The sequence below is a fragment of the Salmo salar genome, chromosome ssa05 (assembly GCF_905237065.1).
Source record: "Salmo salar chromosome ssa05, Ssal_v3.1, whole genome shotgun sequence".
In the NCBI taxonomy this organism is placed as follows: Eukaryota; Metazoa; Chordata; class Actinopteri; order Salmoniformes; family Salmonidae; genus Salmo; species Salmo salar.
The window spans coordinates 68,639,288-68,781,624 of NC_059446.1; the positions used below are offsets into that span (position 1 = coordinate 68,639,288).

Sequence of the window (142,337 nt, forward strand, 5' to 3'; positions counted from 1 at the left end):
GGGTTGTGCCGTGGCGGAGATCTTTGTGGGCTATCCTCGGCCTTGTCTCAGGATGGTAAGTTAGTAGTTGAAGTGCTCCTCTAGTGGTGTGGGGGCTGTGCTTTGGCAAAGTGGGTGGGGTTATATCCTGCCTGTTTGTCCCTGTCCGGGGGTATCGTCGGACGGGGCCACAGTGTCTCCAGACCCCTTCTGTCTCAGCCTCCAGTATTTATGCTGCAATAGTATTTGTCGGGGGGCTAGGGTCAGTCTGTTATATCTGGAGTATTTCTCCTGTCTTATCCGGTGTCCTGTGTGAATTTAAGTATGCTCTCTCTAATTCTCTTTCGGAGGACCTGAGCCCTAGGACCATGCCTCAGGACTACCTGGCCTGATGAGTCCTTGCTGTCCCCAGTCGACCTGGCTGTGCTGCTGCTCCAGTTTCAACTGTTCTGCCTGCGGCTATGGAACCCTGACCTGTTCACCGGACGTGCTACCTGTCCCAGACCTGCTGTTTTGAACTTTCTAGAGACAGCAGGAGCAGTAAAGATACTCTGAATGATCGGCTATGAAAAGCCAACTGACATTTACTCCTGAGGTGCTGAACTGTTGCACCCTCGACACCCTTGATTACCATTATTTGACCCTGCTGGTCATCTATGAACATTTGAACATCTTGACCATGTTCTGTTATAATCTCCACCCGGCACAGCCAGAAGAGGACTGGCCACTCCTCAGCCTGGTTCTTCTCTAGGTTTCTTCCTAGGTTCTGGCCTTTCTAGGGAGATTTTCCTAGCCACCGTGCTTCTGTACCTGCATTGCTTGCCGTTTGGGGATTTAGGCTGGGTTTCTGTACAGCACTTTGTGACATCAGCTGACGTAAGAAGGGCTTAATAAATACATTTTATTGAATTTGATTGATAATACGAATTTAAAACAATGCCAAATGTTTTGATGAAGAATGCAAAAACCTAAGAATTCACAAAAAGACCAAATTGACACTGCATACAGAATTCTGCAAAAACATTCTGTGTACAATGTAAAACACCAAATAATGCATGCAGAGCAGAATTAGGCCGATACCTGCTAATTATCAAAATCCAAAAAGGTGTTCGATTCTACAACCACCTAAAAGGAAGCGATTCCCAAACCTTCCATAACAAAGCCATCACCTACAGAGAGATTAACCTAGAGAAAAGTCCCCTAAGGAAGCTGGTCCTGGGGCTCTGTTCACAAACAGACCCCACAGAGCCCAAGAATAGCAACATAATTAGACCCAACCAAATCATGACAAACAAAAAGATAATTACTTGACACATTGATAAGAATTAACAAAGGAACTGAGCAAACTAAAATGCTATTTGGCCCTAAACAGAGAGTACACAGTGGCAGAATACCTGACCACTGTGACTGACCCAAAATAAAGGAAAGCTTTGACTATGTACAGACTCAGTGAGCATGGTCTTGCTATTGAGAGACTTGGCTCCCAAGAGAAAACAGGCTATGTGCACACTGCCCACAAAATGAGGTGGAAACTGAGCTGTACTTCCTAACCTCCTGCCTAATGTATGACAACAGAGAGATATGTCCCTCAGAGTACACAGACCAACAAAGAATTCAAAAACAAATCCAATTTTGATAAACTCCCATATCTATTGGGTGAAATAACACAGTGTGTCATCACAGCAGCAAGATGTGTGACCTGTTGCCACAAGAAAGGGGAGAACAAGAACAAACACCATTGTAAATACAACCCATATTTAAGTTGATTTATTTTCCCTTTTCTACTTTAACTATTTTGCACATTGTTCTAACACTGTACATAGCCATAATAAGACATTTGAAATGTGTCTATTCCTTTGAAACTTGTGAGTGTAATGTCAACTGTTCATTTTGATTGATTATTTAACTTTTGTTTATTATCTATTTCACTTGCTTTGGCAATGTAAACATTCATTTCCCATGTCAATAAAGCCCTTTGAGTTGAGACACACAGAGAGAGAGAGAGCAAAGTTTGTCCTGAGAGAAACTCTAGCTTCTGGGAAAAGCACTAAGAACCACTGATTTACATTCATAAACCACTTTCCCTAGATCCTGGCCAATTCTTTTTTTTGTTTTCTTGCTCACATTAAGTTTCCCTTTTTGTGCCTCATGCTGCTCTGCTGAACTTACATTTTAAAACTTTCCACGCCTTCGTCTCAGGAGATGCCTTTTTCATCTGGAAAACTGCAATATAGGCAATATAGAAAATGTAAAAAAATAACATCCCTGTTATCTCTTCTGTTTTCCTTTTTGAGCAAACAAATCTAACCATTGGCATTATTTCAGTGCTGCCCAATAAGAAAAAACATAAGAAACGATTTAAAAAAATCTAGTTATAAGAACATTATTCAATAGTTAATAAATATCCACGTAAACATTTGATTCCTTCACGTTGATGAGGTGAGTCTGATAGTGAACGGTCTCCCCTGGAGCTCTGGTCTGGACCATCATGGTAGCTTTGGGTTGGTTGGTGATGGATGTCTGCCGGCCCTGTGGACTCTCCTGTATGGTCCCTGTGGATCCTGTGGAACCCCTGGCCTCAGCACTAAGGGCCCCTGTGGCCCTTGTCAACATACTATAGCTGGTGAGGCTTCAGCTATGGGAACAATGTTCATGGCAGGGGAGTGTCTCCCAGTCATTCAAGACCTAAAGAAACATAACAGTATGTCAACAAACAGAACACAGAAACAGATGAGTACTTGGTCTTGAAATAACTAGCAGGTGATGAGATCCCAGGAATCCTTTTCATCTCCAGAGCAGCTGGTTAATTAAAGCTCACTGGGCACTGCCATTAATTCAACGTCTATTCCATGTTGGTTCAACGTAATTTCATTAAAACAACATTGATTCAACCAGTATGCCCAGTGGGTGGTCATTTACCCAGGCAGTCTGAGCTCATTAAAAGCTGTTTACAGATGACTGGTTCACCCATGATGACCAGAGAGAGGAGATACAGTACACTTCCATAACTGTTTTGTGACTCAAGCAAACAAAACCTTGTTGGCAGAGTCAGGGGCATGGTCATAGGTATGGTTGACCAGCTCCCATTTCAGAACCACAGACAGCTCAGGTGCCTCGTTTATAGCCGTTGCGTACATGACACACTAAATTTATTTATGAAGCATTTTTTTAAAGACTGGACCCGTACAAACTATTGTGATGTAACTTAGCGCACGCCATACATATGCATGTTTCCCGTTATAAATCAGACCTGTCCTGAAACTATGCGCGCGTGAACTAGCATTAAAACTCCACCTGAAAAACACCCATCATTCACCTTTTATGGTGACAATAATGCCCTTATTTGCTATATACTTTGGAAGTATTGGAATTAAGCCAAGAGTATCTAAAGGAAATAGCAATGGTGAACTTGATCAATGTCTTTGTAGGTGTTGGCAGAACGTTTCCTTTTGCAGTATCTGACCGTTTCTGAAATATAAAAACAATTGCAAATAGTTGTGGACCTGTAAACAGATCGTTTGAATTCAATAATGTTGTGCATTTAATTTTCCCGAACCTAAATATGCAGCACTGCCCGCGAATTGTGAAAGATTGTCTAGCCTGATTATTTTTTAAACTACATTAGGCTTACTTGCAGTGGTAGCCAATACACTTCAATGCAAAATATCTACTGTTCACCTGTATGTTATAAACCGCGGTCCCCTTCTGATGCATAGAGCAAAAACTGGAAATTATAATAGCCCATCTAATAGGCCAAATTAAATGAGATGCGCATGGTAATTTGCTGTATGGCTACTTCTGGAATAATAACTCATCATGGCCATTCCTCTCTGGGCTAGGTGTCCCGCTAGCGTCCCACCATGACAACATCAGGTGAAATTGCAGAGCTCCAAATTCAAAATACAAAGAAATCATAATATTAAACATTCATGAAAATACAAGTGCCATACATCATTTAAAAGCTTAACTTCTTGTTAATCCAGCCGCTTTGTCAGATTTCAAAAAGGCTTTATGGCGAAAGCATAGCATGCGATTATCTGAGGACAGTGCCCTGCATACACCAGCATTAAAAACATTTTCCAAACCAGCAGAGGCGTCACAAAAGTCAGAAATAGCGATAAAATAAATCACTTAACTTTGAAGATCTTCCTCTGTTTGCAATCCCAAGGGTCCCAGCTACACAACATATTGTTGTTTTGTTCAATAAAGTCCGAACATTTGATTCAGTAATCCACCCGTTCAATGTGCATACAAAGGAATCCCAAAAGTTACCAATAAACTTCGTCAAACAATGTTTCTAATCAATCCTCAGGTACCCTAATATGTAAATAAATGATCAAATTTAAGACGGAATGTAGTATGTTCAATACCGGAGATAAATAACGAAGTGCGCGCCCTCCTCCACCCGCGCCACAAGACTACAGTCCAAAATGAGAGCCACCTTGAAAAACTACGATTACTAACTCATTTTTCAAAAAACAAGCCTGAAACCCTTTCTAAAGATTGTTGACATCTAGTGGAAGCCATGGGAACTGCAATCTGGGAGGTATTCCTTTGAATATCCCATAAACAAGCATTTGAATGGGCTGTGACCTGCCATATTAGTTCTGTTATACTCACAGACATTATTTTAAACGTTTTAGAAACTTCAGAGTGTTTTCTATCCAATGCTACCAATTATATGCATATCTTAGCTTCTGGGCCTGAGTAACAGGAAGTTTACTTTGGGCACGTCAGTCATCCGAACTTCCGAATACTGCCCCCTAGCCTTAAGAAATTTTAAAGGTGAGGAATTTATTATGCAATGGTTATCATAACAATTGCACAATAAATAATACACAATACATATAATATGATAAATGTATTGTTTAGAAATTAAATATTGTCTACTCGAGAAAAGGTGAACCTCTGCTCTACGGTTAAACTGTGCTTCGGGAATGGATCGCATAGAGCAAAATACTTCAACTAGCTTATCTATTACTGTGATGAAATGAGAGATGGGACGAAAAGTGTCACATCCTGACCCTTGTAAGAGGTCATTTTCCATAGTAGAGTGTGGGTGTGGGTAGTTGTTTTCCGTTTTGTGAAAGTGTACCTTACGGAACTGTTGTCGGTCGTTTTGTTGTTTTGTTCAAGTGTCTTCATTAAAAGTCAAATATGAGCACTATACACGCTGCGCCTTGGTCTCCTTTAGACGACCCATGTTACAAGAAGCCTATCCTTACTTGTTGTAGGCTTATAGGCTATTTCAGGTGTATTAAATAATAGGAAATAGATCCTAATTTCTAATTTTAGAATGCAAATATAGAATAAATAGATTTTCGCTGTTCTCACGAATGGCAGATGATTTCATATTGTTATTATAGCGTATTTAGCTACCTCTTTCTTTAGGAATAAGAGTGTCATCATATTTTCCCCATTTCACAAGGCTAGGCTACTTTTGCCTTATTGCAATGCAATACTTCAAACACTAGAAACTGTGCTTACGCTGCGTCTAAAGTTTGCAGGAAGATAAGCAAATTCTCAATCAAGTTCAGGTTTCATAAATGTCAACTTTTGTGTGAAAACTGGCGCGGGCATATTTTGTGCATATGCAATGTTTATAAATGAGGCCCCTGGTCACTACAACACTGTGTTAAGGACAACACTGCTTACTCCACACATCAGCCACAGTTTAATTATGGCATGTTTTGTCATATCTTAAAAGGGCAAGACACGCCATATCTCTGTTGCCTGCAGTTATGCCAAATGTCTCCATTTTATTTTGAGGTTGCATTGGGCATTTTCTGATCCAGAGACTATCTTCGGAAGGCTTCAGCCTAAAATAAAACCTGCCTGAATAATTTACAAATCTTGTTAGCTTGTTTAGCCACTTCTACATGTCAGGGACATCACATAAAGTACTTTCCTACAACCATGTTCCTAGCCACTCCCTAGTCTAACTGGCAGCAACCCACCAATCAAGAACCCTATGAAACCATGTGCAACAGAACCACTCCATTAGCGTTTCCTCTACACACTGCTGAGATCAGATATACAGTCTGGAGTTGTCCTGGGAACAGTGTTTACAGCAATAGGGGGATTTAGTAGACAGATAAAGACAGAGTAGGGTGGGGGAGCGATTTAGGGTCTAAAGCTGTTGGCTCAAACAGGGCCTGTTGCTCTAAGCCCCTTCATTCTCTGTCACAGCATAATTTTGATGGTATCCCAGCCTAGCACCACACTGGCCGGGACAATAATATTCTAAAAAAAATTATCCAGAGAGCAACTTACAGTTTACACACACATGAGGTGAATGCAGGATTTGAACCCACAGCCATGCTGTCGTTGCTGCACCTTTGTGTATATGCTCCAGCTTATCTTCTCTAACCATTGCACAGAAAAACACATGGGAAAATAATTGAGGCCACCTGGAAAGCATCTTGTTTTTATGGGCTGGGAGGGGGGGGGTAATAAGGTTGATCTTTCAAGAAGAATTTAACTCCTTCAGCACAAGGAAACACAAACAACATTTGGGAGCTCTGAGACAGGATTGTGTCAAGGCACAGACCTGGGAAAGACAGTGGCCTCCATCCTTAAATGGATGAAGTTTGGAACGACAAAAACTCTTCCTAGACATGGCTGCCAGGCCAAATTGAGCAATCTGGGGAGAAGGGCCTTGGTCAGGGAGGTGACCAAGAACCCAATGGTCACCCTGACAGAGCTCCAGAGTTCCTCTTTGGAGATAGGAGAACCTTCCAGAAGGACAACCGTTTCTGCAACACTCCACCAATCAGGCCTTTATGGTAGAGTGGCCAGATGGAAGCCATTCCTCAGTAAAAGGCACATGACAGCCCGCTTGGAGTTTGCCAAAAGGCACCTAAAGGACTCTCAGATCATGAGAAACAAGATTCTCTTGTCTGATGAAGCAATGATTGAACTCTTTGGCCTGAATGCCAAGCGTCACGCCTGGAGGAAACCTGGTGCCATCCCTACGGTGAAGCATGGTGGTGGCTGCATCATGCTGTGGGGATGTTTTTCAGCGGCAGGCAGTGGGAGACTAGTCAGGATTGAAGGAAAGATGAACGGAGCAAAGTACAGAGAGATCCTTGATGAAAACCTGCTCCAGAGCGCTCGGGACCTCAGACTGGGGTGAAGGTTCACCTTCCAACAGGAAGGTGAACACACAGCCAAGACAATGCAGCCAGGACAATGCAGGAGTGGCTTCGGGACTAGTCTCTGAATGTCCTTGAGTGGCCCAGCCAGAGCCCAGACTTGAACTCAATTGAACATCTCTGGAGAGACCTGAAAATAGCTGTGCCATCCAACTTGAGAGGATCTGCAGAGAAGAATGGGAGAAACTCTCCAAATACAGGTGTGCCCAAGAAGACTCAAGGCTGTAATTGCTGCCAAAGGTGCTACAACAAAGTACTGAGTACAGGGTCTGAATACTTATGTAAATGTTCTATTTCATTTTTAATGCATTTGCTAAAATTTCTAAATCTGTTTTTGCTTTTTCATTATGGGCTATTGTGTGTAGGTTATTGAGGGGGGGGAACTATTCAATCGATTTTAGAATAAGGCTGTAACGTAACAAATGTGGAAAAAGTCAAGGGGTCTGAATTCTTTCCAAATCCACTGTATTAGTGGTGTACCTTTTGAGTTAAGACAATCAGAAATAACACATTGCCAAATGGGCACTTTCCTACATATGCGTGCATCCTGGAGAGACCACCAGGACCATATCTTCGCCACGTACCCCTCCCTTTCTTCTTGATGCGACATTTTAAATTATACTCATTACACATTATGTTCACACGTTTTAGACGCTTTTCACTGACAGCTGTAACTCAATCAGCTAGACCTACTGCCACATGCACTACCCAAATCGGGGCTTCATAAACACATTTCTGTTTTGAAACAATCCACAGCAACAAAAAAGAAGCTAATGATCCTCTGTGGCTATGTCATGCTCTCTGGTGAAGTATTTTAAATTATTTTATTTAGATAGGAGTAATTATATCATTTTGACGTAACATCAATTTACTTTAGGGCAATCCAGCATCATGTCAGTGCACTGTGCACCCACCAACTTTCCTTTCCAATTTGCAAGAGGCTGAAACCAGAGTTCAGTATATAACGACGAGATGCTCATGTTTCCACCCTAACGTTGGGTGTCTTTGTTCCAAAGGCGGGAAGGCAGGCAACAAGCTTATGTCTGTATATTATTTGAATTGGGTTTATTCAAGACAGATTTTGGCGTGAGTGAGCCCTCTCGCGTCTCCGCGCTGAAACTATACCACCAGAGAAAACAGCCGATCGAGCGAAGCACCTCCTATATAGGTAGCCCTATCTGATCCTGTCTGGCCAGAAATAGTATGACATTTCGTCCAGACAGTCTACAAATACTGAAACAAACAAACCAATTGTGCGCCGCCTTATGGGACTCCAATCACCGCCGATTGTGAACGAGGGTGTCTGTAGGGACGCCTCCAGCACTGAGACGCAGTGCCTTAGACCGCTGCGACACTCGGGAGCCACAGGTTATTCTATACGTCTTCTCTTAACAAAATGGTCCACTATTCTGATAATTGCTCTGGTGACTTGGATACATTTTGGGATGTGTTGAGAAATAAATGTGTGCCATGTCATCAACATCCACAGCATCCGATCCGACCAGGTGAGCTCGAAATGCTGCAAAGATCATCTTTATTTGATGTTGCTACGTTTTGATGTTTGTCTGTGCACAGCGCACACTTGTAGTCTACAAACAAATATACATTTTTTGACCAGGGTACGAATTTAGTCCAAACTGTGGCAGGCATGATGATGGGGGGAAGTCGGAAGGACCGTATCGGCTATGTGCCGCCCAGACCTTCAATAATGGGAGATTCGTGAACTGCCAACCCTGTTCGAGCTGCCCCCCAAATCATCAAAAGCTGTCCGAATGCAACGCAACGACCGACACGCAATGCTGCGGATCGAGGTGAGCGCATATTCTGTCTGGGATAGCTTCAAATCTTGACAGGAAAAAAAAGGATGCCCATTTGTTTTTCATCTGGTTCTGGATGGTTGAGTAACATGTTTAACTGTAAACCCTATATCTAGGGACCAGACAGGCTGTTGGAAAGAAGCCCTGGGTACTACGGTGAGTTTCACCTATGATGATGAAGCTGATGATTCTATTTAGTTAAGAGCATTTGTGTGGTAGACTTTGAAGTCCACTCTCAAACTTATCATGGCAGCTATTCTTCTGTAGACTCAAACTACATCAACAGACAGTGACCCAGGGAGGCCATTTATTCACAAATGTTTTCAATTTCGGTCAAGGACTTCCCAATAGGGCAAAGAGAAAACAAAACAAACGTATTAAATTAGGAATTACATAGTTAATATGTTGACTTCAAATCAATTTTAGACTCAACAGGTGCAACGGTCAACAACGTTAAGGGTCCAAATGTCAACATCAAATCCCACCAAAGCCAAACACATTGATACGACATTCCATGGGGATTCTGCAACTTCACATGTCAACCATCAGACTGCATGTAAGTTACAACCCAACCTCCAAATATGAGCCATTTTAGAAGTAATATTAGAAGTTACTGAGTTGAATAATACCAGTCCTTCACCATTCAAAAAGATGACTAAACTGCTTTGTTAGGATACTGCTGAACATGTCTAACTACTCATTGCCACGGTCCTCTGTGTTCTTTCAGGGATAGTGCTTACTGTCATCTTGGTTCTCTCTGTACTTGCATTTCTCTTATTCATCTATATTAAGAAGAGAAGATCAAGAGCCTTTTGCTTCAGAGGTGAGCAGAATGATGAGCATTAGGCAGAATTAAAAAATGTAAAACTATCAATGTGTGACACAGACCAACTGGTTTCTAATGTTTGCTTAAAACCGCTTTAAGTCTTCCACTTACCTTACTCTGTGTAAAAAACACTTTTTTCCTGTCCTGGTTTTGAATGGGGGTGGTTTGACACAGATAAGGAGAATAAGCCATGCGTTTAACTGCCTCCCATCAGATAATATCCTGTATACCAACCAAAAGTCACGGAGCAGTAGGAGAACAGCAGCTGTCAATGAAGAGGTTGCTCTGCTACAGTCAGAGACCAGGAGCCTAGAGGACATTTTGAGTGAGTTATCAAGTGCTATTACTGATGGTTCTATTACTAATAGAGCTACTACCACACATTTGGCTCTGGATTGACACAAGTCAGCATTACAGACGCGTCACTCACCCTTAGTGATATTTCCCCTTGTCTCGCCAGGTCCTGACCTCCAGTCGGCGCCGCTGCAGACGGTTCTGGACAACCTGGATGTTCTAGAGGAGCTTGTGATCCTGCTGGACCCGGAGAGCCCTGGGGTGAAAAACACCAGCCACCTAGCATCTCGCTGCTCATTCCCCGCCACCTGGATTACCTACACCTACTCCCTGAGGGACAGCAAGAGCCCCCTGAGGGCCGTGCTGGAGGGGGTCACCACCAAGCACCCAGACTGGACTGTAGGACAATTGGCCAGGCTGCTGAGAGAGATGGACCGGAACGACGCAGTGGTGGTGCTCACCAAGCTCACCTTGCCTAAGGTTGTCTAGTCTGGGTGTGTTCTGTGTTGGGAGCGGAGAAGATGGCTCCATCCAGATACAACCACGAGTCTCTACCACCTGCCAAGGCACTGAGATATAACAGGAGGGCCAGTAGGAGGCATGCTTTCCTTGGGGACCCCAAAGTCCCAAGGCAGTGAATGGAAACACTGCTCTTTTGCATTAGGGTTCAAATAAGATAATTAACTGTGATAACATGGCACTTATTACTTAAAGCAGGGATGTTAACCCCGGTGTCCTGAAAAAGGAGAGCCACACACTCCAGGAGCTCAGATGCAACAATCTAATAACCAACGTTTCAACAGACAAGCTGTCTTCATCAGGGTATAACGACAAACACTGCAGGTCACTAGTTTATATAGTGTCAAAGGACACACACAGGTGTCTGTAATCATGACCGGGTGTGGCTTGACATCATTGGTTAATTTTCAGATATAAATAGAACATACAAAAAACATGAATGGATAGCATACAATCATAGATACCATTTTTGCTACATAGGCCTACAAACATTTATAATGAATAGCAAAATCACAATAATCACAATAATGGCTTCAGATCAAAGTGTATGTTGAGCCCGAGGGGAGCAAGGGTCTTTAAATGAAAGATCCAGGCAGCCTCTCGTTTTAATAATAAGGGTGGGTGATGTGTTCGATGCCGATATAACGTAGGGATGAAATCGAGTGGTTCACTTTACCACAAGGACAAGTTAAGATACATAACACCTTTGATTGGGATCTGTTTCCCTGTTTGGGGGCGTTTAAAAGATCTACATTTGTAAGTGACATTGCATTGAGCACAGCCGTTACATTTGTAGTTTCCATCCGGTAGAGGTGCAAATAGACATTGTGCAGGGGTAAATCAGTTTACCAATTGAGATTTCTGTCCCGCAAGAATACGACCAAGGGAGGGTTCGAAAACACATTACTGATACCGTCATCGGATCTTAGAATGTGCCAATGTTTGTGAACGATTCCCTTAATTTGTTCAGAGCACTTTGAATAGCGGGTAGTGAGGACGCAAGAATGCTTCTTTTTGCGAGACTGTCCTTAAAAGAGATTAAGGGACATTTTAATGTTTGTGCTTTTCTTAACTAATTTCTGTGTCCTATACATGTGCTGTTCTTTAAACCAATGTCTGTGTTCATGCAAGTCGCTGACTGTGTAAGTCACACCTATCAGCAACTGCAATTTGGCAGTAAGCCCAGACCGTGTTTTGAGAACAAACAAAAGATCTCAGTTTCAAGGTCTCAGCTTAGAGAAAGAAGCCTTGGGAGGTGTTGGTCTGTCACGTTATGAAACAGTATTGGTCAGTCACATGGATGAAACAAAACGGTAATGATGAATGAATTATGCTAAATCATGCAAATGTAACTAGTCTGTGTATAGCCGTATATAAGACAACTGTTTGGACTGCCCTGGCAGAGTTTTTCCTGACAGACGTGTGTACTATAGTGCAATGAGTTGGTTGGAACCTTTCCAGCGCGCTGACAATAACAAACTACTATTCATTTAAGATTGACTTTGTGTCCCTGTGTAAATATTTGTTTGGGATTTTCTCAACGGCGGACAATTTTTGTACCCTCTCCCCTTGAATTTTCTTTGCATCTCAGCCATGTTTTGATGCGACAGAATTGGCTGTAGGGCAAACTGTATTTAATGGGAAGTGGGTGACAGCCCTCAAACTGTTACGATCAATAGGTTTCCTATAAAGATCAGTGTATAGTTCATCATCCTCACACGAAATCAGATCAAGGAAACTGATTTGACGTGTGTCACATGGCATAGTAAATCCCAGGTGCTCAGAACAAGTGTTAAGTTCCCAACCTGGCCCTCACACAATCATTATCATCTATTGTCAAATGTATTATCACCAACCAATGATATTGCTGTACTTATACATGGCATGTTATATAAATGTCATATCAGCATTTGTTTAATTACATTTTCAAATGACCAAGTCTGATTTGTTCAAACATCTTAACATCTTTATTAAGCAAATAACATTATAAATAAAAAAAGTGCATAGAAAAATTAAACGGGTTTAGAAATATGTATACAATTATTTACAAACTCAGGGTTTATTTGTACAAGGTAACAAAGACAAGTTCACACATTTTCTTATGTCTTTTACACTTTGTTATACTTTAAAATAACCCTACCATATAGAACATACAGCTTTCTGAACCAGTTCTGGGAGAGATCGTCATGGTAACTTCAGGTTTCCAACTAGTGCTTTGTATGCTTCATCAAACACACAGGCCAGCTCTGCAGGACATTAAAACCAAGTTACTCTAATTATATTATCATCCTCCTCTTTTTTGCATTAGTATTCTTTAACATCTGTCAGAACAACTGAGGTAGAATCCTGGCAAGAGGTTGGGGAGTGGAGTGGGTATAGAGAATCTTTCTGCTCTGAGGGGTGTTCCCACATCCGGTTTAAAGCAGAAAAGGAAGCTAGGTTAAGGATAGCCGTATCCCTGAAAACCAGATGCATCCTGTTAATGGCAAACTCTGCTAAGGGTGTTAGATGATTGACACATGGGAATACAGGCTCCATCTCACTGATTGGTCGCGCAGGCAGTCGGGCTTAAGCTCTTCCTTACTGTGTATTAAATTCCAAAAGGACAGTACTCATTTCCTTTAGATTATTATCTCTAGCTTGAAGGGTTCTCTGTAACATGCAGATGGGAAGAACAGCGTGGACTCGAATGCTTGCTATTCTCCTGTTATAAAGCCTGCCGATACTAAGGCCTGCCGTACTTTCTCCATGAAAATGATACCAGAACAAAGAAATAAAATCGAAAACAATTCAAAAAAATACCTGCTTTAGAACAATGTCTTGTGTAAAGGCTGAAATGTAATACACAACTGTCCTCAAACATCAAGGTTCAAATAAAAGAAAGAGGAAACAAAGTAAACAAAGAGAGGAAACGAGGGGAGGAAGATTTCCCACAAGACCACCACCATTTACACTAAGCAAAGCTAGTTTCACCAGTCCAAAATCTGAACAGAAACATGAATAAATACAACTATTCTAGAGCTCAAGCCATCTCTCATTGTAAAGATGTGAACAACAGTGTGTACATTTGATTTCCTAAAATGTCTGACTGAACTGACAGCGTAGACTAAAGTTGTACGACAGCAAACGTTAAGGTGCTGAGTGCATTCTCTCCCCTTCTAGGTTTTACACCAAGACATGATTCTCTCTTAAAGCTATCCTACGGAGCAACACAGTACAGTACTGGCCTAATGCCATGCTTGAGATCTCCAGTGCACACGGGTGCTGTCAGTCCACACAGTCGGGAATATATAGAGTTTATAACGCATCTCTTAGTGGTGTAACTTGGACAGTGTTCCACCCTTTGTGGATTGCGGAGAATGTCAGAGAGAGAAGTCAGTTCTTTGTTAACTCCACTGAATGTTGAGAAATATGAAGTCTGGATTTTGTTAGTTCACTAATGACGCGCAACGGTAACGCAGCAAAGTCGTAGGCCTAATATTATTGCAAAAGGTAATTAGCATTTGCCATGATAGTAATAAAATATATTTTAAAATAAAAAAAGATGCACTGAGGTTTCCAGCTAAACTCGTCACTCTTGGATTGGGTAGTGTTTGCTACATACAAAAATGGTGAAGGGAAAGTTCTTAAAGATATGATTTAGCTGCAGCAAACTCTATAAGGGTGACACTAACCATTATCTAACCGTTTTACTGAACATAATGGAGGTCCCTTCCCCGGTCTGTGTGAGAGGGGAGTGGAGAATGGATAGAAAAATAGGTATTATTTGCAGGGTCTCTGACCTAGGAGCCTCCAAGCCTATTGCCCATCATATCTAGCACCATGGTTCTCTGAACAGTCAACGGAAAGCAAATATGTACAACCTGACGCATGATGAGCACTGTGAAATATAATTTCAAATAAATAAAACTATGATTAAAGGATCAAGTAAAGATGGAGATATGGCTAAGGGATCAACCAGATAGGATGGAGCCAACATGATTATGGGTGTCAAAATTAAAAATGTACCCCCGCCCCCGACAAAAAAAGATAAGGAATATCTCCAAGTCTAGCTTTTCTGGTCCACCCTTATTTCAACAGAAAGGGCTTGACTTTATGGCGTCAAGGAAAATACCTTCATGCAACATAGAACCGGCATAACTACAACAGATGTCTGCAGGGTTCAGTATCCTGTTCTCAAGAAAAAACCCACACTATAACGGTAGCTAATTCCACCCTCTCCTGTGGTGAACTTGTCCAACCTCTGCCAGGTGCATATTGGTTATTAGTCAATGTGAGCTCATGGATGCATGTCCCTGTGTGGCGCTCCTCTTCCCTCTTGCTCCCCATCTCCTGGCCCTGGTTCCTCTCCCAGTCTCTTCGTAGTGGCTCATCCTTTCCTGTATTTTCTCCTCCCCCCACCTCCCAACCCAGTAAAACCTTCATTTAAGGCTTTTAACCTCTGTCTCCCCTGTTGCCTCTGCTCTCACCCCCTCCCCTAGTGCCTTGTTCCCCCTGCAGAGACTGGCAGTACCACGTCCTCCTCCTGCCCTAGTTGAGGAAGCGTCTGCATTTCCGGGCCCCGCAGTTGCAGTTGAGCTTGCTCGCTGGGTCTTCGATGGGGAACTTGTAGTCGTAGGTGAGCTCCTCGCCTCGGTAGATCTTGCGCAGGGCGAAGATGACGATGTGCTTCTGGCCCTCCACGTTGATGACGCGCGAGTAGCAGTTGGGCTCGCACGAGTGGTTGATGAAGCGCGCCGCATTGCCGTGCATGGTGGCGTCCACCACGTCAAAGTCATCGATACGGAACATGTAGCAGCCGATACCCTGTGGAGGAAGGAGGAAAAGAGACAGAAGACTTAGTTTTAGTTTAACATGTATTATGTTGGTATCAATAACATTTATTCATTCAAGCCCACAATTAGTCGATTTTAAAGAAGTCCAACTAAGGTCTCGTTCGGACAAACCATCGGGCTTATGTCGTCTCAACCACACTCTGAACTGATTGATCTCACCTTGCCATCGTAGTACTTCTCCCGCTTGTCTGTGAGCACTGAGCGAATGACGATGCCGGCATACTCGATGACCATCTCCTGAGCATCGATGTTCCTCTTGCAGAACAGACCTCGGCCGTGGATAGCAGACCTACACCAGAGAGAGACGTCAAAAAAGGCACAAGTATGAACAACAGTTTTCATAGCTAATCTCCTTGGCTTTTAAAAAGATGCTATGATCACATCATTTTTGTATTTTTTATTATCTGATCCTGAGTCAATGGGAATTCATTTTACTCATTTTGCAGCAGAATAACATAATAGCAGAAAAGGGAGAGGCAGAAAATATACTGCTCCAAAAAATAAAGGGAACACTTAAACAACACATCCTAGATCTGAATGAAAGAAATAATCTTATTAAATACTTTTTTCTTTACATAGTTGAATGTGCTGACAACAAAAATCACACAAAAATAATCAATGGAAATCCAATTTATCAACCCATGGAGGTCTGCATTTGGAGTCACACCCAAAATTAAAGTGGAAAACCACACTACAGGCTGATCCAACTTTGATGTAATGTCCTTAAAACAAGTCAAAATGAGGCTCAGTAGTGTGTGTGGCCTCCACGTGCCTGTATGACCTCCCTACAACGCCTGGGCATGCTCCTGATGAGGTGGCGGATGGTCTCCTGAGGGATCTCCTCCCAGACCTGGACTAAAGCATCCGCCAACTCCTGGACAGTCTGTGGAGCAACGTGGCGTTGGTGGATGGAGCGAGACATGATGTCCTAGATATGCTCAATTGGATTCAGGTCTGGGGAACGGCGGGCCAATCCATAGCATCAATGCCTTCCTCTTGCAGGAACTGCTGACACACGCCAGCCACATGAGGTCTAGCATTGTCTTGCATTAGGAGGAACCCAGGGCCAACCGCACCAGCATATGGTCTCACAAGGGGTCTGAGGATCTCATCTCGATACCTAATGGCAGTCAGGCTACCTCTGGCGAGCACATGGAGGGCTGTGCAGCCCCCCAAAGAAATGCCACCCCACACCATGACTGACCCACCGCCAAACCGGTCATGCTGGAGGATGTTGCAGGCAGCAGAACGTTCTCCACGGCGTCTCCAGACTCTGTCACGTCTGTCACATGTGCTCAGTGTGAACCTGCTTTCATCTGTGAAGAGCACAGGGCGCCAGTGGCGAATTTGCCAATCTTGGTGTTCTCTGGCAAATGCCAAACGTCCTGCACGGTGTTGGGCTGTAAGCACAACCCCCACCTGTGGACGTCGGGCCCTCATACCACCCTCATGGAGTCTGTTTCTGACCGTTTGAGCAGACACATGCACATTTGTGGCCTGCTGGAGGTCATTTTGCAGGGCTCTGGCAGTGCTCCTCCTTCCACAAAGGCGGAGGTAGCGGTCCTGCTGCTGGGTTGTTGCCCTCCTACGGCCTCCTCCACGTCTCCTGATGTACTGGCCTGTCTCCTGGTAGCGCCTCCAAGCTCTGGACACTACGCTGACAGACACAGCAAACCTTCTTGCCACAGCTCGCATTGATGTGCCATCCTGGATGAGCTGCACTACCTGAGCCACTTGTGTGGGTTGTAGACTCCGTCTCATGCTACCACTAGAGTGAAAGCACCGCCAGCATTCAAAAGTGACCAAAACATCAGCCAGGAAGCATAGGAACTGAGAAGTGGTCTGTGGTCCCCACCTGCAGAACCACTCCTTTATTGGGGGTGTCTTGCTAATTACCTATAATTTCCACCTGTTGTCTATTCCATTTGCACAACAGCATGTGAAATGTATTGTCAATCAATGTTGCTTCCCAAGTGGACAGTTTGATTTCACAGAAGTGTGATTGACTTGGAGTTACATTGTGTTGTTTAAGTGTTCCCTTTATTTTTTTGAGCAGTGTATAAACCATGCCTCAGTTCCTAGTTTGCTGTGATAGCTGTAGAGAACCTCAGTGACGGCTTCCTGTCCAGAGTGCAAATTATCTATTGTGGGGTCAGTTGGCACCCCACTGAGAAAAACATGAGCTCTTTAGCCCAGAATCACGATCATAGTCACAGGCTCTGTTCTGTCCATGGTATTGGCTTTGACCTCAGTGCCTGAGGGGGGACGAGGACTAGTTGTGTGCTGACCTGTACACGCCTACAGCCTCCTTAGATGTCCTCTCCAGATGTCTGAAGCGCATGGCCATGGGGAGCTCCAAGCTCGTGGCACGTCTAGGAGAAAAGGCATAAGCAGAGAAGATGACGATGTGCTTCTGACCTTTCATGTTGAACTCTGAGAAAAGAGTTACTAGAGACTCAAAGACACAAGAGGGTAGAATACATTTTTAACGTTGCTTGTTAGGGGGAGGTAGTTGCAGAAATGACGGAATGGTTTAGTCCAACCACAAAGGTCACTTTAGGGGAGTTACAAATACAGAAATGGACAACATTTCAATTGTGAATTAGTTACAGCTATAAAAACGATTATGTAAACCTGTAGTTGTACAGCTCCTTTGTTACTCATAAGTCTGAATGAGAACATTGATATGTTATGGCTACCAACTTATAAATGGATCATTTGTTGATGTGAAAGTTGTTTTATAAAGGAACAACACTTGCGACCATGTACAACAAGTTCTAAGAATGTTCCGCTAGACAAGATCTTTCATGGACTAGCTCCTGCCGTATTTAAGCCAAAGTTTCCTTTTTTAAAGATGTCAGCATTTAGCTGGCTTCCTTTGCGATGGCCAGCATACAATAACTCTGTAATCTGACCTTGTGGATTTGAGTGGGACTTCATCCTCTTCCTCATCGTAGGGGTTGATATCAGGCAGCTGGCGGTGAAGGGAAGCCAGGAAGTTGAACATGTCGAAGGTGGACTTCCTGTAAGGGAAGACAGGAACAAAGGTGTTACGTTCAATTTTACAGTATGCAGGCTTGACTTTATTTATCATTGTTTTTTTCCCTCAGCATTGGTGTAGAATTTGGGATGTGGACATCACCTACACATTCTTCATATGTTAATGAATGGAGCAGCATAGACATCATACAGGTCTTATTTACGCAGACTATTGAGGTGGAGATGACGCTCACATAGAAACACAACAGCCACAGCCTTTGTCCCTCTAAACCTGACAGATGTCTACATTCAAAACATACATTTCACCAATACTCTACACAGAGAGACTAGCTTCCACTTTGAAGTTGAAAACCATCTACAGAGGGGAAACCCCAGATTCTCCAGACATTTTCTAGACAGTGGTATGGGGTTGACCAACTGCAAGGTGAGGACACAGTAATACCGGTTCCCACCATTACACTTGTGGTGATGTACCAATTCTCTGAAACTTCCAAATTAACATATTTTTATTTATTAAAACTTCTTCCAACCTATGACGCATGATTAGTGTTGCACATTTTGGGGAATATTCAGGTGGAAACTTTCCGTGGGAATAAACCGGAAATAACGGAAATATATGCAAATTAATATTAATACAATTTAAATGTAGATGTTTTTTGCATGGGATATATTTACCATATCATATGGAGACAGAAACATAAACCTTTTACCCTATCATAAGTAGACATAATTGCTAATTATTAAATCCTTCCAATAGAAAAAAAAAAAAACCTTAGTTACGAATTGAACTTTAATTAAATGAATTGATTCTTCACATGGGATGATTTCAATTAACAAAAGAAAGCGAATATTGAATATTGAATCCATCGCATCTCCCAAACATTTTCAACATACATCTGTAAAATGATAGTCTAGAAACTAAAGCTTTGGTTGTCTTCCTCTCAGGCTTCCATGTCTACTCCCTGGACCTCCTCAATGTCCACCTCTTGAACATCAGATTCTGAGGCCTCATCTTCCCTGTCACTTTCCAACCAATTTTTCAACCCTTGTATTGGTCAGCCTATTGCCTGCTTTGGTGTGTGTGTTCCCAAACAAGGACCAGTTGCGCTCTGAGGCGGCTGATGTTGGTGGGATTTGGAGGATGATGGAGGCAACAGGGGAAAGAGCCGCAGATCCACAAAGTGCCTTCCACCAGGTGGCTGATGAGATATGTTGGTACGACTGCCATATTGCATTTCCATCCCAAAGCCCTTGCTTGGAAGTGTACTTTGCCAGACTGCCAAGAACCTTGCCCTCATCCAGGCTAAGGTGGCGAGGACACGGTAGTGATGACACCATAGGCCTTGTTGATCTCTGCACCAGACAGGATACGCTTGCCAGCATACTTGGGAGTCCAACATGTACGCTGCGGCATGTATGGCCTTCAGGAAGAAGTCTTCGCGCTTTTTGCTACATTTCAGAACTGCAGTTTCCTCTGCTCGGAGCAACAGTGAAGTGGGCAGGGTAGTACGTATTTATTCTCTTACATCTGCAAGCAGAGGCTGAACATCAGACAAGACGGCATTGTCTCCCTCAATCCGTGCAATGGCTACTGCTATAGGTTTCAGGAGATTCAGGCTGCTTACCACTCTCTCCCAAAATACATCATCCAGGAGGATCCTCTTGATGGGGCTATCCATATCGGCAGACTGTGATATGGCCATTTCTTGTAAAGACTCCTTTCCCTCCAGGAGACTGTCAAACATGATGACAACACCACCCCAACGGGTATTGCTGGGCAGCTTCAATGTGGTGCTCTTATACTTCTCACTTTTCTTGTTGACGTAGATTGCTGCTTTAACTTGATGACCCTTCACATACCTTACCATTTCCTTGGCTCTCTTGTAGAATGTATCCATTGTTTTCAGTACCATGATGTCCTTGAGGAGCAGATTCAAAGCATGAGCAGCACAGCCAATGGCTATGATGTGAGGGTAGGACTCCTCCACTTTAGACCAAGCAGCCTTCATGTTCGCAGCATTGTCGGTCACCAGTGCAAATACCTTCTGTGGACCAAGGTCATTGATGACTGCCTCCAGCTCATCTGCAATGTAGAGACCGGTGTGTCTGTTGTCCCTTGTGTCTGTGCTCTTGTAGAATACTGGTTGAGGGGTGGAGATGATGTAGTTAATTATTCCTTGCCAACGAACATTCGACCACGCATCAGAGATGATTGCAATACAGTCTGCTTTCTCTATGATTTGTTTGACCTTCACTTGAACTCTGCATCCAGCAAATGAGTAGATAAAGCATGTCTGGTTGGAGGGGTGTATGCTGGGCGAAGAACAGAAAACTCTTCCAATACACATTGCCTGTGAGCATCCGAGGTGAACCAGTTGAATGCACAGCTCGAGCAAGACATTCATCAGCATTTCTCTGACTACGTTCCTCCATTGAGTCAAAAAAACATCTGATTCCAGGAGGACCATGAGCTGTTGCTATTGATAAGGTGTCTCATCATTTTCACATCAAATAGAAGTAGAGGGACTTTTGTCAGAGGTTGCTTGTTGTGAGCGCTGAGGGAACTTTATGCACTTGGCCAGATGATTCTGCATCTTTGTTGCATTCTTCACATGATTTGGAACAGTATTTGCAAATGTGCACAGATTTTCCTTCTACATTAGCTGCAGTGAAATGTCTCCACACATCAGATAGTGCCCGTGGTATTTTCCTGTAAAGATTAGAAAACAATTGTAAGAAAAACCAAAATGCAATTCCATGTACAGATAAATAGTTAAGCAGTTAGATTAAACAACTCCTTTGTAAGATAAATGTTTTAAAATGAAACGTATGGAAACAGGTAAATTAACACTCCTCAATTAGCAGGCTAAAGCAAGCTAAAACCCACATGGTAGCAAACACTAACTAGCAGATATTGTTAACCAGTTAGAAATTATTTAAACACACTTTGCTGTAGGCTACTATTTACTACCGTAAATTCCGGACTATAAGCCGCAACTTTTTTCTCACACTTTGAACCTCGCGGCTTAACCCTGTTAGGGCGAGGGGGCAGTATTGACACGGCTGGATAAAAAACGTACCCGATTAAATCTGGTTACTACTCCTGCCCAGTAACTAGAATATGCATATAATTATTGGCTTTGGATAGAAAACACCCTAAAGTTTCTAAAACTGTTTGAATGGTGTCTGTGAGTATAACAGAACTCATATGGCAGGCCAAAACCTGAGAAGATTACATGCAGGAAGTGGCCTGTCTGACAAGTTGTGTTTCATCTGGGCTCTTTTTATTGAAGACTTAGGATCTTTGCAATAACGTGACACTTCCTACGGCTCCCATAGGCTCTCAGAGCCCGGGAAAAAGCTGAAGGATATCGAGGCAGGCTCTGGCTGAAACACATTATCGCGTTTGGCAAGTGGCCGCTCAGAGTACTGTGGGCTTAGGCGCGTGCCCGAGTCGACCGAATGCTTTATTTTCTTTCCTCTGTTTACCTAAATGCAGATTCCCGGTCGGAATATTATCGCTTTTTTACGAGAAAAATGGCATAAAAATGGATTTTAAACAGCGGTTGACATGCTTCGAAGTACGGTAATGGAATATTTAGAATTTTCTTGTCACAAATTGCGCCATGCTCGTCACCCTTATGTACCCTTTCGGATAGTGTCTTGAACGCACGAACAAAACGCAGCTGTTTGGATATAACTATGGATTATTTTGAACCAAACCAACATTTGTTATTGAAGTAGAAGTCCTGGGAGTGCATTCTGACGAAGACAGCAAAGGTAATAACATTTTTGTTATAGTAAATGTGACTTTTCTGAGTGCTAAACTTGCTGGGTGTCTAAATAGCTAGCCCTGTGATGCCGAGCAATCTACTGAGAATATTGCAAAATGTGCTTTCACCGAAAAGCTATTTTAAAATCGGACATATCGAGTGCATAGAGGAGTTCTGTATCTATAATTCTTAAAATAATTGTTATGCTTTTTGTGAACGTTTATCGTGAGTAATTTAGTAAATTCACCGGCAGTGTTCGGTGGGAATGCTAGTCACATGCTAGTCACATGCTAATGTAAAAAGCTGGTTTTTGATATAAATATGAACTTGATTGAACAAAACATGCATGTATTGTATAACATAATGTCATAGGGTTGTCATCTGATGAAGATCATCAAAGGTTAGTGCTGCATTTAACTGTGGTTTGGGTTTATGTGACATTATATGCTAGCTTGAAAAATGGGTGTCTGATTATTTCTAGCTGGGTACTCTGCTGACATAATCTAATGTTTTGCTTTCGTTGTAAAGCCTTTTTGAAATCGGTCAGTGTGGTTAGATTAACGAGAGTCTTGTCTTTAAAATGGTGTAAAATAGTCATATTTTGTATGTTTGAAAAATTGAAGTTTTTGCATTTCTAAGGTTTTTGAATAACGCGCCACGGGATTACACTGGCTGTTACGTAGGTGGGACGATTTGGTGCCACCTATCCTAGAGAGGTTAAACAATGACGCGGCTAATATATGGATTTTTCCAGCTTTCACATTTCCCCCCCCCAAAAAAACACATTCTGTGACGTGCTCAGTTTTTTGGTGGCATGAAGCTTTCATTAGACCAATGAAATTGCCGAACGGGTTAAGGTCAAACAACTTTTTTGTTTACTGTTTAGATTAAATCGAGCGCTCTCAAACTTATTACGGTAGTCATTTTGTCACCCTCATCATGGCAAAGACACGGAGAAATGCATATGATGCAGCTTTCAAGTTGAAGGCGATTGATCTGACCGTTGGAAAAGGAAATAGAGCTGCTGCACGGGAGCTTGGTCTTAATGAGTCGATAAGATGTTGGAAACAGCAGCGTGAGGAATTGACTCAGTGCAAAAAGACAACTAAAGCTTACTGCTAATTTTTTATTTTTTGTTACAAGCCGTGTTTCGTTAAAGCCTATTTATTTTTGTTACAAGCCGTGTTTCGTTAAAGCCTGTGTAAACTTAATTTGTTTCAATGTACCGGTAGGCACCTGTGGCTTATAGACATGTGCGGCTTATTTATGTTCAAAAAAAATAAATAATAATAATTCAGTGGGTGCGGCTTATATTCAGGTGCTCTTAATAGTCCGGAAATTACGGTAGTTAACAAAAAAATCATGAATGTCATAAAATATATTCACCCCACCCAGTATTGTAATCAAAACTTACCCGAAAGCATGTAGTCCTTGGCTCAGACAGTGTAGTAGTGTGGGCTCAATTGCATCTCATTAGTGTGCAAGATCTTGAGAATCTTGATGGAAGAGTACACTGCACATGTGATGGAAGAATGCACTGTGCATGCAGAGGGTTGCCATTCCATTGAATTGGGGATAGTTGAACCAAAATATGCCACAAGACCTAGAATTGCCTTATGTGTATCCCACAAAAAACGTTCACTGTTATAAGCTAACTTTTTGGATGAATTTAAGCAAAATTCCCAGGCTTAACTTCCCATGGAAAAATTCCTAGAAAGTTTGACACTTTGCAACCCTATTCATGATACCTAGGAAGTATTGGTGAAATGTTTACAAGATATGTAAGATGAATCTGTAAGACAACTCGGACTCAATTTACACTACAAAATAATGACTTCCCTTATAATTTCTGTATTTAACTTCCAGGGCCCCTGTAGTAGACAGAACACCGGGACACTGACCTGAGGTAGACCTCAGAGCGGGCACATCCAGAGGGGTTGACAGGCAGGTCCTCCTCTTGGCTGATCTGTTTAAAGAAGCGGAAGGCGTGGCTATGGCAGCGGCGGGCCCCCTGGAGCTGCTCCACCAGGAAGACCACTGTGTCGTGGAGCAGGCCCAGCATACGGGCACCTGTCATCCCAGAGAACGACAGCTGCCTAAGCCTGGCCCCCGCCCGCGCCTCCTGGACACAGTCGATCACTGCCCTCCAGGCCTCTGAGGAGGGAAAGGAAGGGGCAGAGGAATGGAGAGAGAGAAGAGTAAAACGTGTGTAACACAGAATAACACACAAATGTAATACATATGGAAAATAGCCAACATTTTGTGATAGATGGTTTATTACACAAGTTAATTCTAGCCAATTATGAGAACAAGTATTTGTCATAATCTTATGTTTAGTCATACAGTTGAAGTCGGAAATTTACATACACCTTAGCCAAATACATTTCAACTCAGTTTTTCACAATTCCTGACATTTAATCCTAGTAACAATTCCCTGTTTTAGGGCAGTTAGGATCACCACTTTATTTTAATGTGAAATGTCAGAATAATAGTAGAGAGAACGATTTCAGCTTTTATTTATTTCATCACATTCCCAGTGGGTCAAAATACATACACTCAATTAGTATTTGGTAGCATTGCCTTTAAATTGTTTAACTTGGGTGAAACGTTCCAGGTAGCCTTCCACAAGCTTCCCACAATAAGTTGGGTGAATCTTGTCCCATTCCTCCTGACAGAGCTGGTGTAACTGAGTCAGGTTCGTAGGTCTCCTTGCTCACAAACACTTTTTCAGTTCTGCCCACAAATGTTTCTATAGGATTGAAGTCAGGGCTTTGTGATGGCCACTCTAATACCTTGACATTGTTGTCCTTAAGCCATAACTTTGGAAGTATGCTTGGGGTCATTGTCCATTTGGAAGACCCATTTGCGACCTAGCTTTAACTTCCTGACTGATGTCTTGAGATGTTGCTTCAATATATCCACATAATTTTCCTCCCTCATGATGCCATCTATTTTGTCAAGTGCACCAGTCCCTCCTGCAGCAAAGCACCCCCACAACATGATGCTGCCACCCCCGTGCTTCATGGTTGGGATGGTGTTATTCGGCTTGCAAGCTTCCCCCTTTTTCCTCCAAACAAAACAATGGTCATTATGGTCAAACAGTTCTATTTTTGTTTCATCAGACCAGAGAACATTTCTCCAAAAAGTACAATCTTTGTTCCCATGTGCAGTTGCAAACCGTAGTCTGGCTTTTTTATGGTGGTTTTGGAGCAGTGGCTTCTTCCTTGCTGAGCGGCCTTTCAGGTGATGTCGATATAGGACTCGTTTTACTGTGGATATAGATACTTTTGTACCCGTTTCCTCCAGCATCTTCACAAGGTCCTTTGCTGTTGTTCTGGGATTGATTTGCACCAAAGTACATTCATCTGTAGGAGACAGAACGCATCTCCTTCCTGAGCGGTATGACGGCTGCGTGGTCCCATGGTGTTTATACTTGCGTACTATTGTTTGTACAGATGAACGTGGTACCTTCGGGCGTTTGGAAATTGCTCCCAAGGATGAACCAAACTTTTGGAGGTCTATAATTTTTTTTTCTGAGGTCTTGGCTGATTTCTTTTGATTTTCCCATGATCTCAAGCAAAGAGGCACTGAGTGTGAAGGTAGGCCCATCCACAGGTACACCTCCAATTGATTCATATTATGTGAATTCGCCTATCAGAAGCTTCTAAGGCCATGACATAATTTTCTGTAACGTTCCAAGCTGTTTAAAGGCACAGTCAACTTAGTGTATGTAAACTTCTGACCCACTGGAATTGTGATACAGTGAATTATAAGTGAAATAATCTGCAGTAAACAATTGTTGGAAAAATTACTTTTGTCATGCACAAAGTAGATGTCCTAACCGACTTGCCAAAACTGTGGAGTGATTGAAAAATGAGTTTTAATGACTCCAACCTAAGTGTATGTAAACTTCCGACTTCAACTGTATGTAGAAATAGTGGATATTTGTGCAGAAATCATTGCCTTGAGTATTGGGTAAATGATCACTACAGGTAAGTCACATGAAGTCTATTCATTTGCCCTTTCCTCCCTGAAACCTCACCCTCTACGCTGTCTGCCTCCACACTGAAACCGTCATCGCTTTTGATCTCGAAACGGAGGTGGGGCTGGTCTCGGCTGGGAGGGCACTCATCGTCCTCGTCTGAGGGCAGCAGCTCATCATCTGAGCACGATACAGCACCTGACAGGATGGAAATACCACAGGGTATTTTCAAATCAGGCAGACTTGTTTACATTGTACAGGTATAAGAAGTATCATCAGTCATCATCATACAGAGATACTGTTCATATGGCACTATTACACATAAGTACCTGAGTATTTGTTCCAGTCAGTCAGGGCACTGCGGCCCACTGCATCCCAGTTCTGTTGTTTACCTGTGTCCATCCCTAATCGAGGTATCGACAGGCGGTCCCAAAGCCCTGGCCTGTGAGGAATACAACAAGAGAAAACACTGAAATCGACTGGATACAGGCTTCGGTTAGGGCATAAATGCAGTGATGACAATTGGAGAGCATCGTGCAAACTAGGAGCTGTATTGTAGATTGGTAAATGACTGGTGACGGTTATTACAATCTCAGTTATGACTTCAAAAAAGGTTTCTATGCATGACCTGCTCTTTATAGTTACTGACCTCTACAAAGCCTATTGATAGTTCTATTTCAGGAGTAAAATGCCTTGTTCCATTTGTCATATCATACTATAGGTTACTAATAGGGAGAGGAAGAGTTAAGCATAAGGTTAAAAATAGCCAGACATGATCTTATCGACACTGACGAGAAGAGGCCCACACTGGAAACATGAGTGACGTGCCAATAGTGAAAAAAAGCATATTTCAATATGATTCTGACCTTTAGCATAGTTGCAGATGTAGCAAGTTACCCACTTTTAATAAAAAAGGAACACTACAAGAGACTCACTTGCCATTCAAAATAAAGGCATGACTATTCTTGTATTATTAATTGAAAATAATATGTGTACATTTTGTCTCATTACTCATTTCATTAGATCACTGCCCTGATAAGTTCTAAAAGACTAACCTGGTGCTTTCAGAGTCACTCAAGTGCTCCTCCTTTAGCTTGTCCAGGTCCAACACACCTTTCACCGTTGGGGTTTTAATGCGAACACCCCCGGCCCTGCTGGAGACAGCAGCAAAGCTGTCTTTGGGTAGCGGCAGGTCCTCCTTAGCACTAGGGGGCTCTGGCTCTAGGAAGTCTGTCTTGGACTTCTTTGTGGCACCAATGCGATCAGAAAGGGAGGACACCCTCTTCATACGGACATGGGCGCGAGGAGGGCGGGGTGTTGAAACAGACAGTGTGGTGGCTGCAGGCTCGGGTTTGATGAGTAGTCCTGGGGGCAGGACCACAGATTTCAGGGAAGGGTTGTTAAGGAATGTGGAGGGACTCAATATGAGCGGACCGGTCCGGTTTGGAGTGTAGTTACTGGCCATGGCTTGGTTGATGATGGCTTGGGCGCTCTCAGTCTTGGTCATGGAGGAACTCCCGTCCTGACCAGCAAACTCAAACAGGTCTGCAGCTTTGTCAGACTTTTTTCTCCTAGAAGTCGTGGACGGTTCTTTCTTCTTTCTGGGTTTCTTCATCCCTGGTATAGCTCCATCTGCAGATGTGCTTGCGTTCTTCCTGGGTTTCTTGACTGCTGCCACTGTCCCATTGCTGTTGTGTGTGAGCAGTTGAGTGATGGTACCTGGGTTCTGAACCACAGGCGTGGCCATCCTAGGGACATGGGTTGGCATGGCAGTCCCTGGAGCCGGGGTGGACATTGTACCAGCTGCTGCCAAGGTGGCAGACAGGGCATTGCTCTGAAGGAGGCTGGCTATCTGAGTGACACAATTATAGGAGGGAGAGCTCTGACTGGGCAGCTGGAAGGTGTTGCTCTCTGGGTTCTTCACAAAGATCTGGCCCAGGCGGTTGACCAGCAGAATGTGAGGTGTAGGGTCCACGTTAGGACCACCCACTTCCTTCACAGTAAGGATAGCGTGGCCAGGTAGTCCCTGATGTAACAGCGGCTGTTGGGGCTCCAGTGGCGGCCTGGGGGTGGAGAAGTTGATGGAGATGGTGTGTCCCATGGTAGCTTCCTTCTGCAGAGACGTGGAGCTGTATCCGTTAATCATCACAGGGGCAGAGGAGGGCTGAAGCGAAGAGATCATTGGGTGACACTGGGTGGATAGAGCTTCGGAGAGAGAGCATATGGAGGGAGAGGAGGATACAATGGTAATTGCTGTGGAGACCATGGCCTGGGATTGTGTGGAGAATATAGGCAGAGAGACTGATCCATAAGATGGGAGACTGACGCTTGATGTTGCAGACAAAATGGGATCAATTTGAGAGGACAAATGTGGAAGGGCACTGCCTGGAATAGGTGCTGATAATTTGGTACAAAAGGTCTCCATGGGCGGCAAGACTGTTGACCCTTGGGAGGATGTCTGGGGTTGTAGCGAGATGCTAGTGAGAGGTGGCCTTGAAGGGTTAAAGCCAGGCAAAGAGGACTGCACAGAGGGACTCATTTGTAAAGGGTTCATCTGGGCTACGCTGGGGTTAGGGAAGTCCGAGGAGATAAGAGAAGAGGGTTGAAGAAGCTCCAACAGGGTGCCCTGACTACTGCTCAACGAGGGATCTCCAGAACTCTCGGTCAAGTGGTTCATGTAAATTGCAGATCCATCTGTGGGCAATACAAAGTGGCCGCTGTTAGAATCCAAGAATAGGTCTTTTGGATGTTGAGGCTGATGGGTTTCCATGGGTGCATCAACCTGGACAGGGACCAGTTCAGTGAAACAGGTGCTGGGGGAGGGAGGATCACACCTTTCAAGAACAAGTGGAGCCTCAGGGGCAAAGTCTAGACCGGAACCTTGGAATAAATCCTCTGGGTAGACCATATCAGGCACCTTAGTATGGACAAAGTCCGGCAGAGTTCCTAAAAGGGGTGCAATCAGCACTGGTTCCTGGGCTTCTAAGGTGGGGATTGAGTTCTGTTGTTCAAGAGGAGTTGGGAAGGTGTATAACTGCAGGGGAGTAGTATTCACATCAGCAGGGCTGTATGTTGTGGATGGGTCCACTGCATCTGGTCTTCGAGCTTCTGGTGAGATCTCAATTGGCGCAAGGGTCACACTGTCCAATTCAGTCCCAGCTAGTTGTGCGGCATTAAAGGCTTTGGATGGATCCTGGGGAATATACGCTGGGGGAGGTTTTGTTGAGGGGAGGACAACTCTGGTTGTAGACTTGAGAGGGTTGCTAAGGGGTGACCGATCTGGGACAGGGCTTCCAGAGTCTGCACTTAAACCATTTGTCGTCATTTCTACTCCAGGAGGAACATGCAATTGAGCTGGGTTCTGAACTTGACTGGCGGTCTTCAGTTTCTGAGCCCCGTCTGTGGTTGTCACGCTGGCATCACTCTCCGTCCCATCGTCCACGCCATCCAGTTGAGGGATAGATCTTGAAGAGGGAGAGGCAGGACCCTGGGTTGGGTCCCTGGAGCCTGTGCGACTGACCACAGTCCGCGAGAAGTCAAAATAGTGCTCCATGTCCTCATCGGAGGAAGTGTTCCCCCAGTCTTGCCTGGCAGACGCAGCTGAACGGGTCAGGGCTGTACGTGTCTTCCTCTTGCGAACCTCTGGCTCCCAGAACTCCTCTTGGTTGTCGTCGCCCTCCACGTCTATCTGGGCGCCACAGTTCATGGCCACTCCCTCATTCACTAGCATCTCCTCAATCTCAAGCTCCGTCTTCAACTCGGAGCCCATGGCCACGTCAGAGTCCTCGCGGAATTGTGTGAAAGAGCCCCTAAGTGGTGAGGTGCTGTTAGGTGCAGGGTTATCCTCCGGTTCTGGGGAGGCCAGGAAGTTGTGTGGTACCTCCACCGAGTCTGACTGGTTCAGGTCAAAAGACAGCCTGGGTCTAGGAGAGTGCTGGATGGTGGGGGAGAGGGACAGGCCAGGGGAAGGAAAGCTGCCCACACTGTCTTCCCATGGTGGCTGGGGAAAGAGTCCTGAGGTAGAGTGAGTCATGTTCCCGGGGCATCGGGCAGAGGAAGCACTTCGACCTCCGACAGGGCGGGTAGAGGGAGAGGTCAGCAGGATATCAGTAGCCCCGAGGGGAAACAGCGGAGAGGTGGGCACGGAGGCCTTGGGATGCATGGAGCCCCCAGTGCGGAGGGTGATTAGTCCAGATCCAGTTGGAGAACCCAGGGGTGGGGAGGACATGTCCCTACGGGTTTGGGAGTGGGGGCTGTGGCGACGAGGCCTGCGTGTCTCCTCCAGGTCACTGATGGTCAGGATGTGGTGGGGTTTGGACTTGGTAGCTCCTGCAGAGGAAAAACAGATAGCAGTAAGACAACTGAACGGACACAAGCAATCAATGCTTTCTGGGTAATATCTATAAATCAATCCAAACCTGACAATTGTTGGATTTTTTTACCCAGAGGTGTTCTAGAAAACAACATCAGCCAACTACGGAACAGTTACCTGGGGAGGGCAAAGGCCGGAACAGTCCTCCAGCTGGTCTCCTGATTTTGGGCCTTGCCCCTTGGTCAGGTTTAGGGAGTGGAGCTGAGAAGCTGGGAGTAGTGGGTCGAGAATGTGCCACGTCAACCTCTTGGGCATCAGATTCTAGAGGTGAAGCAACAACAACAACTGTGTTTCCTATGCCACGGCCAAGTCTTTCCAATATCCACTTTGCAGTGTAAGAAAGCCAACAGTTACACATTCACACTAATATTTTATTCTGAACAAAAAGAGAAACTCAACATTCAACAATTTCAAAGATTCCATTGACAGTTCATAAGGAAATCAGGCAATTTAAATAAATTCATTAGGCCCTAATCTATGGATTTCACATGACTGGGAATACAGATATGCATATTCTGGTCACAGATATCTTTAAAAAAAGGTAGGGGCGTGGATCAGAAAACTGGTGTGACCATTATTTTTGCCTCATGCAGCACAACACATCTCCTTTGCAAAGAGTTGATGAAGCTGTTGATTGTGGCTTGTGGAATATTGTCCCACTCCAATTCAACGGCTGCGCGAAGTTGCTGGATAGTGGCAGGAACTGGAACACACTGTTGTACATGTCGATCCAGAGCATCACAAACATGCTGAAGGAGTGACATGTCTGGTGAGTATGCAGGCCATGGAAGAACTGGGACATTTTCAGCTCCCAGGAATTGTGTACAGATCCTTGCGACATGGGGCAGTGCATTATCATTCTGAAACATGAGGTGATGGCCGCAGATGAATGGCACGACAATTGGCCTCAGGATCGCGTCACGGTATCTGTGCATTCAAATTGCCATCAATAAAATGCAATTGTGTTCTATGTCCGTAGCTTATGCCTGCCCATACCCTCACGTCACGATGAGGCACTCGGTTCACAACATTGACATTAGCAAACCGCTCACCCACACGGGGCCATAGACGTGATCTGCAGTTGTGAGGTCGGTTGGGCATACTGCCAAATTCTCTAAAACAACTTTGGTGGCAGCTTATGGTAGAGAACTGAACATTCAATTCACTGTCAACACATCTGGTGGACATTCCTGCAGTCAGCATGCAAATTACGCGCGCCCTCAAAACTTGAGACACCTGTGGTATTGTGTTGTGTGATAAAACTGCAAATTTAAGAGTGGCCTTTTATTATCCCCAGCACAAGGTGCACCTGTGTAATGATTATACTGTTTAATCAGCTTCTTCATATGCCACACCCGTCAGGTGAATTGATTATCTTGGTAAAGGAGAAATGCTCACTAATAGGGATGTAAACAAATTTGTGCAGAGAACTTGAGCGAAATAGGCTTGTACATATAGAAATTGCTATGATATTTTATTTCAGCTCATGAAACATGGGACCAACACCTTACACATTGCACTTATATTTTTGTTCAGTGTAGTAGTGAGGGTTTGATGCAGTGTTGTGTTACCAGGACTCTCACCTGACTGGGGGCAGGGGCTGTGTGCTATAGTGCTATTCTCTCCCTTATCAGGCATCTCTTCAGCAGGTTTCTCAGGGACCGGAGGGCGGACCTCACGGATCGTACATGTGTATTTGCATCGCCGCAGTGGGTTCACCGTGCTCCAGTACCAGCGAGAACACCTGCGGAGAGGAGGAATTGAAAGGAAGTCATAAAAACCACATCTGAACATGCCAATTTCTGATTCATTATTAATTATGAATTGCTGCTACTTACCGGTAACCCACTGGGAAAAGTTTTCCTTGCTTTGCAGACAGCTCAGTCAGAATACCTAGCTTTTCAATCTGCAAAGAGCCTGAATTCAGAAAATAACAATGATTAGATGAGTAAAACCCATGACCAGTCCTGTGTCCACTGTACTGTGATACCTGTACTCAAGTGAGCTAAAAATAACAATGTAATGTGTTGAGAAAACATACCAATCATCAAATTGATGTTTTCTGGCTCCAGTCCGGTCAAGAACTTCCTGCGAAGACTGACCCCATCAAAGTCCACGTACATCCTCCGATTCACCTCAAACCCTTGGCCGGTGATGATCTGCAATGGAGCAAGAACAATGTACACATGCGTGAGGAAACTCATGAAAAAAAACACAGTCTCACTACTGAGTAGTCCCAGGACTTTACCTTGCCACTGATGAGGTCTCTGTGTTTGTAGCAGTAGACCTTCTTGTCGTCCTGGAATACACAGTTGCGGGAGCGGGCACACATGAAGTGGTAGTTGCTCTGGCAGGAGGTCAGACAGCAGCCCACTGTGGCACCTGTATGGTTACAGCGTTCACAGCGCTGAGGGAACAAGAGACAGACAGGTTAGATCAGTCCAGGAGGAAGAGAAAAGGGGTGGATAAGGCATTTGAGAGAGACGGACGTTGGACAAAGAAACACAAACTACAGCTGCTGGAAAAACAAGAACAGCACTGCACAAATAAAGTGAAGCCTCACCATGAAGCGCCCCCTAGCGACGGCACTGTGCACGTGCATCAGAGAGCCATTGTCCTCCTCGAACACCTCGGCGGACCACATGGAGCAGTTGATGTGAGCCCATTCGTTCTGGCCCAGGTACAGCAGCCTGCCCGCCTCCTGAGGAACACACGGAGGAGGTTAGAAATACAGAACTGCTGGGTTACCTACTGTGTGGATTTGGTTGACTTAATTTCCTGTGAGTCAAGGGATGTTATGTTGAACAAGGATGTGAAGGCTTAGTGCTCTGAAGTCAGATTGTGTTTGGTGTTTCTTTCCACCATGCTGTGATTCCTTAAGTCATTTTTGACAAGGGCTTCTCAGAAGTGTTCTGAAACCTAGTTTCAGTCTTACTCACATTGGACTTAGCATCTCCATACTTTTGGCACAGTGAGCATTGCCTCCCGTCGTCCTTGGACCACCCTGTGTCTAGGTCAGCCTTGGACAGCCGTCCCTCAGACTTGGATGGCCGTCCCTCAGACATGGATTGCCGTCCGGCTCTTCCCCTTTTCCCTGAGGGACAAATGCCAGACATCAAACAAAAACCACAACAATCCCCTTAGGAAATTGGTCTATTCAATATTTGCTTTCTCATAGTTTTTCCACCCCTCAGTTGTGTAAAGTACCTTTGAGTTTATTAAGCCTGAAAGCCCTGTTTTTCCTGAAGTGGAGGCCCCTGGTTGGCTCTGTGGTCAGTGGGGTGGTGGGGTGAGGCACCTCTTCTTGTTTCACCTCCAGGAGTGGTACATTCTCCATCTGCAGGGTCCCCAGAGGGGCCCTGGACCTTAGCTCCTCCCTCTCACGCCACTGGGCGTACACATGCTCAGTGGTGGGGGGCTGAACCGCATGGGACAGCATCCCACTGCAATGGGAAAGAGAATGGATGGAGAAATGGAGGGGTGAGGAGATGAAAAAAAGAGTTAGTCAAGTTGAGTCATGCTGTGCCAGATTCCAACTTGAGTTACCAGCACGTAACTCAAATTTGGATGGTTTAGGCAAACATCTGAGTTACATGCACACAGTTACACTCAAGTTAGAATTTGACTTGAAGAGTACACAACTGAGACAGTGGCTCACATCTAGCTGATTATACTCATTTACATTAAGAAACAATACGTTTATTAATCAATCTATCCTCCCAGAAGACAAGGTGACAGGCAGGTCAGGTCCTGAGCTTACAACTCTACCTTTACCACTATGTGCATCACCCGACAATGAGCTAAATGAAGTCACTACTCTGTGTCCTCCGTCGCAGGGAAGGAAAGACGTGAACTGGGAATGTGTGAGAGAGGAGGGGACAGTCCTGGTTTTAACATCCAGAAAAAGAAAATAATTGTAAGACTAGCTTCTGTAACTTCCTGTCACATTATATTTGAATGACTGTTCCCCCACTTTAAGGTTGTTGTTGACAGTATAGTACAATTCAATCAACTCATCATCAGGATGTGAACAACAGGGGTGGCATACAAATGTGTGGCAAACCAGGAAACATAAATCAGTTGCTCCACTGAATGTAGGCTTATGTTTCTTCATGGGAAAATACATACATTCCTGCAGGGCAGTAGTGAAGCAATATGTTACAACCCAAAGTTAAACTGGAATTTCATAGACATTTTCACGAGTCAATATCTGATGACTTAAAACATGGCAACTTCTTCAACCTAAGTGTTAAATCCTCCAAATCCCAATGTCTGAGAAATAACTCCCAGACAGATAACCCTCAAAGAGCCTTGGTAAATCGATCGCCGAGTTTACAAGCATAACAAAAACCAGGTTTAACAGACTATGACAGGATCATTAACTAGATTCAGCCGCGGGTCGACTGCAAAATGTAGACTGCGAAATGATCACAAGAAGCCCAAACAGATATAATAATTTGACTAAAAGAGTAATATCAAAACTTACATTTGTATAAAACCACTTATTTCTCTTTATGCGTGGGAAATAAAATCACTGTGGGCCACCAGTTGAGATATCCTGAACTAGAAGATATGAGGAGCAGATTGCTACTCACATAGGCAGGTCTTTGGGTCGGGGGTCCCACACTTTGGGGTCCTGACTGTTGAACCAGCTGAAGACCTCCTCCAGAAGCTGCAGAGAGAACAGTGAGGAGAGGGTGAATCTACACTCCCCTGTTGGCCATTTTAAAACGTGTACTGCTTTTTTCTTTACAATAAACATTCCAAATGTTCTTGGATTCAACCATCTTCTATGACTTTAGTTTGAACCAAGTGAACCTATGACCACCAGGGGAGTCATGACCACCAGAATCACAGCGCCCCATAACTCATTTCCAATTACATACCGTTCTGCAGACTAGACAGCCATATGGAACAACTTAAGACACCACAAGACATATACTGAGGACTGATGTCACTGACTGAGTACAGACCATGCATTGTGTTAGGGTATTCAAGTGTCTGTGTTGTCTAACTTCTGATATGTAACTTTATGAAACATTTAAACTAGTGTGTACAGTCTATACACAATATTTCAAAATAAGTTGAGAATGTCTCAAGCAAGATGAGCGTAAACAGCTGTGTTCACATCGTGCAGCCAAGTGTAGTGGGAACATTTGTATATCCGTTTATTATCACGTGTGTGTGCTTTTAACAAAAAAGCTGTGTTCATGTAGCTAAAGTACAGGAAAAACGCAATAACATTGCAGAAGACCTCGTTCAACCAACTGCTGTCTGAGTACTCCGCATTACCTTCAAGTAGTAGGAGCGGGCCACGGCTGTGGGCCTTTCATCCTCCGGGAGAGACTCCTCCTGATCCAGACGCCTCCGCACCACTTGCACCACATCTTCATGGAATGATTTCTACAACATAAATAGACAAGGAAATATACAAACAGAGTTATTTAGCTGACACTACTCACTCATCTTCCTTTGAAATCTTTGAGATCCTGTCGTGCCAATTCAGATGCTATATAGACAGACACTGACCAGGGTGGTGTAGAGGCCTTTGTCAAACTTCTTGCCCACAGCACGGAGGTCACAGGCTGGCTGGCCCTCCGCTCCACTGTCAGGGTCAACCTGGGTCACACACTACATGAGGGGAATAGGGTCAAATTTAGTATGCTACAGAGAAACAACACAAGCACTTATGTGCAACAGTTCAAGAGGAACAGGCAAATAGTCCTAGCAGATCTGTCTGTAAATGTACATCTGATATCAGCTAATAAACTTTTTTTAAAAAGAGAGTCGTTGCACTCGTTCTTTTAAATTATTTCTTCAGAAAAGCCACATCAAAACTTGACTACAAGTCATGCTAGGTGTTAAAAAGCCTGTTGCTATTTTCAGCCTGAGCATCCTGTCTCATTTATCATCCTGTGGTAAGAAGCATTGTACGGCCTTGTATCTCCCACCTGTGAGCAGGCAATGAGGTGCTGGGTGAGAGTGGAGGTGAGCAGGCAGGCCAGCACCTTCTCTACCCCAGCCCTCAGCTCCATGTGGAGCAGCTCCCTCCAGGCGCTGGGCTGGGACTGGCTGCAGGGCCGGCAGGAATATGCCACACTCTCTGGCAGGCTGGACAGAATCTCATACAGGTCACCTGGAGGGGAAGAGAACGGAGAACAACCATTCCTTGGCACTACATCAAAGCATGGGAGATAACAGCATGTGATTAACTTCAGATTTGGGCTGACCCAGACAGAGGCGTCTGTTCCTTAGACCAATCAAAATTGTAATTTTTTCCCCCACATATAAACACACCCTATACATTTGAATAAAATCAACTATATGCACCGAGCTTGTCTGGTGATTTAAGCTCAATGTTTGATTAAATAATTTAGACAAATTACTCATGAGGGAGCCCATTGGGCACACTGAGTAAAAACATTTATAATAAATGACAGCAAGTCTCTCCTCCCTGGTGCAGCAAACAGCAAGTGTTTATTGCACTGTCCGTGCCAATGCTGCAACATAATAACAGCGATTTCATTTCTTACTGGTTTCTTAAACTGAAAAGTTATGTTACTGAAATACCTACATTTGTTAAGGAACAATATTCCCTAGACCCTTGTTCTCTTTACGTGAAATATGTATGCACTGCATGCACGTGACCAATAAGGCCTTGCCTATAGCCTATCATAATCAGATCAATAAATTGGTTTTAAACTCCGAACACATGAAAACAAAATGGATGTGAAAAATAAACTTGAAAGTGCCAAGAGTGAGCAAAGCTGTCAAGACAAAGGGTGGCTACTTTGAAGAATCTCAAATATAAAATATTTTTGTTTGTTTACTACATGATTCCATGTGTTATTTCATAGTTTTGACGTCTTCACTATTATTCTACAATCTCGAAAAATAAGATTTCAGAGTGCCCTATGGTGGCGGTGGGGTTACGGTACGGGCTGGCATAAGCTACGGACAACGAACACAATTACATTTTATGGCAATCTGAATGCACAGAGATACCGTAACAAGATCCTGAGGCCCATTGTCGTGCCACTCATCAGCCGCCATCATATTTCAGCATGATAATGCACGGCCCCATGTCGCAAGGATCTGTACACAATTCCTGGAAGTTAAAAATGTCCCAGTTCTTCCATGGCCTGCATACTCACCAGACATGTGACCCATTAAATATGTTTGGTATGCTCTGGATCGACGTGTATGTCAGCGCATTCCAGTTCCCGCCAATATCCAGCAGCTTCGCACAGCCATTGAAATGTGGGACAACAATCTCATCTCTGTACCACACACAATCAATTCTCATTTATGTACCACACACACACACTTATCTGTAAGGTCCCTCAGTTGAGCAGTGAATTTCAAACACAGAATCAACCACAAAGACCAGGGATGTTTTCCAATGCCTTGCAAAGGTCACCTAGGTGGGCTAAAAAAAGCAGAAATTGAATATCCCTTTGAGCATGGTGAAGATATTCATTACAGTTTGGATGGTGTATCAATACACCCAGTCACTCACTACAAAGTTGCCAGAGAGGAAGGAAACCGCTCAGGAATTTCAACATGATGACAATCGTGACTTTTTAAAAAACAGTTAAAGAGTTTAATGGCTGTGATAGAAGAAAAATGAGGATGGATCAACATTGTAGTTGAAAATAACCATGGCCTCTAAACCTTCAAGCTGTATACTGGACCCCATTCCAACTAAACTACTGAAAGAGCTGCTTTCTGTGCTTGGCCCTCCTATGTTGAACATAATAAACGGCTCTCTATCCACCGGATGTGTACCAAACTCACTAAAAGTGGCAGTAATAAAGCCTCTCTTGAAAAAGCCAAATCTTGACCCAGAAATTATAAAAAACTATCGGCCTATATCGAATCTTCCATTCCTCTCAAAATTTTAGAAAAAGCTGTTGCGCAGCAACTCACTGCCTTCCTGAAGACAAACAATGTACACAAAACGCTTCAGTCTGGTTTTGGTCCCCATCATAACATTGAGACTGCACTTGTGAAGGTGGTAAATGACCTTTTAATGACGTCAGACCGAGGTTCTGCGTCTGTCCTCGTGCTCCTAGATCTTAGTGCTGCTTTTGATACCATCAATCACCACATTCTTTTGGAGAGATTGGAAACCCAAATTGGTCTACATGGACAAGTTCTGGCCTGGTTTAGGTCTTATCTGTCGGAAAGATATCAGTTTGTCTCTGTGAATGGTTTGTCCTCTGACAAATCAACTGTAAATTTCGGTGTTCCTCAAGGTTCCGTTTTAGGACCACTATTGTTTTCACTATATATTTTACCTCTTGGGGATGTCATTCGAAAACATAATGTTAAATTTCACTGCTATGCGGATGACACACAGCTGTATATTTCAATGAAACATGGTGAAGCCCCAAAATGTCTCAGACATAAGGAAGTGGATGGCTGCAAACTTTCTACTCTTAAACTCGGACAAAACAGAGATGCTTGTTCTAGGTCCCAAGAAACAAAAGAGATCTTCTGTTGAATCTGACAATTAATCTGGATGGTTGTACAGTCGTCTCAAATAAAACTGTGAAGGACCTCGGCGTTACTCTGGACCCTGATCTCTCTTTTGAAGAACATTTCAAGACTGTTTCAAGGACAGCTTTTTTCCATCTACGTAACATTGCAAAAATCGGAAACTTTCTGTCCAAAAATGACGCAGAAAAATTAATCCATGCCTTTGTTACTTCTAGGTTGGACTACTGCAATGCTCTACTTTCCGGCTACCCGGATAAAGCACTAAATAAACTTCAGTTAGTGCCAAATACGGCTGCTAGAATCCTGACTAGAACCAAAAATGTGATCATATTACTCCAGCGCTAGCCTCCCTACACTGGCTTCCTGTTAAGGCAAGGGCTGATTTCAAGGTTTTACTGCTAACCTACAAAGCATTACATGGGCTTGCTCCTACCTATCTTTCCGATTTGGTCCTGCCGTACATACCTACACGTACGCTACGGTCACAAGACGCGTGCCTGCTAATTGTTCCTAGAATTTCTAAGCAAACAGCTGGAGGCAGGGCTTTCTCCTATAGAGCTCCATTTTTATGGAATAGTCTGCCTACCCATGTGAGAGACGCAGACTCAGTCTCAACCTTTAAGTCTTTACTGAAGACACATCTCTTCAGTAGGTCCTATGATTAAGTGTAGTCTGGCCCAGGGGTGTGAAGGTGAATGGAAAAGCACTGGAGCAACGAACCGCCCTTGCTGTCTCTGCCTTGCCCGTTCCCCTCTCTCCACTGGGATTCTCTGCCTCTACCCCTATTACGGGGGCTGAGTCACTGGCTTACTGGTGTTCTTCCATTCCGTCCCTGGGAGGGGTGCGTCACTTGAGTGGGTTGAGTCACTGACGTGGTCTTCCTGTCTGGGTTGGTGCCCCCCATTGGGCTGTGCCGTGGCGGAGATCTTTGTGGGCTATACTCGGCCTTGTCCCGGGATGGTATGTTGGTGGTTGGAGATATCCCTCCAGTGGTGTGGAGGCTGTGCTTTGGCAAAGTGGGGGGGTTATATCCTACCTGTTTGGCCCTGTCCGGGGGTTTCATCGGATGGGGCCACAGCGTCTCCTGACCCCTCCTGTCTCAGCCTCCAGTATTTATGCTGCAGTAGTTTATGTGTTGGGGGGCTAGGGTCAGTCTGTCACATCTGGAATATTTCTCTTGTCTTTTCCGGTGTCCTGTGTGAATTTAAATATGCTCTCTCTAATTCTCTCTCTTTCTTTCTTTCTTTCTTTCTTTCTTTCTTTCTTTCTTTCTTTCTCTCTCTCTCGGAGGACCTGAGCCCTAGGACCATGCCTCAGGACTACCTGGCTTGATGACTCCTTGCTGTCCCCAGTTCACCTGGCCGTGCTGCTGCTCCAGTTCCAACTGTTCTGCCTGCAGCTATGGAACCCTGACCTGTTCACCGGACGTGCTACCTGTCCCAGACCTGCTGTTTTCAACTCTCTAGAGACGGCAGGAGCGGTAGAGATACTCTCAATGATCGGCTATGAAAAAGCCAACTGACACTTACTCTTGTGTTACTGACTTGTTGCACCCTCGACAACTACTATGATTATTATTATTTGACAATGCTGGTCATTTATGAACATTTGAACATCTAGGCCATGTGCTGTTATAATCTCCACCCGGCACAGCCAGAAGAGGACTGGCCACTCCTCAGCCTGGTTCCTCTCTAGGTTTCTTCCTAGGTTATTGGCCTTTCTAGGGAGTTTTTCCTAGCCACCGTGCTTCTACACCTGCATTGCTTGCTGTTTGGGGTTTTAGGCTGGGTTTCTGTACAGCACTTTGAGATATCAGCTGATGTAAGAAGGGCTATATAAATACATTTGATTTGATTTGTAGTTACTCCACAATACTAATTGACAGAGTGAAAAGTAGGAAGCCTGTGTATACCAAAAATTCTCCAAAACATGCATCCTGTTTGCAGTAAGGCACTAAAGTAAAACTGCAAAGAATTTGACTAAGAAATGAACTTTATGTCCTGAATACCAGTGGTGTAAAGTACTTAAGGAGTACTTTAAAGTATTTTTATCTAAGTAGTTTTCCCCAGTATCTGTACTTCGCTATTTATATTTTTGACAACTTTTACTTCACTACATTCCTAAAGAAGATATACTTTTTACTCCATAGATTTTCCCTGACACCCGAAAGTACTCGCTACATTTTGAAAGCTTAGCAGGACAGGAAAATGGTCCAATTCACGCACTTATCAAGAGAATATCCCTGGTCATCCCTACTGTCTGTGATGGACTCACTAAACACAAATCCTTCATTTGTAAATTATATCTGAGGGGGAGAGTGTGCCCCTGTCTAGCTGTAAAAAAAAGAAAGGAAAAAAATTAAAAAAAATTAAAAATTGTGCTGTCTGGTTTGCTTAATAAGGAATTTGCAATGATTTACAGTTTTACTTTTGATACTTAACTATATTTAAAACCAAATACTTTTAGACTATTACTCAATTAGTATTTTACTGGGTGACTGTCACGAGTCATTTTCTATTAAAAGGTATCTTTACTTTTACTCAAGTGAGCATCAAGAGCCTTTTAGCTACGCTTTCCTGGATATCCTTTAGATGTTCATTACTCTCATTTGCAATCTCCAAGTTGTTCCTTGTCTTTTCCTCTGAGGGAAGCCATGGTTGAGTCACCGCGCTTTACCAACTGATTGGTTTATTGTTATACATAGATTACCACTCACTCTCTACCAGGTACTTGGGGATATATTGACCTATCGATTTTATGGGCATAATTTAAACTCTGGTGTCTGGCTTCTATATATACAAACAGTTTTGTCTGTAAAAACACATCTACTCACTCCCCATGCGTCCTATCGGTACCCTCCTATGGCGTAAATTCCAAGGAAAACTAACTGAAACTAGACAAACAATTTTTTGGGGAGAAACATGTTCCTGAGAGTAAAGGTCAACTTCTTCATAACTGGAGAAAAAACCCACTACAAAAGCACAAGATGGGAAACTTTGTTATTATATACAGTTGAAGTCAGAAGTTTACATACACCTTAGCCAAATAGGTTCCCACAATAAGTTGGATGAAGTTTGGCCCATTCCTCCTGACAGAGCTGGCGTAACTGAGTCAGGTTTGTAGGCCTCCTTGCTCGCACACGCTTTTTCAGTTCTGCCCACAAATTTTCTATAGGATTGAGGTCAGGGCTTTGTGATGGCCACTCCAATACCTTGACTTTGTTGTCCTTAAGCCATTTTGCCACAACTTTGGAAGTATGCTTGGGGTCATTGTCCATTTGGAAGACCCATTTGCGACCAAGCTTTAACTTCCTGACTGATGTCTTGAGATGTTGTTTCAATATATCCACATTTTCCTTCCACATAATGCCATCTATTTTGTGAAGTGCACCAGTCCCTCCTACAGCAAAGCACCCCCACAACATGCTGCCACCCCGTGCTTCACGGTTGGGATGGTGTTCTTCGGCTTGCAAGCCTCCCCCTTTTTCCTCCAAACACAACATTTCAACTGGATTCAGCTGGTCAGTCTGTCATGGAAAGAGCAGGTGTGTCTAATGTTTTGTACACTCAGTGTATGCTCTCTATTGTGAAAGCGGGGATGCAAACTGTTGAGTGCCTAAAAAGGTGACAGACATTCTTTACACAGAAACACACAAAAAAACTACGTAAACTGCAAGAAAATGTGCCTATTTTCAGTGTGGGGCTGTCACCATACCAACACTTTACTAAGGATGTGCTACCAGACCAAGTATCATAATACAGAGTAATATGTATCCACTTCCCTTGCACTGCGAGCAGCTCCAGTAATTAAACAAATGTAACAGAAACCACATCACTGTCTGCACACCCCAGCTCGCCATCACGGCTAAATAGCATTTTAAAAGTGATAGAGATGTGCAGAAAGAACAGATGGAGAGAGGCCGCTGAGCAGGCTAACGGCTGGTTAGCGGGACGCAGCTGGCTGCTCACAGCTGTCACACGTGATATTGGATGAAGCACCCGTTCTGATCTGCCATACCTGACATCACGATCTAAACCCTGGTATTCTATTTGTAGGACGCAGAGGGTAGGGATCACACAGGGAGAAGATCTGTTGGGGCCTCGACGTTATAACTCAATGGGTGATACACTACATCTACTGCACTTTTTGTCAGATCTACATGACTCACGTGGATGACCTTCTTCATTCTGAGATAAAAAGGCAAATATCACGGAAAAGTGACAAGTTTGCATCCTTGTGAAAGGTACTGCTGAGCATGGGAGCCTGTTACACAGCAGAATAAGTTGGGCGTAACACTGGAAAACCCACCTGTCAGGTCCTCACACTTGGCATGGACCCAGTGGTTACAGGTGGCACACTGCATCATCTGACTGTCGTAGTCACTGTCCTCATAGCACTTGAAGCAGATCGGACAGTAGTTGCCTTTAGAAAGAGATATCGTCAATATCCTGCCATTCCCATATAAACAGTGAAATCAAATAAATGAACTTGTCTAATCATGTTTTAACATTTGTGTTTGCAGATCAACTTCCCCAAAGCGCTCACGTCATCTCACCTTGGTCGTGGAGCTTGGTGCAGTCTGGACAGAGTCCTTTATCGTGGTTCCACTCGGTGTCCCAACTCTTCCCTGGTGTAACCCCACAGCTTTTACACCTGATGCACGTCATACACACCCAGGCCTTCCTCCTCCTGTTGGGTTTGGGGTAGTTAGGCCCCAGGCATGAAGGGTGATAACAGTTCTGACATCTGTCACACTCCAGCAGAGGCTGAGGAACACCAGAGAGATACAGTATTACAGTTACACATAGATTGGTGGCAATACTGATGTCACAGTATTTTCCTGATCAGTAACAACCAAAGATGGTGGATATATGAAGATAGTTCGTACTCAGGCCGTTAACAATTGAACAAAATGTCAGTTTTGGTCTACTTAAGTGTCTCTCCCATAGACATCAATAGCAGCTAGATCTGGTCTACTCAGTTCATTGACTCTCATTGAACCAGAAAATAAACAGAGTGGAGTGTCTCACTTCCTCTTCAGTCTATGGGTTAACTATAGACCCTAGATACAGCCTAAAAACTAGTGACCAGGTGGTTAAGTCCTCAGGTGTGACTGGAGTGACTGGGGCCTTGTGTGGACCCATACCTTGGAGTGCTTGTTTTTTCTGCCACATATATGGCAGCACTTGCAGCGGCGACAGCACCAGTTCTCCTTGTTCTCCTCAGAGGGCCGTTCCGTTGGCTCAAGGCAAAACCGGTGGAAGGGCTCACAGCACACCTGGCAGTACAGCATTTGCTAGAATAGGAACAGACAACGGTCTGCAGGTTTAAGACTTTCCAATGTGGATTCAAAAGATCCATCATGGCCATACATTGACAAAAACATCCTATTTGTCAAAACATACTATAGCAAATTGCAGTGTTGAAAACAGACATTCCTCCAATGGGACATTGGAATAACAGAGCCATGTTGTGAGCCTTTACCTCTTGTTGTCCTTTACTGGCACACAGCAGGCAGACACAGGGGGGCATGATGGGCACAGAGGTCAGGATACTCAGGCCTCCCATCATCCACACGTTCTGGAGGTCACAGTCCTCCTGCATGGCAGACAGGGGAGGCTTAGACAGAGCTTTCAGCTCTCATACTGAGGCCCGCAGGACAGAGTCAGACACAGGAGTGGGAGATACAGAGATGGGAAACAGCCTTTTGGACTCATGATGTAGAAGAACACTGACATCCAGTGGATAGATAAGGGTATTACAGAACTAAACCAAAGACAAAACCTGATGATGATAATGGCTAATTTAACCATGGTTATAAACGGAGTAGTTTGGGTCCTGGATGCTGATGGGCTGAAACAGCATTCTTGCTGTGTATTTTGCATACAATATATCACAGGTATGACGCAAAACAACTTATTTACTGTTATATTTATGTTAGTAACAGTTTATAATAGCAATAAGGCACCTCAGGGATTTCTGGTATTTTGGCCATTATAAACTGGGTGGTTCAAGCCCTGAATGCTGAATGGCTGACAGCCATGGTATATCACACCATATACCACGGGTGTGACAAAACACTTAATTTTTACTGCTCTAAATCCATTGGCAAACAGTTTATAATAGCAATAAGGCACCTCAGGGGTTTGTGATATATGGCCAATATACCACGGCTAAGGGTTGTATCCAGGCACTCAGTGTTGCGTCGTGCTTAAGAACAGCCCTTGGCCGTGGTATACTGGCCATATACCACACTCCCTCGGGCCTTACTGCTGAAATATACCACACCTTCTCAGCTTTATTGCTTAGTTATAATGCAAGGCTCAAGTTCAGTTGTTTAAATCAATGCACTTGTGCTGGGCCTATATCTTTCTGGATTTGCTCGACAAGCAAAATCAGTAGCTAACTGGTAAATGAGATCTCTAAAACCACAGCTACAAGAGTCAGGGAAAAGCATCCGACCTTGAAGTCCACGCCGATCTTGTGCGTAGGCTCGGAGGGCTCCCTCTCCCTTTGGTCGAATCCATTGGCTAGGGCGGCCAGGACGCTGGGTGGCGTCTGTTCCAGAGGATTCTGGGAAAAATACGACAGAGGATGAAAACGGGCTCGTCCCCACCCCTCCTCCACCAACATCCTTCCCCTCTCACCCCCTACCCTTGCCCACACCGGGATGGCCCCAGTGTGGGATAGCAGGCGCCAGGGGTGGGGGGACCCCTGGTCCTCGGGGTAGGAGGATAGCTCCAGGTCTGACTGTGGGTGTGGGGGGGACTGCATCATCTGCAGCAGTAGCTGCTCCGCCGACAGCCCCTCTGACTCTCTCTCTCCCTGGTGGACATCGTCCAGCCAGCTGTAAACACCACCACTCCATGGGCCTGTCCGCCTTTGCTGTGCCTGTGAAGGGTGGGACTGCTGAGGCCAAAGCAAAAGAGCACCAGCGTTATTGCAACGAGCACCTAAGCAAGCAGAAGCTTAACTCAGAATGAGAGGAGAGAGAAGGAAGAGAGGACAGGGAATCCCACCATAAGGTGCAGCAGAGAGAAGACGAAGTGATTGGAGAGAGCGAGAGATTGGAGAGAGAGAGATAGATGGGGGTTGTGGAGATCCTTTGTGTTATACACCTAGGAGACCCAGAAACTGTCAATTCATGCACCGCCTGCTCAGTGGCATCAGAGCAGCAGCAGCTCTGTTGTGATTCTTTACCTTGTCAGTTTTACGGCGACCAGGAGGGACTCGGTGGTGCAGCCTGCGATGTCTCACACCGTCGTCCGACAGGTCTCCCAGGAATCCATCCAGAGAGACAAAGTCTGAAGACGAAAAGGAACCATTGCAGCGGTCATTAGACATACAGCGTTAATACTTCAGAGTTAATGCATTACCTCACAGCTTTGAACGGGATCTTCTAGAACAGTGGTTCCCAAACCTTTTATAGTCCCGTACCCCTTCAAACATTCAACCTCCAGCTGCACCAGGGTCAGCGCACTCTCAAATATAGTTTTTTGCCATCATTGTAAGCCTGCCACACACACAAACACTATACATTTATTAAACATAAGAATCAGTGTGAGTTGTTGTCACAACCCGGCTTGTGGGAAGTGACAAAGAGCTCTTATAGGACCAGGGCACAAATAATAATATAATAATATTTCCTCTTTATTTAGCAATCTTACATATAAAACTTTATTTGTTAATCGAAAATTGTGAATAACTCACCACAGGTTAATGAGGAGGGTGTGCTTGAAAGGATGCACATAACTCTGCAATGTTGGGTTGTATTAGAGAGAGTCTCAGTCTTAAATCATTTTACACACATAGTCTGTGCCTGTATTTAGTTTCATGCTAGTGAGGGCCGAGAATCTACTCTCACATAGGTATGTGGTTGCAAAGGTCACCAGTGTCTTAACAGCGGGATTTGCCAAGGCAAGATAATCTGAGCACAGCCCAATCCAGAAATTTGGCAGTGGCTTCTGATTGAATTCAATTTTCTCTTGTTCAGATATCGATAAGTGGGCGTGAAAGGGATAACGAATCCAGTTGTTTGTGTCATCCATTTCGGGAAAGTACCTGCGTAATTGCGCACCCAACTCACTCAGGTGCTTCGCTATATCACATTTAACATTGTCCATAAATTTGAGTTAATTTGCACATAAAAAAAATCCTACAATGATGGAAAGACCTGTGTGTTGTCCTTGTTAATGCAGACAGAGAAGAGCTCCAACTTCTTAATCATAGCCCCAACTTTGTCCCACACAGTAAATATAGTTGCGGAGAGTCCCTGTAATCCTAGATTCAGATCATTCAGGCGAGAAAAAACATCAACCAGATAGGCCAGTCGTGTGAAAAACTCATCATCATGCAAGCGGTATATACAAGTGAAAATGATGGTCAATAAAGACAATCGCACTTCTGTGTGTGGTTAAAGCGTTACATGGTCACTTCCCATATCATTGCATAGCGCAGAAAATACATGAGAGTTCAGGGGCCTTGCTTTAAAATTTAACCATTTTCACTGTAGTGTCCAAAACGTCTTTCAAGCTGTCAGGCATTCCCTTGGCAGCAAGACCCTCTTGGTGTATGTTGCAGGGCACCCAAGTGGCGTCGGAAGCAACTGCTTGCACTTGCGTTACCACTCCACTATGTCTCCCTGTCATGGCTTTTGCGCCATCAGTACAGATATCACATCGTGACCACCAAAGTCCATTTGACAAGGCCCAGCTTTGTCACAAAGCTGTCCAGTACTTTAAAAATATCCTCTCCTGTTGTCCTGGTTTGCAGAAGAGGATGTTTTCCCCCATAAACGTAACGGACCTATACCAGGAGCTGTGCCAGGCCCGCCACGTCTGTTGACTCATCCAGCTGTAACATATATAATTCACTGGCTTGTATGCGAATCAGTAATTGTTTCGAAACATCTCCTGCCATGTCACTGTTGCGTCGTGAAACAGTGTTGTTTGATGAAGACACTGTCTGTATAGTTTATTTGGCCTTTTCCCCCCGCCATATCCACGTCAGCAGGAAGAATTCAGTCCTCCACAATAGCATGGGGCTTGCCTTTCCTAGCCACTCGGTAGCTCACCATATAAGATGCTTCTAGCCCCTTCATATTAATGGCATCTGTTGCTTTTATATATGTCTTACTACTCAAAAGTCATCTTAATTCTTGCTCAAAAAACTCCTTTGGCTTATAATTCAAATTGGCATGTTTTGTTTCTAAATGTCTGTACAAGAGTGAAGGTTTCATCGAGTTGTGAGGTAGTACTTTTACACATATAACACACTGTGGCTGAGGAAAGGCACTACTGCCAATGTAAGTGAACCCCAAATCAATGTAGTTGTCATCATATTTGCGCCTCTTCGATGGTTCAACGTCCCTGTCTGTTGTTCAGTGCTTTCCCAGGTAAGGGGGCAGTAGCTCTTCGGCTGCATCAGATTCACAACTGTCAGTGTCCATGCTAGCTGGGCTAACAACAAATGTAGAATTACTGATGCTAGCATTGGACGTGCTCGTGGAAGCAGAACAATGTGTCGTTGACTGGTGCAGGTGTAGTACTATTGGTAATAGCGGTACTACCTGTAGAGCTGGTATGTGTCTCTATGGGCCTTACTAAATGGACTGTTGGAAAATGTGAAGAAAACTTTTTTTGTTTTTTTTAAAATGTGAATCACATTTTTATTTGGCGTACCCCCGACGGCATTGCGCGTACCCCAGTTTGGGAATACCTGTTCTAGAAGATCTGACGATATTAAATAAACAGAGGAAAATCCCTTTGTATGATCACTTCTCAATAATGTTACATTACTACCTTGGCTGCGTGGGCCGGGGCCTCTCCTCCGGCCAGGGGAGGCAGAGTTGGAGCCCACAGTGATCTCCAGGTCGGAGTCATAGTCCAGCAGGTCAAAGTAGGAGCGAGGCTTCACACAGCGCCGCGGTTGCTTCCTCACAGATGGGCTCTGGCTGTCCCCCACCTCCATCCCATCAACTTCCTCATTGCTAGACTGAACCACGCTGAGGGAGTGCCGGCTGCGCTTCCCAGGACCTCTAGGAAACTTGCCACTCAGACGACGTGCCTTTCTGTCTTCAATCTGATCGCATCTTTTATATCTTTTGGAGAGAGAAATACATTTGTCATTTAGTCGTCTATTCAATCTATATAATTCAATAGCATATATGTGAGTTGGTCACCTTTGCAATTCTGATGAGCAGTACACTTACATGCAGCACTGTCGCTTTGTATTGGGTCCTCCAAATTTGGGTTTGTCTAGGCAGTTCATGCAGTCGCCACAGTCCTCCTCGTGGTTGCAGCCCTTGCAGATCCCACATCTCCGAGAGCGGAGCCCGAACGGTCCAGGGCTCTTTTGTTTAGCAAAACCTGCTCCCGACTTCCTGACCTTGGTAACCTTCTGGTCCGGCAGCCCAGGGCTGTCTGGCCCAGAGGGAGACCGACCACCTGCAATAGGTAAGGTATATAATTATGATATCTTTCATAGGAAAGTCAAAGAAAGTTGTGGGGAAAGACAAGAACGCATGATGTCACTTAAAAATGTTTGTTGAGAGATTTGCATTGATAATCAGTTTTGAAAGCTTGATGCTCTACCTTGGTTCTTGCCAGAGGGGGATATGCCAGTTCTCTCATGCAGTGGCAGAGCACTGAGTCTGGGGATCATGTCATCGGGCACCAGCGCACGAGGCTGGCCCAGCACCACAGCTGCTGCACGGCACACGTGTTTGATGCGTGGACCCCCCGCTCTGCGGAACTCCTGGTAACAAGGAGAGAGGGGGGACAGGGAGGGATGCTGTTAAGACACATTCTTTTATCACAATGAAAAATGTATTTATGACCAGAATAGGTGGCTCTTAGTGAGGAAGAAACAACATACTTATACTTTATTGAGTAAGAGAAAGAGACAAAGTTGCATTCAGACACATTGAAAAGCAAGAGACACTGAACATAAAATATGCAGAGAACAGCACAGACCAGGATTGTGTTTATATGCCCATACCTGTGACAGTGGAGGGTCAGTCATGTTTGAGGCAGCAGGCTCAAGCTGCTCTTTCGGTTTCCTCCTTTGTCTCTTCCCTGCTGCATCTCTGGAGCCAGCAGGCCCTGATAGAAGCTGCAGGTAACATGTTTCATCACTATGGGCTTACACAGGAAGCTCTCCAGAGATATCACAATATTGATGTTAATGAATATCATCCTATTTAATGACAATGAAGGGAAACATAAAGCATATTCTGTATCAGAAAAAAGTCCCATCATGCATGTTGTTTACTGCAAAAAAATAACTGTCTGCATGCCAATTTTAAAGTGTATTCTTTTTATGAGTGAGACAATTATTACCCCTGAGGACTTGAGTTGTTTCTGCTGGTCGATCTTGTTGAGCTGGACCTTGGCTTTCTTGAGCAGATTGAACATCCTCTTATTGGCCCCTGTGAGGCAAACTCTCTGGGTGGCTCCTTTCTCCTCCGCAGTAGCACGGTCAGCCTCAGCGATCATGTCCAGATGCAGTTCCTGTGGCTCAAGCTTTCCTGCTTCTGGGACAGAGAATGTCCAAAAGTATGTCACTTTACTTTCCAGGGTAGTTTAAGCAGTGAAAACATACTCAGAGACATTAAACCAAGTAACATACAAATAAACAAAAATACCAGGTTTACATAATGCGCAGTTATTTATCAAGCAAGCTAATGTTGAACAACTATACGCATTAATTGATTGATAGCTCTTCTCTTACCTGCAATAACATTTTCAGCATTTGTTTTGTCTTCCTCTGTCAACTCCTCATGTTCTCCATATTGAAATGTTAAGAACTTTGAATTCATAGTCCGAACACACACAGAGACTTTTCGCACAACACCAGGGCTATCAAGGTCCTCAATCTTGAGTTTGGATTTTCCTTGCTTTGATTTGGGTTTGCTTGGAGCTGTGATTGTGGGGCGTTTCTTTAGACAGATGCTCTTGACTTCATCATCCAGACCTTCCGCTAGCATATGAACAGAAGATTGAAGAGTATTGCAAACACCATCTGTCATCATGTTTTTTCTTCTCCTTTTGGGAAGTCCTGGTTGCAGCTTCTTCAGTCGCTTGTACATATTTAGGTGAGATGTTTGCTTGTTGAACTTGTAGGACCTTTTCTTTTTCTGAACCTCCTGGGGATTGGTTGATGGGTCAGAAGCAATTTGGAATTCTTTGGATAAAAGTAAAGTCTCATACTCGCTCTGAAGAGTTTTGTCCAGCTTATATACTTCCTCGCCAGACTCTCCTGGCACATGCCATTTGAAACTGGGATTCCTCAAAAGGGACCTCCTCTTTCCAAACTGCTTTCCGGAGGATAAGCCATCACTCACGTCAGTGGTTTCCTGTTCAAGTTCCTGAGTTGAGAACAAATCGACATCCAACTGCGCCTCATTCAGAAATTCTTCATCGTCGATAGGCAGATCAGGAGTAAGCTCTCTACCTGTGCCATCTTCTCGTTTCCTTCCAGTGCGTGGGTGTAAGCCGAATAGTTGGCCTTTCTTCGGGGAGTTTCTACGGGGCAAAACGGACATGCCAGCATCATCCATAAACCTCTGTGGTGTCTTGATCACCCGTGAGGACCGGGCACTGACAACAGGCATGATGAAGTGCTTTATGTTTTTAAGGTACTTTGATTTACCATGCTGGTCATCAAAAGCATCAGACTGTGGTTCATCATCCACAGTGTCTTGTATATCCTGCTCCTCCAAAATTTGCTGGGTGAGATCCATTTGTACCTGCTTAGATAGAGTTTTAGGCCTGGCTCTTGGTCTTTTGGTACCAAGGAACTGAAGGCTTGAATTGGGGATCTTTTTCCTTCTGTACTTGGTCTTGAGGATGCCAATAAGTTTAGAACTTGCCAGTGTGGAAGAAGCCTCTGGGTAGGAAACTTCCTTTAGGTCTACCTCTTCAACAGCTTCAGGTACCTTACTTTCAGGTGATTTACTCTCATCACTCATTCTCCCTCTTGGCCTCTGCCTTTGTTTCTGCCTCTGTCCAATCAAGGCTCTTCGCTTCTTTTTGCCATGTTTGAACAGACTTCTATGACGGCGTAGTTCTGTCTTTTCAATAACAGAGGGCTCCAAAAGCAGCACCTTTCCACTCCCTATTGGCTGGGTCTCTGGCTCCACCTTTACCTCTGGTTGAGTGTCAGCCAAAGTCACAGGTTCAGATTGGGCTAATTCTATGTTTGGAGTTTCAGATGTTGGCTTCTTTGACTTCTTTCTAATTGAAAGGCTAGAAGTTCTTCTCCTAGGTTTAGAGACAAGAGCCAATGTGGAGATCTCTTCTGTCTGCTGTTCAGATCGGGCCATCTCTGTGTTTGGAATTTCAGATGATGTTGGTTTCTTTGACTTCTTTCTAATTGAAAGGCTAGAACTTCTTCTCCTTCTAGATTTAGAGACAACAGACAATGTGGAGATCTCCTCTGTCTGCTGTTCAGATCGGGCCGTCTCGGTGGTTGGAGTTTCAGATCTTGGTGTCTTTGACTTCTTTCTTATGGAAAGGCTAGAAGTTCTTCTTCTAGGTTTAGAGACAACAGACAACGTGGAGACCTCCTCTGTCTGTGGTTCAGATGGGGCCATCTCGGTGTTCGGAGTTTCAGATGATGTTGGTGTCTTTGACTTCTTTCTAATTGAAAGGCTAGAATTTATTCTCCTCCTAGATTTAGAGACAACAGACAACGTGGTGATCTCCTCTGTCTGCTGTTCAGATCGGGCCGTCTCAGTGGTTGGAGTTTCAGATGTTGGCGTCTTTGACTTCTTTCTTATTGAAAGGCTAGATGTTCTTCTCCTAGGTTTAGAGACAACAGACAACGTGGAGGCCTCCTCTGTCTGTGGTTCAGATGGGGCCATCTCGGTGTTGGGAGTTTCAGATGACGTTGGTGTCTTTGACTTCTTTCTAATTGAAAGGATAGAATTTATTCTCCTCCTAGATTTAGAGACAGACAATGTGGAGACCTCCTCTGTCTGCTGTTCAGATGGGGCCATCTCTGTGTTTGCAGTTTCAGATGGCGTCTTTCTTGACTTCTTTCTAATTGAAAGGTTAGAATGTCTTCTCCTAGGTTTAGAGACAACAGACAATGTGGAGACCTTCTCGGTCTGTGGTTCAGATGGGGCTAACTCTGTGTTTGGAGTTTCAGTGGGTTCAGGTAACATCTGTGTCTTCCCTGGCCTCTTTCTAACTGAAACACTCAAACTTCTTCTCCTTCTAGGTTTATAAGCAGACAATGTGGAAACCTCAGTCTTCAAAACCTCATTGGTCTGTGGTTCTGCTTCACTGGCAGGTTCATCAGATGGATGTTCCACATTTGGACTTGTTTGAAGCTTGTGTTTGTGGGTTGTCCAGGGTTTATGACTTCCACGCTTCTTCCGTGGTGTAGACATCTTCGCCAGTCTTTTCCTCCTTGCTTTGGGAGTTGGCACAGCATTTGTGTCTGATAAAGAAATGTCTTCCTCCAGAATTTCACTTGAATCTTTTGTGATTACCAGTATCTTTTTTTCATCAGCCGCAGGAGTAGTTTGATGGATCAAGAATGATGGTTTTGAGCGTTTAGGTTTACCGGGTGAGGAGACCTTTTTTATCTGAAGGGGTGGAACAACCTTTGCCACAGTATCACCACATTCAGTTTGAGTGGCCTCCTCTGGATGTGGTTGCGTTACCTGTCCCACTTCAACATGAAGAGAAGACTTTTCCTCAAGAGACGAAGTCTCCTTAGTCTTCTTCTTGGAAGACTTCTCATTATGTGTGTGCTCAGCATCTCTGGAAGTAGTACAACTCGTGGTCTCTTTCTCTTCAGGGTTCTCAACACTCTTGATCACACTGGGTTCAAAAAGAGAGCCATTGTCTAATTCAGTGGTATTCCGCTGCTTCTCTGTTCCTTTGACAGTATTTCCAGAGCCCTGCACTTGGGTGTCCTTTCTTTTCCCCTTAACCAATGTAAGTGTCCACACAAACTTGCTTCGTTTCTTCTTACGAGAGGAGCCCTTACTGTCAGACCGAGATGAGCCTTCCAATTTGGGGTTTCTGATTTTAATCAGCTTAAAACTTGGAATCCCGATTATGTCATCGTCATTTTTAAAAGCCAGACCGTCATTGGATTCAACAATTGGCTTTTCAGGTTCTGTGGCTAACGGAACATGGATTTCTGTGACAATCTTCTCTTCTTGATGTGCCTTGCTTTGTTTACGCCTACTCTTTCTGGATGGTGGTTTGGCTTCCTCTATTCTTGAAACCTCTAACAATGACTCTGCCAGACATACTTTGTCATTGCTCTGGTTTTTTAATTCTGTTACAAGGCCTTCATGTGTTTCGGAGGGTGGATTAGTAGTTCTATTTCTTCTCCGGATCACCAGTTTATTGACTTCAGTGCTTACCTCTGTGGTTCTTTCTTTCCGTTTGAATTTCTTAATGTCAGTTTTTGGCTCCGCATTTCCACTTTCCAGCGCAATGTCCTGTTTGCCTGTTGATTTTCTATCCCCCTCTGATTTTTGGTCATCAACGTCCCCAACTTTGGCCCCCCTTTGAACACACGGTTCAGTGTTCTTGGAGGCAGATCTACCACGCCTCCTTGCCGGTATGGCTCCTCCGCCTCCCTCATCCTCAGTGCCATTCAGATGCTGTACCTCATCAGCTTGTGTCTCAGTCTTTAATTTGACATGGGCACTGGAGATCAGGTCACCTTTAACGTCATTAGCCTTTGATTGAAAATGTAATCCTTTTACCTTCAGCTTCTCCACAGATTTTAGACGTCCTCCCTTTTCCTTTCTCACCGTCTTCTTGGCCACCAACTTGATGGTAATCCTTGGAGTTAAAGCTGCCCCGTTTTTCGCAGGACGCCTCTCCTTTGCTGGGTTTGAGTGCTTGTTTTTTGAACCCTTCCTACCATCCTTGGAAGGCACTGCATCTGGAGGAATTGCACAGTGGATTTCTTGTGAAGATTGTGCATCTTCTTCAGGAGTCGGAGACGCATCTGTCTCCTTTGGGGTGACTACAAGGGGTGGCTTCTCTCGTATCCTTTTTGATTTTGTTTGGACAGGATCACCTTATGGAGGGAAATAACAAATGAGAGAGGAAATTAATATCATATCTAAGCTGATATACAATGGCTTCAGAAAGAATAAATACCCCTCGTCTTATTCCACATTGTGTTACAGCCAGAATTCAAAATGGTTTAAAATGAAATTTCTCACCCATCTACACACAATACTCCATAATGACAAAGTGAAAACACAAAACAATAAAAGGTTTGCTAATTTATTGCAAATGAAATACACAAATCTAATTTACTCAGGGGTGCGAATAGTTGTCAGAATCACCGTTGGCAGCAATTACAGCTGTGAGTCTTTATGGGTGAGTCTCAAAGAGCATTGCACCACTGGATTGTACAATATTTGCACATTACTCTTTTTAAAATTCTTCAAGCTGGTTGCTGATCATAGCTAGACGTCCATTTTCAAGTCTTGCCATAGATTTTCAAGCAGATTTAAAGGATAAACTGTAACTAGGCCTCTCAGTAACCTTCAATGTCGTCTTCGTAAGCAACTCCAGTATATACTTGCAGTGGTGAAAAAAGTACCCAATATACCTTAACAGAAAATGACTCAAGTAATAGTGAAAGTCACCCAGTAAAATACCAGTCTAAAAGTATTGGGTTTTAAATATACTTAAGTATCAAAAGTAAATGTATAAATACATTTCAAACTCCTTATATTAAGCAAACCAGATCACCATTTTTTTCCTTCTGGATAGACAGGGGCACACTCCAACACTTACACATAATTTACAAATGAAGCACTTTGTGTTTAGTGAATCCTCCAGATCAGAGGAGGTAGGGATGACCAGGGATGTTCTCTTGATAAGTGTGCGAATTAGACCCTTTTCCAGGAATTTTGAGTGTCATAGAAAATGGAGTAAAAAGTACATTATTTTCTTTATGAATGTATTGAAGTAAAAGTAGTCAAAAATATAAATAGTAAAGTCAAGCCCAAAACAAACTACTTAAGTAAAAATACTTTCAAGTACTAAAGTACTTTACACCACTGTATGTACGTACGTACAGTTGAAGTCGGATGTTTACATACACCTTAGCCAAGTACATTTAAACCCAGTTTCACAATTCCTGACATTTATTCCTAATAGAAATTATATAATAATAGTAGCGAGAATGATTTATTTCAGCTTTTATTAATTTCATCACATTCCCAGTGGGTCAGGAGTTTAATTACACACAATTAGTATTTGGTAGCATTGCCTTTAAACTGTTTAACTTGGGTCAAACATTCCGGGTAGCCTTCCACAAGCTTCCCACAATAAGTTGGGTGAATTTTGGCCCATTCCTCCTGACAGAGCTGGTGTAACTGAGTCAGGTTTGTAGGTCTCCTTGCTCACACATGCTTTCTCAGTTCTGCCCACAAATTTTCTATAGGCTTGAGGTCACGGCTTTGTGCTAGCCACTGCAATACCCTGACTTTGTTGTCCTTAAGCCATTTTGCCACAACTTTGGAAGTATGCTTGCGGTCATTGTCCATTTGGAAGACCCATTTGCAACCAAGCTTTAACTTCCTGTCTTGAGATGTTGCTTCAATATAGCCACAATTTTCCTCCCTCATGATGCCATCTATTTTGTGAAGTGCACCAGTCCCTCCTGCAGCAAAGCACCCCCACAACATGAAGCTGCCACCCCCGTGCTTCACGGATGGGATGGTGTTCTTCGGCTTGCAAGCCTCCCCCTTTTTCCTCCAAACATAACGAGGGTCATTATGGCCAGTTCTATTTTTGTTTCATCAGACCAGAGAACATTCTCCAAAAAGTACGATCTTTGTCCCCATGTGCAGTTGCAAACCGTAGTCTGGCTTTTTAATGGCAGTTTTTGAGCAGTATGTCGATATAGGACTCGTTTTACTGCGGATATAGATACTTTTGAACAAGGTCCTTTGCTGTTGTTCTGGGATTGATTTACACTTTTCGCACCAAAGTACGCTCATCTCTAGGAGACAGAATGTGTCTCCTTCGCAAGCTGTATGACGCTGCGTGGTCCCATGGTGTTTATACTTACGTATTATTGTTTGTACAGAATAACGAGGTACCTTCAGGCGTTTGGAAATTGCTCCCAAGGATGAACCATACTTGTGGAGGACTACAATTTTTTTCTGAGGTCTTGGCTGATTTCTTTTGATTTTCCCATGATGTCAAGCAAAGAGGCACTGAGTTTGAAGGTAGGCCTTGAAATACATCCACGGGTACACCTCCAATTGACTCAAATGATGTCAATTAGCCTATTAGAAGCTTCTAAGGCCATGACATAATTTTCTGGAATTTTCCAAGCTGTTTAAAGGCACAGTCAACTTAGTGTATGTAAACTTCTGACCAACTGGAATTGTGATACAGTGAATTATAAGTGAAATAATTTTTCTGTAAACAATTGTTGGAAAAATTACTTGTGTCATGCACAAAGTAGATGTCCGAACCGACTTGCCAAAACTATAGTTTGTTAACAAGAGATTTGTGGAGTGGTTGAAAAACAAGTTTTAATGACTAGCCAGTCTCCAGATCTCAACCCCATAGAAAATCTTTGGAGGGAGTTGAAAGTCCGTGTTGCCCAGCGACAGCCCCAAAACATCACTGCTCTAGAGGAGATCTGCATGGTGGAATGGGTCAAAATACCAGCAACATTTGTGTGAAAACCTTGTGAAGACTTACAGAAAACGTTTGACCTGTGTCATTGCCAACAAAGGGTATATAACAAATATTGAGAAACTTTTGTTATTGACCAAATACTTATTTGCCACCATAATTTGCAAATAAATTCATTAAAAATCCTACAATGTGATTTTCTGGATTTTTTTTTCTCCTTTTGTCTCTCATAGTTGACGTGTACCTATGATGAAAATCCCAGGCCTCTCTCATCTTTTTAAGTGGGAGAACTTGCACAATTGGTGGCTGACTAAATACTTTTTTGCCCCACTGTCTGTATGTATGCATGTATGTATGTATGTATGTATGTATGTTGTTGTTCTCTCTACTACCACATGGCAAGCGGTACCGGAGTGCCAAGTCTAGGACAAAAAGGCTTCAACAGTTTTTACCCCGAAGCCATAACAAAACTCCTGAACAGGTAATCAAATGGCTACCCGGACTATTTGCATTGTGTGCCTCCCCCCAACCCATCTTTTACGCTGATGCTACTCTCTCTGTTTATCATATATGCATAGCCACAGGTTATTGTCTTGTTGAAAAGGTGAACTAGTCTTCCAGTGGCTGTTGGAAAGCACACCAAACCAGGTTTTCCTCTAGGATTTTGCTTGTGCTTCTCTATTCTGTTTCTTTTTGTCCTAAAAAAAAAAACTCACTAGTAGTTGCCGATGACAAGCAAACCCTTAACATGAAGCAGCCACCACCATGCTTGTAAATATGAAGAGAGTTACTCAGTGATGTGGTGTGTTGGACTTGCCCCGAACATCACTTTGTATTGTAAACATTTCACCAATACTTCCTAGGTATCATGAGTAGTATTGCAAAGGGTCGGAAACTATTCGGGAATTTTCCATGGGAAGTTAAGCCCGAGAATTTTGCTTAAATTCATCAAAAAAGTTAGCTTATCACAGTGAACCTTTTTTGTGGGATACAAATGAGGCAATTCTAGGTCTTGTGGCATATTTTGGTTAAACTATCCCCAATTCAATAGAATTGCAACCCTCTGCATGCACAGTGCATTCTTCCATCAAATGTGCAGTAGAGGTCGACCGATTAATCGGAATGGCCGATTAATTGGGGCCGATTTCAAGTTTTCATAGCAATCGGTAATTGGTATTTTTGCCCACCGATTTTTTTATATTTTTTAACTAGGCAAGTCAGTTAAGAACACATTCTTATTTTCAATGACGGCCTAGGAACGGTGGGTTAACTGCCTTGTTCAGGGGCAGAACGACAGATTGTCAGCTTGGGGATTCAATCTTGCAACCTTACGGTTAACTAGTCCAACGCTCTAACCACCTGCTTTACATTGCACTCCACGAGGAGCCTGCCTGTTACGCGAATGCAGTAAGAAGCCAAGTTAAGTTGCTAGCTAGCATTAAACTTATCTTATAAAAAACTATCAATCATAATCACTAGTTAAACTAGTAATATCATCAACCATGTGTAGTTATCTAGCCTGTCCTGCGTTGCATATAATCGATGTGGTGCGCATTCACGAAAAAGGACTGTCGTTGCTCCAACGTGTACCTAACCATAAACAATGTCTTTCTTAAAATCAATACACAAGTATATTTTTAAACCTGCATATTTAGTTAATATTGCCTGCTAACATGAATTTCTTTAACAAGGGAAAATGTGTCACCTCTGCAACAGAGTCAGGGTATATTGCAACAGAGTCAGGGTATATGCAGCCGTTTGGGCCGCCTGGCTCGTTGCGAACTGTGTGAATACTATTTCTTCCTAACAAAGAGAGCCAACTTCGCCAAACGGGGGATGATTTAACAAAAGCGCATTTGCGAAAAAAGCACAATCGTTGCACGACTGTACCTAACCATAAACATCAATGCCTTTCTTAAAATCAATACACAGAAGTAAATATTTTTAAACCTGCATGTTTAGCTAAAAGAAATCCAGGTTAGCAGGCAATATTAACCAGGTGAAATTGTGTCAGTTCTCTTGCGTTCATTGCACGCAGAGTCAGGGTATATGCAACAGTTTGGGCTGCCTGGCTCGTTGCGAAACTAATTTGCCAGAATGTTACGTAATTATGACAGAACATTGAAGGTTGTGCAATGTAACAGGAATATTAAGACTTAGGGTTGCCACCCGTTAGATAAAATACGGAACGGTTCCGTATTTCACTGAAAAAAATAAACGTTTTGTTTTCGAGATGATAGTTTACGGATTCGACCATATTAATGACCTAAGGCTCGTATTTCTGTGTGTTTATTATATTATAATTAAGTCTATGATTTGATATTTGATAGAGCAGTCTGACTGAGCGGTGGTAGGCACCAGCAGGCTCGTAAGCATTCATTCAAACAGCACTTTCGTGCGTTTTGCCAGCAGCCCTTCGCAATTCTTCAAGCATTGCGCTGTTTATGACTTCAAGCCTATCAACTCCCAAGATTAGGCTGGTGTAACCGATGTGAAATGGCTAGCTAGTTAGCGGTTGCGCGCTAATAGCATTTCAAACGTCACTCGCTCTGAGACTTGGAGTAGTTGTTCCCCTTGCTCTACATGGGTAACGCTGCTTCGAGGGTGGCTGTTGTCGATGTGTTCCTGGTTTGAGCACAGGTAGGAGCGAGGAGAGGGACGGAAGCTATACTGTTACACTGGCAATACTAAAGTGCCTATAAGAACATCCAATAGTCAAAGGTATATGAAATACAAATCGTATAGAGAGAAATAGTCCTATAATAACTACAACCTAAAACTTCTTACCTGGGAATATTGAAGACTTATGTTAAAAGGAACCACCAGCTTTCATATGTTCTCATGTTCTGAGCAAGGAACTTAAACGTTAGCTTTTTTACATGGCACATATTGCCCTTTTACTTTCTTCTCCAACACTTTGTTTTTGCATTATTTAACCTGTTAGGGCTAGGGGGCAGTATTGACACGGACGGATAAAAAAAACGTACCCGATTTAATCTGGTTACTACTCCTGCCCAGTAACTAGAATATGCATATAATTATTGGCTTTGGATAGAAAACACCCTAAAGTTTCTAAAACTGTTTGAATGGTGTCTGAGTATAACAGAACTCATATGGCAGGCCAAAACCTAAGAAGATTCCATGCAGGAAGTGGCCTGTCTGACAAGTTGTGTTTCATCTTGGCTCTTTTTATTGAAGACTGAGGATCTTTGCTATAACATGACACTTCCTACGGCTCCCATAGGCTCTCAGAGCCCGGGAAAAAGCTGAACGATATCGAGGCACCCTCTGGCTGAAACACTTTATCGCGTTTGGCAAGTGGCCGATCAGAGTACTATGGGCTTAGGCGCGTGCCCGAGTAGACCCCATGCTTTATTTTCTTTCGTCTGTTTACCTAAACGCAGATTCCCGGTCGGAATATTATCGCTTTTTTACGTGAAAATTTGATTTTAAACAGCGGTTGACATGCTTCGAAGTACGGTAATGGAATATTTAGACATTTTTTTGTCATGAATTGCGCCATGCTCGTCACCCTTATTTACCCTTTCGGATAGTGTCTTGAACGCACGAACAAAACGCCGCTATTTGGATATAACAATGGATTATTTTGAACCAAACCAACATTTGTTATTGAAGTAGAAGTCCTGGGAGTGGATTCTGACGAAGACAGCAAAGGTAATAAATTTTTCTTATAGTAAATCTGACTTTGGTGAGTGCTAAACTTGCTGGGTGTCTAAATAGCTAGCCCTGTGATGCCGGGCTATCTACTGAGAATATTGCAAAATGTGCTTTCACCGAAAAGCTATTTTAAAATCGGACATAGCGAGTGCATAGAGGAGTTCTGTATCTATAATTCTTAAAATAATTGTTATGCTTTTTGTGAACGTTTATCGTGAGTAATTTAGTAAATTCACCGGCAGTGTTCGGTGGGAATGCTAGTCACATGCTAATGTAAAAAGCTGGTTTTTGAAATAAATATGAACTTGATTGAACAAAACATGCATGGATTGTATAACATAATGTCATAGGGTTGTCATCTGATGAAGATCAAAGGTTAGTGCTACATTTAGCTGTGGTTTGGGTTTATGTGACATTATATGCTAGCTTGAAAAATGGGTGTCTGATTATTTCTGGCTGGGTACTCAGCTGACATAATCTAATGTTTTGCTTTCGTTGTAAAGCCTTTTTGAAACCGGACAGTGTGGTTAGATTAACGAGAGTTGTCTTTAAAATGGTGTAAAATAGTCATATGTTTGAAAAATTGAAGTTTTTGCATTTTTGAGGAATTTGAATAACGCGCCACGGGATTACACTGGCTGTTGAGTAGGTGGGACGCAAGCGTCTCACCTAGCCCATAGAGGTTAAACCAAATTGAACATGTTTCATTATTTATTTGAGGCTAAATTGATAGTATTTATGTATTATATTAAAGTTAAAATAAGTGTTCATTCAGTAGTGTTGTAATTGCCATTATTACAAATAAATAAATAAATAAAATAAAAAATCGTCCGATTAATCGGTATCGGCTTTCTTTGGTCCTCCAATAAATCGGTATCGGCGTTGAAAAATCATAATCGGTCGACCTCTAATGTGCAGTGCACTCTTCCATCACATGTACAGCTGATTCTTAAGATCTTGCACACTAATGAGATGCTATTGAGCCCACACTACTACACTGTCTGAGCCAAGGACTACATGCTTTCTGGTAAGTTTTGATTACAATACTGGGTGGGGGGGGGATATATTTTATATGACATACATAATTTTTTGTTAACTAGTAAATAGTAGCCTACAGCAAAGAGTGTTCAAATCATTTCTAACTGGTTAACAATATCTGCTAGTTAGTGTTTGCTACAATGTGGGTTTTAGCTTGCTTGAGCCTGCTAACTGAGGAGTGTTAATTTACCTGTTTCCATACATGTTTAATTTTAAAACATTTATCTTACAAAAGGAGTTGTTTAATCTAACTGCTTAACTATTTATCTGTACATGGAATTGTATTTTGTTTTTTCTTACAATGTTTTCCTAATCTTTACAGGAAAATGCCACGGGCACTATCTGATGTGTGGAGACATTTCACTGCAGCCAATGTAGAAGGAAAAGATGTGCACATTTGCAAATACTGTTCCAAATCATGTGAAGAATGCAACAAAGATGCAGAATCATCTGGCCAAGTGCATAAAGTTCCCTCAGCGCTCACAACAAGCAACCTCTGACAAAAGTCCCTCTACTTCTATTTGAGGTGAAAATGATGAGACACCTTATCAATAGCAACAGCTCATGGTACTCCTGGAATCAGATGTTTTTTTTGACTCAATGGAGGAACGTGGTCAGAGAAATGCTGATGAATGTCTTGCTCGAGCTGTGTATGCAACTGGTTCACCTCTGATGCTCACAGGCAATGTGTATTGGAAGAGATTGCTGAATGTTCTTCACCCAGCATACACTCCTCCAACCAGACATGCTTTATCTACTAATTTGCTTGATGCAGAGTTCAGAGTTTAAGTGAAGGTCAAGCAAATCATAGAGAAAGCAGACTGTATTGCAATCATTTCTGATGGGTGGTCGAATGTTCGTGGGCAAGGAATAATTAACTACATAATCTCCACCCCTCAACCAGTATTCTACAAGAGCACAGATACAAGGGACAACAGACACACCGGTCTCTACATTGCAGATGCGCTGAAGGCAGTCAATGACTGTGGACCACAGAAGGTATTTGCACTCGTGACAGACAATGCTGCAAACATGAAGGCTGCTTGGTCTAAAGTGGAAGAGTTCTACCCTCACATCACAGCCATTGGCTGTGCTGCTCATGGATTGAATATGCTCCTCAAGGACATAATGGCACTGAAAACAACGGATACACACTACAAGAGAGACAAGGAAACGGTAAGGTACGTGAAGTGTCATCAAGTTATAGCAGCAATCTACGTCACCAAGAAAAGTGACAAGAATAAGAGCACCACATTGAAGCTGCCCAGCAATACCCGTTGGGGTGGTGTTGTCATCATGTTTGACAGTCTCCTGGAAGGGAAGGGGTCTCTCCAAGAAATGGCCATATCACAGTCTGTCAATATGGATAGCCCCATCAAGAGGATCCTCCTAGTTGTGTATTTTGGGAGAGAGTGGTAAACAGCCTGAAATCTATAGCAGTAGCCATTACACGGATTGAGGGAGACAATGCCATCTTGTCTGATGTTCAGACTCTGCTTGCAGATGTAAGAGAAGAAATCTTGGCTGCCCTGCCCGCTTCACTGTTGCTCAAAGCAGAGGAAACTGCAGTTCTGAAATGCATCAAAAAGCACGAAGACTTCTGCCTGAAGCCCATACACGCCGCAGTGTACATGTTGGACCCCAAGTATGCTGTCGAGAGCATCCTGTCTGGTGCAGAGATCAACAAGGCCTATGGTGTCATCACTACCGTGTCTCGCCACCTTGGCCTGGATGAGGGCAAGTTTCTTGGCAGTCTGGTGAAGTACACTTCCAAGCAAGGGCTTTGGGATGGAGATGCAATATGGCAGTCGTGCCAACATATCTCACCAGCCACCTGGTGGAAGGGGCTTTGTGGACCTGAGGCGTTTTCCCCTGTTGCCTCCATCATCCTCCAAATCCCACCAACATCAGCCGCCTCAGAGCGCAACTGGTCCTTGTTTGGGAACACACACACCAAAGCAGGCAACAGGTTGACCAATACAAGGGGTGAAGAATTGCTGGCCATCCGGGCAAATTTGAGGCTTTTTGAGCCTGACAACAAGCCATCCTCAACAAGGTTGGAAAGTGATAGTGAAGATGAGACCTCAGAATCTGACATTCAAGAGGTGGACATTGAGGTCCAGGGAGAAGACATGGAAGACAGAGGAAGACAACCAAAGCTTTAGTTTCTAGACTATCATTTTACAAATGTATGTTGAAAACATTTTTGGGAGAAGCGATGGATCATTGGGATCATTCAATATTCCCTTTCTTTTGTTGTTCAGTGAAATCATCCCATGTGAAGAATCAACTCATTTAATTAAAGTTCAATTCGTAACTACATTTATTTTTTTTCCATTGGAAGGATTTAATCATTTGCAATTACAGTGGAGCAAAAAAGTATTTAGTCAGCCACCAATTGTGCAAGTTCTCCCACTTAAAAAGATGAGAGAGGCCTGTGATTTTCATTATAGGTACACGTCAACTATGACAGACAAAATTAGGGGGAAAAAAAATCCAGAAAATCACATTGTAGGATTTTTAATGAATTTATTTGCAAATTATGGTGGAAAATAAGTATTTGGTCACCTACAAACAAGCAATATTTCTGGCTCTCACAGACCTGTAACAACTTCTTTAAGAGGCTCCTCTGTCCTCCACTCGTTACCTGTATTAATGGCACCTGTTTGAACTTGTTATCAGTATAAAAGACACCTGTCCACAACCTCAAACAGTCACACTCCAAACTCCACTATGGCCAAGACCAAAGAGCTGTCAAAGGACACCAGAAACAAAATTGTAGACCTGCACCAGGCTGGGAAGACTGAATCTGCAATAGGTAAGCAGCTTGGTTTGAATAAATCAACTGTGGGAGCAATTATTAGGAAATGGAAGACATACAAGACCACTGATAATCTCCCTCGATCTGGGGCTCCACGCAAGATCTCACCCCGTGGGGTCAAAATGATCACAAGAACGGTGAGCAAAAATCCCAGAACCACACGGGGGGACCTAGTGAATGACCTGCAGAGAGCTGGGACCAAAGTAACAAAGCCTACCATCAGTAACACACTACGCCGCCAGGGACTCAAATCCTGCAGTGCCAGACGTGTCCCCCTGCTTAAGCCAGTACATGTCCAGGCCCGTCTGAAGTTTGCTAGAGAGCATTTGGATGATCCAGAAGAGGATTGGGAGAATGTCAGATGAAACCAAAATATTACTTTTTGGTAAATACTCAACTCGCCGTGTTTGGAGGACAAAGAATGCTGAGTTGCATCCAAAGAACACCATACCTACTGTGAAGCATGGGGGTGGAAACATCATGCATTGGGGCTGTTTTTCAGCAAAGGGACCAGGACGACTGATCCGTGTAAAGGAAAGAATGAATGGGGCCATGTATCGTGAGATTTTGAGTGAAAACCTCCTTCCATCAGCAAGAGCATTAAAGATGAAACGTGGCTGGGTCTTTCAGCATGACAATGATCCCAAACACACCGCCCGGGCAACGAAGGAGTGGCTTCGTAAGAAGCATTTCAAGGTCCTGGAGTGGCCTAGCCAGTCTCCAGATCTCAACCCCATAGAAAATCTTTGGAGGGAGTTGAAAGTCCGTGTTGCCCAGCGACAGCCCCAAAACATCACTGCTCTAGAGGAGATCTGCATGGAGGAATGGGTCAAAATACCAGCAACAGTGTGTGAAAACCTTGTGAAGACTTACAGAAAACGTTTGACCTGTGTCATTGCCAACAAAGGGTATATAACAAAGTATTGAGAAACTTTTGTTATTGAGCAAATACTTATTTTCCACCATAATTTGCAAATAAATTCATAAAAAATCCTACAATGTGATTTTCTGGATATATTTTTCTCATTTTGTCTGTCATAGTTGAAGTGTACCTATGATGAAAATTACAGGCCTCTCTCATCTTTTTAAGTGGGAGAACTTGGACAATTGGTGGCTGACTAAATACTTTTTTTGCCCCACTGTATGTCTACTTACGATGAGGTAAAAGGTTTACGTTTGTCTCCATATGATATGGTAAATATATCCAATGCAAAAAACATCTACATTTAAATGGTATTAATATTAATTTGCATATATTTCCATATATTCCCACAAAGTTTCCACCTCTGAATATTCCCTAAAATGTGCAACCCTATTTCCCCAGTCACATTTTTATTTATGAAGCATACCATAGTTTCCCAGAACAGCAGCCAGCCATGTGTACATTGTAAACACAATGGGAGAAAGCGGGAGCTGGTGAGTCCATTGTGTTCTATATCTATCGGTGAGTCTCTGCGTGGCGCACATGAGGTGATAAAGTTACACTTGTATGCAATTCCCTACTAAATGTTAGCCATCAGATATCTTAAAACTGTCTAAGATGTGCTATACTCTCCAGCTGTGTATTTGGTTACTTGTTATCTAAGTAAGTGGCTGAATTAATAAGGAGACGGGCGGTTAGCTTTCTGCCGTGTTTGATAAGTCAAAGAGCTCTGGATGAATCAGCTGTACAGTTGCAATTTTTTCTCTGTGCTTCCAACTATCGTTTTTTTCATCCTTTCTGTTCTCCACCCCTCTTCTCAGCATACAGATGCTGTTCTTCCTTCAGACAAATATGCATTACAACTGTTTAGTTGCACAATTTCTCGTTCACTTCAGCTTCTAAATGTCCACACCAGAAATGACTACCAGCTATACTTGTAGAACTTTATGAGCTGGATTTGCCAGTCTTTGCAATTGGTTTGCTCGTTTGTGCTCATTAGCATTCAGCTAAAAGCGTCCATGAGAATTTGCCATTAGTTGTGCTAATTTTGTTGGAATTCTGGTAATAGACTGCCAATGGGCCTTTTTTGCGTTTTGAGCCCCTTGTGTGCTATACCAGTAATAACGTAAATCCCGGGATGGCAGAATAACAGTATGAAAATCTCGATTCCGCCCAAGAATAATAGATAGGTGGCAAGGGATGGGCATAGGTGTAGAATAGGCTAATACTTACTTTTGGAGGGATTATGTCTGGACCGTATGGGGCCTTTATATCCTTTACGATCAGATTCAAATCCTGTGAAATCATCTCCCTGAAAGGCAAGGTCAGATTATTAACTTTGGACACCCAACATGCGTTTTCCGACTGTTTCACAATTTTCCATAACCTCACAACAGTTTGATCCGAATATGCATTTGAAATTGATGAATAGTAGTTTACATGCAACAATTAGGCCTAAAAGCTTTGACAACAGTGACAATAACCTAACACACACACACACCTTAACACAACTAGGCCTATGCAATTGAATGCTAGTACTGTTGACTACAGAAGCTTTTTTTTATATCCCAATCTTGAGGGAGAACAGTGGCATGGCAATCAACAATTATATTGTGTAATGTCATGTAGTGAGTAGGTAATTCCATGGTAACGGAATTACGCCGAGACTCCTATTTTTTACATTAAAATGTATGCTAAACAAAAAACAGTGATTTCAAAGTTGAACAACCCATACAACTCTATGCACAAGGAGAACTTTGAACAATTTACACAGAAAATGTCACAAAAATACATTTACTGGAAGAACTGTGCAGATGCTAAATTTGGTAACAGTAAAATTTCCCTCTGTTTATGCAACCACATTTTCCAAAAACTTCAGATTCAAAGATGTTTGCAGAAAGAATGGAGTGTCAGCTATGACATGACACCTTGACTTTGAAAATCGATTTGGGTTATTGAACACACTATGTGAATTTACAACCGGTAACAGAACAATGATTGCGGAATTACCTAATCGGTCTCTGATCTGTACAACACAGAAATGCATAATTATGGATATGAATGTCACTCTTCATGGTGATGTCCTGAATTAGGTACACAAAAGGTAAAAACATGCAATATCATACTTTGCATATATGGGTATTATTCTACACACTGGCCATTATTCTCATGATCTCTGTCCCCAATTAAGACCAAATTTGGTTGGTCCGGAACAAATCTGAACCAATCATAGACTTCTATGTAGGTTACAGTACAGCACAGTATTAGGATTGCAAATTTTGGTAAATTTTGCTGACGACTATCCGACAACATCATTAACCGGTCAATAAAACAGCTACATTTTTACAAACAGTAAAATGGCATGACCAACCGAAAATACTATACATGGAAAAGGAGCAGACATTTTTCATTAAGAGCTTAAATGCAAACATGCAACAATAGCAAGCCTATAGTCTTACAGTCAAAAGGCTATAGCCTATTATGGAACATGCAACTGTTGTAATGAAGCAGCTAATAAAATGTCATTTTCAAACATTTGCCAAAATGCATTATGCGGGAAAACGCAGTTCTAAAACTGCGCACCTAATGCGAGTGGTTTCATGTGTGACAGGGATTAAAATCTGTTACACAAAAAGATGGGGAATCTAACGGCAACAACTAGGATAGGTTGCTAATATGACTAGGATTGTGCCTTTGGCTTCTAGCCAACAAAAGAAAGTTGATATGAAAATCAATAGAACAGTAGAGAAATTAAAGTTAATGGCATGAGGAAGTCTATATAAAATAATTGCCTGTTTTTATGGTTGGATTTTCTCTGGGCTACCTTGAAGCCAGGTAAGACATGCCTCATTATTTGAAGTAAAGTAAAACTTTCAGGTTTCAAACAATTATACTGCCTAAAGCTCATGTTGCAAAGCGGTGGGTGACACACTGATAGCCTGGCTACCGTTGACTATAGCATACAGTGGGGGGAAAAAGAATTTGATCCCCTGCTGATTTTGTACGTTTGCCCACTTACAAAGAAATTATCAGTCTATCATTTTAATGGTAGGTTTATATGAACAGTGAGAGACAGAATTAAAACAAAAAAAATCCAGAAAAACACATGTCAAAAACGTTATAAAATGATTTCCATTTTAATGAGGGAAATAAGTATTTGACCCCTCTGCAAAACAATACTTAGTACTTGGTGGCAAAACCCTTGTTGGCAATCACAGAGGTCAGACGTTTCTTGTAGTTGGCCACCAGGTTTGCACACATCTCAGGAGGGATTTTGTCCCACTCCTCTTTGCAGATCTTCTCCAAGTCATTAAGGTTTCAAGGCTGACGTTTGGCAACTCGAACCTTCAGCCCCCTCCACAGATTTTCTATAGGATTAAGGTCTGGAGACTGGCTAGGCTGTGCTTCTTCTTGAGCCACTCCTTTGTTGCCTTGGCCGTGTGTTTTGGGTCATTGTCATGCTGGAATACCCATCCACGACCCATTTTCAATGCCCTGGCTGAGGGAAGGAGGTTCTCACCCAAGATTTGACGGTACATGGCCCCGTCAAATGATGCGGTGAAGTTGTCCTGTCCCCTTAGCAGAAAAACACCCCCAAAGCATAATGTTTCCACCTCCATGTTTGACGGTGGAGATGGTGTTCTTGGGGTCATAGGCAGCATTCCTCCTCCTCCAAACACGGCGAGTTGAGTTGATGCCAAAGAGCTCCATTTTGGTCTCATCTGACCACAACACTTTCACCAGTTGTCCTCTGAATCATTCAGATGTTCATTGGCAAACTTCAGACGGGCATGTATATGTATTCTTGAGCAGGGGGACCTTGCAGGCACTGCAGGATTTCAGTCCTTCACGGCATAGTGTGTTACCAATTGTTTTCTTGGTGACAATGGTCCCAGCTGCCTTGAGATCATTGACAAGATCCTCCCGTGTAGTTCTGGGCTGATTCCTCACCGTTCTCATTGCAACCCCACGAGGTGAGATCTTGCATGGAGCTCCAGGCCGAGGGATATTGACAGTTCTTTTGTGTTTCTTCCATTTGCGAAAAATCGAACCAAATGTTGTCACCTTCTCACCAAGCTGCTTGGCGATGGTCTTGTAGCCCATTCCAGCCTTGTGTAGGTCTACAATCTTGTCCCTGACATCCTTGGAGAGCTCTTTGGTCTTGGCCATGGTGGAGAGTTTGGAATCTGATTGATTGATTGCTTCTGTGGACATGTGTCTTTTATACAGGTAACAAGCTGCGGTTAGGAGCACACCCTTTAAGAGTGTGCTCCTAATCTCAGCTCGTTACCGCTATAAAAGACACCTGGGAGCAGGAAATCTTTCTGATTGAGAGGGGGGTCAAATACTTATTTCCCTCATTAAAATGCAAATCAATTTATAACATTTTTGACATGCGTTTTTCTGGATATTTTTGTTGTTATTCTGTCTCTCACTGTTCAAATAAACCTACCATTAGAATTATAGACTGATCCTTTCTTTATCAGTGGGCAAACGTACAAAATCAGCAGGGGATCAAATACTTTTTTCCCCCACTGTATGCACTCGAACGAGGAATGGGAGGCGAGCTTAAATTACGAGTTGAGATTGAGAAATAAAAAGTAATATATAAAAGCACGTTTCACTCCAGTACCATCTTTCGAGGAGCTGCTCTCTGACAGGTGATAGGCTATTCTCTGTATGCTGTGCGCGTGCGATAGATAAGATACATGACAACCAACGAAAATACACACGGCCAATTTAATTCCCCTAAATTATGCAAATTAACCTAGACTGATAAGCATGAACAGTCAAATGTATTTTCGGCAGCTAACCAATTAACTGTTAAGATCCCTATTCAGTACAGTAGACTCTACTGCACCAAACTTTACTCTACCGTTAGAGTTCAGAAATCTGCATTTTCAAAAATGCAGACCACCAAAATCTGCGTTTTAAACCATTTCCCACGCGTTTTATGTTGAAAGAGTGTCTTTTTGTTTCAATAAGGTGATCAGGGGAGTCCAACTATAGTTCTTCTTCACAGAAAATACATTAGTGCAACACATTCGTCAGAAAATAGCTTCATTTTCATCAGATGACAACAGAAGTGCAACACTATTTTTGGCTAACAGCCACACAAGTAAATTAGCTTACAATGAAAAAAACAAGGTATTTTTTGCAAAAACGCTGCATGACCATCATATTTCTATTGTTTATCATAGAAAGAGCAATGCCAGCTACATTTCCTAATGTGTTGCTTGAAGTTAATCTTGCATTTTACCTGAGAAAAATAGGCTACACCGAGAAAATTACTAGAGAAAAGTACCTACACATCAGTCAGAGCACAATGCCTGTTCGTGAATTCTCAATCGAGTGAAGTGCAACTGAAGCACAAAATTTGTCTGATGCCGAGCAGAAATTACAATAATCATTTTAGATCTGTGCTTACAAAATGCGGCAAGATACAGTATCTTAAGAGTTCTCTTTTTCTGAGTGAAAAATGAACAATTCTGCATTAACGCGTAATGAACTATACTCTTCTTTACTGTACCGTGCAAACTTGTGAAACAGACGTCTATGATTGCTGATCGGACCAAATCTGAACCAGTCATGGACGTCTATGTTTGGGCCAAATGGAGGCCGGTCTAAACCGACCAAAAAAAACTACGTCTGTGGACTTTGAAATCAAGGCCGTGGCGGACTGACCAAATGTCAACGTCCATGGACGTCCGGTGTCAGTCGGTTCAGATGCCATTTCCAGTAAATGGAAAGCAAGTGGTCTCATGGGTAGTTGGTTGTCAGTAAGAGCTGGGAGAGGTAACATTAACTACTGTGGGGGGGGGGTAAATCAGACCCTTTTGACTTTTTCCACAACAAAGAAATATATTACAACCTTATTCTAAAACGTATTACATTGCTGCCCCCCCCCCAAAAAAAAAAAAATCTACACACAATACCCCATAATGACAAAGCAAAAGCAGGTTTAGACATTTTTGCAAATGTATTAAAAATAACAAACTGAAATATCACATTTACATAAGTATTCAGACCCTTTACTCAGTACTTTGTTGAAGCATATTTCAGGTCTCTCCAGAGATGTTCGATCAGGTTCAAGTCCGGGATCTGGCTGGGCCACTCAAGGACATTGAGACTTGTCCCGAAGCCACTCCTGTGTTGTCTAGCCTAGTGGTTAGCGCGTTAGGCCAGTAACCGAAAGGTTGCTGGATCGAATCTCCAAGCTGACAAGGTAAAAATCTGTCGTTCTGCCTCTGAGCAAGGCAGTTAACACACTGTTCCCTGGGCACCAAAGATGTGGATGTCGATTAAGGCTGCCCCCCGCACTGCTCTGATTCAAAAGGAGTTGGGTTAAATGTGGAAGACACATTTCAGTTGAAGGCATTTAGTTGTACTACTGACTAGGTATCCCCCTTTCCCGGCTCTGTGCTTAGGGTCATTGTCCTGTTGAAGATTCAACCCAGTCTGAGGTCCTGAGCATTCTGGAGCAGGTTTTCATCAAGGATCTCTCTGTACTTTGCTCCGTTCATCTTTCCCTCGATCCTGACTCCCAGTCCCTGCCGCTGAAAAACATGCCCACAGCATGCTGCTGCCACCAACTTGCTTCACTGTAGGGATGGTGCCAGGTTTCCTCCAGACGTGACACTTGGCATTCAGAGTTCAATTTTGGTTTCATCAGACCTGAGAATCTTGTTTCTCATGGTCAGAGAGTCCTTTAGGTGCCTTTTGGCAAACTCCAAACAGGCTGTCATGTGCCTTTTACAGATGAATGGCTTCCGTCTGGCCATTCTACCATAAAGGCCTGATTGGCAGAGTGCTGCAGAGATGGTTCTCCCATCTCCACAGAGGAACTTTGGTGCTCTGTCAAGCAGAGTGACCATCGGGTTCTTGGTCACCTCCCTGTCCAAGGCACTTCACCCCCGATTGCTCAGTTTGGCCGGGCGGCCAGCTCTAAAAAGTGTTTTGGGGATTCCGAACTTCTTCCATTTAAAAATGATGGAGGCCACTGTGTTCTTGGGTACCTTCAATGCTGCAGAAATGTTTTGGTACCCTTCCCCAAATCTGTGCTTCGACACACACAATCCTGTCTCGGAGCTCTACGGACAATTCCTTGCTCTGACATGCACTATTAACTGTGGGACATTATATAGATAGGTGTGTGCCTTTCCAGATCATGTTCAATCAATTTAATTTACCACTGGTGGACTCCAATCAAGTTGTAGAAACATCAAGGATGATCAATGGAAACAGGATGCACCTGAGCTCAATTTCGAGTCTCATAGTAAAGGGTCTGAATACTTATTTACATGGATGTTTTTTTTTTTATATATATAAAATTTGTAAAAATTCCTAAAAACCTGGTTTTTGCTTTGTCATTATAGGGTATTGTGTGTAGATTGATGAGAACAATGTTTTTATTTCATAATAAGGCTGAATACTTTCCAAGTACACTAACAGTATGCCAGTGGGAAGGAGGACAGTAGTAGGTGATTCAATGGTGGTTTGTGACTACTATGATTTCCCATTGTTGACAATTGCAGTAATTCCATTAATGATTACTTAATAATTGATTACTGAAAATCAGTAAAAACACAAACTAATTGTTTGGTGGGTTCTTTTACATGGAAATGACGATGTATAGTGTTTTAGGTTACTGCCTAATTGCAATACGTCTCCCATGTCAAATGTTTACCATCATTGGGATGACCTGTAGATTGTGCTAGTCTTGAGCACCAAACTATACCATTACAAACCCAACACAAGTGCACTGGACAAGCCATTACATCAACTAGTTAAGTTAATCATTCAAAAACAGTCCAAGCACATCTTTCAAATGATCTTCTCCTCCAGGTAATGCATCGTTGTTCATGGATGGCGAGGCATTACCAAGAAACCAGCAGCAATTTACCCAGTCATGCCTGGGAACTGGGGAGGGGTTGCAGGCCTCTAACTACATCTGCTACATGCCTGTTAATATGCAAATAAAGTCGATATTGTGGCAGAAGCATTTTGTCGGCTAATGTGGAGCTTGGGTCCAAGCCAGATTATTAACATATGAATACTTGCAGTCATTATGTAGGCCTAGGTCATTTATATGTCAAATGTAAATATCTAATATGCTTGGTGCTCCTCTCTTGCCTGTAATGAAATAGAAAATGGACTGCAATAGCAGGCCAAGTAACGTTAACATCTCACATCATGACAAATTTACCCACTACCGGGTTTCGTTATCATAGTTTTCCCTCCAATTACTTCTCCAACAAGCTAGTTACATTAGCAAGCGTTACATTAATTGACTCAGTGACAGCGACAAAAAAAACTGACCTGGTGACATTCTGCAAGCCATGTTTTTTAAAGGAACGTGAAATGATCCCCATACACGTTAGTTAGCTAGCTAGCTATCATAGAGAGTAGGATTCTGACGTAGCCCCTCCCCCTCTTGAATTCATAGAAACATTTATGTAGCTACGTTCGTTACTCACTGCAGCAATTACAGGCATAAAACAGCTAAATACTCATTTAAGACAAATACATGGCTAGTTAGCGTGGGTTTAAGTTATTCGTGGTAAATCTTATGTCTAACTAACCATAGAGCTACAATGCAGACAAATATTACATTAGCCTTCCCCTTTGTTAGCTAGCGCTATTGACGAACATCTCATGAAGTCGCTTCTGCTAACGTTAGCTGGCTAGCTAGCTAACTAATGTTGACACTTAAAGCAAAGTATTATGAAACGGGGCTAACTCTACATGACACACACACACAAAACTACACACCAACACAGGTAACCAAAATGACATGATAAAAGAAGCAAAAATATACTAACTCCAGCAGCGATTTGGGCTCTCACCTCTTCGCTCCCACTTGAGCTGTACCCAGCCTCCGCTAAGCTCTTGTGGTTCGACTCTATCCCAAGTAAGCGCAAGTGAGACTGGTCCTCGTTTAACGAGAGAACCAGGCTTGTGGGCCTTGGGCCTCCAGCATTAGTCACATCGTCAGCTTCTGCCCCTGATCGGTCGAGTTGCCATCGCTTCTCAGAACGCAAGCGGCTGCGAGACGACCAAGGCCGACCAGGGAAGCGACCTCGGGGTGCAGCAGTACCAACTTGGCCTCCTATGGCAGCCGCGGTTGCTGATCCGCATCCCGCTGCCGCCATCATAGCTTCAAAAACAACACCGATAGCAACTTGAGGTGAGACGAGAGGGAAGGCGCGAGATAGGGAGGGGGGACCCGCAAGGCTGCCGGGAAATGAAGTATGTCCAAGGAAAGCTTCACAGGGTAACTTGCAAATCTTTATTTAAATGATGATTGGAATTTATAGGAGTTGTGTGTGCAATGCAATATGTAATGCAAGTAATAAACCCATTTGATATTAAACAAAGGACACATTGCTCGATCATAGTTTCATTACAACCATTACGTTTGTCGATAATTAACTACAAGGCCCAGCTTCCCTCCATGCCAAAAAATACACATTTTGTGAATGGCCATCTACCGCTGAACCAATATTTTTAGGCTTGTCCCTATTCCTCAGTGGCCGAGCGGCTTGTCCTCGTCTTTTGATATGATCATACAGATTAAACCACTATACATTATGTGCGCGCTCCTTACATGAGAGAGAGAGAGAGTCAATGCACTTAAATCAAGCTCTAAACATAATTTGAAAAGAAGAATTGAAAACATCCACAAGTCTAGGCCTATATTTTTGTGCATTGATTGTAGTAAACTTCACTGACGGAAATTATTCACAGAATAAGACAGGCAGGTTAACAGTAATTTTGCAACTGCAAGGCACATATTTTGCATGGCAATTCAGATCATCTGCACTGTCAGCAATAATAGGTGATTTACTACAAGCAAAAGTTAATTACACGGTTGAAACATATTTTAATGTAAATGCCAAAACATACGTTTCTATGTACAACTACATTACTGAACTACATTACCCACAATGAACTGGGGGGGGGGTGTAATATGGACGTCACATCCCCCTCTTCAGAAAACTGGAGTAGGAAGCGGAAAGGAACAAGTTGAAATTCTCTTTTGTGTTGATGGTCTGAGCTGTTTAACGTTAAATCCTCAAGCAATTTAGAGCTATTTGACACATATATATATAACTCAAGATTACAGGTAAAAGCCTCGGAAAATATTAATGATGTCTTTTCTGTAATAGTAGTTGCTATAGAGGACAATTGCTGTTAACATTGTCGCATATATTGTTAGCCATCCAGCACGCAGTATTTTCGACTGCTTTTTCAAAACTTAGCTACTAGCCTACACATTTCGCCTTAAAATACTTAAGTTCGCAAAATTTGTGTTAAAATATGTTATTTTATCGTGTAATCTGGGCAGATAGCCAGGCTAACGTTGGATGGAAACACAAGACTTGTTCCATTCTTATCGATAGGGGGCACCCTCGTATTTTACAGACGGGCAGTTCCATGAAGCCGAAATGTGCCAGTCTAGATCTTCAAAATACCCTCTCACTTTTATACTCTTCCATCATACTTCAAGGTCTCTTTGAAAAACTGTCAATACGAAGGGGGAAATAACAGGAAATCAACATGAACCTAGAGCGCCTTCCCAATGAGGAGAAACTCACCCTCTGCAGGAAATACTATTTAGGTAAGTTGGTAAGTCTGAACCACCAAGTGTTGTTTTTCTCTACGTGACCAGGGGATTTCTTTCCCCTGGCATGGTTCAAAGAGAAAAGCATTGCATTAACTATCCAAATGTTAGTGTTTACAATATATATATATATATATAGTAATGCAAGAATAATGTAGTAATACTGTAATGACTTTCTATCTCAGGGGGATTTGCATTCCTTCCGTTCCTGTGGCTGGTGAATGTGGTGTGGTTTTTCAAAGAGGCCTTTGTAAAGCCAACATATACTGAACAACTTAAGATCAAAACATGTGAGTGTCAATCCGCCAATCATAGTCTATGCACACAGAGAAAGTGCTGTTAATTAATATAACTAAAGATTCTTGTACAAATGATTAGTAGTCCAGGTTTGTTGTGGCACATCTACATACTGGATAAATAATACATTTATGTTACAGGTTGTGTGTCTTATGAGATGTAGGCCTATGATCCATGATGAGATAAGATGATCCAGCTAAAACAAAGTTGGCTTTGTATTAGTTTAACATTAGTGTAAGTATTAGTGAAAGCATGCAGTTTCTATTCAAACATGACTACAATAAATTACATCTCTCTTTCAGATGTAAAGCGATCAGGGCTGGGGTTGCTACTGTGGGTTGCAGTACTCACCACATGGATAACCATATTCCAACACTTCAGAGCAGAATGGGGTGAGGTGGGCGACTACCTCTCCTTCACCATTCCACTTGGCATTCCCTGAGACAGACAAGGCGGGGAAACAAGAAAGCTTCCTACTGTATAAAACTTTACCATGACAGAATGAATAGACAAATCTAACATAAGTTGAAATAGTTAAGTGTAGTTGATCAATGGATAATCATAGTAATTTTTCTGGGCTTTAATGAGTGGGAAGATGTCCTATGAACACTGCACCTTTTCCCCAAATTGTGTCTAGTGTGTGGATGTCTCAACACGTTTGAGTAAATTTGGAAGGTTGTACAGGCGAATGGTATGTATGACAAAAATAAATAGCAAATTCATTAACTTTCTAAATTAAATGGAAGTGTATGCCTTTTTTATTTGCTGTAATAAAGTTGAGTTTAGATGCCAGATTGTGGTCTAGTGTGCATTTCATTAGACATTTGGCCCCTATGGATAATATGAATGGTATGAGCATAGCTTTGGATAACAATATCCAATTGGTTTTGTTTAATATGTCAGTATTTGTAACACTGCTCACGATAACAACATACTTATTCCAGATAATAATATTCATAGTATCCTTTGTACTCTCACAGTGTAAACAATTCCAACAGTGATGAGATATTAGCCAGTAAAGTACTTTATGATTGAAGAATTATGATTTTTAAGTGCTTAAATGGGGTCCGCTTCTGGCCAATCTCTTAGGCGCCTATTATGAAACTCAATCCATCTGTAGCAAATGTTACCCCCCCCTCTTCAGGATCATGGTTGATGCCATTTTTAGGTACTCAGAGTCAGACTCTACTTCTATTACCAACCAACGCCATGGCAGGAAGGACATGTCATCCCACCAGCTCCAGTACTTAACAAGTCCATTGAGTCTGCCAGGGTTGTATAAGTAACACGACTGTCTGCTCTAAATGGGGTCAAGGGGCAGTGGATGTAAACCCAAGTCAGATGTGTGTGATGGATGGTCATAAGATACCCAATCGATGAAGTGCTAAGACCTGTGACATGCAGGAGGCTTATATGACATTGTTGTGGATGTGGTGTCAGTGTAATTGTAGAACATGATGTTCACCCTGCATGTCATGATGACCTAATTATTATAAGGTCGTTTTAATCCCCCCCCCCCCAATTCCTCTCCAGGACAAAGTGGCTAGGGGGGACTGGCCAACATTAATCACAGATTTGTTCATCCCTCTCTTTGGGATTTCTATCATCTCTGTTGAAATTATAGAATTAATACAAATATTGAATCATTTTTCTTTCGAATAGAAAGATTTCCAAATAAGGCCAATGTGATTGAAGATTAGTGTGCTTAACACCTGCTTCACATTGATCAAAAGATCATTACAAAAACAATGTAACAGAAACATCTGAAGTATGTAGACCTATAAAATAAATATTGTAACATCTTTAATATTCTAGTGTTTGGTAAAATATTGTTACAGGGTGTGACATTGACAATGTTTGTGACCTTGTTCAACCTGTTTAATAAGCGGAGGTAAAAAAAAAAAAAATCCCATGCCCCAGTTGATAACCCGGGATAAGCACAGTTTAATCAGTGTAGGCCTAATGGATATCATCATTCCAATTAAGCCTGTCAAAATAAAATTGCAATATTTAATCAGTTTAAGGAATCTGTAGCAGCAATTATTGAGCAGTCCAGTCCGTTATGCAGTCTATCCCTAGAAGGAAGCGTTTGAACTGTTGCCTGGCAGAACACTGTATTGAGATTACCGCTTTTGGCAGTGTTGAATGCCAATTGCCAAATCACCAAAAGGGGCTCCCCAACAGGTGTGTCAAGGAAAACGTCAATGTAAGGTTAATTAAAGAGGTGCACGTACACTATATGATTTTAACGGAGAATATGGTAGCAGTTCTTCATATATAGGTTGATATGATAGGGAGGAGTGTTCCTTAAGGCAGGTCCCTACGCTATCGAAGAATTTGATCACATCTAAAACAAAATCATAATTCCCAGGGGGTCTGGTGGTGAATCCAAAGCAATGCAGGGTGCCCCACAGCGAAGTTCCCGCCTCATTATGTAACTCCTGCTATCATAAATACAGCCCTTAACTGGCACTTCCACAGTTTATGTCAGGGAAAAGGGTAGAGTCAGATACACGGACGCAGCAATCCAGCCTATTAGCAGTCAGAACATAATAGGACTTGCAGGCATCTCATAACGGTAAGTGCTAACGACTCTACGTCTCAGACGGGATTTTACACGGTGACCCTACCCAGCAACAATTTCAAAGGTCTTTGAGGTTCAAGCGGATTCGGTATTATTTACTGCAACATTCCAGATTTGACAAGGACTATAAAAACCATCGCTGTAGCTTTGTACGAATCAATCACTTTCTGAACCTCAGCAGTGAAGAAGCGGGTATATTATGGTTGAATTATTTCTTGCTTCATTCTAACTTCAATTAGGCTAATAGTTTCTCGAATAGACCTACATTTATTGGACTATCATTTTCCCATATGCTATTTCTCCCTGTGGCCTAGAATATTCGTAACATCCCCGGCCCATACGGGTGTGAAAGGCTGTAGTAATCACTGCATATTTTATTTTTTACCTCAGACGCGAAATGGACTTCGATCTGCCACCCACTTTTCCAGCCAGCGGTATCGCATGGGAGAGGGTCCTGCCGCCTCTTCTTCCCGGGCTGAACGGGACATTCGGGCTGTACTCATTCACGCCGTCGGAGCTGCTCACCCCAGTGACGGAGCACACTGGCTCTGCACAGGTAGGTTTATTCCCGTTACACTGCATGCATGCGGTGCTCTAATTTCTCACTGATTAAACAATTTCTGGATTCATTTTTCATGACTTTGTTCTGTATCAATGAGGTAGCCTTGATTAATGAATTTTATGTTTTACTTTCTATATTCTACTGACATTTTAATGAATTCCCATTTACTGCAGGTGCTCTTGCATTTTCTTATCGTTTAAATTGAATTACATAAGAAGATTAAACCAGCAGTAATAGAGCAGCAATAGTGTCCATTTGCGTAGTAATATTGGGTATCATCCCCTGTTGCCAGGTGTGTTGTGACCACAGTCGATTCACAGTTCAGGTTGATGTAAAACACTTCAACCCAGAGGAGCTGATGGTCAAGGTGACGGGAGACTTTGTGGAGGTCCAAGGGAAACACAAAGAGAAAAAAGTAAGCAACTACTGTGTTACATGTATTATGCAAGAGTTGTTCTCTGTTCATAATCACACTGCCATAGTGTGATGACAGACATTGAATATAGCCTGGTTGCTATGCAGTCTGTTTCTGCTTCAGACAACTACTGACCAAACAGACTGGAAACCAGGCCACTTGTTAGCCTGAAAACGGGCATTCCTCACTGACTGTGTTCACAATAACGTGTGTTTTCAGGATGGGTCGGGGCTGGTGACGCGACAGTTCAACCGGCGCTACAGGATTCCAGAGGGAGTGGACTCCATGGCTCTGGAGTCGGCTGTGTCGCCTGAAGGCATCCTCATCATATCTGCCCCTATGTTGCAGAGGGAGAACTCCACACACCTGTCCCACTCAGAACCATGAGCATACACACCATAGGAACAAACACACAATCCATAGGAACCATTGTTGTGGGGGGAGGGGGTAGTAAACTACATGTAGTTCAACTAGTAATTTAACTACATTTTGCAGTAGCTTGGTGGCAGTTCATATCTTGGCAGTATTTAGTAGTTCGCTACACGGCAAAAAAAAGTTAACTACACACTTTTTTTGCAAATAGAAAATATGGGTGAAGTAGGCAATAATTTCCCTTTCTTTTTCAGTATTACCCCTTTCTAATTCTCATTTGAAACAGTTGTTTAATTTAATATGCTAAATTACACATTGTTAACATCTTACTCCAGAGTGATCTGTTCTTGCAATTTGTAGTCTGACATTTCAAATTGAAATATAGTTTATCGCAAAGTAGTTTGCAATTTTTCAAATTAACTTTAGTTAAAGAAAATAAAAATGTAGTTATGGGTAACTTTAGTGTAGCTTAACTTCTTCCAGTGTGAAGTAATTGGTAGCTTGGTAAACTGTACACACACCAAATAAGGATAGAAGCAAAAATACAGGCACGCTCTCCTCCAACAGACATGTCAAACACTCAAAGGAGTTGGTGCCTGCCTGTACCAAAACACCCATTAACTAAGCCGTCACACCATTAAAATTCCCTGCTCCCTCTCGCTCTGAGGTTTGTACATATTAACAGGACAGATTCCTCATTTAAAAGCATCCCTCATCCTAAAGAATCACAATTAACTCATCAATCTTAATATTTTTATGGAACCATTCATTGTAAATATGATATAAAACAATTAAAAATGTTGATTTGATTGTGTGGCGTGTGTATGCCCTCTAAATCATGTGTAAATGTTATAACACTCAGATTATCAAGTATGTTCACAAAACCCAACAGTAAGATTGTTGTATATTTTCTAACTAGTCATTGTAAAAAGAGAATTTGTTAACAAAAAATAAATGCACTATATATTTCGGTACAAAAATAAAAATGCTGTTGAATTGATTGTTGTTTTTGTTCCATGTGTGTGCTCACCACCAGTGATCACGCTTCCTGGAATTCATCCAACAGTGACTCCACCTCGCTGAAAGAAAAAACATCTATTTTTAGAGCATGTTCCAAGGTTGCTTCAACGCTTTGCATAGCCAAATATTATATCACTCTAGGAACCATATCTGTGTCTGCAATGAAAAAAAAAAAAGGTACAATTTTACTCCAAAGACAAAACAATCGGCATAACACATGATTTAACAATACAGTGCATTCGGAAAGTATTCGGACCCCTTGACTTTTCCCCAATTTTTTTATGTTACAGCTTTATTCTAAAATAGATTAAATCGTTTTTTCCCTTCAATCTACATACAATATCCCAGAATGACCAAGCAAAAACAGGTTTTTAGAATTTTTTGCAAATGTATTACAAATAAAGAACTGAAATATGACATTTACATAAGTATTCAGACCCTTTACTCAGTACTTTGTTGAAGCACCTTTGGCAGCGATAACAACCGAGTCTTCTTGGGTATGACGCTACAAGCTTGGCACACCTGTATTTGGGGAGTTTCTCCCATTGTTCTCTGCAGATCCTCAAGCTCTGTCAGGTTGGATGGGGAGCATCGCTGCACAGCTATTTTCAGGTCTCTCCAGAGATGTTCGATCAGGTTCAAGTCCGGGCTCTGGCTGGGCCACTCAAGGACATTCAGAGACTTGTCCCGAAGTCACTCCTGCATTGTCTTGGCTGTGTGCTTAGGGTCATTGTCCTGTTCTAAAAACCTGTTTTTGCTTTGTCATTATGGGATATTGTGTGTAGATTGCTGAGGATTTTTTTTGTATTTAAACCATTTTAGAATAAGACTGTATACAGTGCCTTCAGAAAGTATTCATACCCCTGGACTTATTCCACATTTTGTTCTGTTACAGCCTGAATTCACAATTGATGAAAAAAAAATTCTCAACCATCTATGTTTTTAGAAATTATTCCACATTTATTGAAAATGAAATACAGAAATTTGTAGACGCACCTTTGGCAGTGATTACAGCTGTGAATCTTTCTGGGTAAGTCTCTAAGAGCTTTTAACACCTGGATTGCGTAACATTTGCCCATTATTCATTTCAAACTCTGTCAAATGGGTTGTTGATCATTGCGAGACAACCATTTTCAGGTCTTGCCATAGATTTTCAAGTCGATTTAATTCAAAACTGTTACTCAGCCACTCAGGAACATTGACCTTCTTGGAAACCAACTCCAGTGTAGATTTGGCCTTATGTTTTAGGTTACTGTCTTGCTGACAAGTGAATCGGCGTACACATCACGGACAAACTGAAATAGTCCACCCACACAGACAGCGACACAGAGCGCGTCTCTTCAACCTCAGGGGGCTGAAGAAATTTGGCTTGTCACCGAAAACCGTTACAAACGTTTACAGATGCACAATCGAGAGCATCCTGTCGGGCTGTATCACCAACTGCGGGCTGTACGGCAACTGCGCCGCCCACAACCGTAAGGTTCACCAGAGGGTAGTGAGGTCTGCACAATGCATCACCGGGGACAAACTACCTGCCCTCCAGGACACCTACAGCACCCGATATCACAGGAAGGCCAAAAAGATCAAGGACAACAACCACCCGAGCCACTGCCTGTTCACCCTGCTATCATCCAGAAGGCGAGATCAGTGCATCAAAGCTGGGACGTAGAGACTGAAAAACAGCTTCTATCTCAAGGCCATCAGACTGTTAAACAGCCATCACTAACAGAGTGGCTGCTGCCAACAGACTCAAATCTCTAGCCACTTTAATAATTCATGTAATAAATTGGATGTAATAAATGTATCACTTGTCACTTTAAACAATGCCACTTTATATCATGTTTACATACCCTACATTACTCATCTCATATGTATATACTGTACTCTATACCATCTACTGCATCTTGCCTATGCCGCACAGCCATAGCTCATCCATATATGTACATATTCTTATTCATCCCTTTACACTTGTGTGTATACAAGGTAGTTGTGAAATTGTTAGATTAATAGTTAGCTATTACTGCACTGTCGGAAATAGAAGCACAAGCATTTCGCTACACTCGCAGTAACATCTGCTAACCATGTGTATGTGACCAATAAAATTTTATTTGAATTCATCTCCCAGTGGAAAGTAGACTGAAGCAGGTTTTCCTCTAGGATTTTGCATGTGTTTAGCTCCATTCAGTTTTTTTTATCCTGAAAAACTCCCCAGTCCTTAACGATTACAAGCATACCCATAACATAATGCAGCCACCACTATGCTTGACAATATGGAGAAGGGTACTCAGTAATGTGTTGTATTGGATTTGCCCCAAACATAGCACTTTGTATTCAGGACAAAAAGTGAATTTCTTTGCCACATTTTTTGCAGTTTTACCTTTTAATACCTTATTGCAAACACAATGTATGTTTTGGAATATTTTTATTCTGTACAGGCTTCCTTCTTTTCACTGTCATTTAGGTTAGTATTGTGGAGTAACTACAATGTGGTTGACCAATCCCCAGTTATTTCCTATCACAGCCATTAAACTCTGTAACTGTTTTAAAGTCACCATTGGCCTCATGGTGAAATCCCTGAGCGGTCTCCTTCCTCTCCGGCAACTGAGTAAGCAAGGACACCTGGATCTTTGTAGTGACTGGGTGTATTGATACACCATCCAAAGTGTAACTAATAACTTCACTATGCTCAAAGGGATACTCAATGTCTGCTTTTTTTCTTCCTCTTCGTTTACCCATCTACCAATATATGCCCTTCTTTGCGAGGCATTGGAAAACCTCCCTGGCCATTGTGGTCGAATCTGTGTTTGAAATTCACTGCTCAACTGAGGGACCTTAAAGATAATTGTATGTGTGGGGTACAGAGATGAGGTAGTCATTCAGAAATCATGCTAAACACTATTATTGCACACAGATTGAGATCATGCAACTTATTATGTGACTTGTTAAGCACATTTTTACTCCTGAATTTATTTAGGCTTGCCATAACAAAGGGGTTGAATACTTGACGCAAGACATTTTTCAGCTTTTAATTTTTCATTAATTTGTAAAGATTTCTAATAACATAATTCCACTTTGACACTACGGGGTATTGTGTAAGCCAGTGCCCCCCAAAAAATCTCTATTTAATCCATTTTAAATTCAGGCTGTAACACAAAATGTGGAAAAAAGTGAATACTTTCTGAAGGCACTGTAATTACCCTGAAAATATATTAAGTTCATTATCTTAATGAGTATTGGAAAGGTCAATGAAATAAATGACGAAGAATGTACTGTATCTAGGGAACATATACCAGTACTTTACCTGATTTGCTCCTTCACCCACTTCCTCTGCTGCCTTAAGACCTTCAGTAAGGGGTCGTCTTTAAACTCCTGCTCGTCTGAATCTTAAGGGGGGGGGGGGAAATATGTAGTTAAAATGTCACTGTGCAGATAACAAAAGTAACTTTAGGAGCAGTTGATTCCATGACCGATTCTTTTTGTTCTAACTTTAGTTACTTTCCAGCAAAGCTATGCCAGGTGTTCATAATATGTTATATTAGATCACATGTTAATTGTACAAAGGTATAAATAGCCAGAAATGTACACATGAACACCAGCAAGGTGAAGTGAAAATAGATAACTGTCACTGATCCACACGGTCAATGTACTCCTGTAACAGAAGACTATGGCATCACTCAATTGATATGCCGCCCTATATAGTTAGCAAAAGACCCCTTTAGCATTTAGGTGCAAAATCCTAACTTATTATTTAGAGTAAGTAATGCATGTATAGGAATGGAATTTTCAGGAAAAAGTTCTTTTGGATTCAGTCCTGGTGGAACTTGACTGGAGGCTATATATACACACTGTATTATACAGCCAGAGTCTATTCCACCTCTGCTACCTAGAGAGTTAAGGTCAGCAGTCCCCACTGCACCAGGCAGTCTCACCTTCAGCCTCCTGCAGCAGCTGAGCTACGACCTCCCGGGGCTGCTGTGCACTGGGAGGCGGGGCGGGGGACTGTGGGGGCGTGTATCTGGGAGAGTCAGAGGACACAGGGGTTCTGGGCGGGTCCGGAGAGTCCGTGGTCAGGAACAGTACCTCTGAAACTACCTGCCAAGGTAAATTAATATGCTTTACTCAACTAATATCTTTATTTAAATTAAACTAACCTGGATAAATTAATAAAGTAAATGAATATTATTGTAACACTGAAAAATGAATAACAGTCTTTCTTCAATGTATTAATGGCATCTAGCATCGGTGATGCTGATGACCCACGGTGTTAACTGACCTGTCCCAGGGTAATGTGAATGGGAGAGGGTGGTGGCCCTCTCTCACTACCCCTGGCCCGCTTTCCTGTTGCCCCCAGTCTCTGCTGGGCTCATCTCTCCATGGGGTGACCCTGTCTTTACCTCTGGTGCTGTGTTGGCTCACACTCCAATCTGTAAAGCTGGGCCTCTCAGCATGGTCCGCATCACCAACGTGATGCCCACAGAGATATTGTCATTGAGTTTTCCGACGGGGCCACATAACGCATCTGCTTCACATGTCATTCAATCAAAATGTCACCCCTCTTAGATACAGGTCATACCTGGCTGATTTCTTCTTTCTGCAGGACGGCCCTGTCCGCTTCTCACTCCTCTCCTCCTGTAGTGTCTCCTTTTTTGTCCTCTCGGTTCTCCTCTGTTGAACTGCCCACTATTCCTCTGTAGTCTCAGACGAGGCGGGCGGTGGTGGAGAGGACTCATGTTTACTAGTGGGCTCCTCAGTGGAGGTGTCTGTGGAGCTGAACTGGGCTTTGGGCTGCCTGACGGTCCGGTCGGCCCAAGAGACCTCCCTCCTCTTTGGCCTCCTATGGTGGCTGGGTGGAGGGGAGCGGGGCTGAGCGGTATAAGGAAGGATGTCACAGAGGAGGTGCATGTGGGGAGACAGACCAGGGTATCCGGCTGCAACTTGGAGACGGTGGGGTTGGAGATGGGGAGGGAGAGGGCAGCTGCAGGGGAGAACGGTCCATGGGGGACACTGGTCTCCTGGGGGGCTGGGGTGAAGGAGCGGGTAACTATATGAGTGGAATATGCAGGGTGGGAATTCCGCTGTACCTAACGAAGGGAAACAAATCAAATTATCTGTGATTAGCTAAATGCATTGGAAAATCCTACCACACAATGGCAGACATTTCAAAGAGACTTCAAAACATCTTTCTAATAGCAGGTGTAGTAGACAGGGGGGTAAGTACCTTGTGTGCCTGCCAGCTGACAGAGTGCTGATGAAGGGTGTGAACCTGCTGTGGGTGTGACTGAAACCACTGACTGGCCTGCTCCATCTTCCTCCTCAGATGCCACTGAAACAGGATGTCCTCCTCTGGGCGTGTGCGGGGGTCAGGGGGACCAACCAAGGACAGTTTGGGCATGAGCTGAGCTTAGGTTCCCCACAACTTGAGGAAGCGATTGCACAAGAGGAATTATTGCAATGTGTATTCAGATATAAAGTGAGAATAAAGAAAGTTGCTAAAGGAAAGTAAATCGTGACCATGAGAAATGAGGGACGTGGCAAGAGCACAGAATAACAGTGACTCTGGGAGTTTGAAAAAGCAATATCATGTGGTTGAGACAAGGGAAATTCATGCAAATCAGATGTTTTGAACTTCCCAATCCCCATGGCTCACCAGTGGTTGAGTTGATAAGACTGGTAATTATAGGCCTTCGGATTGGCTCATCTATGCTCACAGGGGAGGGCAAATTGGAGCAGCCCAGGCCCTCAGAGCTGATGGGGATAGATCCACTACTGAGTGAGTGCTCACTGAAAACATAAAATGTATTTTTTGTAAGACTAATCCAATTCTCCACATTGCAACTGACTGAATTACATTTAATTGACCCCAACCCTGCTCAGTGTATTCCATTTCTCCCAGCATATCTACCTCTGTGTAGCAGACTACTGGCCTTCTCCTGTAGATGCAGTATCTCAGAGTCTCCAAGGTCACCGTGAGAGGAGTCTGACAGGCCCTGCCAGGGCATCAGAAAAAGAGAGGCCAGTGAGTGCACCAGAGGCACCATTTCTATCACCAACATTCTAGAACATTCACAATGTTGTGTAACTGTGAGACCTCAGCGGGTTCCGTTTTGAAAACGCTTTATGGATCGGTTCTATAAAAGTTCATGTCAGTTGCATATCGAGTTTAGCGCATTCCCTCAGGAATATGCAGCAAGCTGGATATGGAGCGGTGTTTTGACCAGAAGTGGTATCAACAAAGGCATCAAACACAGTTGCATAATCAAAGGGAACAGCTTCTAACTAGTTCATATAAACACATTGGTTGGGCTGGACATGTCGTCTGGTGTTGGTATGCAAATATTTATGAGGAGAGGCACTCTGCATGAGGAGTCTTTCTTCCAATACATCTCAGCCATTCTGGCTCTTGCACACTTGACAGCATTACATAAACCTGTCCAATACCAATATATCTCACCATCTCAAACACAAACTCTTACCAAAACATAGCATGAACAGAACAATGTTGTTCTGATTAACACCACTAGATGGCTACACTGACCCCACCAATTTAATTTACACTTGTAACGACAAGGTTCGTCGCACACCATGGCACTAAGATCAAGGAGTCCCCTGCATGAGGGTGGTGCCATGCCAAAACTGCCCAACTGGACTGAGGGTGGTGGCTGAGTCTTTTCTAAGGGAAAGGCCTGTGTACATAAAGAAATAGGGAATGAATGAGAAATTGTATTTTACTGTTTATACACACACAGCAAATGTATTTATATACTGGATTCTTGATATATCTCACTCTAATATATCTACTGCTGTACATATTCATCCAGTGTATAGATTGCATTTTGATAGTGCTATTTGGGTTGTTAACTGGATTCGTCCTGACATTCTTGATTTCTTTCCTTAAATATGTTTTTTTTAACTGTTTGACATTTGACTGCATTGTTAGGAGCTAGTGACATAAGATGTTCACTGCACCCGCTATAACATCTGCTAAACTGTGTACACGACCAATAAACTTTGATTTGAAATGGAGAGCAGAGCAAGACAGTAGGTCAAATGCATCACAACGGTCACTAGATTCCTTGTTTTATAGAGCCAACAAAACTTTTAGTGAGTTTCAATGAGATGATCCAAGTGAAGTACCTTTGTCAGTGGTTTGAGTGGGTGTAGAACAGGAGGGTAGAGGGGAGGAGGACATCCACCCGAAAGGCTGCTGGCCCTCTCCCACCATCGCCGACATCTGCAGACGTTCCTCTTGACTCTGCGGCCTTCCGTGACGAAAGCGTTCAATGTACCTGGAAAAGGAATTATTGTAGTTACTAATGAGACATGTAAAGGGCATAACACCATAAAGCAATACAAAAATCCTATACTCGTCAACTGCAAGCTTATTGTGGATATTATTATACACACTACAATGAAGACATACATAAGGATGCAGGGTCACAAATACTGTATGACGTCACAAATAAAACATAAATTACCATTATGTAATTTGAGAAATAGAATTAAGCATACTTTGCCAACACTGAATCTTCCTGCTCTCCTCCCCCAGTGGAGACCAGGGACTTTCCTGATGTTGGGTCCTGTGTCAGTGTGTCTGTGTTCGGGGAGGCGGCAGTGTATGCCGGGGAGGACACAAGATCAGTGGAGGGCCAGGACTCTAAAACTACGCTGGGCCTCTGTGGCAGGAGGACAGAGGACGAAGTGGTTGGCTGCCCCAAGGAAGCACAGGTCCTCTAGGGTTAGTGAGTGTGTCTGGAGAGGAGGAGGGCTGGACAGCTGGGCAAGGCCAACAGGGTTCAGGTCTAAGACAAACCAGGAAAAAAAGCTAAAGTTTGATCAGGAGACTATACTGACAATCCATATATTTACTGTATTGGAGTATGTGTATTTGGAAAAGACCCCGACAGCCCCATAGTTCAGTTCTTACGGTTTTCCTCTGTTGCTTTGGAAGCAAAAATCTCTGAAGCTGGAGACTCATATCTCCCTCACTAGCTTTAAGCACCAGCTGTCAGAGCCGCTCACAGATCACTGCACCTGTACATAGCCCATCTGTAAACAGCCCATCTATCTACCTACCTCATCCCCATACTGTATTTATTTATCTTGCTCCTTTGCACCCCAGTATCTCCACTTGCACATTCATCTTCTGCACATCTACCATTCCAGTGTTTAATTGCTATATTGTAATTACTTCACCACCATGGCCTATTTATTGCCTTAACTTACCTCATTTGCACTCACTGTATATAGACTTGTTTTCTTTTGTTCTCCTGTGTTATTGACTGTATGTTTTGTTTATTCCATGTCTAACTCTGCTGTTGTATGTGTCGAATTGCTATGCTTTATCTTGGCCAGGTCGCAGTTGCAAATGACAACTTGTTCTCAACTAGCCTACCTGGTTAAATAAAGGTGAAATAAAAATAAAATAAAAAGCTTCTTGGTGCATGAGGGGTTGTAGTGTGTTTTTCCCAGAGGCGGGTCTGGCGGAAAGGGATTCTTCCTCGTGAACAGAGCAGCACCACTAAGAGAGGAAGAGACACAAAAGGTGACCATTTTCATTGTGGTAAAAACACATCGTTCTGGTTTTGAAAACGGTAGCTCCGCATTCCTTTTCATTTGTTCCACGTCTCACCTGGATTTCATGCACTAACTCACACACTGGGCAGAAAAGTGTTATAGCCCACATGTAGACTACTCTTTGTTATAATCATAGGATGAGACAGTGTTAAAGAGTGTGTAGTTAGCACACATGCATTTGATTTAACAAGCGAGTGAAAAGAGCTAGCTGGCACTGCAAAAAAGTTATCCCTGTAACTTAGCTAGCTAACAGCATTGCAGTTTAAAACTATACTGCTCAAAAAAATAAAGGGAACACTTAAACAACACATCCTAGATCTGAATGAAAGAAATAATGTTATTAAATACTTTTTTCTTTACATAGTTGAATGTGCTGACAACAAAATCACACAAAAATAATCAATGGAAATCCAATTTATCAACCCATGGAGGTCTGGATTTGGAGTCACACTCAAAATTAAAGTGGAAAACCACACTACAGGCTGATCCAACTTTGATGTAATGTCCTTAAAACAAGTCAAAATGAGGCTCAGTAGTGTGTGTGGCCTCCACGTGCCTGTATGACCTCCCTACAACACCTGGGCATGCTCTTGATGAGGTGGCGGATGGTCTCCTGAGGGATCTCCTCCCAGACCTGGACTAAAGCATCCTCCAACTCCTGGACAGTCTGTGGTGCAACGTGGTGTTGGTGGATGGAGCGAGACATGATGTCCCAGATCTGCTCAATTGGATTCTGGTCTCGGGAACGGGCGGGCCAGTCCATAGCATCAATGCCTTCCTCTTGCAGGAACTGCTGACACACTCCAGCCACATGAGGTCTAGCATTGTCTTGCATTAGGAGGAACCCAGGGCCAACCGCACCAGCATATGGTCTCTCAAGGGGTCTGAGGATCTCATCTCGGTACCTAATGGCAGTCAGGCTACCTCTGGCGAGCACATGGAGGGCTGTGCGGACCCCCAAAGAAATGCCACCCCACACCATGACTGACCCACCGCCAAAGCGGTCATGCTGGAGGATGTTGCAGGCAGCAGAACGTTCTCCACGGCGTCTCCAGACTCTGTCACATCTGTCACGTGCTCAGTGTGAACCTGCTTTCATCTGTGAAGAGCACAGGGCACCAGTGGCGAATTTGCCAATCTTGGTGTTCTCTGGCAAATGCCAAACGTCCTGCACGGTGTTGGGCTGTAAGCACAACCCCCACCTGTGGACGTCGGGCCCTCATACCACCCTCATGGAGTCTGTTTCTGACCGTTTGAGCAGACACATGCACATTTGTGGCCTGCTGGAGGTCATTTTGCAGGGCTCTGGCAGTGCTCCTCCTGCTCCTCCTTGCACAAAGGCGGAGGTAGCGGTTCTGCTGCTGGGTTGTTGCCCTCCTACGGCCTCCTCCACGTCTCCTGATGTACTGGCCTGTCTCCTGGTAGCGCCTCCATGCTCTGGACACTACGCTGACAGACACAGCAAGACTTCTTGCCACAGCTCGCATTGATGTGCCATCCTGGATGAGCTGCACTACCTGAGCCACTTGTGTGGGTTGTAGACTCCGTCTCATGCTACCACTAGAGTGAAAGCACCGCCAGCATTCAAAAGTGACCAAAACATCAGCCAGGAAGCATAGGAACTGAGAAGTGGTCTGTGGTCCCCACCTGCAGAACCACTCCTTTATTGGAGGTGTCTTGCTAATTGCCTATAATTTCCACCTGTTGTCTATTCCATTTGCACAACAGCATGTGAAATGTATTGTCTATCAGTGTTGCTTCCTAAGTGGACAGTTTGATTTCACAGAAGTGTGATTGACTTGGACTTACATTGTGTCGTTTAAGTGTTCCCTTTATTTTTTTGAGCAGTGTAGTTTGTTCATTTAGAAAGGCTAGATCGCTGACACCGACAACGTATTAAATAGTTTTTAAAAAGCACGTACTTTCCATGTAAATGTTACTTGAGCATCTCGATTTGATCACTGCCTGGGTTGATTCAATGAAAGAAAAACACACTGCGCCTTCCGGGTTTTTGTCTGGCTTGGACTTGTGTCAGTTACCAGGCAACCAAACGGCTAAATAAAATAGTTCGATTAGGAAAATCATATACATAGTCTAGACAATTAGTTCTAATTTTCTAAATGTTACATTCCTCGTAGGAAAACTTTTTCTTCAACTATTTGACAGATTCGATAATCTTGAGTTTATCTTTACCGAGAACATCATTATCAACAACAATCGATTCTGGCCAATCTACAGAAAGTTGGTAGTGACAGACATCAATCTGGACCAATGATAGTCGTGTAGTCGACTCCACATTGTCCAACCAGCAGGCAGGAACCGACCTGCGCGCGGAAGAGGAAAGTCTACTGAAACAAATCCGACCACCGCGCTAGCCAGGCAGCTAGCTAGCTAGTTGTTGGAGGGTAACAAAACTACGTTCTATGTATAGATACGTGGCCTTTAGACATTAATTCGACAATAATGTTCTGCTGATGAAACGTTATGTATCAAATAGACACAAGTCGAATAATGCGGCTACACACGCTTATTCAAGAAAAGACTGCTTCAATTTGCGTTAGCTAACGTTAACTAGCTACTTAAGCTACTTAAGTTAGGTTCGGTATCCAGGCACAAGAACAGTGTCCCTTTGGGTCATTTGACGTTAATATCTAGAAACATTTTGAATCAGTGTTTCCCCGTATATAATCAATTTAGCAAGCTTGTTGTTGTAGCTAGCTACCAACTAACTTGTATTTTATCTTTTGTTTTCGGGATTTCTGAATGTCAGTGTGGACGGGCAGACTGATCATGCATCACGTCAAGATCAAGACTGAGAAGCCAGGTGAGAGCTTGAACATTTCAAATCCAAAAACCCATTCAGCTGACGATACAGTGGTATCTACTGGAATTATTATATCTCTCCTAAGTAAAGTCGACTGTTAATTTATATATGACAGATGCAGAGGGGAGTGGTGCACGCAGCCGACTAGATGCAGTATTACAGGGGCTGGTGGAGAAGAGTGATAGTGAGAGGTTGGTGTTTTTATTTTATTTGGAAAGATGCAGTACATTAACTGGCTTGACACTGAAACGTACAGCTTCAGGAACTTTTCCTTTTCCTCTAATCAAGCTTAGGTGATGGGAAATGCTGTTTTTGATGTTTTACAGGGAGCAAAATGAAGATGAGACAAAGATGGCAGAAGAGTCTCTGAGCAAGTATGGCCATTTTTTTTCTTTATTTTCTGGTATTTTTTATATTAAAAGTATGCTATTTAGACTTGCTCAATAGCCTATTGTGGTTCCGTTAGTTCCACTACTTCTGTAGTAATTCCGATTGCCAATTTCTTCCATAGGGATGTGTCTCCATCTTCTGCTGGGAAGCGGTAAGCCTTATTTGAGTTTTTTTAAACACATCTGACTGTGTGGCTGTTAGACACTGAAAGGCCTTGACCTGTCCCCTTTCCCTCGTTGTTGATGTCATAGGCCATCGTCACGGTTCCCACAGCACCGGAGAAAGAAACGGAAAGAGATGGATGATAGCTTAACAGAGAGCAACCAACATAAACAAAGTAAGTCTGCTGCAGATGTCAATCCCCTGCCAAACACAGATAGTTTGACTTTTAAAAACCTTTTCTCTCTCACTCACTGACTACCATTCAAGCTCTAGATATTCACCTACATATACAATCATTTGTTCTCCTCCCTCTCTGCTAGATGCCTACATTATCAAGTTGTTTGACCGCAGTGTGGACCTGGCCCAGTACACCACCAGTACCCCACTTTACCCCATTTGCCGGGCCTGGATGAGGAACAATCCAGCGGTCAGAGAGAGGGCTGCATCCCCAAGCCCCCCACACAGCATGGGGGAAGAGGAGGTAAGCTCACACCCAAAAAGCAGGACAAAGATGCCCACAATGTGGGCATAAATATATCTTTTTCAATAGCGCTCTCTGTTCAGTATTTGTTTTCACCTACATCTTGCCAGGCTGCAGACATGCTCAATGGTAAGGGACAGAATGTGTATCGCCTCCCTCCGCCCACCTCCTGTCCTCTCAACCCTTCTGGAGATCCTGTCAATCTGAGGATCCCGCCCACAGAAAAGCCTATCGTCAGCAAGGTACTGTATAACATCTGCTACGCCCAGCCATCACTTTCATATTTGCCACAGTAAAACGGTTGATTGTTTCAATCTGTCTTTGTCACCAGTCTACAGATACAGCTCTTGTCTCTGGTCCCCTCATATACAACCACATAGAACGCTGGAAAAAGATAAGGCAAAAGTAAGTCCAAGGCATCTAAATAATCACAAAAGCTTACTTTGTTGACATGGATAGATTGGGGAGTCGAATATCAACTATTGAACCAAACGTAATCTTGATTGGGAAAAAAAGTTGATGCAAGTTCTGTCAGTAAACATTGTTTATCTAGCTGCGTTCAATTGTATTAATATACATAACTGTGTTCAGATGGAAAGAAGCGTCCAACAAGAATCAGCTGAGGTATAGCGAGAGCATCAAGATCCTGAAAGAGATGAAGGAAATGTACGACCGCTAGATGGGAATCCCCCAGGCAGTATCCCACAGCAGAGGGAGGAGAAAAGAATAGCTGGTAGGAGTCACGAGGAAGTAATCTACTCCAGGACGCTGCCCTAGTCCTCTCCCCAAGGAGGATATTACGTGTGACAATGTCAGAGGAGCCTCATGGAGCCCATTTTTACCATATACAGCCACATTTAAGGACCCAAAGTCCTCGTTTTGAAAATGTAGCAATACTTTCAGTAAGTTCACGCTTCTGGTGGGCCCAAGTTCACCTGTGACTGGTGTATTGGGATTCTATTTAGATAATTACGTTTTTTTGTCATATTACAGAATATCTGGTAATGCATTATATAGTCTGTTGTCGATCCCACAATGTGTCATGAAAAGGTTGTAAACAGGTTGCGTAGTGTACAACATTTGTCTAAATTCTGGGATACTCTAAATCACTTCCAATGGTAAATATTTGTTTTAGGATCACCAGTTTCCCAGACAAGCAGTGCCCTTGGGAATATTTTTTTTCATAGACGTTCAAAAGAAAAGTCTCACACATCTCCCTAATTTAAAGTAAGTAAACTGTAAAAACAAGTTATAAAGTATTGAGCTATTGTAATTTATTTATCGCTATAATACATCTGCCAGTGTGCTGTTTTTACAGTTGATTGATTTCTGAAATGTAATTCAAAGGATTTCTCCACAGCAGTTATTTTGTCATCTGTAGGTCAGAAACACAGTCCACATGGATGAAATAGGTCCAAGATATCTATCACATACAGGCAATAAATGTTCTGTTTGTTTTGGATCACAAAGGAATGTCGTCTGAAGTAAAACCTTTAGCTGACCAAAGAAAAACACTTACGAATAGTCCTTTTAGGAGTCAACTCTTATATTAGCTACAAGCAAAATATAAACAAAGAAATTAATAAATGACCTTAAGAGTTTTTTTTATTTTTGATACCAAAATACTTACAGTTAATAGATCCGTCTGGTCGAACAGTCTTGTAAGATTTTGAAATTAGAGGTTTAGGAGTGCCATTGTCTGTTTGTGTGTGATAATGTCCCCATAATTTCCCCATAATGTCAACATAACATCCCCATAATTTTCCCATAACATCAAAATAAGGTCCCCATAACTTCAACATAACATCACTACAACATTAGAAGTTAAATCCGGTAACTGCATTTGCATTGCTTGCACTTTGAGGTTTTAGGCTGGGTGTCTGTAAAGCACATTGTGACAACTGATGTAAAAAGGGCTTTATAAAAGGCATTTGATTGATTTTGATTAATGCCACCATGAAAATCACAATGACCACAACTACTGACCATTTCAAGTCTCATAACTACAGTATAGATACAGTCAAATTACACTGTAATACAGATGTACTAGCCCTGTCTTTTGCAGACGTCTCCCATCTCACACCTCGGTTTCCACTTTAACATCAGACTGGTCACCAGTGAGGCGTAAATGTCCTTCTCCTGGAGCCAGAGACTCAGACTTACGGGAGATCCGGGAGAGATGGGAGCTCAGGGAGCGCGTTGATGACACAAAGTTCATCCCGTGGTCCTCTGCAAAAGCGTTCTCGAATACAAGCAGCACGGACTGACGCAGCTTCTTCTGGAACTCGTCACACATGAAGACATACAGGATGGGGTTCAGGCAGCTGTTGAGGTAGGCCAGGCTAGTGGACAGGGGAATTCCGATATGCACGACCAGGTTGAGGCCTGGGCTGCCATTTGCCATGATGTCCAGAAACTGTAAGACGTGGAAAGGCATCCAGCAGATGAAGAAGGCCAGGACAACGGAGACGATGATCCGGAGGGATCTGCGAGTTGTTCCTCTCTGAAGGCGCCTAGCGCGTATCCATATGGCAATGTAAGAGCCTATGATGACCAGGAACGGGATGAGAAAGCCCAGCAGGAAGCGGAACACAACCAAGTTCCTGTAGGTGGAAGAATCATGGGAAATTGAATAACTGCACATTGTCCAATTACCATAGTGCATGATCTGCCGAAAGATGGTGAACGGGAGGCTGCAGACCAATGAGGCTAGCCAGATCCCCACACAGATGACCTCGGCCCTGCCTGGTGTGCACTTGTTATGGGCCCACACAACCACCCACGTGGACACACAGCGGTCCAGACTGATGGCAGCAAGGAGGAAGATGCTGGCGAACATGTTGAGCACATTCACCATGCTGTTTAACTTGCAAAGGATGTCACCGAAAGGCCAATCATAGCCACGGGCGATGTTGATGATATAGAGGAGCAGAAAGGAAGTGAAGAGGAAGTCAGCCATGGCCAGATTGAGGAACCAAACAGAGTTGACAGTCTTCTTTATCCTGCAGCTTGTCACGTAGATCACCAAGCCGTTGCCAATGGGGCCAAGCACAAACGCCACACAGTAGACAACCAGAGATATTATGTCCAGGTGCCTTGTGTCCAAGACAGAGTCCATCCCAGTTGTCACATCGGAATACACCATGGTAGAGTTTTCTGAAATTATAAATTTGACCAATTGTCTTTTAGCCTCTGACACATTGTAATCTGAAATACAGTGCTGATCTTCAGACTTTTCTAGAAGAGATCATTTGAAACAGATGTTAACTGAAAGTCATTTTCAATGTAAGTCAGTATCTTGCAAATGTTGTGCAATTTTGCACACGTCTACTGCACTGCTATAGATGAGCCTTAAATATCTATTTGTTTATTTGGATAAATTATTGACAAGAAATGGCCCAATGGAATGGGGGGGGGAAGAGAAAAGGTTACATTTTGGTCATATGTTACCCCAGTTTTTATAAATTTCCCACCTATGACCAGGTAAGACTTTGCACAAATAAAGTCATTCGATTTATAGAAGACATTTACTACAAGACTTCGCCCTCATATGGTCTTTATTCACACAATGCAACAATTCTAATGCATATAAGTTTCTGAAAAGTATGAGTATAAAGCAACTGACAAATTGAGATGACATTTAAGAATTGCAAGTTTGTCATGAAACTCTACTTCTACAAATGAAACATAAGTTTGAATGAAAAGTTAAAGCACCCAGGGTCAGAGATCATAAGGGTAGAAAATAAGACTAAAGCGTCTTACCCATTTCCATCCTATTCTCTATAGCAATGAATATCATCCACTCTCTCCCACCACAAATGAAACAGCTCTCTCTCACGCTCGCTGTCGCGCTCTGCCTCCCTCCCTTTCTCTCAGGGGCGGAAATCCCGGGGGGGACACGACCCCCCCATCCTGGGAAAAATATGATTTGTCCCCCCCAATATATCACTGAAACATAACTATGTAATTTAAATAATATTAATAATACGCAATGAAAGCAATTGTGCTGATTATAGACACTTAATAGCGAGTTTTTAAGTTTCAAAAGACTGCGACCCCCCCACCCTTTGCCTCACAATGGTTTGATCCACTGCCAGTTCCTTAGCTTGCTAGGTAACAGAGGTCGTATCTACTGTCTGAAAGGCACTCAATGCACGTAACTGACGTGAGGTTAATCCAGTCAATCGCGCGCACACACACTAGCTGAATATGCAGAGCTAGCGCGCAAATATTAACTTTTAAGCTAGCTAGTACCTATTCCATTTATGTGGTGTCGTCAAAGATGGAATCTTTGCTATCGTCAATTTATTCCAAGATCAGCATGCAGATGATGTAAGTTAGTGCTTCAAAGTCCCTGTGATAAGGTTAGCGATAAACTGAAGTCCAAACTGAACAGAACTACACTCTCTTCTACCATTGTCTTAAATATATTTAATGGTCTTGTTGCAAAAGCTAAATTGTCGCAAGGGAACTTTTATTTATTTATTTTATTTCACCTTTATTTAACCCGGGTAGCAAAGATTATAGCTAACACCACTGAAACTGAATTGGTGCTCGTTAGCTTTGCAAATTCAGCTATTGTTGGAAGCCAGCCAATATAAAACAAACTATTAAAATTACAAAAGGTTGCAGCATATGTTGTGTAAATGGTGAACTCATACAGCTGTCAACTCTTGTCATTTTAATCCGTTTCACATTTGCTAGCTACCTTTTTAGATCGAAGCCCAAATGGAATGATTGAAGATGATAGAAGCCCATCTCCTACTGTAAATAACCTACACACTGTGAGTGTGGCCAGCCAGCCAGCCAGGTAGAAAAATGGCAGAAAAATAAAAGACGGACATCAGAGTATTTTTCAATACACCAAAACTCATAGTAAGAACCCTAGTAGCCTAATATCTCAAAGACTAGTTGATAAAATGTTTATAAGAAAGAAATGAAATTCTAATGGAAATGTTTCACAATGATGTCATTAGGCAGAGCAGGCAACAGATGGCACACAGACAGCAGAGTTGGGGACAGATATGCAGGGACAGACTGGCAGAGACAGGGAGTCTCAGGTAAGTTTGTTGAGTCTTTGTTTGGCAACATTATGAAAGGTTCTCAATTTTTTTTACTTGTAAAATAGGAACATAACTGGAAAATGCCATGGATACCCCGACTCTCAACTTAAACTGGTGACTGAACTAAGATTTGTTAAAGGCAATGGTATTGCTGTTGTGATTAGTTGTGTAGTTTTGGGTACCGGTAGTTAGGAGTACGGCAAACACCTTATTTCTTTGGTTCCTCAATATACATTTACCATATTACAATGTAGGCTATGTGTTACAGCACTACTTTTGGTGTCCCCCTCAGGAATTGCTCTTGAGAAAATTTCATGTAATTGTCCCCTCCAAAGTTGATATCAGATTTTCGCCCCTGCTTTCTCTCCAAACATCCTCTAAGTTTAAAGTGCCTTTTTTTTCATATTTGAAGATGGTATGGCTTTGAGTTGAATAACTGGAACTGGGTTACCGAGATTTACCACCCAAACCTACTCCATTTCCCCAGTATAAATAACTGAGAAACCGGTAAATTATAATGAACAGGCTCAGCATGATGTAAAATGGAATTCTTAAATTATATGCCATATCTAAATCTGGTTTCTCTGGAAAAAGTACTCAATTGTCATGCTTGAGTAAAAGTAAAGATACCTTAATAGAAAAGGACTAAAGTGAAAGACAGCCAGTACATTACTACTTGCGTAAAAGTATTTGGTTTTAAAAATATTTAAGTATTAAAAGTATGAATCATTTCAAATTCCTTTATATTAAGCAAACCAGACAGCACAATTTTTTATATTTTTTTATATTGTCGGAAAACCAGGGCACTCTCCAACACTCAGACATAATTTACAAACAAAGTATGCGTGTTTAGTGAGTCCGCCAGATCAGATGCAGTAGGGATGACCAGGGATATTCTCTTGATAAGGTCAGGACCATTTTCCTGTCAAAATGTAACGAGTACTTCTGGGTGTCATGGAAAATGTATGGAGTAAAAAGTACATTCATTTATTTAGGAATGTAGTGAAGTAAAAGTTGCCAAAAATATAAATATCAAAATAAAGTACAGATACCCCCAAAAAGTACTTAGGTAAAAATACTTTAAAGTACTACTTAAGTACTTTACACCACTGCAGCCATCTGCAGCCATCTGCTATCTGCATTATCAATTATCAATGCTTTTCAGTATGGAGCGCAGTTCACAATGCATGCATCTCATCATGGTAACTTTTTTTTCTTGTGAAAGGTAGGACTACATTTGCATCAACTTAGCCTATGCTACAGTAATATAAGGACTGAATGCAGTCCAATTTACACTTCTCCATCTGGATTTCGGGGGGTTCAATATAAAGATGCATTTTTTAAATTGCAGCTGCAGAGTTTTAAAACAGCCTATCACTCAAATACCGTTACTTTAACTCAGTGCGTTTGCAAACATTGTCTTTCTCGCTCCATCAATTCCATTCAAATTGCATCCAAAATAGATATGCCGAATCCTGGTCAAGATTGATACATGCTGTACAGTGCATTCGGAATGTATTCAGACCCCTTGACTTTTTCCACATGTTATTTTACAGCCTTATTCTAAAATTTATCAAATTGTTTTCCCCCCGCATCAATCTACACACACTACTCCATAATGACAAAGCAAAAAGAGGTTTTTAGAAATGTTTGCCAAAAAAAAGAATAATCTCAAATTCACAAATATTCAGACCCTTTACTCAGTACTTTGTTGAAGCACCTTTGGCAGTGATTACAGCCTCCAGTCTTCTTTGGTATGACACTAAAAGCTTGGCACACCTGTATTTGGGGAGTTTCTCCCATTCTTCTCTGCAGATCCTCTCAAGCTCTGTCAGGTTGGATGGGGAGTATCGCTGCACAGCTTTTTTCTGGTCACTCCAGAGATGTTCAATCGGGTTCAAGTCCGAGCTCTGGCTGGGCCACTCAAGGACATTGAGACTTGTTCCGAAGCCACTCCTGTGTTGTCTTGGCTGTGTGTTTAGGGTCGTTGTCCTGTTGGAAGGTGAACCTTCGTTCCCAGTCTGACGTCCTGAGCGCTCTGGAGCAGGTTTTCATCAAGGATCTCTGTACTTTGCCCCGTTCATCTTTCCCTCGATCCTGACTAATCTCCCAGTCCCTGCTGGTGAAAAACATCCCTGTAGCATGATGCTGCCACCACCATGCTTCACTGTAGGGATGGTGCCAGGTTTCCTCCAGACATGACGCTTGGCATTCAGTCCAAAGAGTTCAATCAGACCAGAGAATCTTGTTTCTCATGGTGTGAGAGTCCTTTAGGTGCCTTTTGGCAAACTCCAAATGGGCTGTCGTGCCTTTTACTGAGGAGCGGCTTCTATCTGGCCGCTCTACCATAGAGTCCTTATTGGTGGAGTGCTGCAGAGATGGTTGTCCTTCTGGAATGTTCTCCCATCTCCACAGAGGAACTCTGGAGCTCTGTCAGAGGGACCATCAGGTTCTTGGTCACTTCCCTGACCAAGGCCCTTCTCGCCTGATTTCTGAGTTTGGCCGGGCGGCCAGCTCTAGAAAGAGTCTTTGGGTTCCAAACTTCTTCCATTTAAGAATGATGGAGGCCACTGTGTTCTTGGGAACCTTCAATACTGCAGAAATGTTTTGGTACCCTTCCCCAGATCTGTGCCTCAACCCAAACCCATCTCGGAGCTCTACAGACAATTCCTTCGACCGCATGGCTTGGTTTTTGCTCTGACACGCACTGTCAACTGTGGGACCTTATATAGACAGGTGTTTGCCATTCCAAATCATGTCCAATCAATTGAATTATACACATTTTAAAATAGGCCATATTATATTTCCAAATATAATTGTGACTTTGTAGGCCTCATGTCCTGCACCAGCATCACGTTCTCTCCCAGCTTCATGTTTTGAATGAGGTCTGTAATTCCAGTTCTTATAATACAATACAGTATACTAATACAGTCCACACTCAAAAAGATTAGGCTACTAGAGCGTGTTTCCTTTATTTACCCAAGAGAGCATGTATACATCTATTGGCTTTTATGTTTTTGTGTAATGTGCGGTAGCCTATATCATAAACAATGTATTAGATAATGGCACTATTATTTGGGCTTTTTTTGGGCTTGGGATCATAAAATGTCTGGTGTATGGCTCATCAGGCTTGGATGTTCATGCCGATCAAAGCTCTAATCAAATCTAGACATTTATATTCTTTATATACTTTAGAATGGCACTTCTGGTTTTGGCATGAAATACTGGATTCGTCATGTGACAAGTCATTTATTTTCGGGATGGAACATTTGTAAAATGCCAGGAAAATATGTAACCCTAGTATGGCTTGCTTGCTTGACATATGTTTTTAAATTCTTTCCATATTTGCGGTCTGGGGAAAAGTTTTGGGGAAAAAAGCTTTAATTTCCCCAGGACAGTTCACACATTTAAAAAAATAAACGATAACTGTGCCAAATGTGATTTAGTAAGACTCTCCAAGGGTTACTGTTAATGAATGCTACGTTTTTGTTGTGTGTGTTTTGTTTTGTTGATGATTATGTTTTTCCTGAGTGGTCTCTCGGCACTGTTCTGACTTCAAACAGAAACAACTTCTTTATACAACTTTAATTGAATGCATCTTTTTCAATTACATTAAAAACAATTAGACGGTGGCAACACAGTGAGCAGCTGTGCATGAGACAGGTTGAAATGGCACTAGCTGATGGGGAAAGCCTGTATGACATCAAACACACATGTATGGGACCACTGTTTGCAGGAAGAAGAGTTTGTGTGCGGAGACATGGCTGCTATTGCAGCTGGGGTCCACTGTGACTCTAGTTGGATGCGACGGTCTGATCAATCCAGCCACGCAGGTAGGCGACACGGGAGTAGACGGCAGGGGTACTGACGTTGCAGTTGGAGGTGCCCCAGGACACGATACCCACCTGAAACCACACACCACTGCTCTGACACACCAGAGGACCGCCAGAATCACCCTGGAGATGGAGGAGAAGAAGGGAGAGGTTAGGAGCACTGGCACTGGAGGAGATTATTGTAATAGGGGCCGAGTGGTGGCCTATCTTACTTCCATTGTCATGCCATTGCCAGATAATTTGGTTAAACAAATCTGTATCTGGCTGCTTTAAGATGGCGCGTGTGTTGGGGGAAAGGTTATTGCCGGATGAAATGATACCAGAGTGATTAGAGAGAAATGTTCAGTAACTGACTGGCGAAAGGTAGCCTCAACTTGCTCCAGGAGTACAGTCAGTTACCTGGCAAGAGGACACTCCGGAGGCTCCGGCGCAGATCATGGCGTCAGTGATCCTGTTCTGGCCCCAGTACTGCTTGCACTGAGCAGGGCTCAGCAGAGGAAGGGCCACCTGCTGGAGGATACGGGGGCTTGCTGGGGACGGGGGTCAGGGGACATGGTTAGGAAGGAGCTCAGTGCTCTAATGAAAGCTGAGGTGGAAACATTGGCATCCATTTGCACATACTCTTGTATTAACTGTAAATATATAATGTATCAATAATGGTTCAGTAGCTTGTGTGGCCACTCACAGGTGGTGCCAGTCTTGCCCCAGCCAGTGGTGACACAGCGGGTTCCAGAGGGGAAGGAGGTGCTGGAGGTGGCCAGGCACACAGGGGACACGCGGGAGGTGATCTGGACAGGGGAGGACAGCTTCAGCAGGGTCACGTCGTTGTTAAAGTTCTGGCTGTTGTAGTAGGGGTGGGTGATAGCCTACAGAGATCAAGGAAAGATGTAGACACATAGTGAAGTGATTCATCTTCGAAAGTGAACAGAATCTCAGAACTCTGGTAAAACCTATGAAGCAGGCAGGCATGTTGTGGTTAAGTGAGTGGATCTCTCCCCAGGCTCCTGGACTTACCCTGGAGATGCTTTTGACCTGGATCGGCTCAGCATTGGACTGACGATCGTGCTCTCCCAGGATCACATGGTGACGGCCAGGACTGGAGAGAGATAACAGATTACAGTGTGTATGAATGAACACGGCTCATCTGAGTGAAACTAAGAGGAATGCAATATGTACTTATGAATATGGTGCTAATAAAGCACTATTGAATGGAATTAAATGTACTTACGTGACACGGCAATGTGCAGCGGTGACAACCCAGTTCTGGCTGATTAGGGAGCCTCCACAGAAGTGGAATCCAGAGGCATCCTGAAGGAGAAAGGTAGAGGTGGAAGACAGTATATAGTATGGGTCTGACCATAATGTGAAGACTGTAGATAGAAATATGGGTCTGACCATAATGTGAAGACAGTAGATAGAAATATGGGTCTGACCATAATGTGAAGACAGTAGATAGAAATATGGGTCTGACCATAATGTGAAGACAGTAGATAGAAATATGGGTCTGACCATAATGTGAAGACAGTAGATAGAAATATGGGTCTGACCATAATGTGAAGACAGTAGATAGAAATATGGGTCTGACCATAATGTGAAGACAGTAGATAGATAGTATGGGTCTGACCATAATGTGAAGACAGTAGATAGAAATATGGGTCTGACCATAATGTGAAGACAGTAGATAGAAATATGGGTCTGACCATAATGTGAAGACAGTAGATAGAAATATGGGTCTGACCATAATGTGAAGACAGTAGATAGAAATATGGGTCTGACCATAATGTGAAGACAGTAGATAGATAGTATGGGTCTGACCATAATGTGAAGACAGTAGATAGAAATATGGGTCTGACCATAATGTGAAGACAGTAGATAGAAATATGGGTCTGACCATAATGTGAAGACAGTAGATAGATAGTATGGGTCTGACCATAATGTGAAGACAGTAGATAGATAGCATTGGTCTGACCATAATGTGAAGACAGCACTTCCCAACATTTTCAACATACATTTACTGTAAGTGGCTAACAAGAATCATCAGTGATTACAGCATTGTGGTGTGAAAAAACAATGTATAGAATGAAAGAGTAGAAATGGGGATACCTGAAGGGACACTTGCCAGGGCCAGGAGCCAGATACGGCGTTCTGTCCGTTCACAATCTTCAAGCCACTCACCTGCGGCGGGATGCTAGGCACTCCGCAACCTAGGGCACAAACACACAGTCTCAAACAACACCCTATCCTCATATATAGTGCACCACTTTTGACCAAAGTCCTACATAGTTTTGATTAGCCTCAGAGTATGGACTGACATGCCTTCAGTAACTACCAAAGTATAATACAACACTTCACCTCCTTCTTGGCCAGGGCTTATTTTAGCTATTCATCTCAATAGGACTTACGTATGTGAATAAATAAAGGATCAAAAAGATCAAATCAGTTCATGCTACCAGACGTTGATGACGACACCACTCACCCAGGGCTGAGGCCACCAAAGCGAGACAGCTGACGATCCAGAGCATGGCCATAGTGTAGGAGACTGTGCTTGACGTCTCTTTTTCCCTCTCCCTCTTATACCCTGACAGGCCCATCAGTCATGTCTCCCACTCACCCACGGGTTCCCCCAAGGTCTGATAGAGCTGGGAACAGTCAGGTGGAACAGGTGGGAAAATCTCACGCCTCAGGGACTGTCAGATACACGCTTGTGTTTGCCATGTCGTGCACTGTACTCTATGTTGGCTAGGCCTAAGCAAACAAGGCTTTGCACAATGATTCCAGGGAAAGTCATAATTCTTTATCTTTATGCTGAGTGGAAAATATGCCCAGACCCCAAATTTGGTCCTCTGAAATGCCCTTGATGCCTATTTTTCTGGTTTCTTATCACGCTGTCCAATTGGAGTTCTGACGATGGGCAGAACAATAACATCTTGTAACCGTGTGTTGCAATCCCACAAGCAGGGTGGAAAACCATGGTCAGACCGTTCTGTTTCTATGCAGCCGTACATGACAGCAAAACAATCAAAAACAAAACACTTGATTAACATTATGGATTCAGATCATATGTTTTATGGAGCTCTCTGTGACAAAAACATTTGTTTTATTAAGAAAGGAAGCTATTGGGATTTATTCATCTATACAAAGTAGCAGTAAGGACATGTGTTCACATTGCTATTCAAGTTCATACTTTGACACATTTAAAATGTCACTACATTTGAGGGTTGTAACAGAGGACCCACCACCATGAGGATGAGGCCACTGAGAAAACCTCCAGAAAATAGGATCTTATCCCATTAAATTTTGTTTATCAACCAGTCAGGAACAAAATCTGAATCTGCACATGGTGCTGTCTTCACACATCATAATCACATACATACCTATTTCTACTTGTTCATAATAAGATTGCTGCAAGATGAATGTCACTTGTGAGGGAACTTTTCTGATGAGCAATAGTGCAGATGTTCATACAAGTTTATAAGACTTTAAGCACTTTGTGACTCTGTTAATGTACATTGACTCTGTTAATGTACATTAACTCTGTTAATGTACAAAATGCATTTGTCATCTCAAACTTCAGGGAGGGTATTTGGTGGGAGGTTAAAGAAAAACACCAAAAATGCTTATCAGAATCCAGATTTATTGGTTGTGATATATTCAATCTGATAAAAGTGAAGATTGTGTGAACTGCACAACAGTACAAAGCTGTAGGAGCCTGCCGTAGATATAAATATTACACAGGATGTACTCAATAAGAGAAGTGATGACACAAGCCAGGTCTGCAGTAGGTGATGTGTGAAGCCTGGGAGCTGAGATGTGGACAGGATGTGGATTCTCTTCTGTAGAGGTCAGGGATTTTAGTCAACCTCCTCGATGGTTGGACCAGAGGAAGAGCCAGCCCCAGCACCTCCAGGGAAGCCTCCAGGCATACCGCCTGGCATACCGCCTGGCATACCTCCTGGTGGGCCTCCGGTACCCTGATACAGATTGGTAATGATGGGGTTACACACCTTCTCCAGCTCCTTCTGCTGGTGCTCATACTCATCCTTCTCTGCTGTCTAGATAAAGACAAGCGGAGAGACGAGAGCGGAAGGGAGAGAGTATGAGAGCGTAAGAGACAGGTGGTAATCACAATATTCTATCTTATATGTGTAGCCTACTTTTACCATGGGAGGAAATGCATCAATGTGAAACCATTGCTAACAAACTGATGTTGCACTAAGAACACTCAATCTAGGTGGAACTCTAGACCAGCCCCTTGTGGTTTACCTGGTTCCTGTCCAGCCAGGAGATCACTTCGTTGCACTTGTCCACGATGGTCTTCTTGTCCTCCGGGCTGATCTTTTCCGCGAGCTTCTCGTCATCCACGGTGCTCTTCATGTTGAAGGCCAGGGACTCCAGTGAGTTCTTAGCTGTGACCTTCTCCTTCTGAGCCTCGTCCTCAGCCCTGTACTGGTCAGCCTCTTGCACCATGCGCTCAATGTCCTCCTTGGTCAGACGTCCTGGGAGATAACAAGATACAGACATCATTATATAATTTCCCATATGTGACATATTCATTATCTCCTACTCGCTCCTGTTGTCTCTCTTTCTTTTTGGGACTCTTTTCTTTGAGGAAAGGGTTGGAAATCAATAAGACCTTTGATCATGTCGTGAGGTTCAAGGTTAAGGAGGCATACCTTTGTCATTGGTGATGGTGATCTTGTTCTCCTTGCCGGTGCTCTTGTCCACCGCAGACACATTGAGGATGCCGTTGGCGTCAATGTCAAAGGTCACCTCGATCTGGGGGACGCCCCTGGGGGCAGGGGGGATTCCGGTGAGCTCAAACTTGCCAAGGATATTGTTGTCCTTGGTCATGGCTCTCTCCCCCTCATACACCTGAGAAAGAAATTGTGGGAATGGATTAATATCAGATAGAATCACAGAGGGTATAGGTTATCTGGCTACTTTACACAAACGTTGGCCTTGTACAGCTGATAAAATACTCACCTGGATGAGCACTCCGGGTTGGTTTTCTGAGTATGTTGTGAAGGTCTGGGTCTGCTTGGTGGGGATGGTGGTGTTCCTCTTGATGAGCACGGTCATGACCCCTCCAGCTGTCTCAATACCCAGGGACAGGGGTGTGACGTCCAGCAGCAGCAGGTCCTGCACGTTCTCTGACTTGTCACCGGCTAAGATGGCAGCCTGCACAGCTGTGGAGGACAGAGAGGAGATGTTGGATGAAACATTGAATCACATACACTTGACACAGTGACATTTTCCTGCAACACACAGTGAGATACCTACCGGCACCATAAGCCACAGCCTCATCAGGGTTGATGCTCTTGTTGAGGTCTCGGCCATTGAATAAGTCCTGCAGAAGCTTCTGGATCTTGGGGATACGTGTGGAGCCTCCCACCAGGACGATGTCGTGTATCTGGGCCTTGTCCATTTTGGCATCTCTCATAGACTTCTCCACGGGTTCCAGGGTACCGCGGAACAGGTCAGCGTTGAGCTCCTCAAAGCGAGCCCTGGTAATGGAGGTGTAGAAGTCGGCACCCTCATAGAGGGAGTCAATCTCGATGCTGGCTTGGGTGCTGGAGGAGAGGGTGCGCTTGGCCCGCTCACAGGCAGTGCGCAGGCGCCGCACCGCACGCTTGTTGCCGCTGATGTCCTTCTTGAATTTACGCTTGAACTCACCGATGAAGTGGTTGACCATGCGGTTGTCGAAGTCCTCGCCTCCCAGGTGGGTGTCACCAGCAGTGGACTTCACCTCAAAGATGCCATCCTCGATGGTCAGGATGGACACGTCAAAGGTGCCGCCGCCCAGGTCGAAGATCAGGACGTTGCGCTCACCCCCGACCTGATAAGAGAGAGCAATTAAGTCAGTAGGACTTTCAAAGGACTAATCAAGCAGACCTAGTGTGAGCTGTACAACACAGTGTTTTTTTTGTTTGTTTTGGGGTTTCTGTACCTTCTTGTCCAGGCCATAGGCGATGGCTGCAGCGGTGGGCTCGTTGATGATGCGCAGGACGTTGAGTCCAGAGATCACTCCAGCATCTTTGGTTGCTTGGCGCTGGGAGTCGTTGAAGTAGGCAGGGACTGTGATGACAGCATTGTTCACTGGCTGAAGAGGGAAAAACACTATCAGTTAGAACTAGTGTGTATCATCCCTAAATAGACTGTCAGTTTGAGTTATTAACATATAATATATACCCATCCAATCTTTTCAAACCTACATGGGGTGCATGGAGTGGGTAGGGGCTAAGAGTAGATTTGGAATTAAGGTGTTTTTTCATTTGGTTAGTCAGACTCCCTACCTTGCCCAGATAAGCTTCAGAGATCTCCTTCATTTTGGTGAGCACCATGGAGGACACCTCCTCAGGGAAAAAGGTCTTCCTCTCTCCCTTGTACTCTACCTCCATCTTGGGCTTGCCACCATCGCTCACCACTGTGAAGGGCCAGTGCTTCATGTCCGACTGTACCACGGCATCATCAAACTTACGACCAATTAGACGCTTGGCATCTTTGGACACAGAGATGGCAGCGTAGGGTTGATTTTCAAGAGTAGGATGAATTTGTCTGTGGTTACTGGTCTAAGGTCAGTTTTGCATTTCCCCCTAATGGAGTGGGGCGAGGCTGATGGATTTAAATCTAGTACTTTTAGGCCCTCAAGTGGGGACTACTGTTAACAACAGGCAAGAGGCTACAGCGCTGAGCTTAATATGAACCTTGATTCTGTTCCCTTTGTCCACTAGAGGCTTCATCTAACTACCCACTGTGTGTCAAGGTGAGGTGATGTGCTTACCGAACACAGTGTTGGTGGGGTTCATGGCCACCTGGTTCTTGGCGGCGTCACCGATCAGCCTCTCCGTGTCGGTGAAGGCCACATAGCTGGGTGTGGTTCTGTTGCCCTGGTCGTTGGCGATGATCTCCACCTTGCCATGCTGAAAGATGCCCACACAGGAGTATGTGGTCCCCAGGTCAATGCCTACTGCTGGTCCTTTAGACATCCTGCAACAACAAAACCAGAATTAGAGTTCATTAGTGAGAGGAGAATTACTTTAATTATTTGAGAATTACGTAGGCCTATAGTATCATACAAGAATGTTGAAAGATACTTTTCATTAAGACGATAATGTTATAAAGCCTTCTCTTTTGAATATTATCAGTTATTAGTAGCTAGCAACAGGTAGTTGGATGACAACAGTCAAATGTTTAAACTTGTGTTGAAAGCCTTTGGGGTTAAAGGTCATCATGTTCATGTATGTGCATGTGTGTGTATGCGTGCACACGTGCACGTCTTTGACAGTGTGTGTGTTCCTTCCCTGTCATTCACAGAGAGCAGATGCAGTCCCACGTGAGCCCCCAAATTGGAAGAGATCCCCGGGGCTCAGCTGTTCTAGAAAGTGCTGTCATGGCAACATGCCAACCAGTGGAGTGGTACCAACACCACAACTCCTTAAAGCAGCAATACCACCAGTAGCATGCCACCAGAGCCAACAGGGCACCCTCCCTCACCCTCCCCTCATCCTGTTCTCCCCTCTCCACAGATCATTCTGGCAATACAACACCCAACTGTTACCAGCCAGGCTAAGTCAATGTGATGTATTAACACAGTGGCTTTTTTCCAACAGCTGAATCCCACAAACTACCAACGCATTCTATTAATATGGCTCACAGATCTGTTGTTGGTACACGGGTTGGATTAAATTAAGTGATTATTAATGAGCTGTTAAGTAAAACTGGACTTTGCCAATATCATATGTACTGAGCAGTTACCTTGTTGAAATACTTACTACTGTACTTCACTATTGTGTAATATGGAAGTTATTATGGGCCTGGACTGTAATAACAGTAAAAGCCTTAGAAACCTCACTACTGGAGAAGGAACTATGATATACTTTAAAGCTGTTACCTCACAATTAACTAATACATTAAGTCAGTGGGGAAACAAGGGGGGATTGTTGAAATGGTGAACATGCTAGACAGGGCCAGAGCATGTGGTGAGGCCCAAATAATTATCGTAAATTTTTTTTTTTTAACATTTTGCATGTAAATCCTGAACCTAATTCTGTTATACAGCCACTCACTGTACTCTTGTGAAAGGATAAAAGTAGCATTTCTCATATTCGGGATGGATTAAACAGACAAAGCCACCTCACACAAACTACTGGTACTGGTAAGTTCCTTATCACTTATGATCGAATTCTGTTACTCCTGGTATACTCATTTAATTTGAACAAACTCGTTAGCATCCTTTTTATCTATTTTTTAAAACGTATCTAATAACTATCGGTGCTAAGCATACCATACATACCACTGTACCCATATTTAGATCAGCTGCGCATATTTCATATGTGCATTAGTGTTCAAACTGACAGAGAAGCATTAAGCATGGATCAAGCACATGGACAGAGCTGACACCATTGGGTGTGGTGTGTGACACTATGACAGTGTTTGTGACATACTGTGAGACCAGGCATGACACAAAGGGATTACAGGCACAACTTCCACTGGTCAAGCATGTCAGTGGACACTGGACAACATGTGTGCCCAGAAACAGAAAGTCATGCAATAGACAAATCATTCAAACAGGCTTTACAAGAACATTTGGCTTCATGCTACTTAAAAAACACTGCTTAAACAATTTGAGATAAGCTTTATGCTAGTTCTTAACACTCCTCCAACAGTTGACATAAAGCATGCTAGTGTCATTATGAGAGTGGGGTCATGTCCCTTGAGTTGGACAGGAGCTGGCAAGTCAAGCTGAAAAAGCAGAGCTGAATGCAACATTTCTTAGAAAAGGAGTTACCTTGCTCAGTCAGTTGTGCAACGCTTCAAAGATTACCACACAAACCACAGAACACCGCCTGCTCAATTCCACTGAAGCACTCCTCTCCCTTTCCTGGACAGAAAGACTAAGAGGACGAGTGTCAGGTCTCTCCAGAGTATATAGCCACAGACAGTGAGCTGTGTGCTGTCTGAGATTCCATCAGGGAATCAGGTGACTCAGCCAGAGAAAGTTCTAGGCCCATGTAGCTGCCTGCATGTGCCCATTCAGTGCTTGCCAACTCTAACTTGATCTGGTATAGGAGTTAGCTGAATTGCTGTTAGCCCGTTTTCAGTGAATTAAAATAGAAATTAGAAAAGACTATTGTATTTTCTCTCTACACTTTATCTTAATTCCCGTTCTATAAAAAAAATGTGATACAAGTTTGTCCTGTTCACAGAGTAAGGAGGTTTTCTCAGGGCATGTTTAATTTGATTCACATGGTCTGGGGGCTGTTCAGTGAGATAAGCACTGTGAGAAGACTACAGATATCTCCTACCAGCAGCCGGGCTGTGGATTCACATTCATTAGAAAAGCAGGACAGCAAGCAGCAAAGCACATTCTAGTTTGTACAGTAAATTACATGATGAAATGAATTGAAAGAATTTTGGAATAAATTAAGCATATTTTTATATATAGTTGTCTGAACCTTTCATAGCATGCTCCATGAAAATACTACACTAACCATGAAAGCATTCACCAAGGGCTTACGTCAAGTAGGTCACAAAGGCTATTCTAAAAAGGTTAAATGAAGAAAAGATTCACACGCCTTTAATGTCCCACAGTTTATTACATTTAACCCTTATACAATAACAGTCCATACATACAATGACAAGCCTGTCCCTCCAACATGCGGAAACCTATTCTTCACTCTCTAACTTGCAGGGCGAGGAACTGAAATGTCAAGCAGCTATACATCTGGAAATAATCCTCTTCCTCACTGGTGGCCTTCGTTTGTAAAACATTTTTTTATTTATTGCTCCAAACCCAATTATACTCAGAATTACATGTTCACTCCTATCTGCCTAAAAGCACTGGACACCTGAAAGTGACATCTCCTTCAATGGAAATTTTCTGGATCAGAATAAAACAGAATAAATAAATCACAATATTTAATCACCAACAAACTAACCCACACACATGATATCAAACTTTCACTAAGCAAGATTGTGACAGGCATGCATATTTATTTTACTATTCCAGACAGTATTGGCACACTGTCTAGAAGGGTTCTGGGGGCCTACAACAACCCCCCAAACAGGTCAAAAGAAAATGTAATTACAGGAAATTAGCTTTAAAAATGCTAAATTCTCTCAGCCTCATGGCAAAATGTGTAGAATAGATTGGGACTAGCTATAAAACTGCAGTATGCCACTGTATTGGCAATGTGGCAGAATGCTAAACGTGCTACTCGTCAATGTTTAGGGATTTCCAGAGGGATGTCCTGTCCATACTCTGAGCTATTTCAGGAGAGGAGACACACAAGTACGGTCTTAAAATGCAGCCAGGGCTGAGGGCTCTTGTAGAACTTATCAAACCTGACCCCACCTCCCGGCTCTTTCTCAGAACTGAACCAATGAACAGCTTCTCCTGTCACACAGGTCCATGACACATAGGTCAGCTGGCGTCCTATTTTATACCTTTACAAATAGACTGACTAGAACAGGCATCCCTGTAATTCTATTTCTATGCTTACCAATACTAGGGAGTCACAACACATGCAAACTGTTGCTACATGCAATTTTTCAGTGGTCTTGATGCAGTTCCAAGACTTGTTTTCTTCCAGTAGTATCACATATTATATAGTTGAATCTCAGATCAAGGGTGAGAACACCTTTTGGCCACATCATAGTCCTAATTATTATATCATTTTGTAAACAGGGCTTTCTTCTAAACTCACCAAGAAAAACATAGAAATCAAGTAGGCCAAACTCCCGGTGAACGTATGTAACTAATTCAGCGTTGCACACTTTTCTACCCGCTCATTGACACCTTTCTAAATAATAAATAGATGTTTTAAATAGATAGAAATGAGCATAATCAGATACAACAACAAAGAGAGAGTCCAAATTGATAGAATTGTTGTTAAATAAGCAGCATCACTCACTCAAGGTAGATCCCACAGAAATATGAATGCTTCAACGTTAGTGGACAAGACATGTCTCTTAGGAAATAGGTCCCTTGTTTTGAGTCCACCCAACAGTTACTACAGGTTGTAGCTGAATGTTCAAGAGGTTAAGTTAAGGACTGATCTGGGTTCAGGAGAAGAAGCTGCGGAGCTGGAACAAGAAGTGTCCCTCCTTGTTTTTACTTGTTGTGCAGCGGCCATTCATATAGTCCCAAGCAGAGCGCTTACAGTAGTTGTAGAAATGCTCCTCTGCTTTCTTCAGGGTGAGGTTCAGGTCCAGAGTGCCCTGCAAACTGCACAGAGAGAAAGGCTGATGAGTCTGGTTGTATTGCTTTGTAATGACAAGGCGAATATTTCAGATGGACACACACACACACACACACACACCCACCCCTACCTGTTGGTGAACTGGATGAGCTGCACATCATTCCTACACCTCAGCAGGGCATCTCTGTTGTCCAATAATATGGTGGCACAGATGAAGAGTTCAAAGGTGAATTCTGTGTTGACGGCCTGTGCCTCAGACACTGGTTTATCCTCTGGAACCACCCCAGAACATTCGTTACAACACAAACGCATCACAAGAAGGACAACAAACCATTGTTATAAGCAAATACAGAAGGACCAAAACGGCTTCTGTAAATTCATATTACCAATTGTATGGACATATACACTACATGACCAAAAGTATGTGGACACCTGCTCGTCGAACATCTCATTCCAAATTCAGCACTCGGTGGTCCTGTTCTGTGAGCTTTTGTGTCGTCTACCACTTCGCAGCTGAGCCGTTGTTGCTCCTAGACATTTCCACTTCACAATATATTGTGTATTTGGAACCATGCTGTGCAGTGTTTCTTATGTACTGTCACACATGTGACATGTCACTGACTCACTAGCCTGGGACTTGGAAGGATGGCCACAGGAGACTACTGTCTCACCTATACTGTGCCTGCGGGCGATCCTCTCCTGGTAGCGGGCGCGGTCCACCTGCTGGGAGATGAGCTCCAGGTGGTCACAGCTCAGGATCTCAAAGAGACGCAGGGCGTCACAGTGCTCAAACTCCCTTTGGAAACCCAGCAGCAGCCATCTGGGAGAGGAGACACACATAAATGTAAGTATACACATTTCATGCAAATACACCCCTTCAAATTAGTGGATTCTGCCATTTCAGCCACACCTGTTGCTGACAGGTGTATAAAATCGAGCACAGTCATGTAATCTCCATAGACAAATATTGGCAGTAGAATGGCCCGTACTTAAGAGCTCACTGGACTTTCAACGTGGCACCGTCATAGGATGCCACCTTTCCAACAAGTCAGTTCATCAAATTTCTGCCCTGCTAGAGCTTCCCCGGTCAACTGTAAATGCTGTTATTGTGAAGTGGAAACGTCTAGCAGCAACAACAGCTCAGCCGCGAAGTGGTAGGCCACACAAGCTCACAGAACGGGACCGCCGAGTGCTGAAGCGCGTAAAAATTGTCTGTCCTCGGTTGCAGCTCTCACTTCTGAGTTCCAAACTGCCTCTGAAAGAAATGTCACCACAATACATTTTATTTGGGAGCTTTATGAAATGGGTTTCCATGGCCGAGCAGCTGCACACAAGTCCAAGATCACCATGCGCAATGCCAAGCGCCGGCTGCAGTGGTGTGAAGCTCGCCGCCATTGGACTTTGGCGCAGTGGAAACGCGTTCTCTGGAGCGATGAATCACGCTTCACCATCTGGCAGTCTGACAAAATAATCTGGGTTTGGCGGATGCCAGGAGAATGCTACCTGCCCCAATGCACAGCGCCAACTGTAAAGTTTGGTGGAGGAGCCATAATGGTCTAGGCCCCTTAGTTCCAATGAAGGGAAATCTTAACACTCCAGCATACAATGACATCCTAGATGATTTTGTGCTTCCAACTTTGTGGCAACAGTTTGGAGGAGGCCCTTTCGTGTTTCAGCATGACAATGCCACTGTGCACAAAGCGAGGTCCATTCAGAAATGGTTTGTCGAGATCGGTGTGGAAGAACTTGACTGGCCTGCACAGAGCCCCGACCTCAACCCCATCGAACACCTTTGGGATGAATTGGAATGCCAACTGCGAGCCAGGCCTAATCGCCCAACATCAGTGCTCGACCTCACTAATGTTCATGTGGCTGAATGGAAGCAAGGCCCAGCAGCAATGTTCCAACATCTAGTGGAAAGCCTTCCCAGAAAAGGTGAGGCTGTTATAGCAGCAAAGGGGGGACCAACTCCATATTAATGCTCATGATTTTAGAATAAGATATTCGACTAGCAAGTGTCCACATACCCTACATGGTATGTGGAAAAAGTATGTACTGCAAAAACATACAGATGCAGTATATGCGTGTGTGTTGTGTACCTGTGACAGAAGGTGAAACTCTCCATGCTATCTGTGATCAGGTGGGTGTGGAGCTGAGGATCCAACTCCTTCAGCAGTGCTGCCTCCAGCTCTGAGTGACAACAATCAAAACGTTAATAACATTACCTTATTATCAAGTCTACCATATCATTACACATGTACAGAGAAGACAGACAAATAAATAAAAAAACAAAATTAAAACTAACAACAAACCTATCTTCCTGTGCAGGCCGTCGGCGCGGAAGTCCTTGGAGAACTTCTCCATGTAGCAGGAGAAGCTCCAGTAGGTGTCCACCTCAGAGTCCAGAACCTCCAGGAATCGGCTACAAAGGTCATTCATCCCCTGGGCATAGCTCACCTCTGACCCCCAGCACATCAGCATGACACACACAGTATGAGGAAAGTAAGTAAATACAGTTACTTTAGCTTACTACTAAGACTAAGGGGATAATCTGAACATGAAATATGCGTGTACATTTCTCGTAAGTTATGCATTTACTTCCATGGCAGATAGCCGTGAAAACGTACACACACATTTGTTAAATTAGGATTGTGTGACATGTTACTCCGCCAACATATATTTATCCACCTTTCAGTGGTTGGGTGACAACCGGGTCATGACCAGTATACAGTATTTACAGCACTAAAAACTGAGATAGCCAGGATCAAAGAGAAACAGAGAGTGAGAAAAGAAAGAAAAAGAGACAGAAGAGAAAGAGACAATAGGAGAGAGAAAGAGAGATTACCTGGGTGAAAAGCAGCATATGTGATCAGAATATCCCTCAACACCAGCAGATTGCCCAAGCCTTCACCCCTGTAAAAGCAAACAAACCAAAAACACTAGTGTTGCAAAGGGAGAAAATGTTACCGGTAACTTTACCAGTACACTACTAGAATATTAGACACTTTCTAGGACTTTAGGTAATTTTCATAACATGTAACAGATAAAATAAAATAAGATGTTTTAAATGTGACAAAGCTGTTAAAAATAATCCTTAATAAAACCCATTAATTTATGAATACAGTTAGTATTTAATATGAGGGTTTCAGCATGGAATATCCTTTCTATCTTTTTTATATGCTTTTATTTATTTTACTACGGCTATGTCAATATGTCTTTGTTGTAAATGTCTTGGGGCCGAACTGGTGGCAGTTGTGAAAAAAGTAAAGAGTTGCAGAGGTAATTGCAAATAATGTCATTCTATTTAATATGCTTTTTTTCCATTATGTATCTATCCACTAGAACAGGGTTTCCAGAACTTTTTGTTGTTGTTGCAACCCAACCATGTAAAAACAGTGATGTAATCAAAGGCCAATGTTTACTTTTTTAATTGGGTCTATGGCAGTCTATTACAAATCAGTTTGGCAGTACTTCAATCTAAAGGAAGTATGGTTTGAGGTGACTGAAATGCATCAGAAAGGTATTGGGAAGTTCAAAAGATCATCAGGCAATAATTTAGCATGATATTCTGTGTAGAAAAGATCATAGATGATATTCTTTTCCCCGCAGTCTGATTTAGAGCCTGGTCTTGTCCACTCTGTTCTAATGAGTCCTGCGCAGCTTGAGGGAAACAGAAGACACATACGTATTCCTTATCTTTCAGTGAAGGGGTCATAATATTTTGTAGCTTAAACCATAAAAAATGTTGAGACACATTTGTAGGAAGAAAACAGAAACTGCTCTGTTTATTACAACCGTATCTAGCGGCTACTGGAGGTTACTGACAGAACCCCAGTTCTATGAACCAAGCGCAATTATTCATTTTTTCTTTCAGTTGCAACCCTTAGTTTGGGAAACGCTGCACTAGAAACTAAAGGACAATATGGACACATAGATGCAAAGATTAAGAAAATATCACTATTTTATATGAATATTTTTTTTTTAAGTTACCATAGATAAATTAACAGTTAATTACCCAAAATACTTGGACAAAATCTGATAACTTTGGTAAATTACCAGTAGTTTTGCAACCCTCGTTAAAACAAATCAGATCAAATACACTGATACCTCACACAAAAAGACTGATCCTTAAAATGAGCAGCTACATGTAGCCTACTGGCTTTATATGGGTTGTAATGTCAAGCTAAAATGCTTTAACGTTGTAACGACACAGCCTTCTTATCCTAAAACCAACAGGTAGTCAGTGTGTCACTGCTTATACATGTCGACAGAGAACGAACACTGAAGGCCCCACTCCAATATGCCCTGTTGATTTAAGTGTTGAACTGTTTGTAGCTGACAGCCTGCCAGAGGAGTTTAAACATAAATCCTGTTAAGCTTCCTGTTTCTGTTAAGTGTTGAGTAATGTTCCCTGTAAAGGCATCAGCATGCTTTAGTTCGCCTGGCACCTAGCCGAGCTCAGCTAACCAAACTAATGTGATCGCTTACTCCAATAAAAAACCTTTGCTTGAAAAACAAGAAAGAAAAAAAAGTGGCAAGAGTACCGTTTGTCCATTTTGAGATGCTGTAGCCAGATTACACTTCCTCAAAAAAGTCAGGATTAATTTAAGGTAACTCAAGAAATCTGTCATTAATTTTGAGGATTTCCAGAGGAGATCTTAATCGTGCAATTTTGCATCTGACTAGAATGTTTGGTGCAGTATTTCCCAAGTGAAAAAATGTGCATGAGGATGAGTCATCTGTCGTTGAATGACAACAAGCACTTCATAGAAGAATCCCTACTGGTGACAAATCTCCAACGAGGGGGCGTAGACTCTGGCTACCGACTTCCTATTTGATCACCACAAAGTATTGAGTATTCATCTGTGAGCTAATTTCATTGGCCCCCTGTCTCAATGTACAGAGACTGAAGTTGATAATGAACTAAAGCCACTCACGAGTAGTAGGGTAGGTCTCTGTCTGTCCGAGGCACGTCCTTGTCGATGATTCGGATGGCCTCTTGGAGCTCCTCCAGATCAAAGGTCACCCGCTCAAACAACACCTAGGTTCAGGGGTCAGAGAAACAAAGATATTAGTGGTCAGATGGATTATGTCATCATCTCAGACTTCAGTCTATAACATACTGTAGACTGTAAAGGTCTGTAACAAGACATGTCAACCTCAGAGTGTGACCAGCTGTTAAGAGATTGTAAAATATAATAATATATATAATATTCAGTAATACAATGACAGAGTGGATTATATTGACATGTCCATGACTAAACACACAGTTTGTAGCCTAACACCCATATCCTGGTGCAATATAAACTGACAACATTTCAAACAGCCCCAAGCTAAATTACCTTAGTACATTTTCAACGCATAGCACTTCTGTTGAATAGCTGAATGGTCAATAAGGAAGGTGTATGGTAATTTTGATTTCTTACACTCAAAAATGCAAAGAGGGAGAAGTAGTTAAACCATGTACTCTTCAGGGGGTTTTGTGTGTACTTTCTGAGGCTGGTGGTTTACCTGGGCCTGTAGCTCCAGGAAGGACAGCCTCTCCTTGACCTCATCACTCTGGTTCTGAGCCTGCAGCTGGACCCTGTCCTGCCTCACATCGAAGTACCGCACTGCTGCCACCAACTCAGCTAGAAACACACACAGGGAGGGAGGAAGAGAATGGGAGGCAGGTGAGCGAGAGTGAAGGAAGCAAATTCACAGAAGGAAACCAGGGAGAATTTACAAAATTGGTTGAGCTCATAGATTCCAGCATAAAGTTGATAAGTCTAGAATAAGGTGCTGAACAACAATAGATAGCAAGAGAGAGTGAGAGAGCGCGAGAGAGAGAGAATAAGTTGATCTACATCCGGGCCCTACCATCGGTGCCATTTATACGCAGTCGGATGGCAGAAGGAAAAAGCTGCTGCCACTTCCTCTTCATGGAGTGGTAGCGGACATTGAGCTGCTCCTGCAGTAGGGGGCGCTCCAGAGAGGTGGAGCTGCAGGGGTACATCCCGAACAGGAAACGCCACACCTGGCCACGCCCCGAAGGGGACACACCACCTAGACACATACAGCACAGGTTGAGTCCAGATACTTTACAATGGCTTCTTTCCTCCTGTGTGTTCCATTTCCTCACTCCTCAACCTCACTGATGGGAAACAACTGGACAGGTGAGAGATGCAATGACATGTCCACTTGGTGTTCTGGACTGGTAGGTCTCTAGCTTTTCAACAGAATCGACTCAGGTTATAATGGTGAGACAAGGACTTCTGCATAATTTTACAGGAGTGTGAAGACTAGACCTAAAATATAAAAGATAAGCTATTGGATCAATTGGCCTCTGACTAGATATTAAAAATATATATACATTTAGCTAGGTAAGTCAGTTAATAAATAATTCTTATTTACAATGACGGCCTACCCTGGCCAAACCCTAACGACGCTGGGCCAATTGTGCGCCGCCCTATGGGACTCCCAAACACGGCCAGTTGTGATACAGCCTGTAATCGAACCAGGGTCTGTAGTGATGCCTCTAGAACTGAGATGTAGTGCCTTAGACCGCTGCGCAACTCGGTAGATAACGTGGCTAATTTATTCTTTCTAGCTAATTTATCCCTAGACAAACTAGGCTTCTCAAGGAATGAGTGGCTTATAATGTTTAGTGTGCAAAACAAGTCTTGATCCCCAGCATGGAGACCTTTAGCCCGCTTCTTAGAGCTCTGACAGGGATCATTATATAATGTTTTTGCACCATAGTCATTTCAGCTAAAGATGTCACGCCAGAGGAGAGAAGGAATGTGCATCAATGAAAATGGGTGGGGGGTTCCGTGTTAAGTTTTTTGATAAACACAGTCACAGTAGTAACCCCTCTGTAGCAGTATACCATGTACCTAGCTCACAGAGCTCTACCTTGCGTGCAATGGAAGACTCATGACTCTCTCTGAGCTTTTCAGCATGATGAAGCCCTAGGGATTCCCAGGAACTAAAGTCGGGGGGGGGGTCAGTGTTTACAGTCAACACTATGCACCCGGAGTCCTACATCTTGGTCATATACTGTAGCAGTTTCCCCTAACCACTGATACATGGTCAGATATTTTGTCATCCCTAAATGATTAAGATTGGTAGTTGGATAATCTGATCCTAGATCTGATGTTAGGGTCCATTTCACCTTGAGCTTGAAAACATGTGAGTGAAGGGCCGGTGACTGCAACTTACTTATGGAGCATTGATGCAGATAGAAGCTAGAAAGTATACAGTCCCCAGCTATTCACCCATTCATACACTCCCCTCTTGTTTTCCCTCAGGAGCAGATGTGTGTTAACTGTTGATGTCATACCCACAAACCATGACTGATGGATTTCATGTGAATCATGATTTTTCCTCCCTCTGAAAATAATATGTCAGATCACACCAAAGGTCTTGGCTGGTAACTGTAAAACCAAACCATTGTCTGTTTCTAAAAGTCTTTGCTTGAGGGGTCTCAGTGAGGTTTGATTACATGGCTTTCTAGAGAATGGTTGAACTGTAGTGCAGTCAGCTAGCTCCTCAGGCAAACATCACTTGACTTCCTCTTGACTTGTAGATATTGATTGAGCAATACCAAATCTGGGAAACCCAGCACTGGGAAACAACTTAACTTTACTTAATTTAAACTTTGTGATAGGCTCCAGCTTACTGGCCCATAATGTTTGAATATTAAATCATTTTCAATCAATTAATATGTTGAATTATGAATTGGCAGTGATTCATGCCCATCAATTTCTCTTTAGGATATCGTATCCCATCCTTACCATTCTTGAAAATGTGCATCCGCAGCCTGGACTCGTCCACTCTCCCCTCTGCATCCATAACGCCAGGTAACTCGAGAGGTGTCGTGGGTAGAGCAGGTGCGTTTACCAATGATACTTTCTGTTGGTTCCCAAACTCCGCCGTGACATTATTGACAGGTGAACTTCTTTTCGTTGTCCCATGCTTTCCCTTTGTTTTAAGGGGAGCCCCATGTACTCCGAGTTCTTTGGCGGTACTTTCACGACCGGGAATATCGAGTGCAGGTGAGTGCGGTAGCCCGTTCTCCTGTAGAGTGTCCATGATGTATATTCTCACTAATGACACGAAGTGTAAAACACAAACATCCCTCCTCGTGAAAACGGTTTGAGTGCCCGCTACATTTGTTTGTTGTAAAATGTAAAAAAAATTATAATAATTCCTTTCAATTTTATGTTTATACTGCCCCCCCGACTTGAAATGGAATATCCTTCAATACACAGGAGTTAGAACATTTCCCAGTTCAGGCAGGAATCCATGTTGTGTGAGACTTCTATGCTCTGCCCACTTTAAACCTCACGACCAAAGTTCTTCCTGTGAATCAGTCATATGACTGAACCTTACTGTTTTGTGTGTGTGTGGCTTACATTCGGGTTTTAATGTCGGGTTGAAAGCCGCAATTCTTCGGATACAGGAGCATTTTAACACCACCTAGGGTTTTTTACGAGACAACTATTTCTACTGTATAAGGATAGGCTACACGTGGTCAATCTGGCATAAGCGTTTGAAAGTGAAACGCCTTCATTCATATTCGTGGCTTCTTATGATGGACAAGGCTTACAGCTAACTAGTCTAAACTGCTCTTTTATCATGCTACACCCAAACCTAAATCTTTACATTTCCTCCCACACTATGAATGGAAGTGGTCTGTGAAATGCAGATTCAGTGCAATACTAAAAGTACAAACAAATGACCATAAAATATGTTGGGCCTTTTTCCATTAACGAATTGAATAACTACTTAACATTTTTTTTTTAAATTTAACCTTTATTAAATCTTCCAAATGACATCTTTAAGAACTGATTGTGAGGCCTCTAAGCACTATGATGACCAACAGCTTCACTAACAGAAAAGTATAAAAAGAAGAGTTGCATCTCTGAAGTATTCTCCTCTTCTGCACCTTAAAAAACCCAAAATAATTGTGAAAACATTAACTACAAAGGGAAGGACAACATCATCTGTATGATAACTTGATAAATTTTTGAGCAATACAATAGTAAGGGAATAAATGTGAGATTTTTTGGCCTAATATGTGAAAAATGTTGTTGTGTTACCTGGGATAACGGAGGTAAATATTAACCCATAAGGTGTAGGCTTAGCCTCGCTGAGGAGGAGTCTTGTCCCATTGCCATGGTACTGCTTGTCCTTCCCATTGACGCAGCACTGCAGAGTGCAGAACTAATAGCCCATGTCATTCAGCTCTAACCAGGTCATCAGGATGCTTGTATCTGTTGTGTTCAGGTTGTAGGTTTTCTGAAACCTCCCCTTGAATCGGGGCAAGTCACCCATCTCCCTCCACACCTTCCTCTGGCCATGTGTGGCCGTGTTGATGTACCATTCTGCCCTGCAGCCAGTGATCATCTCTCTGCTGTCCAACAGGACACGGCATCCCATGGAGACTTTCTGGACCAGTGTGACGGTCACCACAGGGTCCTGGTCCACCCATACATGACAGAAAGCTTGATGACAGACTGGACAACAGAATAGACAAATACTTGTGACAAATGTTCTCGTTATGGTATAATTAAGCAATAAGGACCAAGGGGGTGTTGTATATGGCCAATATGCCACGGCTAAGGGCTGTTCTTATGCACGACGCAACGCGTTATTGCTATTATAAACTGGTTACCAATGTAATTAGAGCAGTAAAAATACATGTTTTATCATACCTGTGGTATACGGTCTGATATACCACAGCTGTCAGCCAATCAGCACTCAGGGCTTGAACCACCCATTTTATAAATAACTAGATTCCTGTCAAGAGGATGACTTTCTTTGCCATCATGACAAAAGAGTGAAACTAGATGCACCTGTTTAGATCTCTCCTATAGTCAACATTGGGGTTTGTGTCTGTGAACTGCGCAAAACTAAATTAAAACCCAAACAAGATAAAACCATTACCTTTGAGAAGGATGATCACCATTAGGACAATGTGAAAGGTAGTCATTCTTTATGTCAACAAGAAGAGCCAAAAAATATGCATGTTGTATGATACTAAAAGTCAGATTTTGTGGGTTTAATAGTGGAAGAATTTCATCCAGATAAGAGATTCAGAGAAGAAATGTGCTAAATGTCATTAAAGTCTTACCTTATGCCCCCAAATAGTACTGCAAAACAATTACAATAAGCAACTTTACTTCCTTAAGTTCATTTCCTGATGCTCTACCTACACTCTGAGTTAAAAAAAAAATATAGATATGAGTCAAACCCACTGTGGTTTCCAATGTAGGTTTGTGTGAGCATATGTCAATTGGATGTGGATATCAGAAATACTTCATGTTTATGTTTAAATCTTTGACCTTGCAAAGGCCTAAACAATATAAAAGTGGTTTTGTTTTCCTACTTTAAAAGTTCCAGAGAGGGGTAAGCGAAAGAAAGAGGGGGGTGAGCGATAAAGAGGTGAGAGAAAGACAGAGAGGCGTGAGGGACAGAGAGATCGAGAAAGGCAGAGAGATTATATGAGATTTTTTTTCTGCGTTCCTGATCATGCGTCAGTTACATTCATACTCACTACCCCACAATCCCCACCCCGTGGCAGCCCCTCTCTAGTAGAACACCATGTACCTAGCTAACAGAGCTCTACCTTGTGTGCAACGGAAGCCTCATGACTCTGAGAGTTTCAGCATGACAAAATATCTTCAGCAACCACAGGTTAGAGATGATTGTGTTTACAGTTGTGGGAATGTACATTTTTAGTTACCCATTGGTTCTGGGAACAAAGCCACACGTCTCCTGACTGGTAACTTTGTTTTTTAAATGTTCTGATAACGGAAGCAAAAATTCAGTCTGTTCTGGGAATGTTCATTTTTAGGGTACAGGGTTCTGAGAACGTTTCATTATGGAACCCTGAAAGTTTTCCTGGGAGGTTTTATTAACATTTTGAGAACAAAAATGATAGGCTATTTGAAGGTAATTAAATAACATTCTGAGAACATGGAAATTCATTTGTTTAGGCATTTTTATTGTTATGGCAAGGCATCGGTGAGATTCGAACCTATGATCTTCTGTTTTCTATTCATGGAATTAGTCCACTGCGCCACCAGGATGTACAGACAGGCCCAATTTCAAAGGAAACAAGCGCTCATTAAGATCAGGTGTCGATAGAGAGAGTTTTGTTGATGCTGAGAACGGAATGTTTAAAAAAAAAAAATGTATTGTGGTTTTTATGGAAAGTTTTCTTAATGTTCTGAGAACATGACGTTAAATAGAACCATGAGGAATACCTGCAGAAAACATTATGTTGAAGTACTGAAATTCCCACAGAAGAACGTTGTTTCTTAACATTCTCTGAAAGTTCAGAGAACATGACTTTAATAGAACCATGAGGAAACCTGTAGAAAACGAAATGAAATTCCCACCTAAGAAACATACGGTTCTCAAAACGTAATGTGCCATCTGGGTATCCTGCACCGTTCCCAGAATGTTGTTGGAAGGTTGTATTCAAACACACTCTCACCAAGCTCTAAGAAACATATGGTTCTCCGAATGTTATGTGCTAGCTATGTCTCAAGTAATTAGCCAAAAGTCACCTTCAGTTTACACATTTACACAAAACTTCCTCTAATTCCTTTTTTTGTTCAATCGACATCATTGTTAAGTAACAGGAAATATACATGCAATACTTTTGACACCACTCTTGTTATAACTGCTTGTCACTCATTTTACTGGAACCAGTTGGCTTTTAAGATGTGTGCCGGTGCCATGGTCACTGCTGGTGTTTTCCTTGGACCTGTAGCCTCCTGCTTTGGCACCTTTTTTCACAACACAGTGAGTATCCTCCGTAGATTTGAGTTTTTATTTTGTTGTTGCTGAACCAACATTATTTCCCAATGCTTTACAGTCTCTGCTATGCTTGTTGGTCAGTGGTAATGTTGTATTGGTTGACACAATTATGATGGGAGCGCCATCTGACACCAGGCATCTTTAACACAACATGTAAACGATATTAGGAATCTGGTGCGTCATTAGTTACAATTAACTTTCAAATCTCTCTGTTGGACCAGATGAGCCCATTGATGTGGATTGAGATGATGCTCATTTTGTCTCAGGCCTCTGGCGCTAGTGGTATGTGATTCGTTTTTATGTCAATATGCACTCAGTGTTTTCTTATGCTATGTCTAAACAACATAAACTGAATAATCCTAATACTTTTGTTGTTAATTCAAACACAGGTGTGGATTGGAAAGCTGATTACCCGAAGTTTGTTTTTACCAATAAGGGAGATGATGTGACCATTCTATGCAATGTTACCTATCCCCCGTCCCCATCTAAAGAGCCTATCCTGGCCTACTGGAAACGCCTGGGAAAAACTAAACTTACCATCAATGATAATGACAAGAATGAATTCCTCTATCACCCCAACAACACATTCGTCATCAAGAGTTTTCAGAACAGGACCAAGCTGACAGGAAATGTCACTAAGGGAAACTGCTCCCTGAACATCAAGGGAATTGAAGAAGGCGACATGGGGCCCTTTTACTACTTGAGAATTGCCACTGGAGCCAACAACTTCAGTTTTATTAATCAACTTGTCTCCATATCTGGTAAGCAGTAGAGGATGCAATGTAAAGTGCTTTTGTTCAGTGAAGTGTGTCATTAATTTGATATGGAGGAAACTCATCCCTACTGTATTTTTTCCATTCAGGAACCTCCGGGACTATTTCAATCATACCAATGGACAAGTCAAACACAGGTGAAGTATTCAGCTTAGAATTTTCACGTACACACAGAATTTTAACTGTTGCTCTGAATCAGATATTGGTTTACTTTAGAAATGACCAGTGAACCTGACACAGTTGATAACAGCAATAACAATGTATTTGTCAAAGTTAAAAAGTGGGCTGAAGTTGTTTTGTCTCCTTCTCAGTTGATTCCACGACTACAGTCCCACTAGCCACCACAGAATGTAAGTAGACTCTCAGGGCCAGTTTCCCAGACCCACATTAAGCCTAGTCTTGGACTAAAATGTATGCTATATCTACAGTGCCTTCACTGCATTCAGAAAGTATTCATACCCCTTGACTTATTACACATGTTGTTGTGTGACAGCCTGAATTCAAAATGGATTAAATATTTGTTTCTCTCTCATCTATCTACACCACAGGAGGTTGGTGCCACCTTCATTGGGGAGGACAGGCTCATGGTAATGATTGAAGTGGAATTAATGGAATTATATCAAATACATCAAACACATGGTTTCTATTTGTTTGATCTAGAAAAAAGAAACGCACACCTTTAAAGGCGAGGTGCTGGCTAGCGGAGTAGAACACTAGAAAATAAAGGAAAGCCGCACACTCTAAGAGCTCAGATGCAAAAATTTAATAACCAACGTTTCGACAGCGAAGCTGTCTTCATCAGGGTATCATCAGGGTATTCATCGATACCCTGATGAAGACAGCTTCGCTGTCGAAACGTTGGTTATAAAATTTTTGCATCTGAGCTCTTAGAGTGTGCGGCTTTCTATTTGTTTGATGCCATTCCATTTACGCCGTTCCAGCCATTATAATGAACCGACCTCCACTCAGCAGCCTCCACTGATCTACATGCAATACTCCATATTGAGAAAGAGAAAACATATTTTTAGAAATGTATGCAAAGTTATTGAAAATGAAATACAGAAATATCTTTACATAAGTATTCACACCCCTGAGTCAATACATGTTAGAATCAGCTTTGGCAGTGATTACAGCTGTGTCTTCCTAAGTCTCTAAGATCTTTGCACTCTTGAATTGTACAATATTTGCAGATAAGAATTTTTTTAATTCTTCAAGCTCAGTCAAGCTGGTTGTTGATTATAGCTAGACAGACATTTTCAAGTCTTGCCATAGATTTTCAAGCCAATTTAATTCAAAACTGTAACTAGGCAACACAGGAACATTCAATGTCGTCGTGGTAAGCAACTCCAGAGTATATTTTGCCTTGTGTTTTAGGTTATTGTCCTGCTGAAAGGTGAATTTGTCTTCCTGTGTCTGTTGGGAAGCAGACTGAACCAGGTTTTCCTCTAGGATTTTTCCTGCGCTTATCTCTATTCCGTTTATTTTTATCCTAAAAAAACTCCCTAGTCCTTGCCGATGACAAGCATACCCATAACATGATGCAGCCACCACCATGCTTGAAATTATGAAGAGTGGTACTCAGTGATGTGTTGTGTTAGATTTGCCCCAAACATAATGTTTTGTATTCAGGACATAAAATACTTAAAAATTGCTAACAGGATGCATGCTTTGGAGTATTTTTATTCTGTACATGCTTCCTTCTTTTCACTCTGTAATTTAGTTTACTATTGTGGAGTAACTACAGTGTTGTTGATCCATCCTCAGTTTTCTCCTATCACAACCATTAAATGATGTAATTGAAATCACTGAGCGGTTTCCTTCCTCTCTGGCAACAGAGTTAAGAAGGACCCCTTTATCTTTGTAGTGACTGGGTGTATTGATACACCATCCAAAGTGTAATTAATAACTTCACCATGCTCAAAGGGATATTCAATGTCTGCTTTCTTTTTACCCATCGACCAATAGGTGCCCTTTGCAAGGCATTGGAAAACCTCCCTGGTCTTTGTGGTTGAATCTGTTAGAAATGTACTGCTTGACTGAGAGACCTTACAGACAGTTGTATGTGTGGGGTACAGAGATGAGGTAGTCATTCAAATATCATGTTAAATACTATTATTGCACACAGTGAGTCCATGTGACTTGTTAAGCAAATCTTTACTCCTGAACTTATTTAGGCTTGCCATAACAAAGGGGTTGAATACTTATTGACTCAAGACATTTCAGATTTTCATTCTTTATTAATTTGCAAACATTTCTAAAAACAACATAATTCCACTTTGACATTATTGTGTGTAGGCCAGTGACACAAAATCTCAATTTAATCAATAAAAAATGCAGGCTGTAACACAACAAAATGTGGAAAAAGTCAAGGGGTGGGAATACTTTCTGAAGGCACTGTATCCATTTCAAATCAAATCTTTTGAGAGAGGGTCTCTTGATTTTGCATTGGGAGGCAGGTAGTCTAGCAGTTAAGAGTGTTGGGTGGGTAACCAAAAGGTTGGTGGTTCGAATCCTCGAGCTGTGAGAAATCTGTTGATGTGCCCTTGAGCAAGGCACTTAACCATAGTTGCTCTGGATAAAAGTGTTGACAAAAATGTAAAAAATATTAATTCAAATGAATAATGAAATGAATAAATATTCCTCAGTCCTAATCAGAATGTTTTTCACAGTGTGTAAGGAAGCGCTATCCACGACCATATATATTGCCGTCACGGTCCCAGTGGTTGTAGTTTTACTGGTTGCTGTATTGGGAAGTGTTTGGTTCTTCAAGTACAGGAAAAGGTGGGTCTGGTTGATGGGTGTCCCCAGAGGGATGCTCTCAAGTTTGACTGACATTGATCAATTTCTATAGCAACATGATGTCCTCTGCCTTCTATTAGTCATTGCAGATACATTTTAAATACATTTTTCTCACATTCACTAAAATAACAACTGATTTGATTTTCTAGGTCCAGGTGTGTCACTAAGCAAGTGTCTGGATATTATGCTAATTTCACCATGACTCCAATGGCCAAACCTGAAAGGTATGCTTAAAACTATGAAACATCCTTCAGTAAATTGCTAGTTTGACATATTTCAGATTTTCTTCTGAGTGTTAGTCTAAAATATGTTCTTTGAGTTGACCTACAGTGTCAATGAACTACTTGTCTTCCCCTATCTCCACAGAGTCAAAACTACAAAGAAAGATGACACCCAAGTTCCTCCTCCAAGGGTCATCGATGAGCCCGTCTATGGCAACGTCCAGGTACATTACAGCACCCTGAGCAGATCTGTTTTAAACTGACAGTACTCTTTATAATGATAGTACATGTAGACTGTTGATAAGTCATCAGCTTTGGACCTAATGGTCTTTACCCACTGGGCACACACTGGTTGACTCAATGTTGTTTCCTTGTCATTGAAATGACATGACAATGAAGCAACGTGAAATAGATATTGAGTTGACGTCTGTGGCCAGTGGGTACTAGATATGTTTACCATGTTGGCCATTTAGTGTTGTGCTCATAGCTTCTTGATAGACCTTTTCCTACCTTCCCTGCCTGATTTATCCATTTCTCTTTACAGGGTCCAAACGATCCGATGGACAGTATGGATCAAATGGACAGTGGATATGCAAATGTGGATCATGCAAAACAGTGACGAAGCTGCATCTCAGATTTCATCACTGCTTAATAATACTTGTTGAATGTGTGTGTGTGTTTTTATCTTGATTGTTATCTTGTCAAAATGCAGTTTACAGAGTGTTAGCCCTTGTTTCTCACATCCTGTTTTGACTTTCACTTGGTTATGTGCAGTTTGTTTGTTATATGTAAAATACATAGTTCAGTATGCAACTATTTTTGAAAGGACTGTCTTTCAAATAAACATACTTACTGAGATGATATGCTACCGGTTGTTTGATTCAATCTATGTCAAAACATTTCACACAAAAACAGCTCTCTCAGTCCTATATTGACAAGCATTCACAACTAAACATAACGTTTGTGCTGAGTTGGACAGGAACACAAGGCTGCTAGAAATGGTAATTTCTTTTGACTAAGGCTTTCTGGATAGTCATGAGTGAATGAAGTCATACACATGAGATTCACGTCTCAAAGTGAATACATTTTTTGAGTTTTGATTGGTTGAGTTTTAAGTATTCTATGTTGCATATGTGAACAAACAGTATCTGATAAGAAACTTTGCAGACAATAACTGCCATTAATTTTTTCTTCTTCTGGGGTCGGATGCATATATAGGCCTTGATTTTGGTACTCAAATGCAACGTCTCAGCGTAAGAGTGGGTGAAACTCTGGCATATTACTGGACATGAACTAAGGAAACACAGAAAAGGTACTTCTGCATTCTTATTTTTTCAGTTCAAACTCATACATTGTATTCTGTGTTTGATGAATGAGAGCTGTTCCAATTGCCTTGGTTTTAGGATTTCATCTCCACGGCATCTGTTTTAACACATTTCCTCTCTTCCACAGTCACCTGTGATGGAGCTCAAACTGCTGTTTCATGTTTTGCTGTTATATGGTACCTCCTTAAAACCTCTTAAGGATCAGACCCTTTTTTTCAATTTTTACCAATAATGACATACCCATATCTAACTGCCTGTAGCTCTTGACCTGAAGCAAGGATATGCATATTTTTGACACCATTTGAAAGGAAACTCTTTGAAGTTTGTGGAATATGAAATGAATGGGAAAATAACACATTAGATCTGGTAAAAGATAATACAAAGAAAAAAACATGCGCGTTAATTTTTTTTCATCATCTTTGAAATGCAAAAGAAAGGCCAGAAAGTATTATTCCAGCTTAGGCACAATTTAGATTTTGGCCACTAGATGGCAGCAGTGTATGTGAAAAGTTTTAGACTGATCCAATGAACTATTGTATTTCTGTTCAAAATGTTGTATAAAGTCTGCCCAAATGTGCCTAATTGGTTTATTAATACATTTTCAAGTTCATAACTGTGCACTCTCCTCAAACAAAAGCATTGTATTCTTTCACTGTAATAGCTACTGTAAATTGGACAGTGCAGTTAGATTGACAAGAATTTAAGCTTTCCGCCCATATCAGATATGTCTATGTCCTGAGAAATGTTCTTGTTACTTACAACCTCATGGTAATCACATTAGCGCACGTTAGCTCAACCATCCTGCAGTGGGGACACCGATCCCATAGAGGTTAATTTCCTGATAATATTACAGCAGTCATGTTTGTGCAAGCTGTCTATGTACGCTAGGAAGGATACCGTTTAACTCTTGATTGACTTGAGCCCAATGACTTCTCAAGTGATCCATGGGGTCTAGTCTCAGGTCAGCAGATGTCCCAGGGGTCAAGACATTCCAGGTGTCCCTATACATTCAGGCACCCTCCCACATGGACACACATCACAGACTATAGAGGCTCCTGTTATACCCTCTCCTGGTGGGGGAAGGTCAACTGAATCTACAACCTACAGGAGAACACCAGATGGGCCCAGAGTTTGCACCCAGATCCTGGGAGACCTGAGCAAGGGAAACTGCATCCTGAGGATCGATAATGTTCAGCGCGATGACGTTGGACCGTTCTGTTTCGGGACTGACATGCCAGAGTACAACCAGTTCTCCTATGTTAGTAACATGGTTTGCGTCAATGTGAAAGCTGGGTAGGCCTATGTTGATTTGGTTGAGGATTTTTTTGCTATCTGTATCCTGTTGAATTGTTGAACGTGGCTTATTAAATGTGCCTTTCAAAAGGCCATATATCAGTCTTTGACTAATTGTTCAATGGATGCTTTTCTTCCATGTCAGGCTGTCCAGTCCCCTCTTTGTCAGTGAGGGAGGAGGTGAAGGAGGGGGAGGTGGTATCTGCCTCCTGCTCTGTCTCACTCCTGCCCATCTGATCCCCCTCTCCTCACCTGGAGCCACTCTGGAACACCCAGCATCCAATCACAGCAGCATACCAAGGGCCATTGGGAGGTGACATCATACATGACCTTTACCCCCGCCATCACTGATAACAAACCAACCTCTGGACAGTGAACAGCTCCAAGACTCTCAATGTCAAATGTCACTCTCTATGTCAAAGTCCTGTATAGTATAAATGAGAGTGGTTATATTTCCTGACAATGTTGTTCCAAACCAAGTGGTGTGGCAGCTGTTGGGCTGAACAAACAAACTCATAATTGTTGCATTGTGGGAAAGAATGACCCAGTCAGTGGCTCATCTGCATTATCAGTGCCGATTTTAACATGTAAATCTTGGTGGGGCAAACATAACATAAAAAAATTGGGATGCATGCCAGCAAACCCACTACAGTATACAACACAAAAACAATAAACAATAGATGAATTGCACTATAACGGTGACAAACGCTGCCCACAAACTGTTAGGGCCTACATAAAGCTGTCCCAAAAGCAGTCCCAAAACCTTACCACTGCTACACCTGACTATCAGCGGAGCCTTGTCTGGCAGCAAAACAGTTAATTCAGCCTCATTTACTGCCTTTAAAAAAAACATAGCTGATATGGCTGACTTGCTTAAACAAATGTCTACTGACTATTGAGATGTACAAACTATGGCATAAGGGGACGACAAGCGGATAAGAGGCAATCCGTAATTTCAATTAAGACATTAATGAGCGAGCTAGGACAGACGTAGTCAAAATAACTATTTGTTCAGCACTTTTGAAATGTACAGTGACATAAATCATAACATGGGCCGTTCTTACAGTGTTCTCCCTGTACACCAAGTCAGAACCGTAGGATAAATAAAGGGGGCATATAAGCAGACAATGACATTTCTTACAATATTAGATAATTACATTTCAGTTTAAGTGGAGGGGGAGTTTGAGGATAAGGACACTATATCCTGAACTCCCAGGAATGAGTATGGGAATTATGAATTAGAATACTAGAATATTATTAAAATATAAATTATAAGAATTATTTAATAGGATCTCTGTTTTTTAATCTGACGCTTGGCATTGATAAAGGTCATTAGCCACTCGCAATTCTAAATACAATAACCATGGCCGTAGCTACATACACGTAAGAGGACACAGAGGTCTGGACCTCTGTAATTGTTTCAGTCGGGTCTCAACTTATTGTTGAAAGTTAGAATAGTAGAATACGAAAGGTGCATTTTTTTTTTATTGGTTGTTCATCAGCAGTTTTCTTGTTATATGTCACTCACTGACAGTCACTCAATTAGCCCATGTCAGTATTTTTGAAAAGATTGGTTAATTAGTCTAGCCAGCTATCTAAACTTGTTGTAATAATGGCTGAATTACCGACCGGGTACGCAGGGGATATGTCCTCCAGGGAGCCCACATTGATTTTGATAGTTACTCTCACCCAGATATCATAGGTAATGGCAAAATGTGTAGAATTGCAGGAAATTAGCTGTATAACTGCATCACAACAGATTTCTAACAGATCCCTCTGTACGTATTAAATTATAGTTTTTAATCCCGGTGCTAAATTAATGTGAGTTAATGTGTAGCGTCTAATCGTATAGCTAATTGGCTATGTGTTTGAACCTACAGCTAGGTGAATGAACCTACAGCAATCAAGGTGATAGTGGCTGGGGTCATTTTTATTTGTTTCAGCTGTTCTCCAAATAGCATTTTAGAGATTTATGTTATTTTATAGAAATGCAGTAAATGAGTAAACCCCCTCTGGGTTGCACCTCTCTCCCTTATGTTGTTGTGTTAAAATATTTATTTTAATTATGACATATTTGTTAAGGAACTCACTTGGTGAAGGCCACAGGACTGAAAATGTATGAATGCAAACACCATGTCTCTGTCTGTAACGAGGGTCGTATGAAGGGGACCAAGGCGTGTAAAGTGCTCATATTTCTTTTAATGACAACACTTAAACAAAAATAACAAAAACGACAGCCAACAGTTCTGTCAGGTACATGAACAAAACGGAAAACAACTACCCAAAAAACCCAAAGGAAAAACAGGCTGCCTAAGTATGGTTCCTAATCAGAGACAACGATAGACAGCTGCCTCTGGTTAGGAACCATACTCGGCCCAACACAAAGAAATACAAAACATAGAAACTGAACATAGAAATACAAAAACAGACAAACACCCCCTGTCACGCCCTGACCTACTCTACCATAGAAAATAACAACTTACTATTGGCAGGACGTGACACTGTCACTAACAAATACAGTCATGGGTGGTAACGCTTCAATTCACTCGAAAGGCAAGGCACTTTGGAAATATGCAAATAAGGTGTTACACGTTAGCAGTGTGTTAATTTAACACTGATGTGGACCTGTACAGACACAGGACCAGTATTAAATGTAACACTCTCAGTGTTGATGTAACACTGTGTAATTTGCTGTGAACAATTCAAAACCTATTCCTTATGATAGATTTTGACGGTCTGTTTTGCCATATATGAATGTGTTAATCAATGCCTTTCTATAACCTATAGTAATAAAGGCCAAATTCAATGTTTTATATATGTCATGTCTAGTCCTGCTCCTCCCCTCCGGTATTTGACGTCACCGGTTTACTGACCACTGGTCCTGGCATTCATCATTACGCACACCTGCACTTCATCAATAGGCACACCTGGACTCCATCACTTCACTGATTACCTATTGACTATGTGTTTCATCTACGCTACTTGTGTATCTTGTATTGTTCCATTTATGATTAGACTCACCACCTGCACTTGCATCCCAACTCCCAGCGTCCACGTTACAGAATACTGACTCATCAAATGGAAGCTGCAGGAAATCTCCCAGATGGTAGACAAACAGGGATATCTACTTTGTAAGCACTACGACCAGCTGGCGCAACAGGGGATGGCTATAGAAGAGGTTCTTCTCAGTTTTCAACGTCTCAAACATGCGGCATTGCCTTCTACTAACGGAGGATAGTCTGCCACCAGTCGACCCAGCGAGCCAGCACATCAGTCCGCCCAGGTCAGCGATGCCGTTTGTCCCTCCCGGATAGATATGATGGAACCCCATCTAAAATGCAGTGGATTCTTACTCCCGTGCTCCCTCTATTTTGCACATCAGATGGGAGCCCCCACCACAAATAGGTCCACGGTTGCCACGGTTATTTCTCTGCTGACTGGACGGGCGTTTGAGTGGGCTATGGCCGTCTGGGAGAGAGGGGAGGAGATGGCTTTGCATGAGGGGTTCATGGCTCTGTTCAGAGGTATTTTTGATCAACCACCGGAGGGCAGGGAGGGGGATGAGCGCCTACTCCAACTATGGCAGGATGACCAGACAGCTGCCAAGTATGCACTCACCTTCCGGACAGTAGCAGCATCCAGCGGATGGAATAAACCGGCGCTCAGTACGCTCTTCTGAAGAGGACTGCGCGAGGAGGTCCAAATGGAACTGGCATGTCGTGACGACAGGACTTGTTTTCCTGTTCCCTCGTGTCGTAGCCCCTGTGGTCTGGGACGTAGATGTAGACATTAGCCAGGCTCTGGAGGGAACCCGCTCCCACTACTTGACCTTGGCACACACAGTTGTTGTCGCTGGGCATCCTGGGATCACCCGTGCTATACAATCACTCTCCGAAAAGTATTGGTGGCCCACCTTGGTGCAGGACGTTACTCGCTACGTCAACTCCTGTTCTGTGTGTGCCCAAACTAAGTCTCCCGGGCACGCTCCAGCAGGGAAACTCCTTCCACTTCCCGTGCTTCAGCGTCCCTGGTCTCATCTGTCCATTGACTCTGTTACCGATCTCCCCTCCTCTGACGGTTTCACCATCATTCTGGTGGTTGTGGACAGATTTTCTAAATCATGCCGGCTTATTCCTCTCTCTGGTCTCCCTACCTCTCTCCAGGTTGCTGAGGCATTGTTCCAGCAGGCCTTTCAGGCACTACGGCCTTCCGGAGGACATCGTCTCCAACTGTGGCCCCCAATTCATGTCACAGGTATGGAGGGCTTTCATGGAGAAACCTGGGGACATGTTCCGCCTCACTTCCGGTTACCGGCCTCAGTCCAAAGGGCAGGTGGAGAGGATGAACCAGGAGCTGAGGAGGTTCCTGAGGAGTCACTACTAGGACCGGCAGGGAGAGTGGGCCCGATTCCTTCCCTGGGCGAAATACGCCCAATTCAATATGTCACTCCTCCACCGGGCTTACTCCCTTCCAGTGTGTCCTGGGTTATTAGCCGGCCCTGGCTCCGTGGACTCCGAGCCAGATCGAGACCCCTGTGGTGGACGAATGGTTCCGGCATGCAGAGGAGGTCACGTCTACTCCTCCCCTCCAGCATTCAACGTCGCTGGTTTAGTAACCAACGGTGCTGGCATTCACCACTACGCACACCTGCACTTTATCAATAGGCACACCTGGACTCCATCACTTCACTGATTACCTCCCCTATATCTGTCACTCACTTCATTCCATTCCCCAGGCAGTATTGACTATGTGTTTCATGTCTGTACGCTACTTGTGTATCTTGTATTGTTCCATTTATTATTAAACTCACCACCTGCACTTGCTTCCCGACTCCCAGCGTCCACGTTACAATATACACTACTGTTCAAAGGTTTGGGGTCACATAGAGATGTCCTAGTTTTTGAAAGAAAATCACATTTTTAGTCCATTAAAATAACATCAAATAGATCAGAAATACAGTGTAGACATTGTTAATGTTGTAAATGACTATTGTTGCTGGAAGCGGCTGATTTGTTATGGAATATCTACATAGGCGTACAGAGGCCCATTATCAGCAACCATCACTCCTGTGTTCCAATGGCATGTTGTGTTAGCTAATCCAAGTTTATCATTTTTAAAAGGCTAACTGATCATTACCCTTTTGCAATTATGTTAGCACAGCTGAAAACTGTTGTGCTGATTAAATAAACAATAAAACTGGCCTTCTTTAGACTAGTTGAGTATCTGGAGCATCAGCATTTGTGGGTTAGAGTACAGGCTCAAAATGGCCAGAAACAAATAAACCTTTTTCTGAAACTCATCAGTCTATTCTTGTTCTGCGAAATGAAGGCTATTCAATGCGAGAAATTGCCAAGAAACTGAAGATCTCGTACAACGCTGTGTACTACTCCCTTCACAGAACAGAGCAAACTGTCTCTAACCAGAATAGAAAGAGGAATGGGAGGCCTCGGTGCGCAACTGAGCTAGAGGACAAGTACGTTAGAGTGTCTAGTTTGATAAACACCTCACAAGTCCTCAACTGGCAGCTTCATTAAATAGTACCCGCAAAACACCTGTCTCAACGTCAACAGTGAAGAGACGACTCCGGGATGCTGGCCTTCTAGGCAGCGTTGCAAAGAAAAAGCCATATCTCAGACTGGCCAATAAAAAGTAAAGATTAAAATGGGCAAAATAACAGACACTGGACAGAGAATTGGCTTTTTCTTTGCAAATCTGCCGAGAAGGCCAGCATCCCGGTGTCGCCTCTTCACCCCCACCTACAGGGGTCCTAAAATTCAAATAGCTAAGTAATGCATGGTATGACCATCGAGTGGTGCAGCGGTCTAAGTATCTCAGTGCTAGATGTGTCACTACAGACACCCTGGTTTGAATCCAGGCTGAATCACAACCGCCTGTGATTGGGAGTCCCATAGGGTGGTGCACAATTGGCCCAGTGTTGTCTGGGATTGGCCGGTGTAGGCTGTCATTGTAAATAAGAATTTGTTTTTAACTGATTTGCCTAGTTAAATAATAAAATCTATAGATATTTAAAACAATTATATATGTTGGCTTAGTAGAACCCCCCCGTACTTGTAATACGCTCCGGCATATTTTTACTACCTGAAAACTGAGACATGCCATATAAATTGGTTCTTTGATTTCATCTAGGCTATTCATCAAAGTAGCCTATTTTGCATTGATAAACAAATATAATCTCAGCGACTGTTCAAAGAATAAACTCAAAACAACATTGTAGCCTTATAGAATCCCCCTAAAATGTATTTTGTTTAGAAATAATAATGTCAATCTAGGCTAAAACAAAATATGGGAGCAAATACATTGAAGCAGCATATCAAATGAGGATAATGTTGGGCATATTATTTCAATCTAAATAAGATTATTTCACATGGAGATGTAGGCCCAAAGGCTAGCAACAAAGTTTAGCTAGCTTGCAGTGTTTAGCCAACTTGCAAGGGAAGACAAGACAAGAGACTCTTTTGCTTTCAGAACAACATTTTTACTGCATTATGAGGATTTTTTTCTATTTATTAACTGTAAATATGCCAACATACTGGCTGAAATCAATTGATGTTAAGACTTATACAAGTGGTAAATGCAACAAGTACTAACATTATGTCATATAATAAGACAGCTTTCTAAGAAAACAAACATTGAGACCTTGGTCTATTTACATATATTTAAGAGGCTATTTATAGAGAATAGGTGTATATAACCTATATATACACTGTGATATGACAATATTGAAGGTTAACAATAATTCTGTTACACAATGTTTTATATATTACATGCCTTCTATTTTCCTGCAAAAGTAGCATCACCTATGCCTCTACTGTCATTCATTCCAATTAGACTGGTTTGGATTTCTCCCTGACCACAATGGCTTCCATTTTCATACATTCTGGAACTTTGAGGGTTTATGACATACAGTGGGGGAAAAAAGTATTTGATCCCCTGCTGATTTTGTACGTTTGCCCACTGATAAAGAAAGGATCAGTCTATAATTTTAATGGTAGGTTTATTTGAACAGTGAGAGACAGAATAACAACAAAAATATTCAGAAAAACGCTTGTCAGAAATGTTATAAATTGATTTGCATTTTAATGAGGGAAATAAGTATTTGACCCCCTCTCAATCAGAAAGATTTCTGGCTCCCAGGTGTCTTTATTACAGGTAACGAGCTGAGATTAGGAGCACACTCTTAAAGGGAGTGCTCCTAACCGCAGCTTGTTACCGATAAAAAAGACACCTGTCCACAGAAGCAATCAATCAATCAGATTCCAAACTCTCCACCATGGCCAAGACCAAAGAGCTCTCCAAGGATGTCAGGGACAAGATTGTAGATCTACACAAGGTTGGAATGGGCTACAAGACCATCGCCAAGCAGCTTGGTGAGAAGGTGACAACATTTGGTGCGATTATTCGCAAATGGAAGAAACACAAAAGAACTGTCAATATCCCTCGGCCTGGGGCTCCATGCAAGATCTCACGTCGTGGGGTTGCAATGACCATGAGAACGGTGAGGAATCAGCCCAGAACTACACGGGAGGACCTTGTCAATGATCTCAAGGCAGCTGGGACCATAGTCACCAAGAAAACAATTGGTAACACACTACGCCGTGAAGGACTGAAATCCTGCAGCGCCCAAGGTCCCCCTGCTCAAGAATACATATACATGCCCGTCTGAAGTTTGCCAATGAACATCTGAATGATTCAGAGGACAACTGGTGAAAGTGTTGTGGTCAGATGAGACCAAAATGGAGCTCTTTGGCATCAACTCAACTCGCCGTGTTTGGAGGAGGAGGAATGCTGCCTATGACCCCAAGAACACCATCCCCACCGTCAAACAATGACCCAATACGCACGGCCAAGGCAACAAAGGAGTGGCTAGAGAAGAAGCACATTAACATGTTGAGGACAGACGTTCTGCTAGTGGAACCCCGTTCCGCCTGCGGAACCCCTAGCCAACAGCCAATGGCATCGCACGGCGTGAAATACAAAACCAACTAAAATACCACAATTCAATTTTCTCAAACAATCAACTATTTTACACCATTTTAAAGATAAGACTCTCATTAATCTAACCACATTGTCCGATTTCAAAAAGCCTTTACAGCGAAAGCAAAACATTAGATTATGTTAGGAGAGTACATAGACACAAATAATCACACAGCCATTTTCCAAGCAAGCATATATGTCACATTGTCACGTCCTGACCAGCAGAGGGAGTAGTTGTTTAGTATTTGGTCAGGATGTGGCAGAAGTTGTATGTAGTTTCTAGTTGTTCTGTTTCTGTGTTAGTCTTGTGACTACCGATCAGGAACAGCTGGATATCGTTGTTCCTGATTGGGAGTCATATATTAGGTGTGTGTTTTTCTCTTGGGGTGGTGGGTTGTTTTATTTCGCACTGCTGTAAGTATTTGTATAGCCTGTGAAACTGTCACTTTCATTTCGTGTTTATTGTTTTCCGTGTACATCATAGTTAATAAAAATGATGTTGAGCACGCAATCCGCTGCGTATTGGTCCACCTTTTCTGACAGTGATTTTGAGATATCTTCAGACGAAGGAGAATATCGTGACACACATAAACTCAAACCACAGCTAAATGCAGCACTAACCTTTGATGATCTTCATCAGATGACACTCCTAGGACATTATGTTATACAATACATGCATGTTTTGTTCAATCAAGTTCATATTTATATCAAAAACCAGCTTTTTACATTAGCATGTGATGTTCAGAACTAGCATACCCACCGAAAACGTCCGGTGAATTTACTAAATTACTCACAAAATACATAACAATTATTTTAAGAATTATAGATACAGAACTCCTTTATGCAATCGCGGTGTCAGATTTTAAAATAGCTTTTCGGCGAAAGCACATTTTGCAATATTCTGAGTACATAGCTCGGCCATCATGGCTAGCTATTTTGACACCCACCAAGTTTGGGGCTCACTAAACTCAGAATTACTATTAGAAAAATTGGATTACCTTTGCTGTTCTTCATCAAAATGCACTCCCAGGACTTCTACTTCAACAACAAATGTTGTTTTGGTTCCAAATAATCCATAGTTATATTCAAATAGCTCCGTTTTGTTCGTGCGTTCAGGTCACTATCCGAAGGGTGACACGCGAGCGCAGTTCGTGACAAAAAAATTCAAAATATTCCATTACCGTACTTAGAAGCATGTCAAACGCTGTTTAAAATCAATTTTTATGCTATTTTTCTCGTAAAATAGCGATAATATTCCAACGTTGTATTCATTCAAAGGCTGAAAGAAAAAAATTGAGTAGTCTCGTGAATGCGCATCTCAGTCTCACTGTCTCCAGGCTGACCACTTACAAATTCTGCTGCTGTTCTTTGCCCAGAGACAGCAGACACCCCATTCCACTTTCTGGCGGCTTTAGAGAGCCAATGGAAGCCTTAGAAAATGTCACGTTACAGCACAGATGCTGTATTTTTGATAGAGATGCAACAGAAGGACAACAAATTGTCAGACAGGGCACTTCCTGTATGGAATCTTCTCAGGTTTTGGCCTGCCATATGAGTTCTGT

At 42.7% G+C, this 142,337-nt stretch overlaps 10 protein-coding genes and 1 long non-coding RNA gene across 18 annotated transcripts; 5 read left to right on the plus strand and 6 right to left on the minus strand.

Annotated features, from left to right (window-relative positions):
• Positions 1-7,791: 7,791 nt before the first annotated feature.
• On the plus strand, positions 7,792-12,089 carry tm149 (Transmembrane protein 149). 2 transcript variants are annotated; one of them, XM_014201386.2, is made up of 7 exons: positions 7,792-8,638; positions 8,765-8,944; positions 9,067-9,106; positions 9,377-9,506; positions 9,678-9,773; positions 9,991-10,101; positions 10,237-12,089. In XM_014201386.2, exons 1-7 carry the CDS (start codon positions 8,595-8,597, stop codon positions 10,557-10,559), a joined length of 924 nt encoding a protein of 307 aa, XP_014056861.1. In that variant the 5' UTR covers positions 7,792-8,594; the 3' UTR covers positions 10,560-12,089.
• A 444-nt stretch (positions 12,090-12,533) lies between these two features.
• LOC106605615 (histone-lysine N-methyltransferase 2A) lies at positions 12,534-75,356 on the minus strand. Of its 2 annotated transcripts, none has more exons than XM_014201450.2 (34): positions 75,003-75,356; positions 67,390-67,468; positions 50,784-55,106; positions 50,393-50,586; positions 50,052-50,165; positions 49,646-49,808; positions 49,264-49,498; positions 48,854-49,152; positions 46,254-46,357; positions 45,516-45,626; positions 44,538-44,651; positions 44,200-44,349; positions 43,609-43,819; positions 43,362-43,475; positions 36,503-36,687; positions 36,081-36,182; positions 35,844-35,954; positions 35,147-35,223; positions 33,759-33,994; positions 33,491-33,645; positions 33,115-33,252; positions 32,800-32,958; positions 32,593-32,710; positions 32,390-32,468; positions 32,135-32,295; positions 30,669-30,812; positions 27,235-30,508; positions 26,509-26,621; positions 26,240-26,377; positions 24,099-24,351; positions 18,340-18,447; positions 17,713-17,796; positions 15,584-15,713; positions 12,534-15,395 (listed from the first exon to the last, which is right to left on the minus strand). In XM_014201450.2, exons 1-34 carry the CDS (start codon positions 75,309-75,311, stop codon positions 15,120-15,122), a joined length of 12,561 nt encoding a protein of 4,186 aa, XP_014056925.2. In that variant the 5' UTR covers positions 75,312-75,356; the 3' UTR covers positions 12,534-15,119. The 2 variants fall into 2 exon arrangements, with proteins under 2 accessions (XP_014056925.2, XP_014056924.2); XM_014201449.2 differs by having other exon boundaries at positions 74,979-75,356.
• Positions 75,357-76,121: 765 nt separating this feature from the next.
• On the plus strand, positions 76,122-77,869 carry LOC106605614 (gamma-secretase subunit PEN-2). Its single transcript, XM_014201448.2, has 4 exons — positions 76,122-76,282; positions 76,667-76,777; positions 76,966-77,070; positions 77,380-77,869. The coding sequence occupies exons 2-4, from the start codon at positions 76,717-76,719 to the stop codon at positions 77,517-77,519; spliced, it is 306 nt and encodes a 101-aa protein (XP_014056923.1). The 5' UTR covers positions 76,122-76,282; positions 76,667-76,716; the 3' UTR covers positions 77,520-77,869.
• A 1,001-nt stretch (positions 77,870-78,870) lies between these two features.
• hspb6l (small heat shock protein-like) lies at positions 78,871-82,010 on the plus strand. Of its 3 annotated transcripts, none has more exons than XM_014201375.2 (4): positions 78,871-79,655; positions 80,052-80,217; positions 80,516-80,638; positions 80,858-82,010. In XM_014201375.2, exons 2-4 carry the CDS (start codon positions 80,059-80,061, stop codon positions 81,023-81,025), a joined length of 450 nt encoding a protein of 149 aa, XP_014056850.1. In that variant the 5' UTR covers positions 78,871-79,655; positions 80,052-80,058; the 3' UTR covers positions 81,026-82,010.
• On the minus strand, positions 81,750-92,825 carry LOC106605613 (uncharacterized). Of its 2 annotated transcripts, none has more exons than XR_001328904.2 (11): positions 92,527-92,825; positions 90,254-90,548; positions 89,540-89,829; positions 89,165-89,316; positions 87,933-88,017; positions 87,678-87,811; positions 87,249-87,446; positions 86,304-87,111; positions 85,960-86,122; positions 85,332-85,413; positions 81,750-82,089 (listed from the first exon to the last, which is right to left on the minus strand). It is a non-coding gene; the product is annotated as an uncharacterized lncRNA (long non-coding RNA). The 2 variants fall into 2 exon arrangements; XR_001328901.2 differs by having other exon boundaries at positions 90,423-90,548; positions 92,527-92,824.
• A 144-nt stretch (positions 92,826-92,969) lies between these two features.
• On the plus strand, positions 92,970-96,062 carry lin37 (lin-37 DREAM MuvB core complex component). Of its 2 annotated transcripts, NM_001146567.1 has the most exon segments (10): positions 92,970-93,009; positions 93,375-93,428; positions 93,544-93,619; positions 93,755-93,802; positions 93,940-93,969; positions 94,070-94,155; positions 94,301-94,461; positions 94,572-94,703; positions 94,793-94,866; positions 95,053-95,701. In NM_001146567.1, coding segments are annotated over 9 exon segments (729 nt in total). In that variant the 5' UTR covers positions 92,970-93,009; positions 93,375-93,394; the 3' UTR covers positions 95,141-95,701.
• On the minus strand, positions 95,714-98,300 carry LOC106605612 (C3a anaphylatoxin chemotactic receptor). Its single transcript, XM_014201447.2, has 2 exons — positions 98,224-98,300; positions 95,714-97,617 (listed from the first exon to the last, which is right to left on the minus strand). Exons 1-2 carry the CDS (start codon positions 98,258-98,260, stop codon positions 96,539-96,541), a joined length of 1,116 nt encoding a protein of 371 aa, XP_014056922.2. The 5' UTR covers positions 98,261-98,300; the 3' UTR covers positions 95,714-96,538.
• A 4,805-nt stretch (positions 98,301-103,105) lies between these two features.
• Positions 103,106-105,889, minus strand: ctrl (chymotrypsin-like). Its single transcript, NM_001141554.1, is given in 7 exon segments — positions 103,106-103,480; positions 103,757-103,887; positions 104,043-104,223; positions 104,372-104,453; positions 104,586-104,665; positions 105,461-105,561; positions 105,834-105,889. Coding segments are annotated over 7 exon segments (783 nt in total). The 5' UTR covers positions 105,880-105,889; the 3' UTR covers positions 103,106-103,318.
• Positions 105,890-106,974: 1,085 nt separating this feature from the next.
• Positions 106,975-112,244, minus strand: hsc70 (heat shock cognate 70). The gene is made up of 9 exons (NM_001141684.1): positions 112,146-112,244; positions 110,139-110,344; positions 109,651-109,856; positions 109,305-109,457; positions 108,638-109,193; positions 108,341-108,543; positions 108,031-108,229; positions 107,621-107,853; positions 106,975-107,409 (listed from the first exon to the last, which is right to left on the minus strand). The coding sequence occupies exons 2-9, from the start codon at positions 110,341-110,343 to the stop codon at positions 107,209-107,211; spliced, it is 1,956 nt and encodes a 651-aa protein (NP_001135156.1). The 5' UTR covers position 110,344; positions 112,146-112,244; the 3' UTR covers positions 106,975-107,208.
• A 689-nt stretch (positions 112,245-112,933) lies between these two features.
• LOC106605609 (TBC1 domain family member 15) lies at positions 112,934-123,076 on the minus strand. The gene is made up of 10 exons (XM_014201444.2): positions 122,334-123,076; positions 120,418-120,603; positions 120,070-120,188; positions 119,496-119,599; positions 117,404-117,471; positions 116,871-117,017; positions 116,658-116,748; positions 115,230-115,378; positions 114,689-114,830; positions 112,934-114,584 (listed from the first exon to the last, which is right to left on the minus strand). Exons 1-10 carry the CDS (start codon positions 122,629-122,631, stop codon positions 114,422-114,424), a joined length of 1,467 nt encoding a protein of 488 aa, XP_014056919.1. The 5' UTR covers positions 122,632-123,076; the 3' UTR covers positions 112,934-114,421.
• Positions 122,479-131,030, plus strand: LOC106605611 (uncharacterized). 2 transcript variants are annotated; one of them, XM_014201446.2, is made up of 10 exons: positions 122,479-122,594; positions 126,262-126,354; positions 126,591-126,651; positions 126,759-127,130; positions 127,232-127,279; positions 127,454-127,492; positions 129,812-129,923; positions 130,091-130,165; positions 130,308-130,386; positions 130,707-131,030. In XM_014201446.2, the coding sequence occupies exons 2-10, from the start codon at positions 126,274-126,276 to the stop codon at positions 130,779-130,781; spliced, it is 942 nt and encodes a 313-aa protein (XP_014056921.1). In that variant the 5' UTR covers positions 122,479-122,594; positions 126,262-126,273; the 3' UTR covers positions 130,782-131,030. The 2 variants fall into 2 exon arrangements, with proteins under 2 accessions (XP_014056921.1, XP_014056920.1); XM_014201445.2 differs by lacking the exon at positions 122,479-122,594 and adding an exon at positions 124,316-125,238.
• The last annotated feature ends 11,307 nt before the right edge of the window (positions 131,031-142,337 follow it).

Bases quoted from the DNA above. Each gene is read 5' to 3' on its own strand.
- tm149 (XM_014201386.2), top strand. From the start codon at position 8,595: ATGTGTGCCATGTCATCAACATCCACAGCATCCGATCCGACCAG. The intron at 8,639-8,764 runs GTGAGCTCGAAA...GTACGAATTTAG, and splicing joins ACAGCATCCGATCCGACCAG to TCCAAACTGTGGCAGGCATG. The intron at 8,945-9,066 runs GTGAGCGCATAT...CCCTATATCTAG, and splicing joins ACGCAATGCTGCGGATCGAG to GGACCAGACAGGCTGTTGGA.
- LOC106605615 (XM_014201449.2), bottom strand. From the start codon at position 75,311: ATGATGGCGGCAGCGGGATGCGGATCAGCAACCGCGGCTGCCATAGGA. The intron at 49,809-50,051 runs GTATGGGCATAT...CCTTGTTACCAG, and splicing joins CTGACCCTCCACTGTCACAG to GAGTTCCGCAGAGCGGGGGG. The intron at 33,646-33,758 runs GTACTTTACACA...TTTGTCCCTCAG, and splicing joins CAGGCTTAATAAACTCAAAG to GGAAAAGGGGAAGAGCCGGA.
- LOC106605614 (XM_014201448.2), top strand. From the start codon at position 76,717: ATGAACCTAGAGCGCCTTCCCAATGAGGAGAAACTCACCCTCTGCAGG. The intron at 76,778-76,965 runs GTAAGTTGGTAA...TTTCTATCTCAG, and splicing joins CTGCAGGAAATACTATTTAG to GGGGATTTGCATTCCTTCCG. The intron at 77,071-77,379 runs GTGAGTGTCAAT...TCTCTCTTTCAG, and splicing joins ACAACTTAAGATCAAAACAT to ATGTAAAGCGATCAGGGCTG.
- hspb6l (XM_014201375.2), top strand. From the start codon at position 80,059: ATGGACTTCGATCTGCCACCCACTTTTCCAGCCAGCGGTATCGCATGG. The intron at 80,218-80,515 runs GTAGGTTTATTC...CCCTGTTGCCAG, and splicing joins AGCACACTGGCTCTGCACAG to GTGTGTTGTGACCACAGTCG. The intron at 80,639-80,857 runs GTAAGCAACTAC...GTGTGTTTTCAG, and splicing joins GGAAACACAAAGAGAAAAAA to GATGGGTCGGGGCTGGTGAC.
- lin37 (XM_014201385.2), top strand. From the start codon at position 93,368: ATGTCAGTGTGGACGGGCAGACTGATCATGCATCACGTCAAGATCAAG. The intron at 93,429-93,543 runs GTGAGAGCTTGA...TATATATGACAG, and splicing joins GATCAAGACTGAGAAGCCAG to ATGCAGAGGGGAGTGGTGCA. The intron at 94,867-95,052 runs GTAAGTCCAAGG...AACTGTGTTCAG, and splicing joins TGGAAAAAGATAAGGCAAAA to ATGGAAAGAAGCGTCCAACA.
- LOC106605612 (XM_014201447.2), bottom strand. From the start codon at position 98,260: ATGATATTCATTGCTATAGAGAATAGGATGGAAATGG. The intron at 97,618-98,223 runs GTAAGACGCTTT...TTATAATTTCAG, and splicing joins AGAGAATAGGATGGAAATGG to AAAACTCTACCATGGTGTAT.
- hsc70 (NM_001141684.1), bottom strand. From the start codon at position 110,343: ATGTCTAAAGGACCAGCAGTAGGCATTGACCTGGGGACCACATACTCC. The intron at 108,230-108,340 runs GTGAGTATTTTA...TTTCTTTCTCAG, and splicing joins AACCCGGAGTGCTCATCCAG to GTGTATGAGGGGGAGAGAGC. The intron at 107,854-108,030 runs GTATGCCTCCTT...GTTATCTCCCAG, and splicing joins CACCATCACCAATGACAAAG to GACGTCTGACCAAGGAGGAC.
- LOC106605609 (XM_014201444.2), bottom strand. From the start codon at position 122,631: ATGGACACTCTACAGGAGAACGGGCTACCGCACTCACCTGCACTCGAT. The intron at 120,604-122,333 runs GTAAGGATGGGA...GTATGTGTCTAG, and splicing joins GATGCACATTTTCAAGAATG to GTGGTGTGTCCCCTTCGGGG. The intron at 116,749-116,870 runs GTTTGTTGTTAG...GTTGTCACTCAG, and splicing joins CGGCCTGCACAGGAAGATAG to AGCTGGAGGCAGCACTGCTG.
- LOC106605611 (XM_014201445.2), top strand. From the start codon at position 125,146: ATGTACCTAGCTAACAGAGCTCTACCTTGTGTGCAACGGAAGCCTCAT. The intron at 129,924-130,090 runs GTGGGTCTGGTT...TTGATTTTCTAG, and splicing joins TTCTTCAAGTACAGGAAAAG to GTCCAGGTGTGTCACTAAGC. The intron at 130,387-130,706 runs GTACATTACAGC...TTCTCTTTACAG, and splicing joins CCGTCTATGGCAACGTCCAG to GGTCCAAACGATCCGATGGA.